We start from the raw sequence: 143,155 nt of genomic DNA, 5'->3' as shown, positions 1-143,155 counted from the left end.
GAGCTTGTCCAGCACAAGTCAAGGAGGAGTCCCCTACACATCCTTCCTGACCTACGCTCTCAAGCCCCCGCAGATGCCCAGTGACAGGGATCTCAACTCCACAGCTGGTCTCACTGCTCGTCCATTCTGCCACTGCTTCAATCACACAGTAAGCCGAGTTTCGCCTCCTGGCAAATCCTCTGCTCCTCATGCCCTGGTCCAAACTCTGTCCACACACAAACTACATGCCATTCCTAAGGGAAGGCAGTGTAGACAGCCGAAGGAGCCTGGGTTCTGGAGTCAGATAGAGGTGGGTTTGCCTAGCAGGGTCTAAGGGGAATTCTACCACCTGGCAGCTGTGTGACTTTGGCTAGTTCTCCAACCTCTCTGAGCCTTGCTTGTTTTCCACCTCCCCAAAGGAAGTAATACCACCCATTTCACTGGGAGGTGGTGAGAACACTCAAGTGATATCATCCCCTCCTCCCCTCCTTAATGTGGAGGGTTTGCCATCTGGAGAGCCCACGCAGCGCTGGTGTCCTTGGCAGGCTGGGCTCTGAGGGCAGACGCACAGCCCCACAGAGCCAGGGTCTGTCTATGGCCCAGAGGGTGGGGCTGGGACCCTGAGCTAGCAAGGCCAAAGGAATTGGCTTGCCACACCCCCAGGCGTAGCTTGTGGGGCTTTAACTCCTCACAGTTCCCCCAACCTCCCCCAAACAAAAGTGAAAACTAGTATTCTTTGAAATGGACAATTGATGTTATCTCGGTCTTATGCAAAGTATGAAGAAAAGCATTTTTACAAGACTTTGCTCTTTTTACATGTCTGTAACGTACCATCTAAGCAAAACCAGGGGTGCTTGCTATGAAAACACAGCTTCAAAATGCTGCTTCCATCAGAATGCCTCCCCTCAGCCCCCTCCACAGACATTCTCTGGGAAGGAGCTGGTGCAGGAAGGAAGCCCCGGCTCTGGCCCACGTGATGACCACAGCGACCACCCTGTGCAGGCCAGCTGCCCTTTGTCCAGCCTGGCGGTCCAGTCCAGCGGGGTCTGCCTATTGCCTCTGCTCCTCAGGGTGGGTCAGCAGGGAGGAGCTGCTGGGAGGGTGCGGCCCAGTGCAACTGAGGAAGGGTGGGCTCACATGCCCCTTGGACAGCTGGGTTCTTTCCCTAGAAAGTGGAGGTGTGTGGCCGTTTATTCTGCCGGAAGGATCCCTGGCCTGAGGGACCAGGAGGTCTGGGTTGAAAACCCACCCTGCCCTGGCCCTTCTGGGTGACCCGGGGCAAGAGCCCTCTCTGGGCTTCAGTTTCCCCCAGGCTGTTAGGTGAAGGAGCTGGGACCTAACCCTCCGTCCTCTGACAACCTCCCTTATGAGGCCCATCCAGGTTACTCATTGCAAAGAGGGCACCCCCCCACAGGGCCCACAGCTGGCCCAGGAGGCTGGGCCGCCCCGCAGAGTGGCTGGGCAGGCTGGGCGGGGGCAGGATTCCCAGATAATTAGCCAGCAGAGAGGGGGCCCCAGCCATTGATGGGCCCACAGACTGACCACAATAGAGGCGCAGCCAGGCACCGGGATCTGTCAATAATTCATTGCTTTCCCTTGGGATCCGGTGTCAAGTGCCTGGCCAGGCCTCCACTGCTCTCCTGGTTCCTGAATTATTTAGAAGCTCCAGGAGACTGGCGCCTGGGCCAGGCCATCCCCCCTCAAGGGTCCCGGACAGGATGAAGGGGACACACAAGGTTCCGGGACCCAACACCTTGTCCTCACTGAGAAGTCCAAGGTTCCTGAAGGAGGACCTTGTTCAAGGCGGGGCCGAGCAGACCTAGGGTCTCCTTGTCCCTGACGAGGACACTTTCTTCTTCACACCACATCTCTTCCTCCCAGCAGCCCCTAGAACCACTGGGTGAGGGGCCAGTTTCCAAGCTGGCTTCCGCTTCTAGGACAAGTCCCTTTCTCTGCAATGGGCGGAGATGGGATCAGGCCCATAGGTTCCCTTTCCCACACCAGCCTCCTTTACCTCAGTTTCCCCAAATGCATCAGTCACGTGACTCAGCTCTCACCCTGGAGTGCCCTGGACTCTTCAGAGAGGAAGGGCCACTCTGACTCCTGCTCCCAGACCCTCCCGCCCCAGACACCTTCTGCCTCCTGACCCCACAGGGACATTTTTTCACTCACTCATCCACAAAGCAATCAGGGGCCTGCCAGGTGCCCAGCAACAAGTGTGGCTTTGCTGGTTGGTAAGCCTAGTGCACAGCCCAGATGCTTCCCCTCAGCTCAGCTGACCCATGGGAAGAAGCCTGGTGACCAAACTGGGCCACAGTGGGGACAGAGGGCTGTGGCATTGACAGCCCCTCTGCCCTGACCTGTGAAACACCAGGTGGGCCTTTTCTTTGGCTCTGGGAAATAGAGCCCCGATTCCAGAGTGGGGAGACCTGAGCCCCACCTGACTCCAAGCATCCCGCAGTCCCACTCCGACCCCCCATGCTGGTCTGTGTCAGGATGGCCCCGTACTCCCCACGAGACAACCACTCCTTCTCCCAATCCCAGCTCTGCAACCAACAGCACCCTGGACATTCTTCAGGCTTCCAAGGAAATGGCAGGACCCTCTCCCACCAGGCCCAGGCCTCCCATTGTGGGGTCCCTGCCTTCCCTTGGGTCGGGGCGGGGAGGGTGAGGTGAGAGGAAGAAGAGGAGAATTAGTGTAGGAATGCTCCCCTTCTGTCTCCCTCTTGTTGGCATTTTAGAACAACTAATTGAAGGCTTAAATTTCAGCATATTCACTATCACGGTCATCAATTTCTCAAACACTTCTGATATGTTTATAGCCAGAGTTTTGATGTTTTCAAGGGTTTCGAGCATTTCAGCAATTGGTCTAGCAGCTTTCATTGTAAACGATTTACCAATCTCTTCCACATGCTCAGTTTCCACCATCACTGCTCTCTTACTCTGGTTTCTGGGAGTTGGAGGAGTAGGAAGGTAAGAAGACATGCATCCTAGCCCCAGCCCTGCCACTGTCTACCCATGTGGCCTCCATATCCTCTCTGAGACTCAGTTTCCCCATCTGCACAGTGAGGGTTGCCCCAGCTGAGCTCTAACGCTCCTGGATGCTCTGACACCTACGTATGGGTCCCTGCTGGGGTGCCTGGATGCCCTTCCTGGCCCTCAACTTCTGATTCTGCTTCCTCTTCCAGATGCACTTTGGTCTGTGTGTGGTCCTTCTGTTCCTGTTTCTCCTGTCCTCACAGGTCACTCGGTCTCTCATCCCAGGGAAGAAGGTTGGGCTTCATTTTGGGGGTCCCTAGTAGGGTGTTTCACCAACCTTTCTTGTGGGTGTCAGAGGCAGCTGCCTGAATGATGTGATACCCTGAGAGGCCAAGGGGAGGCCTCTCTGCCCTAAACATCTTCCCTTGTGGCCCTGCCAGCAGGCCTGAAATGCCTACACCACCTACTCGGGTTGAGATCTTGTGGGCTCCCACTAAAAGCCACAGGATCCTGAAGCCCATGTGGTTCAGCTCTTCCTGATTCAGAAATCCCTTCTACAACATCATGGTCCACTCTCTGCTCACCTTCACCCAGTGACAGGGAGCTCATTGCTTCCCAAGACAGCTCATTGGTTGCAGAGCTCTGTCCACCTTCTAGCTGTCTGCTGTCTTCCAGCAATGTAGCCTAGTCCTAGTCCTGGTTATAGGCACACATCTCTCTTTCCTCTTCCACATGGCAGAAAATCTTCTTGGGGGGCAGGAAGGGTGCGTTAATCCTTCATCTTAGTATCTCCAGTGATTAGCACAGTGTCTGGCTGGTACAGAGTATTTGCTCAGTAAATGTTTAGTGAATGACTGGAAGAGTGGATGGATGGATGGATGGATGGATGGTTGAGTGGATGGATGGATGGGTAGATGGAAGGATGGATGGGTGGGTGGGTGGGTGGATGGATGAACATGTCCTCTATGATTTTCTTCTCCAGGTTCTCATCCTCTTGTCATAAGGAAAGATTTAAAGTCCCTTCCCCCTGTCAACAACAAGATGGTGTCTACTGGTGTTCTCTCCAACCAGCACAAGTACCCTGGAACCTTTGCCTCTCTTGCTCTGATTGCTCTACTTCTATTAATATGATCTGGGATTAGGCCAGCTTTCCTTTTGTTTGCAGTCTCCTCCCCATGTTGTATCATACTGAGCTCTCAGTGAGCAGTAACCCCCATGCCTTTTTGGACAGGTTGCTGTTAAGCCATGTCCCCCTCTCGCTTGTATAAGGGCAATTGATTTCTCAACTCAAGACAGGACTTTACATTTCTTATATTTAGCCACCATTCCAGACTGTTCAAATCATTCTGAATTCTGCTTGTTGCCCAGAGAGAAGGATGAGAACTGCTCTTACTGAACCCCTAGCAGCAATAGTGCTCAGGTAGTAGGCGCACTTCATTGCAGAACGTAAGCTCCCTGAGGGTAGGCACCTCGCTATCCTCAGCACCTAGTTCAGACATACAGGAGACACTTAGTAATGAATGAATGGGGAATGAATGAATGAATGAACAACCAAACATCTATCTCATTGAATTCTCACAGCTTCCCTTTGAGGTAAGTACTTATCCTTTTCACATGTGAGTACAAGGAACTCAGGGAGGTTATGTAACCTACCCAGGGTCACACAGTAGATGACTGACTCCTAGAGATCAGGTTTGCCTGACCACTAAACCACCGTCCCAAACTGCCTCATGGCTCTTGTCCTCCACAGGTGTGACAAGTTTACCCTCAAGGCTACAAATGGTCTGTTGGAGGATGTTATCAGCCATTACTTTCACCTCTGTGATGGGTAACTGTCGCCCAGCATGGTATAAGGGGGAGACTTAAAAGGGGGACAGGAAGCTGTGATGGGGCTGAGGACAGAAGGAGTGAAGAGGACAGTGGGGTGCTCTTGGCTGACAAGGGTTGGGAGGGCTGGGGGACTCTGAGGACAACATGAGGGAGTGGGGGGTGGGGGCTTTGAAGGTCAGTGCAGGGCAGGCAGGAGTGCAGGTCCCCCTTTTAAATCCAAAGGAGAGGGCAGCCCAAGGAGCAGGGCAGGCCCCCAGCCCCTCTGGGCCCCTCCCCACACTTACTTGTTGCTGAAGACTTTGCTGTAGTTGAAGATCTGTATCTCGAGCAACTCATTGCTGTTGATGCTGCTGGCCACTGGCCACCGGAAGGTCTGGGGAGAGAGGGACAGCTGTGGCCTTGGGTGGAAGTGACAGGTAGGGTGTGGGGAAGGGAGAGGGGGATTCCTGGTAAGGTGGGCCCTCACATTGGCCCAGTGCTCCACAGGGACAAAATTCACACCTGGAATCTCATTTAATTCCAACCACTACCTTGTAGTGAGGGTATTGTTGCCCACTCCTTTTTCAAAGATGGCGCTTGGAGAAGTCTGGTGACCTGCCCAGGGTCATATAGTAAGTGGAAGAACCTAGAACTAACCAGGACTTCTGACTTTCAGCCCAGTGCTCCGTCCACTGCCTCACAGCAGCCTCCCAACTCCTGGGGTGCACTCGTGAGTGGGTGGTGCCAGCAGGGTGGAGTGTGCTCCAGGGCACAGCAAGGATTGTGGGTTGTGAGCTTGGTCTTTGCTGTGTGCAGAGTGAAACTGTAAGCTTCTGGCTGTCTCCTGTCAGAATCATCTGACTCGTTCCACATCTGCTTTGAGTGGGAGGTCCAGGCTCCCCCATTCACATCAAACCACCCCTCACACTGGCAATGTGAACACCCTGGGACGGATGTGAGCTGTTTAGTGACATTAGGATCAGGCCCACAGGGGAGGGACAGCCCGGCTCCAACTCAACCATTTCTAGATTTACCCTCACCACTTCTGTCTTGGCTTCATTATAGAATCAATAATAGTGATGAACAGGAAGTCAAGTTGGATTTTTCCTGATGCCCTAGAAATGGCAACGAGAGACCCAAACAGAGGCCAAAGGCACCAAGTGCCTCATCCTTTAAAGACAGCTGCCAACAGGCAGAGCCAGGCCCCTCCCTCAGGGCTTCCTCAAAGGCCTGCTGCCCCGACCCATCACACCAGCCCTCCTCCTCCCTGGGAGGTAAAAGAAGACTGGGGAAGGGAAAGGTGGGAAGACTCACATCCCAGGCACTGTGTTTCTGTGGCACTTTCCTGGGACAATAACTCAGAGACATTGAGGCACCCGCAGGAAGGGGAACCTGGCATGTAATTTCCCAGTGACATTTTATTTTATTTTTTATTTATTTTTTTTATTTTTTTCCCCCAAAGCCCCAGCAGATAGTTGTATGTCATAGCTGCACATCCTTCTAGTTGCTGTATGTGGGACGCGGCCTCAGCATGGCCAGAGAAGCGGTGCGTCAGTGCACGCCCAGGATCTGAACCCGGGCCGCCAGCAGCGGAGCGCGCGCACTTAACCGCTAAGCCACGGGGCCGGCCCTTCCCAGTGACATTGGACTAGTTTGTCCCCTGAGCCTCTCAGGAGACCCACAGAGCACCGTGGGACAAGGACAGTGGCCATGAAGGAGCCTGGCGTGCCACTGTTTGGTGCGTCAAGTACATGGTTTATGCTCTGTGGCCCAGTGGGTGCTGGGAAGGGTAATAGGGCTCCAGCCTGCCTGCTGACACTCCACCCAAGGCTGCCCGCCAGGGGAGGGGTCCTCAGCTTGGATGAGGCTGTGGGGCTATACCCCTGGGAGCAGGAGCTGGGGTGGGGTGGAGCCAGGTCTCCTATGTTGGGAATCCATACTGTGTGGCAGGCTGCTCTGGTCTCCACAGAGCCCACCCACACAGTGTCCTGTGAGACAGCCAGCATTTGAAGGCCTGCCACACTGGTGGCTTCCAGAGCTGGTTGGAGCCCACCAGAGAAGCTGCCACACCACAAGAAGGGGCCACGCCCATGGCAGAGACCAAGGATTAGACCATGTCCCCTGCCCCTGGCTGGAGTGGGAGGAGGATGTGGAGGGCCTGAGCAGGCGTCCTTGTCCCACTCTGTGTCTTGAACCACAAGCCTGAGAGAAGGGAGGAGATCAGGTGTAAACAGGATACCAGACTGGATTAGTAAACCCCCTGGAGTGGCCTTTGAAAATGACCAGAAATCTCTGAGGTCTGCTCAGAATGCCATTGAGAGATGGTATCAAGGCAGATTTTGACAGAGCAGGTGGAAGGCAGTGACTTTTTGATTTTAAGTTTCATTTTTAAACCCCACCAAATTCAGATTACTCAATAGGCCAGTAATAAATAACACTAGTAATAGTAATAATAGCTTCCATGTATAAAGAACTGTTCATTATGCAGGGGTCTGAATGCTTTAGATGCATTAATTCATTTAGTCTTTACAGCAACCCAAGAGGTTGGGAATGTGTTCTGTGTTTTATGGACAGAGAAACTAGAGCTCAGAGAAGTAACGTGATTCAGAGAACCCTGTTGTTAGTGGCTGAGCAGGCCCTGGGGAGCTTCTGAGATGCCCCCTGCAAGTCTGCCACTTCAAAGTTGTGCTTCCTTCTCTCAGACTGGGGACTGAGGGTTTGGGGGGCACGGGGCCAGCCTGGCAGGTCACTGCCCAGTGTGGGGAGGGCCTGTCTCAGGAAGATGGCCTTCACGTCCCCTCTCTTCAGGACTGGCCAAGCCCCAGGGAGGCCCCTGACATCCCTGCTGGTTCAGCTGGAGCAGGCAGGTGATGGAGGAAGCAGAGCAGGCGGAGGGGCCCAGGGGCAGGAGGGAGGGGGTTCTGAGCAGGGACTGGGGAGGACTTTGGAGCCGTGGACACAGAAGGAGGAAGGACCCGAGCGGGGACCCTGGGAGAGCACAGGCAGCCTGGCCCCCTCTCGCAGGCCTCATTAAGCAGCTCCTGCTCCTGCTGTCTGGATGCCTCCAGCTCAGCCGACTGTGTGGTTTTCTTAATGAAGTTGCTTTTATTGGGCTGCAGGGAAATAAACCAGCTCAGGAAGGCCCAACTCATTAGCCACGTTGCTGAGGGGAGAGGGCTGGGGGAGCCATCAACATTTCAGTTTTCTTGGGATAAAGCGGTGTTTGATCCACCTGAGGGTCTGTGGGTAGGATTTTGGCTTTGGAAGGAGAGATAGATTAGGAGAAAAAGGAGATGACTGTGGAAATGGCACCATTAGAGGAAGGGGGATGTTGAACAACGATATTAATCAGGTGAACACAAAGGAACAGCAGAAGTCATTCAAGAAAATGGGACCCAGAGAAGGAAGCTGCTGTGACTTCTGCTTGCTCATCGCCAGGTGCAGACTTGCCAAGCGATTGGGGTGCACCTCGTTGGTCACAAGTGTCAACAGGAAGCAGGCCACTGTCAGGGGCCAGTTTGCTGAGTAGAGAGGAGGGGAGTCAGGGAGGGCTGGGGTGGGGCGCCGCGGGAAGCCCTGAGTGGTGATGAGACCCCAGAGGAAGCAGACCTGGCTGTATGGCTTGGGGCGCATTTTCAGGAATTTTTCAGCTGAGGGAACACATTTAGTGTTTCCAGGAAGGAGCCTCGGGAAGACGAGGAGGGAACATGAGGAAGCAAATGCCTGAGCCCTGCTGGGGTCACAGCGACTGTAGAGGCCAGAGACGAAAGCCCTGCTCAGAGGCTCTCAGAGGAGAGGAAGGACCGGCCCTGCATAGGCCATTATCTGTTATCTCTGACTTCCTCCCTCATGTCTTCTGCCCCCTCCTCACTCTTCTACCCACCATGTGCCACCCACATCACACTCTCCCCTCGTGTCTCTGTTTCCCTTGTCTCTTGTTGTTTCTCTGCTCTCTTCTCACCACGTCCATTTTAATCTTACATCTGTTTTTCTCTGTCTCTGTCTCTCTCTCTGTCTTTGTCTGTCTCTGTCTCTCTCTCAGTGGTTCTCAATCCTGGCAGCACATTAGAATCACTTCTGGAAGCTTTTAAAAGTCCCCAGGCCCAGGCTGCATTTGAGACTAATCCACCCAGAGTCTCTGGGTGGGGTCCAGGTGTCAGTGGGGTAAGGGTCCCCAGGTGAGTCTGTGTGCAGCCAAGTTTCAGGACCACTGCTCAAGGGAAAGACTTTCTGTGAAAGCAAAGCATCAGCTCCCTCCCCTCCCCCACCTGCCCACCTTGCTTGCTCCTCCCACACGGGGCTGGGTGGGGGACATGACAGGCAAGGCTTCCTAATGTGTAATCAGCCTCTAGCTCAAGGGAAGTGACTTAAGGAGGGGACTTGGGGCCCAGGGCTGCTTGTTGCTACTCCCACTTGGCTTCCTGAGAAGCAGATGCATGGACTTTGGTTTGGTTTGAATTTTCCGTGACTAGTTCCTCTATTTTTACCTTTCCTTTGTTAAAATTTTCAGTGGCTCCTCCATTGCTTCTGAAATAGGTCCAGATTCCCCCTCCTAGCACCCAAAGTCCCCCTGGTGTGGCCTATGCAGCCTTTCCAGCCCACCTCCATTGCTGCCACCTTCCTTCATTCAGCAAACACCTGTTGAACAGCAGTGAGCAGGGCGGGTAAGGTCCCTTTTCACTGAGCTCCAGAGGACATGCCCACTGGTCATTCTGTTAGTCCTGGCTCAGCCGCTAGTTAACATTGTGAGCGGAGGCCACTCCTGTCACTCTTCTGTGCCTCCCTCCGCTTCCTCATCTGTAAAACGGGAGTGACAACATCACCTCACAGGGTTGTTGAGAGAACCAAATGAGATCCCACAGGTGATAGGATTTTGTAAGTGACACAACCCTGCAGAAATTAGAGGCATGATTTATTTTGTTTTTCCTGTGGGGACTCTGTATCTGTCTGGGGCTGACCCTGCCTCCCTGACCCTTCACCTCCTCTCCCTCTCCCTCCATCACCTTCTGACAGCCTCTTCTGCCTTGGCCTGTCGATTTCCCATTTGCCTTTTACCAGAAAAAATTTTACTTCTCATTGTCTCTTCATTTTTGCTGTCACTTCCTTTCCACCAGTTGGGGTGATGTGCACTGACATGCACAGAGAACGTAGCAAGACCAGAGGGAAGGTTTGGGGGCTCAGGAGCTCCCAGGCCTGTGCATCCCCCTCAGAACCCAGGGAGCACGTCTGGTATAACTAGGTGCTTCTCAGAGCACTTTTCACTAATAACCGAGGTTCGCAGCAACATAGGCAAAACGTGCTTCTTTTACAAGCGGGAAAGTGGAGGGTGTGAGAGTTGCCACAGGAACACAGCTGGTTGTGGCAGAGGCAGGATTCAAACTTAAGTCTGTGGATGCTTAGCTCAGGGCTTAATCCACTACACTGGACCCTCTCCTGAAGCCAGGGAGTTTAGCTGAGGCTGAATCTCAGACGGGGATCTGTGGCTCTGATCATCCTTCTAGGTTGTCAGTGATAACAACATTTATTTATTGAGTGCTGACCATCTGCCAGGCACTGGCTACATACTTTCCATACATTATATAATTTAATCCCCACTTTACAGATGAGGAAACTGAGGCTCAGAGAGGATTTGCCAAAGTAATTCAGCTAGTAAGTTGTAATAGAGCCTAGTAGTTGAGATCAGAGCCAGACCCTCTCAGAAGCCAGTTGCCGTGTAAAGAAGTCCTGCTGGAGAGACACGTGGAGAGAGGCCACAAGGGGACCCAAAGTGCCCCAGATGACAGTCAGCACTCACTGAGCTCCCAGCTGGATGCAGGCGACACCATGTGGAGCAGAAGAACTGCCCGGCTGAGCCCAGCCAACCACAGAATCATGAGAAACACTACAATGTTGATAACTTGTCACTGAGTTTTGGGGTGGTTTGTTACACAGCACTAGATAACTGTGACATTCCCCCATGCTATCTGTGCCTCTCTCTGAGTCAGACTCATGTCAGAGAGGCTTGTCATCAGCGGTAGGGCTGGGCTCCACGTACTGGGCCTCGCCTCCCTACACACCCGCTCTCTGCTCCCTCTCTTTCCTGTTGCCCCAAGAACTCCAGGGACAGCTTGGCTGTTGCTCTCAGCAGTTCAGAGCTTGAGCAGAGCCGACACGCCCAGTCTTGTCTCCTTCACTGGGGTCTCCCTGCACCTTGCACCAGGCCTGGCCCATAGTAGGCACTCAATTGACAGCCCTCAAATGGCTGCCTCGACGGCAGCGCTGCTGTGTGCTGGCGGTGCGAGCCTGGTGGGTTAGTTCCCCTCCCCCCACCTCAGCTTCCTCCTCTGTAAAGTGAGGGTGATGGTCACAGTGCTGCTTCTTGGGGTTCTTGTGAGGCTGAGGAAGCACTTAGCACAGAGCCTGGCCCAGGGAAAGAGACTGGTCAAGGTGGCGGTTTATTATAATGATTATTATTGTGCTGTTGTTAGTTCCAGGACTATGGGCCTGGCATTCTTGGGGACAGACACTGCAGGAACTGCAGGGGGCCTCCAGGGACAGAGGGCCTCTCTCCAGCCTGATTCTCTTCGTGTGGCCACAGCAGCTGAAGCTTGTGCCTTCTATTTCTGGAGGTGCCCTGAAAATTGGCGCCCTGGAGTCTTGGCCAAGGGAACCCTCACATCATCTAAGATCCCACTCCACGTCAGCCTCCAAACACTCTGGGGGGCTCAGATAATAGCTAAGGTGAACAGTGCTGCTCAAGATGTCACAAGCCAGCAAGCCCCATTCAGGGGCAAATGTTTGCCTAGCACCATCTGTGTTTGCTGAGCACCTTATTGTGCCAGGCTCTGTGCACGGCACTGTGGGCAGTGTAAGGATGCAGGGGTGTCTCTCAGCCCTGTGGGAGCTCCCGGATAGTTCTGGAGACAGACACAGACCTGAAATCACAGCCTGCAATAGGAACGTTGACAGAAGGAAGGCAGCTGGTAGTAGGATTAGGGGCAGGGGCAGGGGCAGGGAAGAGGTAGGAGTGGTCTCAGGAGCCCTGGGAGTATGGGTCTGTGACCCAGTTCGCTAGCTCGAGGCTTGGCTGTGAGTGGCTGGTGCTGGCCGGGTGGCGGAGTTCTGTATCCTATTAGTTCCAGCGATCTAGGACTCCATGGAAAGGTTTCCGTGGTGCAGGCTGGAGACTGACCTGGATAATTCTGGGCTTCATTGATTGGGTCTGGAACCATCCTAAATCAGCAAGACAACTTCCTTAAAGGGACAGTCCTATAGATTTTGGGAGAAAATCGTAGGATGTGCTGCAAAGCTTTATGGTGCAATGGAAAGAGACTGTCTTGGGAATTTAAAGACCCAAGACTCAAGTTGGGTCCATTCTTTTCTGCATTCTTTCAGCAATATTCCCCAAGCCCTGTGCCGGGTGCCAGGCCAACGAGGAACCAGACAGGTACATTGCTGGCCCTGTGGAGCTCACAGCCCACGACTTCCAGATACTAGCAAAGTGGGCAGATGAGATCAGGTCCCCTGACCCCCCACCCACTGGGCTGATGGCCTCTCCCTCCTCTGGACTCGGAAGGCCCATAGTCCATTGTCGTCTGTACTGGGTCCATCTCCCCACTGGACAGAGCTCCTTGAGGGAAGGACTGAGCCTTGTCCATTTTGCAAGTGGCCATAGGCTCTAGAATCTGATAGACTTGGGTTCAAATCCTGATGTGGCTACTTATCACCTCGGATGATACCAACCCAGTGAGTTGCAGTGTTATAACGCTGTGTAAAGCTCTCAGCCCCCTGTCCTGCCATATACTAAGTGCTCGGTAAATAGCAGCTGATCTTTTCATTATTCCTACAAGCATTATTGCTATTCTGGCCTCTCCTATGGGGTCTAGTCCACACAGGGCCTGGCTTAGAGCCAAATCAAACTGGCTTGATGTGGTCTGGGTATGACCATTCCCGTTCCCCCAGGGCAGGGGCCTCTGCTGGCTGCTAGCCTGGAACAAAGGCTGTCTCTCTCTCTCTCTCTCCTCTAGAGTAGGTTAAATGCAGGATCTCAGGTTCCAGCCTCTGGGAAAGAAGACACCAGTCCAGGCTCTGTTTCCACCCATTGTAGTTGGAGCATAGTCTTTCTTCCACAGCCACCTCCTCCCGACTCAGGTTCCTCAGCCCAGCCTGCAGCAGCCCCTCTCTCCCTTGTCTGAGTAGAGGAGGAAGAGATATCTGTTTTCTTGTCTTTTATTTCGTTTTTCAGCCATGCAAAAGTTCTGTAAAGCAGACAGAGTGAGGAGTATATCCCCATTTTACAGAAGGGGAATCTGAGGCCCAGACAGGTTGAGTGGCCAACCCAAGGTCACAGAGCTTGTTAAGACCTCAGCAAGGACTGTGGCTCAGGTCTCATGGCTCCTGGGCCAATGCGCTTTGTACCTCACTGAGATGGTTTCTGAAGGGCCTGGACACAGTAAGGGAGAGAAAAGCGACTTTCTGGGAAGCCAAGAGGCCTTTGGGGGTTTTGCTAGGGGCAGCTGAGATTCCTTTTCCAAGCTTGTTCTGGAACCACCTGGGTCAGGGGCCAGCCAGGCAAGTTTAGGACTTGTCCATCCCAATCTGGGGAGATGGGTCTAAGCACAGGTGCAGTCCCAGCCTTTCTTTGGAGATACCCCTGGGCCCTCCCTGAGCAGGGGGTATGCACAGCTGACCAGTGGCAGCCAGGCTGTGGGCCACTTCTCAGACAGACAAATGGAGGCAGGGGCATGAAGGGACACCAACAAGGCCTTGAAAGGGCAGTGGGGGTCAGGCCCAGGAGCAGCTTTCTATTGCTGCATCCAGAGGGCCTTAGAATCTGGTCTAAGCGTGCACTTAGGACTCTGGCTTTGCCACGTATAGCTCTGTCGCTGTAGGGAAGGATACACACTCTCTAAGCCCGAGTTTCATCACCTTTATTTGCTGTGGACATTGGACAGAGAAGACTTGCTCAAGAAGCAGCACAGCGCTGCTGCTGGAAGCCGCTGTCATGATCTTCTCACAGGGCTGCCCAGAGGGAAGTGTTGGGCAGGTCCCTGGAGTGTGGGAGGGCCTGAGCGCTGCAAGTCATTTAGCACCCTTGCCTCATTCCACTAAATGCCAGTGGGTTCCCCATTATGACAAGCAGAAACTTCCAGTCCGCCCGTGGGTGGAGAACTTTCCCAGGTGAGAACCACTCTCCCTGTCTCTTGGCTGCTCTCTGATCCTGCCACATGCTTTTGCTCCTAACTCCCTGGCTTCCGCCCCCTCCTTGGTCTCTCCACGCTGACCCAGAGCATCCCCCATGCCCAAGATCCTGCATGGATCCTCGTGTGCTGTTGAGCCTGCTTCTCCCTCTGGAGTATCTCTACTCAGGCCTGGCACACATGAGTGCTCAGAACGTGGTCCTGTGCTGGGGGCAGCAGGACTGACTCCCCACCTGTCCCGTCCGTGCTGGGTAGCATCGGGAAGAGGAAGGACACGGTGATTAACTTTGAATGTCATGTACACCTGTGGCTCAGGTGTCCCAGGGTGCAGTTAATGGAAAGGGGTGGCAGTGCCCTTGGAAGGGGCATCAGGTTGCTCACTGGCTGGAGGCCTGGGTGGACATGTCCCCTGGGAGACCTGGTGGGAAGGAGGGAGTTGGACACTCTGCCTGGCCCACTGGGGTCAGAGGCCCAGGGAGGCAGGACTGTGAGAGACTGGGCCAGGCTGCCTGCATCTTCACCCAACCAGCCCCTCCACTCAGACCCTGACCGGGGAAGTGAGGAGGGGAAGGGAGTGGGTGGGTTGTGTAGTGGGGCAAGCCTGAGGCCAAGACAGCTGGCTTGGTATGCAGCAATTGTTCTACCCGCACAATAATCCCTCATTTTGTTCATCATTTTACAAAGAGAATTCATACCCATCATCAGCCCCATTTGACAAAATGTGGTAACTGAGGCTTAGAAACTGACACCAGGCTGTGTGACCAAAAGTCACACAGCCAGGACAGGGAGAAGGTAAGAACAGAACTGTCCTTGGGCAGGGCACATTCTGGGGGCTGTGATGGTCAACAGTTGCTCCCAAGCCCAGGTGAGAAGGTTGAGGCCTCACTCCCCTGTGCCTGCAGCTCTGGGCCTACAGAAACAACTGCACTGTGTGGGATGGGCCCAGGATGAGGAGGAGACAGCAGTTCTGGGTGGCCCCTCAGCCTGGCATCTTCTCATCTGAATGCCAGCTTCAAAGGGAACAGTCTGCCATGAGGCCCTTCCCAGCCAAAACAGAACCAGATGGGAGAGCAAAGCCCAGAAAAGAAGGGGAGAGCTATTCTTGGTGTCCTAGTAGAACTTTGTGCCAAGATGGTGACTTAGGACTGCTGGTTCTTGCCCCAAAGTCAACCCTGGAGAAACTACAGAAGCAAGAGGGAAATATGGATTCCAGGACCTAACAAACAAACAAAGAGACAAATGACTGTGAGAAACCCAGGGAGATCAAAGGCTGTTTGCGCTGATTTGTGTGTGGGGAGGATGGAAGCTGCCTGGCTTGGGCCGTGAGTGAGTGGCAGCAGCAGTGGGAGAATAGATTGGAGGAAATCTTTATAAATTCTGCTCTTACTTTTCCCTGGCATCACCTTGGGGCAATTGTTGCCTGTTCCTTTACTGACAAAATTGTGACAACAGCCCTACCGGGGTGAGGATGGATGAAAATAGGTGTTGATAGACCAGCTACTCACATCTTCTCTCACTGAACCCCCCAGAGCTAGTTTGTTAAAAATTTAGACTGCCTTCTCTCAACCAAGTTTCTCTTTAAAGACTCAGAGATAAGGCCCTGACTCTGTTTCTATGGTAACTGGGGCTCCCGGTGTTCATGCCTGCCCTTCAACCCTTAGGGACTGACACAGCCCTGCCTTTGATGCTTCCCTAATACTTGCTACCAGACAGACAAGGTGATACCAGGGGAACTTGAACAGGGCAAAGTAAAGAGACACTTAGAGAGGACATCTCCTATAAAAGCAAGACAACACACTGAGCAGTATATACCAACTGCAGCAGGCTCATTAGAACAAATGGACCATGAAGAAATGTATTAGCAATATGAAACAAAGACAAGGAATCATCAAAAAAGAACAAATTAGTAAATTTGGAAGATTGATTTGAAGGACTCCCTCAGAACACAGCAGGAAAGGATTGATAGACAAAAAAATATAAAAGCTAAGAAATGATGGGGCCGGCCCGGTGGCGCAAGTGGTTAAGTGCGCGCACTCCGCTGCGGTGGCCCAGGGGTTCGCTGGTTCGGATCCCGGGCGCGCACCGACGCACTGCTTGGCAAGCCATGCTGTGGCGGGGCGGCGTCCCATATAAAGTGGAGGAAGATGGGCACAGATGTTAGCCCAGGGCCGTCTTCCTCAGCAAAAAAAGAGGAGGATTGGCGGATGTTAGCACAGGGCTGATCTCCTCACAAAAAAAAAAAAAAAAAAAAAAAGGAAGGCATGGTATTAAAATCAGCCTCATCAAAAAAAAAAAAAAAAAAAAAAAAAGCTAAGAAATGGCAACTAGACGTAGAAGTGTTGACATCTGATAATGGGAGTTGCTGAGGAAGGAAGCATATAAAAACTGAATGGAAGGGATATTTGAAAAAAATAGTGGAGATAGAATTTTCTATAATAAATGAAAAATGAAAGGCCTTGGATTTGACAGGGTTCACAAAATAGTGGAAAACAGGAAAGATAAGACAATTAGATACATTGTAAGAAAATTTAAGAATATCAAAGATAAAAGGATTATACTTTTTTTTTCCCAGAGAGAAAGAAAAGATCACCCATAAAGTTACAAGAATCAGATGGCCATCAGACTTCTCGACAGCAATGGGGAACGATATTTTTGAAGTCGTGAAGGAAAGAACTTGGAGCCTAGAATTTTATATCTAATAAAACTCTCATTCAAATTAGAAGAAATAAGAAAAATATTCTCAGATTTACAAGGCTTTAGAAGGTTTGCTACATAAAGACCCAGATTAAAAACTCTTGGAGGAAGTACTCAAGAAGAAAAACAAGTCCAAGAGATGCTGAAAGAGATATGAGAAGTAAAGACGACCACATATCCTGGTGAAGACTATTGTTGTCTTAAAAAGGAAAAAAGAAGGCTATGACAAATAAAAGAGCAAAAGAACACACATTCATAAGACCCTAGAATTAAAATCCGAATCTAGACAACATCGGCATGAGGGTATGGACTGAGGTGGGGAAATCAAAGAGGCACAAGAGTGTGTTAAAGTACTTGTGATGGAGGAAACTATAGTTATTGATTTGTTTTTAAGCTATCAATAGGGATACATAAACGTGCGTAACAGTGACTACCTCAAAAACAAAAATAGAATGTATAACTTTTCAACTAACAGAAGAAAACCCGATCTACCCAATGGAAAGCTGGAAAGGAGAAAAAGAAACAAAAAATACAGTAAATGGAAAATATAAAATAAGATGATGGTAAAAATAATCCTTACAATAATAGCAATTAAAATAGATATAAATGGATAAAACTAATCAATTAAAACCAGACACTCTCACATTGGGTAAGAAAATAAGGTCTAATAATACATGCCCAAAGAAAACATACTTGAATTTAAAAACACAGAAATATTGAAAATAAAATGATGGAAAAATATATACCAAGAAGATAAAAGGATTGAAAAAGATATTCCAGGTATATATGATATTAAAAAATGATATAAAAAAGATATACCAGATATAAATGAACCAAAATTAGCTGAGATAGCAATCCCAATATCTGACAAAATAGATGTTAATGCAAAAAACATCACAAGAGAAAGAAGGATATTAAATACTGGTAAAAGGAAAAATAGATGAGAAGATATAGCCGTTATGAACACATAGGCAACTACTAATACAGTTTCAAAATATATCAGGTAACAACTGACAGAACTGCAGGGAGAAATATATAAATCAACAATTGTAGTAGTAGATTTTATTGCAATCATTTTTGAAATTGATAGATCAAGCAAAGAAAAATAAACAGAAAATTTGAGGAACTGAATAATATAACTAATAAGCTTAGCTTATATAATATAAGCTTAAACTTACATTGTGCTATATGTAGAAGCCTACACTGAACACATTCGTGTGAAGCAGAGGGAGCATTTATGACCATGAGTTAGGCCATAACAGAAGTCTCAATAAATTTCATAGGATCAATATCATATGACTATGTTCTTTGATCATAATGCAATAAAACTAGGAATGAATAAAATAAGGAGCTAAAAACTCATATGTATTTGGAAATTAAATAACATATTATTATGTAACTCAAGTTTAAAAGAAAATCATAAAGGAACATAAGAAATGTTTAAAACTGGATAATAATGAAAATACTACATATAAAATTTTGTAGAAGACAGTTAAAACTCTATGTAGAGCAAAAGTTATAGCTTTAAATGCGTTTATTAAGAAACAAGAAAAGTTAAAACTAACAGGCTTAGCGCTCAACTCAAGAAGTTGGAAAAGAGCCACAGAGCAAAGTAAAATAAACAGAAAGAAGGGAAATAATTAAGGAAAGGGCAGAAATCAGTGAAATGGAGAAGAACAACAACAGGGAAGATTAATGAAACCAAAAGCTGGTTCTTTACAGAGATTAATGTGATAAGCAGACTTTTAGTAAGACTGACAACAAAAGGCAGAGGGAAGATACAATTAAATGAAATATGGAATAAAAAGGGGGAAATAACTATAGGCACAAGAAAGATTTAAAAACAATTGTAAAACATTATGATCAAATATGAGCTAATAAATTTGAAAACCTAGATGAAATGTAAAAACGCCTAGAAAAATATAAAAATCCAAAATTGGTGCAAGAAGACATACAGAAATTAGAAAGGGAGTCAAAGAGCTCCCTCCCCAAACGGTCTAGACTTAGAGGATTTTACATTCAATTCTTCCAAAATGTCAAGGACTAGTAAATCCTATCTTATGCATGTTGTTCCAGAAAATTTTAGGCCAGAAAATTGTATGAACATAGCTGCATAAATCCTAAATAAAAATATTTTAACAGTGTATTAAAAATAATACATTATGAAATATTCTAAAGGAGCAAATTATGATTGTCTCAATCAATGCAGAAAAAGTTTTTGATAAAGTGCAACAACCTTTTATAATAAAACGTCTTAGTAAACTAGTAAGCCAAAGTTAAATAGTAAGCTCTTATTACAACAATTATATTTGATGACAAAACTTTGGATGCATTTATTCCCTTTAATGTCGGAAACACGGAAAGGATGCCCACCATCACCATTACTGTTTAACATAGAACTAGAGATCATGTCCAACACTATACAGAAAGATAAAGAAGTAAGGAGGTAAAATTGGAAAGGAAGAGATAAAACACTTCTTTTTGTAGATAATATTATCATATACATAAGAAAAACAAAATCAATGGACAAACTATTAAAACCAATAAGAGAGTTCCACAAGCTTTCAAGATAAAAGAGGGACTTATAAATAAAATGAAAGCATTTCTCTGTGCCAGCAATAATCAACCAAAAAACATAATGAAAGTATTATACCATTCACAATAACATCAAAACAATAAAGCATCTAGGAAATAATTAAGAATACATAAGACTTCTATGTAGAAAACTTAAAAATTCTAGTAAAGGATGGTAGGTAATTTGAATAGATGATTTAATATTATAAAAAATTGACATCTTTCTAAGTTAATTTTTTAATTCAATGAAATTTAATCAATATTCCAGCTGGTTTTTGGAAGAACTTGATAAACTTTAACATTTATCTGGAAGACTAAATGTCCATAAATAGGTCAACTTTAAAAAAGAAGAGCAAAGAGAGGGAACTTGCCTCACCGGATATTAAGACAAACAAAAAGTCCATATTAATTAGCACAGTGTGGTAAGGGTCAAGAACAGACTAATGGGACAGAATAGAAGGCTCAGACCTAGACCTTGACATACAGTAAATGGAGACCACATGATTGCTTAGCAAGTTTATGTTAGAGAAGTGGCTCTTATCTAGAGAAAAATAAAAGTGGACCCCTGTGTAACACCACATACAATGTAAGAGATACAACTATAAAATCAGAAAATGTAGGAACATATATTTGTAACCTCAGGGAAGGGAAAGACGTCTTCAACAAAACTTGAAAACACACCAGGATTAAGGACTTCTAGTCAATGAGGGGCACCAGGGACAAAGTTAATAGATAGACGGCAGACTGAGAGAAGGTATTTTCAGTATCTAAAACCAACAATGGGTTGATATCTAGAACATAGAAAGAACTCTTGCAAATCAATAAGAAAAAGACAGCTATACCAATAGGATAAAAGGGCAGAGAATATGGACAAGCAATTTACAAAAGAGGAAACTTTAAATATACCATTCGTACAATAGTGTGGTATCATGGTTAGACTGGTGAAATCAGAAAGCTGGATAACAGCAGCTGTATATGAGGATGTGGGAAACAGGAATCCACACACTCTACTGGCGGAAGTGTAGACTATGGCAGTGCTGGGTCAAATCAACTGTACATATACCCCGTGAGCCAGCAATTCCAGATCCTGGTGTATATCCCAGAGAAATGCTCACGCAGGTCCAAAAGGAACATGGGTAAGAATATTCATTGCATTTCCATTGGTGGGAAGTTAGAGGCAAGCTGGGGGTTCCTCACTGGCTGAGCGGGTAGGTGAAATGTGTAGGGTGACCAACTCATCCTGGTTTGACCAGGACTTTTCTGGTTTTAGCCCTGAATGTCTGTGTCTCAGGAGCCCCCTCAGTCCCAGGCAAACCAGGATGGTTGGTCACCCTATGTGTTGGATGTGCCCCATGGACTACTGTGCAGCAGGCAGAAGCAACAGATTAGCATAGCAAGATGGATGGAATTTAAAAACAGTGCTCAGTAGGGCCGGCCCTGTGGCGTAGTGGTTAAGTGCACACACTCCACTGTGGCAGCCTGGGGTTTGCAGGTTCGGATCTCGGGCACGCACCGTCGCACCACTTGTCAAGCCATGCTGTGGAGGAGTCCCATATAGAGTAGAGGAAGGTGGGCACAGATGTTAGCCCAGGGCCAATCTTCCTCAGCAAAAAGAGGAGGATTGGATTGGATGTTAGCTTAGGGCTGATCTTCCTCACCAAAAAAAAAAAAAGCAGTGCTTGGTGAAACAAAATGAAATCTGTAACACAACATCGTTTAGGTAAACAAAAATAATATGCTCACAAGACAACAATATGAATTTTGTAAGAACACACAGAAAATCAAGAGATACACATTAAACACATTAGAATGGTTGTATATGGAGGGAAAGAATATGGGGATAAAAGAATACATACATATATACATGCACACATACATACAGACAGACAAAAAACCAAGAGCGGGGCCTTGTAGGGACCAATGAGATAAAGTGCCATAAACGGAGACAAATGATTTACTTAGCCATCTGAGCCTGAGGTTCAAAAGAAAAAGCTTTTTGGGGAGACATGGTGGGAGAGGTACCCCACTAGCTCTTAGAGAGAAAGGGGTGAGGTTTGTGTGAGACTGGCCTTGCTGGAAGCCAGGTGGGGCTAGCCTGAGCCCTGCATGTGCCCAGGGAACACCGGGAAGGGTGACCTCTCCTCTGGGCCTGCTGGGCCTGCAGCTGGGTTTTCACCTTCAGGCCCACAACACCTATGCGCCCTTCCTTTGGAAAGAACGACAGGGCAGCAGGCTGCTAGTTGGGCCCAGATGCCCTTCTCCGTGTCAGTCAGCTCTGCACAGGCCTCTCCTGTGCAGAGGTCCCTGAGAGAGGTCTGGGTGGAGTGGGGATAGAGGCTCCTCCAAACCCTCCCACCATACCTCCTCCCAGGAAGCAAATTAAAGATGAGGAGCCCTGAGCAAGCTGGCCTCCCAGGGTTTGGGACCAGTGCTCCCCAGGAGTCAGGGAGGTGCTTGTTTCCCTCTGGGCTCAGGGCTTGAGCTGATCCCCAAGGACATCCTACCTCGTCGAAGTTAGCCACATCCTCACAGTTCTCCAGGACCCGGGAGCAGAAGGATTGCCCTGGGTGGGGGAAAGAGGAAATCTTAGAGTCAGACCTCCCTGGACAACAAGCTTTGGGTCAGACCTCTCAACCTGGTAGTTGTCCTTACAGCATTTGGGTTCACACAGCACTTGTTATCAACCAGGGGACCTCATGTTTGTGCGGCTCTCTCCAGGATGAGGCAAGTTCCCGTATTGTCTCCTCTGACCCTCTCAGCAGCCCCGTGAGGCAGGCGGGTCAAAGGCCATTAGCTCCATTTCACAAATGGGGATGCTGAAGTACAAGAAGGCACAAGGCTGGTCACAGGCAGGCATGGGAGCAGAACCTGGTCTCCTTTCTCTACCAGTTGCCTTCCCAGTGCCTTTCTTGGCTTCCTTTGCATTCTCCTCAGCTCTGCTGGCTTTCCCTGGCCTGTAGCTTCCCTGAGCAGATGCCTGGCCCCGAGGGCGGTGGGCGCCCTGCCGGCTGACAGGTCCCTTCCAGGACCACGTCTGCAGCCAGGCCCAGGAGCTCCTGCCCAAGCCAGGCCCTGGGGCCAACCAGTCATGTCCAGACCCTCTTCCCCCATCAGCCAAGGGCCTTCACCTTCACTCTCTCCTTTGTTTTTCTGTAGCCTTAGCACAGGGGAAAACCTGGGCTGGTTTCTCTCCATACTCCAGACCTCCCCCTCCTTTCCCTACTGGCGCAGGTAACAGAGCGTTCGCCATATGGATACACATTTTCCCAGACTGCCCCCCGACCCCACATTCATATGCCACTCCACAGGGCAGAAGTAAAGCTACGTGCTTTTCTAGCCCTTCCAGTCAGAACTGGCCCAGGTTGCTGGAAGAACCATAATCAGGAGAGAATGATGGCAGGTGGAGGGGATGGGGCGGGCTACACGAGGGAGATGCGGGCCAGTTCAGGTCACTTTGAGAAACATTCACTGAAGTGTGCAACGTAGGTGGCCACCTCCTGGGGACTCAGGATAGAGGGATGGATAAAGGGCACAGGATCCCTGACCTCAGGGAGCTGCCAGTCTAGTAGGGGAGGCCAAGGAACTGGAACAGGCCACCAGTTCAACATCATACAATACGTACCCCAAGATAGAATTTTGTATGAGATGAGAAGTGGTACAGAGAAGGAAGGATAAATATTATTTTTGGAGGAGAAAGGGTGGGAGCACCTGAGAAGGGTTTGTAATTTCTATGAGGAAAATCCACAGATAAGGTAGATTAAAAAGAATTATTATTTAAGATTAGTTTATTATCACCTGTCAACCATATACCAAAAAAAAAAAAAAAAGGTACCATGTATAATAGGATCCTGTTTATAAAAAAACCCCAAAACCCAATTTTTCATATCTGAATAGACAAAGGTCTCAAACCATTAAAAGTGGTTCTGTAACCATGGGCCCTCCAGGACCAGTTCAACTGACACCATCTTATCAACAGAGTGGTTAAGAATTGCCTTTCAGAAAATTTGCAAAGTCACATAGCCAGAGCATGCACAGAAGAAGAAATCTTGACCTGAAGTGACCATGGAACCAAAGATTCTCCTCCCCACAGAATCAAAGGACTGGGGCATGACCGGAACTTAGAAGTCGGACTCTTATCAGAAGCAAAGGGTCCATCATTCAGGAAGATCTGGTGTTAAAATTTCTTCCCCACCTTACCATAAATGTTTAGAATCTTACCATAAATGCTTGAAGCCCACCAATAAAAACCTGTCTAGCCAGGGTTTCCGTGTGCCAGCCTGTTCTCCTTAACCTTTTAAATTTTGCCCCAAATCCTGAATGGAGGAGACAGATCTGAAGGCACACTCCTCTGGGCTCCCTGCACGTGGATCTCACAGAATAAAGCTGATTTCTCTCCCGAAAGCTGATGGCACAAGTAGTTGCCTTGTTTATGCGCTTTGGGTGGGAGAACCCCATTTTTGTGTGGTAACAGTTATCTCTGGGTCGGGGGAGTGAGAAGACATTGAAAGCAGCATACTTTGATTTTTTACTGTATACACATGAGTTTGAAATTTTTTCAATGACCATGCTTTACTTTTGTAATTGAAAGAAAAATGCTTTTAAATCCCCACCAACCTAAGCCAGCAGACCATTTCATTGAAGGGCTATCTCAAGGTTGAACTTAGTTCCATTCTGAGGGTTAGTTTCGTTTGTCACTGATGGGCAGAATGGGGAGCGAGGGGAGGACTTGGCGAGGGGGAGCATGCTGTGCTATCCTCCCCACAGAAAAACCAAGAGACCCAGCATGACCAGCGCCAGGCTGGGGAGGGGTTGGAGTGAGCCCCCTCAGATCCTCCACTGTGATGAGTCTCCATCCCCCAGGGAACTACTTCTCTCCTTTGGCCTCCGTCACCACACCTGTATAATAAGAGGGTTGGTGCAGAGATCTCCAGGGCCTGTCTGGTTTTTGGAACTTAGGAGCAAGTCCTAGTTGAGTAGGAGCTAGCCTCTGACAAGGAGGAGGCCAGGGGTTTGATGTCAGAGGCAGGTGGGTGGTCTGAGGAAGGGGGTGTGAGTGTGTGTGTGTGTGTGTATGTGTGTGTGTGTGTGTGTGTGTTTGGAGGGTAGGGGCATGTGGGGAGGGGTTGCATCTGAGATGATGAGGAAGAAGCTTTAAAGCAAAAGCTATATACACAGAAAATAGATGTAAAGTAGACAGATGGGAAAGAAAGACTCTTTAGCACTAGCCAGGGACAAAACAAAACAAAGAACCGAAAGGAAAAATCTCAACAACAAACCCCAAGGCAGCCAGGGGTGGGGGGGAGCATGAGGGATGGCGCCTGAGCTTCTTTTAATTTTTCCCACAGGTAACATACAATATAAACGGAGAATCAGGTGAGCTCATTTGTGCACTGGGGCTTCCCCAAGGACCTGCTGTTCTGAGTAATCAAAGGCCTTTTCATCTTAGAAGATCCTAATGAGCCTCAGATATGGCTGTGCTCAGATGTCTCCCAGAGCGAAAACTGAGCAACCCAGCCACAGGCAGGTAGAGAGGGACCACCCAAGATGGCGTCAGGGCTCAAACCCACCCCTGCTTGCGTATTTTCTATAGCCTTGTTAGAGAGGTCGTGAAATACAGTGAAATTAGCCATTGCAGAACTTATACATCAGGGCTCTGTTTCGAAATGCAGTAAAACCTCATTGCCTTAGGCCCTACGGATTTAAATGTGATGAATATTGTCAAATAGGATGAGCTAAATTTTACCTCTAGATATTAAAAAAAAAGTTTGCTGAAACAAATCCAATCAATGGTACAGAAACAGTGGAAAGCACAACTTATTAAGAAAACAGAATGTCCTTAGGCATTTTTGAAAAGCCACTTTTTAGGAGGGTTTGTACAAACAGTGACAAGGATTGTTCCAGTGGTCCTTCTCTACTCATTAGGACAGAGCCAGGGGACCTCTTCAGCCCTGCCAGGTTATCATGGGCATTACTAACCCCATCTCTTGTTTCAAGTTCATTTCCTCTTATCTATTCCACTCAACATCAGGCCTGTTGACATTTCAGCTCCATTTTAAATGGCTTTCAGATAAAACCTTTTAAAGTCCCAATATCCCATCACCTTTCTTGCCACAGAGAAGATTGAGAATAAGCCCTGAGAGAAAGAAAATGGCCTGTTAACACCCTGCAGTGGAGACGCTTCTGTGGATAGAGTGAGAGGGAGATTAGATGGGGAAAATTGAACAGCGTCCTCCTTGCTTCAGAGGCCGCTGCTCATGGGATATTTGGTTTGAAATAAACTCCTCCCTGAGTCAATAAATGAAGTGTGGAGAGCAGAGTCTGTGCTGACACTGTAATAAGTGCCATGACATCGGATATACCCAGATGGAGGGGCTCAGGAGTCCAAAGCTTAATAGAACTAATTTTATGTCACTTACCATTTAAAATATCTGCACTACAGCTACCCTCCTAAGGGAAGGTGAGCTCAGGTCTTGTCTCACATGCAGGATGGAGTGCTAGCCTTTTATGTGATGTGGCCTCTGCACAAAATGTCCCATCTGCATGCAACAGCTCCCTCTTCTAGACAGTTACCTGGCTATAGCCAGACTTCGAGGAAAGGCAGCATGTAGAGACTCGGCTGTTAGCCCGTGTGCATTCATTCATTCCCTCATGCGAGAGGACCTTCTACTCCTGCTGTGTCAGCACAGCCATTTAGCCCTGGAGGAGGGTGAGGTGGGGGCTATACAAAAATAATTCCAATCTGGATGCTACCTGAAGAAGCTTATTACAATCCAGAAGGGGGATGGATAGGTCAGACGTATAAAAGGCTACTATATAGGCAAAATTTGGTCATTGGCATTCAAAAGTATAAATAAAGTGAGAATACAAGAAAAGGAGAAATAGAGCCAGCCCTCATGGCCTAGTGGTTAAAGTTCGGTGCTCACCACTTCGGTGGCCTGGGTTTGCTTCCTGGTTGCGGAACCACACCCCCTGTCTGTCAGTTGCCATGCTGTGGCAGCAGCTCACAGAGAAGAAGTAGAACGACTTACAACTATGTACTGGGGCTTTGGGGAGAGAAAAAATAAATAGAGGAAGATTGGCAACAGATGTTAGCTCAGGGTGAATCTTTCCCTGAAAAAAAGAAAGGAGAAATGATCCTCCACTTATAGATCAAGGAAGGCATTGTAGAGGGGTGGGCATTTACACTGGCAGATCGGATGGAATCCAGATATGCAGAGAGACCGGGGAGGAGAGAGCGGAGGGATATCCAGGCAGAAAGAGCAGTGCAAGCAAAGGTCTGAACCTGTGGAGCGGAGATGGAGCCCTGAAGGAGCGGGACACAGGGCAATGAGCTCTGATGGTGAAGGGAAAAATGAGAAGGCTCTCCCCTCATGGAGCAGCCCACCCAAGGAAGACCTGGGGAGGAGTTCTAGGGTCCTGAGAGGGCACAGGCGGGGCGGTGGGACATCTAAAGGGCAGGAGAAGGTCGTGAGGACAAGCTTCAGGGACGTCGTGCTTTTGCCCAGGACTAGCCCTCTGGCTGCCTCCCAGCAGTGCCTGCCATTTCTCTTCCCTGTGTGAGCTAAGAAATAGAGTAAAACACTGCTTGTGACTCAGACCCGTCACTGTTATTCCCTTGTGTTATTTAAAATCAGCAAACCTCATTGTCTGCAGTGCCTGGGATGGGCAGCATAGAGGGAGGCTTGGCAAGCACCCCATTTCCTGCTGCGATGCTGTGATGCCCCGAATCTGCTCTCCCTCTGCTCCTCCACAGCAGCTCACGAGTGGTGGCCCTGCTGTGTTTTCATTCTCCCCAGTTCAGATCAGCCTGTTCCTTTTGGAAGGCCAGCTACTCCCACGAGCGCCAGTAAGCGGGGGCCCAGGAATCCCCCGTGTGCAGCAAAAGGGCCAGGCCTCGTCAGGTTGGGGGCTGGTGCTGCTGCTGGGGCCAGGAGGCCAGGAGGCAGCTATGCAACCCCTCAGGGTCTCAGAGTCATCATCTGTAAACTGGGGACAATTATCCTGGACCAGCCTACATTCTGGGACCATTGTGAGCACCAGTAAGAGGCTGTTTTTGTGAAATCCCATGTCAAGCGTCAAGTCCTATAGAAGCACGAAGGGCTGTGGGATAGTGGTAAGGCTCCTGAACCAGACGGCCTGAGTTCAAACCCTAGCTCTACCACCTGCCAGCCGTGTGCCCTTGAAGAAGGTAGCTTCTCTTTCCCTTTGCTTCCTCCTCCATGAAGCGGAGGAAATGACGGTGCTTGTATACCGGGTGTCTGGTTCACCACCCAGGAAGAAATGGCTACTATTCTACTAAGGAGTCCTGTTTTTCCTTTAGACATTTAAGTTATGTCTTAAATATAAAAATGATCTCCTCTATTATGAATCACTTTTTGTGGCTTATTTTTAGTGGTATATAATCAGGAACAATTTTCTTCCTCATCTTATATAATATTTTCTAAGTTTTAAGTATTTTAGGTGTGACTAGCTCTTTTTTTAAATAGGTAAAATTTACATTCACAGATCTTCAGTGCACAGCTCAATGAAGTTCCATAAATGCACGTACTTGTGTAACGGCCACTCAACCAAGATACAGAACATTCCCATTTTCTCAAGATGTTCCCTCGTCCCCCTTTCCAGTCAATTTGTAGCCCCCATAGGTAACCACTGCTCTGATTTCTATCACCAAAGATTAGTTCTGCCTGCTTTCAACCTTATATAAATGGTATCATACAGAATGTAGTTTTTGGTGTCTGTCTTCTTTCAGTCAATGTAATGGTTTTGTGATTCATCCATGTTGTTGCATATACCAATAATTCATTCATGTTTATTGTTGAGTAACATTCTATTATATGAATATACCACAACTTGTTGATCCATCCTCCTGTTGCTACTTTTGGGCTTGTTTTCAGTGTTGGGCTGTTATGAGTAAAGCTGCTATAAACATTCTTGCAAAGGTATTTTTATGGACATATAACTTCATTTCTTTTGGGAAAATACCTAAGAGCAGAACCGCTGGGTCATAGAGTAAGTGTATGTTTAACTTTATAAGAAATTGCTAAACAGTCTTCCACAGTGATTCTACCATTTCATCACCCCATCTGCAATGTAAAAAAAGTGTCAGTTGTTCCATATCCTCACCAACACTTGGTTATTGTCAGACTTCTACATTTTAGTGCATGTGAAATCGTATCTCATTGTGGTCTTGATTTTCATTTCTCCAATGACTAATGATGTCAATCACATTTTCATTATTGACCATTAATATATCTTATTTTCATTATTTCATTATTGGCCATTTATATATCTTATTTTATGAAGTGTCTGTACAAACCTTTTGCCTATTTTAAAAATTTAATCTTTTGTCTTTTTATTATGGATTTGTAGGAGTTCTTTATTTAGTCTGGCTACTAGTCCTTAAATGTACTGTGAATATTTTTATCTGATGTTTTCTCACATTCTTAGATGTATTTTTTGATGAGTAGGAGTTTTTAATTTTTAAGAAATCTGACATCAATTTTTGGGTGAAATTTATTTCTTATGTTTAGTGTTTTTTATGTTTTCTTTAAGAAATCTTTGCCTAATCCAAGAATATAACAAGATATTCTATATTTTATTCTAGAAGATTTTAGTTTTTTTTATGTTTACTTTATGATCCATCTTGAATTAATTTTTGTCAGTGGTATGAGGTAGGAGTTTGATTCATTTTTGCCATACAGATATCTAGTTCTTCTAGATATCTAACATCTTGATTGAAAATCAGTTAACTGTCTATGTATGGGGTCTATTTCTAGACACTTTATTCTGTTCCATTGATCTATATATCTATTCTTAGGCCAATGCTACACTGTCTTGATTCCTATAACTTTAAAGTAAGTCTTAAATTTTGCTCTGTAAAATGTCAGTCTTTTGATTTGTATTGTTTACAATATTGTTGACTTGATAAATTAGCCAGCATATGGTCTACCTTGATGAATGTTCCATGTGCATTTGAGAAGAAAGTGTATTTTTCAGTTTTGGGGTATAATGTTCTAGAAAAGCCAATTAGGTCAAGGTGGTTGATGGTATTGTCAAATCTTCTACATTCTTAATGACTTTCTTGTCAAGTTGTTTGTGATTATTTCTTGTAATAACACTTTTTCCCCTATGAGGAACACATATTCAAATTTTATATTGACAGTTGATGGTACAGTGGAATGAAGAAATTCAATTCAAAAAGAATTGTCCAGGAAAGCAGTTATTCCTTAAGTCCTTTAATAGTGTGCTCTCTGACAATCACCAGTACTCACAGAGCCAGATTTAGGTTATGTAGAGTCCCTGAGCCTCCCACAGAAGGATGCCACTTCACTTTCCCCCTTTATCTGAGAGGCAGGGACAGGGCAGAGATTATAAACCCAATCTCTCTGGTTCAGCTCAAACCCATGCTTACTTCCAGGTGCTCACTCAAATTCTGTAACTAACTGATAGCTCTGGTTCCCATTTTTCAGACCCAGGCGCCGCAGCAGAGAGTATGATGTTTCCCTTTGAGCCTAGGACAGTGCCAGCCACACACTCAGCAACTGTGGGTCCTAGATTCCCCAATTACTGTGACAGATGGAGGAGCTTGTGGTCCCAGTGATCCACAAGCTGTGCAGAGTACCTGCTCTGTGCCAGGCACCGGGAACGAGGCATGATGGGAGGCTGATTCTTTTTACATCCTTAAATGGTTAAAAATATTGTTAAAACTGCAGTCCTGATTCTATCTTAAACTTTGGCTTAAAAACAAAGCCAGTGAGTGAAAACTGACCTCCAACTAAGCTGATTAACCCTTCTGCTCTGAAAAAAAATAAAATAGAATAGAAACGAAGATTGTTGAGCCAGTGTCTAGGGGGCGATTCAGTCCAGGCAGGAAGCAGACAGGGAGCTAAAGGTAAAATGATCACATGATATTCTCTGTCTCAGGAGACCTTTCTGGAACTGTCAGTGAGAGAAATGGATCACCGCCTGGTGCTGCCTGGATCGGGGGCTGCAGAGTGGCCTCTGCTGCACCTGTAGGCCATGTTCCTTCCTGTCACTTCTATTTCAGGTCTGTTCTGTGCCAGTCACTGCGCCGGCCCTGGGGAACCAGCCAAGGGACCTGCTCTGGAGGAGCCCACCTGGGTGGTGATGGCTCCAGTGTTTTCACCCTGTCCTCTCCATATCTGGCAGAATTTGGGGTGTCAGTAACTGTCAGGAGTCCAGAGGAGGATCAACCAAGGTTCTGCCACCCCACCCCCAATCTCTGGGTCCACGGGGTCCCCAGGGTCACAATCTACTCTATTCCTGTCTTTCCAGAAGGCCGTAGCATGAGGAGTCCTGGGATAGTTAGCATAATCCTTACATTTACACAGCACTTTACAGTTTGTAGAGCCTTTCAGGTACATCACCTTTCTCATTTGATCCCAAAGCCACCCTGTAAGAACTCAAGCATGTCTCATCTTCTCCTAGACCTTCACTTACCACCTGGATCCCAAACCACTGGGCCCCAACCACCTTCCTGGGTGCTCACCGTTCTGAGCTCGATTTCTGGCTTCCTGGGGGACATTTTCACTAGAATGACCCACAGGCATGGGGGAGGGGGTGGGCAGCAGAACAAACCCGTCTTCTTTGTGCTGCTACCGCCCCCCAAACCTGCTCTTCCTTGCGTGCTCCCCAGCTCCATCAGCCTCACCGTCCACCCAGGTAGCCACGTACGAAACCCAGAGGCACCCTTGTCCTGCACTCTCGCTCACTCCCCATCCCAGAGCTCGTAGCCTCTCTCTGAATCCACGTCCCCGCTTCTCTCCAAACCCACAGCCCCCGCTTTTGTGGCTCAGCCCTCTGCCTGCACCATTGCCCCAGCTGCCTCCCTGGGCTCCTGGCCTGTGGTCCTGACCGGTAGAGTGTTCTTTCCCAAACCAGATCTTCCCGTCCCATTCTCCTGTGAAGAGCTATGGTGAGTCCCATTCACTTACAAAGCAAAGTTCAAACTCCACAGTGTGACACTGAAGACCCTCTGTGTTTAGGCCCAGCCTCCCCTCCCCACCCTTTCCACCGCAGCCCCAGCAAGCACTTCCTGCTCCCCAAACCCTTGACATTTCCCCACACCACCGCATCTGTATGGATATTAGCCCCTCTGGAAGGAATGGGGCCTTCCCCCTTGGGCCCTGTGCAGTTTTCCAGTTTCTTCTTCCTGGCTCTGGGGTGGCTGACTTTGAGTGGCACCAGTGCTGCTGGCCTGCTCCCACCTCCCTTCACAGATGCTCTCTGCCATCTTCTCTTAACCAACTCTGACTCATCCTCTGAGGGTGGCTTCCAGACTTTCTGGTCTGAGTGGGCTTCCCTTGCCTCATGCTGCCTTGCACCTGTACCTCCCTTTCCAGAATATTCATCACTATTCCTCACAGTGACTTGTGCAATGGTTGTCTTCCCCTTGAGGGCAGGGACCATGTCTGTCTCATTTACCGCTGTCACCTCAGTGCCTAGAATAGCTGGCCCTCAATGAATATTATTACCGGGATGAATGAAAGAATGAGTGAATGAATGATTAAATACTTGATTTGCAAAACATATTAAAATTTAGCTTTTAATGAATTGGAAGAAAACTTATGACATCAATAAGACAATTAGAAATTTGATTACTGACTGAATATTTTATGGTATTAAGGAATTATTGTTAATTTTAGGAGTGATATAATATGTGGGGTTTTTTTTGAGTCTTTGTCTTTTACATCTATGTACTGAATATTTACAGATGAAATGGTGTAGTGTTTGGGATTTGCTTCAAAATAATTTGGGGTGTGGGCGTAGGATGGGGTACAAATGAAACAACATTGGCCGTGAGTTGATGGTTGTTAAGACTTCATGGGGAGAACTTGGCGGCCATTGTACCATCCTCTCTACTCTTGTATATATTTGAGATTTTCTATTATAAAAATCTAATAATAATAAAAAAGGATCAGACCCAGGGATAGGAGGAGGTGGGAGGGACGTAGCTTTGATGTTCTCAGTAAAGGAGGATAAGATAACCAAGGCTTCGCGATTCAGGGAAATTATTTGCAAGTCTGCTCTTGAGATCATTTCCAGCAGCATTTCTGCCGGGGGCCTTTGTAGCAGAAGACAGTTTTATGGTTATTTCCATATCATTAAAACACACTCGTCTCATCAAAGCAGGAGAAGACTGGAGAATTTTCTGTGGTCTCTGCCTGCTCTCCCAGGTCTGCATCAGCTTGCTCTGGGTGGGATGAGGGGAACAGTCACTCTCTGGGGCTTTAGGCAGAGGAGATCCCCCCGTTGTGAGGGCCCTGAGTGTGCTGGGAAGAGTGGAGGACCTGGGGACACATCCTTCGGGTGGACAGCAAAAGCACAGAGCTGTGTCCACAGCCAGCCATGGGCTGCAGAGGCTGTTCTAAGGGTCCCCTCTGTCACCTTCGTGAGGCAATGCCCACCCCCGACATCCTCCCAGATAGGAGGTGCTGGACTGGGCCAGAGGGCACAGCCAGGCCGAGGATCTCAGGGCTGGGGACACTGGGATATTCTGCCTGCTTCACCAGGGAGGGCAGAGAAGTCTCCAGATAGAAGTCATATTTATCATCAAGAGGGAGAGCTCCTCCATTTTAATGGGGAAAGTAAATCTAGTTTGGAGCCTGAGGTGGTCCCTGCAGCCCAGAGTGGTGGAAATCTTGTCTCCAGTGCCCAGGCTGGGGCCCCAACCCCTTCCCAGCACGCAGTCACCCACATGGCCCCATGCTCCTCCCGGAGCTCACCTCTCTCCCCACCCACTTCCTGCAGCCCCTGCTCCAGCCAAACCTAGTGGCTTCCCAGTCCTTGTACTTAACTGAGAGCTCCCTCCTCTGGCCTCAGGTCCTGCAGTCCCTCCCCTAGAATGGCCTCGCTCCCCCAACAACCCTTCCTCACCCCTCCTTCTGCATCTCCACGTGTGCAAGCAGTTGTTCAAGACCCAGCTTAGGTGTTTCCCCTCCGCTCCTCCTGTGCCCCTCTAATGAAGCCTTCCCTGATCTCTGTAGCTCAGTACACTGCAGTCCTCTGAACAGCCTGCAATTTACTCCCCACCCCTCAGCACACCTTGGTCCTCCTGTGTCCGGCAACGTTCTCCATTACATCTGCACACATTTCTTCTCCCCTTTCAGATTGTGAGACCCTTGTTTGCCTTTTAAGCCCCACCTTGTACCACGTGCAGTAGCAGCAATGCTCAGAAAGAGCACATTCAGGAAGGGGTGGGGCCACGTGCCACCCCTCTTGCTTCCCACCTGTCGGCTGCAGCTGGACTCCCCAACATTTGCTAGAGGCTGAGGTCAGCCTCCCTCTGGGGTCCCGGAAGATTCCCTGGGCTGGGAGGTCAACGGAGACAGCATGGGCCAGGGTTCTTGGTTCTCGGCTCCTGAGGCCTCTTCCAGTCCCTGATGCCCCTTGGATAGAAAGCTGTGGCCGTGGGGAGTTCACAGATGGGGAGACTGAGCCAAAGAGCGGCAGTGCCACAGTGGAAGAAGAATTTAAACCCACGAACGAGTGCATCATCTGCATCCCTCAGAAGCCGTTCTGGATTCATTTGCTGACTGGGCCCAGCGGCCAGCATGGAGCCCGATTAGGATAGCTAAGATGGGACCCCTGTCTTGAAGATGCTCAGAAGTTAGTGCAGCACACAGAATAGAGCAGGTTCTGAAATACAAAGTGCCCCAGCTGAGCTGCGGGATATGTATGTACACAGTACTGCAAGGGAGCGGGAAGGCTCACAGAGGAGGGATGGATGAGCTGGGCCTTGAAGGATGAACAGAATTAATGGAGTTCTCAATGTGGAGGATGGGGGTCATTCCAGGCAGAAGAAATACGACGTTTCAAGACCTGGAGATATATAGGGCTTGGCCTCTTTGGAGAATGGCAGGAAGTTCAGTATAGTGGGAACACAGTGGGGTTGGGTGGGGAGGAAAAGTTAGCTGGGCCGAGGCAGAAGACTTGATAAAACAAACTTTTGTTCCAATTACCAGGTCAGGCGAATTACATGGAGATCAGATCCAGCCTCTAGGCATCACCCTCTCACACATCAGATCCCCAAACCTCATATTTTGGCAAGAAAGCTCAGAGATGGAGAGGACGGGGAGATCATGGAGCTGGCCTCAGACAGTCTTCACTTGGTTGCCTGCCAGCCCTGTACCCCCCAGGTTTGGATGGGGCTAAGAACTGGACAGAAGGTTGGACAAGAGGAACTTCGAGGCCCTCTCACCCTGTGTTCCGTGGCTCTGATTGATGCTGAGAATTATTTTACGGGTTGAAAAAGGACAAACCCTAAGCTAATACTGCCTCTCTTTGAGTAGTGACCTGCGGTCAAGATGGCTCCTTCCCAGACAGCCCACTCCTGACTCTGGCTGCAGGCCTCTGAGTTACATGGGGACCATTGTTTCATCCTGTTTGTGGGAAGCCGAGGTTCTGAGGCCTGATGCATGACTGGGACTGAGGTCCCGGCCTTCTGGTGTCTCCTGTCTGACCCAATGGACTGTAACTCCTACAGGGCAGGGGCTGTGTCTTCTTCACCCCCGGGGGTCCCAGGCCGGTCCACAGATATCAGCGCGTTCAGTGAATGAATGAATAAGAGAAGGACGAGGTTAAGCGTGGCTGTTGGGGCAGTGAGAGCTAAGAGCTGGAGACAGAGCCGGATGGGGAGCACTGAGCGAGCCTGAGTGGGGTGGCTGACTGACCTGGGGTGGTGGGAAGAGAGGGGTGACCAGGGACAAAGCTTGTGTGTGCCCAGCTGACATGGGAACAGGCATCTCAGGGGCGGTCTACTCCAGGCCTGAGTTCCTGTGAACAATCTTAGCCGGGGCCTCTGCAGAGCAGAGGCCAGGCCCCCTGGACGTGCTCTCCTCTCCCCTTTCTATCTCACACAGTACCCTCTCTACTTACTCCTGCCTGACAGAAGGAAATTGGGCTGGAGAGAAGATAACTCAGGAGCCGACAGCTGCTCCCAAGGAGAATGGAATGGCCGCCTCACAAACATATCAGTCATTTGAATGCTCTTTCCTCAAACTCTTCCATACTTATTGTTTCCCTGAAGCAACCTGGTGAGGTGGGTGTTAGCATCATGCCCATGTTACAGATGAGAAAACTGAGAGTCAGAGACGTGAAATAAGTGGCATAACCCAGGTAGGGCCCAGGACTTCTGACCTCACATCTAGAGCCCTTTTCTAAGTGTCCTGGGTGGCATAGCACAGAAAGTCAAGCTGTATTTCAACCAGTTGGTCTTGTCTACCTGGGCCACTGTCAACAGGTATAACTCTACCAAGGGCTCCCTTACCCAATCTGGCATTGAGCTTCACTCCAGGGATTAGGGGAGCTCGGGGCCCGCATCTCCCTCTGACTGTTCACCAGTTTCTTGTTTCTCCCTGCAGTGTATATGCTTGGACATCAGTGTTTGTGTGTGCCAGGAGATGTTGTGGAACATTCTAGAATGGGTCAGTTCCCTCTGAATTATTGTTGGTGTTGGTCTTTTGGGGTGTCTATAGTTAACGGCTGGATGCAGCAGGTGAATGGCTGAGGCATCTCTGGTTGTTATAAAGGAGTCTTTCTGGAAACCTGCTTGCCACCTGCCTTTTCCTACTGCCCAACCCCATTCCCCAGGCACTCTGCCTATGGCCACCTGCTGCAGATGCTGAGCTTGAAAGTGGATTTCTCCACTTAGCCCAGAGGGCACGGGCTGCAAATAGGCGAATCCGCGTGTGGTCAGCTGAGGCTGAAGGGCCAGCCCCGCTACTCAAAGAAAAAGGTGGGCATCAGACAGACAGGGTGTGTACCTCCAGCTGACCAGATGAGATAAAGGGGCTTTCAGGATTGAGCAACCAGGGCCAAGGTGAGGTCTTGTGAGCTGGGGCCACTGTGCCTCAGCCCCTCCAGTATGACTGGGCCTTGGTTTCCCTGCTTGCAAATGAGACAGGTTTGTGCAGCCTGGGACTGTCCTGTCACAGCTGCAACAACAGAGTGACCTGTAGCTAAACAGCTAAGTACCGTGCTGTCTGTCCAACACAGGGACACGTTTCACAGATGAAAAGATGCACTTGCTTTTTCTAAAGCCAGCAGGAGCCGGCAGGTGGCACGCGGAGATCCAGGGCGCTGCAGAGAAGGCAGTTGTCAGGCTAGTGTGGGAAGCAACAGGCAGCCTGGCCCACACCTTCCTCTCCTTCCCACCAGCAGGGACACTGCCATCCCCTCCACCCCTGCCTGTCCCTGTGCACAGCAGGCCTCAATGTGAACAGCCCAGGGTCTTGCGCCCAGAGCTGGCTGACTGAGAGGGTGATGAGGGTGCCGGGGCTGCTGCTGGAGAGTTCTGGGGAAGGCTGCCCCGTGGTCTCACCTCTCCCTCCTAACACAGGCGCAGATGTGTGTCCAGCCTGGGCCTCGATGCCCACTTTGCTCTTTAATCTGGTGGGGTTCTCTCAGCTCCTCCCCTACCCCACCCCCAATCTCAGACCCCTCTCTGGTTAGAAGCAGCTATGTCTAGAGAGGAGTCCCCTGGCCTTCGGTCAAAGGCTGCCAGAGATGCCCCTGGCCCAGAGGGCTGGGCTGTGTCCAGGCAGAGGCAGAGGTGGGTGGGTAAAAAGCAGAGGTAAGCCTGGCCTTGCCTTTCCCTACTTAAAACCTTCAGGGGCTGCCCACCATCCTCGGAGTAAAGGCCAGCCTCGCCTCCTTGGCTCTGCCTGCCTCTCCCACCTCAGCTCCTGCACCCACTCTGGGCTCCAGCCTCATGGAGCTTCTGTCTGTTTCTGTATTCCACCTCCTCTCCCAGCCTTGGGTGTCCTGTCTCCTCTGCTTGCTTTGTACTCACTGCCTCACCTTGCTCCCTCCTGCTTGTCCCTCAGGTTTCAGCTGAGTGTCACCTCCTCCTGGAAGGCTTCCCTGACCATGCCGTCCCCAGCCTGGGTGAGAGTGCTGCTTCTGTAGCTTGCATGCTACACTGGTCCCCATCCTCATCATATCACACACCTGTCCTACTTGTCTGCTCACTGGTCCTCCTGCCCCACCGATATGGGCTCTTTGAGAGCAGGGCCTGGGTCATGCTCAGCCCCCCTTGGCCCACAGATCATAGTAAATGCTCGCTGGGTACATGAGTGGGAAGGAGGATAGGAAAAGAACCAACAGAGAGGGAGGCTAGTGGGTCTTGCAGGATGCCTGCCCACAGATAGATCTGTGAGAAGCCAACAGTATCCTCATCATGCTGGGGCCCACAGAGCTACCGGCTGTCTGGTTTCTAGGAGCCGTCCTGGGTCTTCCAGGCTGCAGACCCCACCCCCACTCTGTGCCCAAGGAAACCAACCTGCAGGAGGAGATGAGAGAAGGAGGGGACCAAGAAGGCTCTGCAGGGCTGAGCCTCTCAGCCCCGGGTCCCCCTGAGCCCAGGGGTGGGGTCCTCACTGTTGCCTCTCCAGGACCCCAGCAGGCAGAGGGCTCCACACCCCACCAAGGCACTGGCACATTGGCAAGCACCGGGAGAGACAGACAGAGGCAGATGTGAAAACACAGGGACCCTGATCTTCAAGAAATCACAGTGGCCAGTCAGGCCAGGGGCAGATGGCTGCCCAGGAAAAGCCCCATTGCCCCAACCCTCTAGAACTTTTCCAATCCATCCTCCCAGCCCTCCCCTATTCCTGCCAGCCCAGAGCTGGGGTCCCCATAAGACAGGGGCTTCCCTACCTCGGAAAGTCACTTTGGCGATCCGGTCGCCCCTGCCCCGCAGCTCCAAGACCGTCTTGAGGTGGACGAGCAGGGCCATGCTGGTGCAGAGAGCCTGGGCACTGTCAGGCGGGAGCAGCCAGTGAAGGAGCCAGCCAGTGGAGCGTGGCTCACGCCTCCCTCCTCTCTGCCGCCGCCTCCTCCCCCTGCGCCCCCTCTGATGCTGCCCACAGAGACCAAGGCAACGGAGTGGAGCTGCTCCTTCCAGCGACTCACGGAGACTCGCAGCCCTGCCAGCCCCCGCCCCTCCAAGTTGTCAGCCTAGCGTGTGTGTATTTGTGTGTGTGTGTTGTGCACCCAGCATGCAGCCTGGGAGTGCAGACACAGAGTCGGAATTCATTATTCAGCAGCCGCCTGCTCCCAGATAAAGCCCTGTCCAGCCTCAGGTGTCTTCTCCCAGCTCCCGGAGCAGAGCTGCCTGCCCTCCTCTCAGTGAGACTCTACCTGCCCTGCTGGGCAAGCTCTTTTGCCATCAGGAGTGGGCAGATGGGAGTGGGTGGGTATGAGTGTGGAAGGGGTGGGCGTGTGGCTGGGAGCACCCCCTCCCATGGGGGAGAAGGAACTTCATGATCCGTGTGCACAGGAAGCTAGACCGTTACACTGGTGTTTTGGGGTGATCCATGCCACCTCCCCCACAGTCAAGTTGGCCACCAGGGCTGCTGGTGCCGTGTAGAAATTCCAACCCAGGGCCCCCCAGCTGGAAAATCAACATCTACTAGACAACATCAAGGCTGTGCTTGGTGGCTGGTGTCAGAAATGGGAGCCCTAAGAGAATAAGGGAAGGTACTTGCCCCTAAAAGGCCTGGTCCTGACCGCCTGCTCTGAGAGGATGGAGGTGCTGCCTGAGGGGAGCGCAGGAGCCAGGCTAAGCATGACTGGAGATGCCTGACTGTGAAGGCCTCAGAGGCTTATGTTCCACTAAGGGCAAAGCTTAAGGCGCAGGGCAGTAACCCAGCCCCGCTCCAGGGCCTGGAGATGAAGAAGGCTGGGGTGGTGAGACGGGCTGCAGCGTCTGCTAGGACTGGGAAAAGGGATGCCTGTGGCAGAATTTCCAAGGACCAAAGGAGAACTGCCCCCTCCTTTCTTCTAGCAACACACCCCAGGAGGGGCTCACAGGGAAAGGGACCCTGGAGGCTGGGATCCCCAAACCTGGAGCCTTTACAGAGCCAACTGCACCCTTGCTCTTGCTGTTTGCTCAGCAAGGAATGCCCCTACCCTCCTCCCCCACCTTCTCCCCTGGACTCAGCCCAACTGGTATGCATTCCTGGAAGTGCCTCTGCACCCACACCCACACCCACACCCACACCCACACCCACACCCACATCCACACCCACACCCAGGCTGGGTTAGAGTCTTCGTCTGTGCTGCCCCCACCCCTCCCATCTCACTCCTTTATTGGGCTGCTCCACTTACCTTCCCTCCCCCTCACTGGGAGACGCTGGAGCACTGCATCTTGGCATCCCCAGAGCCTCGCACCGAATCCTGTGTATAGAGAATGCCCAGTGAATGTTGACAGGATAAAAGGGTGAGCTTGGGGACCTACCTGAAACAGAGTCTAAAGAGAAATATTAAATTTGCACAGCTTGCTAACAAGAGGTTACTCCCTTTGAATTCCACAGTCCAAGTGACCTGCAGGATGTCACAAGAGCCTCCTTCCCTCCTTTGAGATGTTTCCTTGCTACTTTGCCCTATTTTTTCTCTCTTTTATGTTCTATTTCTTTCTCCCTCTTTCCTTCCTCAATTCCTGCTCTCCTTTCTCACTTTTATCTAACCATATTAAATTAAAGAATATTCTAGAATATTGTATTTATTGAATACACGTGAATGTCTAAATTTTTTAAAAACTAGATAAGTTTAATGTCTCATTTTTAAGAAACTAAACTCACTAGCATGTTCCATCCACGATGTTGTCAGGTGGTCTGTGTTTGTAAGGCTTGGTAGCACTTGATAGGAAAAAAAATCCATCTTCTCCCTAAGCCCTCTGGAGGTTCTCTCCCGGAGAGGATGTTTCATGGGGCCTCCTACAGACCTGTGCATCTTTAGGAACAAGCCCATGAACTCGCCCTAGGTAAGGCATTAAGCTTTGCTGAACCTCAGTTTCCATATCTATGAAATGGTAGCAATTCCATCCTGCCAACACATAGCACCCCTTAGCTGAGCCAGCCCTTCTTCTGAAACCTAAGCCAGATCCCACTTGTTAATTTCTACTCTCCTGACATTACCCATTTCAACAACTCTTAGTATAAAATTCATTCACTGAACATGTACTGAACTTCTAGAACCACGTGCTGGGGATTCAGGGATGAATATGACACAGTACTGGACCTCAAGCAGAAGAGTCAGATGGACTAGGAGACAGACACCGGGGTGATGGGTCCCAGGGCAGAGCCAGCTGGAAGCCATGAATAGGGGGAGGGAGTGGGCACTCAACCTCTCCCAGGTGGGGGTGGGGGTCCTTAGAAACGCCATCCCGGACTATGGCACACCCGAACTGATGGTGGTTCTTTTACAACTTTTACTAACGTTTTTCTTATTGTAGCCTATGTTTCACATGGAGAATTTAGAAATATACAGATATGACTGCATTTTGAAGGATGAGTGGAGAGTCCTTCCACCTCCTTTGCAGCCACTCCTTCCTTTTCAGGTCCTTTTCCTCCCCAGGCCTCAGGCTTCCTGCTTCCTGTTTCATGCTTCCTGTACCTCTTGGAAGCTCGTGGCTCCCCTGATTCCGCTGCTATCTGTCAGAGAAAGTCTTTTGAGGGTTCCAGTTGCAGCAGCGTCCTGTGAGCTCATTAGTGTGTGTGGTCTTCATCAGCTGCCATTCGCAGAGTCAAACTGTGAGGACAACTGTCCTCACCCGACGGGGTGCTCCCTGAGCATCCTGAGACTGCAGAGGGCAAGGGTGAGCTGCCGAGCCCTCTCATTAACGCCAGGACTGCGTGCCGGAAGGGGAGCCGGGGAGGCAGGTTGGGGTCCAAGTCACAAAGAGCTTGGCACCTTGGAGCCTGTCACCACACCCTCCTCTCCTAATTAAGGACCTAAGGCCCTGCCCTGCCCTACACAAGGCCCTGGGCTGATGCGAAGGTCACTGGAGAAATCCGAGTGTTGGGCGAGAGGCATTATTACAAGGAAAACCTCGCGTGGGCTTCCGAAGGTTTGCTCCCCAGAGCAAACACGCCAACTCCGTGGATTGGCCCGCCCCACTGAACTGTGGAATTGGGGACAAACATAAACCACACACCTGGACGTTTTCACGGTTTGTTTTGTGCCTTTTACTTATAAACCACTCTTGTGGAGTACTTTCAGGGCGCAAGAGGAGGTGAGAAGGAAGTTCCCAGGGACAGATGAGAAATTAATGGGAAAAAAATGTCCCTTGGTGAACCGGGGCGCGGCGGGCAGCAGAGGTGAGCGATGGCTCATGGGGCCCCTGCGCCACTCGGGCCCTGGGGCTGAGCCGCGATGGGGCTGCTGCTTTCTGCGCCGCCTCCAAAGTGAGGGCGTTCCAAGCCGGGTCACCGTGAGTCTTGCAGTGGACAGGACACTTAGGGCGCATCCAGCTGCCCGTTCCCCCCCGAGTTTCCATCTCTGTCCCGCATCTGAACGTCACCACACCTCCATTCCTGGATGTGAAAGCTGAGCTTGGACGGGAGCGGCCATTTTCGGGGTACACATGAGAGCGCGTGGCGATGCGGGGGCATCTTCTGGGCGCGCCCCGCGGGGCTGCTCTAGGAAGGGGACAGCGAGCGGGGCGCGGGGCCCGGGAACGCGGCGGCGGCGCAGCCCCACTGGCGTTGCCAGGCGCGCGGTTGCCGGGTGACCCCGGGCTGTTTACCGTCGGGGCGAGAGCCTGGAGCGCCGGGGCTCGCTGCGCGCTCGCCGCACCCACCATGGCCTCCCGCAGCGCGGGCACCCTGCTTACCGAATTCAATGCCGCCTACGTGCCCCCCGGCCTCATGCCCGGGTAAGGCCGCCGTGCACCCGGGCCCCGCCTGAACCTGCCCCCGGGGGCGTCCTCTCCCTTCCCCCTCCGCAAAACCCCTCTTAGTCGTCGAAATCCGCCCCCGCGGCTTTGGGGTTTGAAAGAACCAGGCATCAATTTTTCCCCTGGCTCTGTGGCCTTCACAGGGGTTTGCGCGCTCTCAGAGCAGAGCTGGGCGTGAGCGGGGGGCCTCTCCAGATCCCCCTTCGTGGGACGTTGGTCCCTAGAAGCGCCGAGCACACCCGGCCCCGGATAACAGTGGATGGGGTCGAGGTAAGCGGAGGAGAGGGAGACACCGTGCGGGCTTCGTGTTTGGAGAGGCGCCGGCGGGAGCGAGAGTGGGAGGAGTCTCGAGGAGGGAGCAGGCTCTTGGAGGCCGCAGCACAGTGTGCGGCATCTGGGATTCGCGCAAGATAAGTATTTGTCGGCTGAAGGAGCAAAGGAGACCCGGTGGGTCTCCCAGGTCGGGGGGTTATGGAAGAATCTGGCGAGGCAGGATGGGCAGTAATGTTTAGTAGTGTGCGCTATCCACCGGACTTTGTGGCCGGGTCCCCCACTGATCTCACTTAATCCTCACAGAGTGCTGGCTTTGAAAGCTTCCCAGCCCCCGGAGCTGCCTTGCCCTAAGCATTTTCAGACGCAGGGTCAAAGCTGCCTTTCCTTTCTCTGGATGTTTTCAAGCCCCAAACATCCAAGATGCAAATCTGACTGTTCCTTTCCATTCTTTGGCCCTTTCTCCCAAAGGGTCTGAGATTTCCACTCCCAATCTTCTCTTCCAGAGTGTGAGACTGTCTTCTCTCTCCCACCAGTCACATGGGCATGGAGGGCAGAGGCTAGATTCTGAGAAGCATCCTGCACAGGCTCAGCAAATCTGAGGAATGGAATGGAATGGAATGGTATGGAATGAATGAATGAATGAAATTAATGTCTCAAGAATTCTGCTTGCAGGGTCTCCATGCAGGTGGAAAAAAAACACATGCTCTCTCCTGCAAACCCAACAGGCTGCAAAATGAGGAAAAGACTTTACAGTATATTTTGTATGAAGGTTGGATTGTTTTGAAGCAGAATAAGCAAGACATCGAGGGGCTGTACTGTTAAAATCATTTCCGCACACAGAGGCAGTGCAGTAACTAGGAGCTGGTGCAGTAGTTTTAATCCAGCCCATTTGTGGACAGGACATTTCTCTGGGCCTTGGGGAGCTCAAAAGCTACTTTGGTTCCCATCAGACAAAGCTGATTGACCAGGTCTGCCTGAAGTCAAGTCAGGTGTGTTAGAAAGGGTGATTTAGGATTTTCCTATTAATTCTTTCATTCCTTCGTTGAGTGCTAGAAATGTGCCAGGTGTTAGACAAACAAGGAGGGGGCTGCCCTTGAGGGGTTCCCAGTCTGTAAATACATAAGGTTTAGTTCAAAGCCGTCTTTGCAGCCTTGGATAGTGGTGTTTACACCATATTCTGGGTGTTTGTCATGATGTTTGATTTTATACATTGAAATATTTTTTTCTTAAGTCCCCCACTGTCTCTAGTTGGAACCTAACCCTCCCCAGTGGTTCCCCCACTCTGTCTGGGATTGGAGAGGGAGGGGAGCTGCATGTTTCAGAAGCAATCCCAGGATACTTCTCTATCCACACCACTTGTCTGCAGTTCCCTTGAGCTCCCTGTCCTGTGATTGATCTAGAAATTGTGATAACAAGTGAATCATAAATAAGGCTCCAAGCCCGGACGAGCTAGTTTGAACAGCTGAGCCTGTATCTGCTGCTTTTTCAGCTGGATCTTTCGGGGAGGGATATGCTCTCCCTCAAGATTCTCATCAGTGAGGAATGAATTGAGTTGTCTTATGTTTCTAAATGCTACCTCATTTTTGTTAACTTAATGAAAGAATCCAAGATTCCCCGCCACACTTGGATAATTATTATTTTTGTGTGTCTTTTCAAACATTAATTACAGGATTTTCAGTACAACCAGTCTCTTCTGACGCTCAAATCATCCCCCTTACCAGTTTAATTCAGAGAGGCAGAGAATATTCACAGTGGTAAGGACCTCAGAGATCATGTAACACAGCCCACTCCCATTCCAGATGTGGTCACTGAGGTTTAGGGGGAACTAGCCTGAGCCCCAGGCTGATGAGGGAAGAGCTGGGCTGGAACCAGATCCCTGACAGCCTGTAGTAACACCCTGAGCCCCCATGTATGAGCACTGACTATGTGCCACTGTACTGGGCTCTTTACAAACCTTTTTAAAAAACCTTCGGAACAACCCAGATGAGAAATGAGCAGCTTGCCCCAGATCATTCAGTAAGTTGCCCAGCCATGTCTTCGTGACTTCAACACCCCAGCTCTCCCCAACCCCTCCAATTTGTTAGCTATTATCTTTAGTTCAATCGCTGCATGTTCAAGGCATGATTCTAGGTACCGAGGGAAATAGGACACTGGTCGTCAGACTAGTTGGCCAGGGTGCTCCATCTGGTCCCTTGCTGCTCCGGGTGGCACAGCCCTCAGGCACCTTGCCACTCTCTGGCCTGTGTGCCATCCCTGCAGTGAGCAGGAAACTCTTGGGTCAGAGTTCCTGGGACTGTAAGGCTTCTTAAGGGATGAGACTGGCCTCAGCGAGACCCTGTGCCTCCTGCTTGCAGGTCAGATCTAGGCGGTATCCATCCTCTTGCTGTCTGCTTCCCGTCACACCTCACCAGGTTCTCAGTCCAACACTTGACCTGCCATTGTGCATTCATCCGTGCCCAGACTGCTACTGGCCCTGGTGCCCAGAGCTCCCACCCAGAGGCTTTCACCAGGAGTGAGCACAGGGGACTGCACCCCAGCCCCTGCCTCCATCTGCCTGGAATGGCAGCTGTGCCCAGATCTGCCACTGAGCTGGGCCTGGGCCTCAGGGACCTTGGGACTCTAAAATCAGTACATTCCACACCTGCCATTGTCAAGAGAGTGGTCTCATGAAGGTAGCTATGTCCCCTTCCCCAGAAGCCCAGTACAATAGACCTGCACACCCAGTGGTGTACTGGTAAATGTTTAACAACCAGCTCTCTGGAGGGAAAAAGCCTTGATCTGTAGCATTCACCCATTATCTGTGGTATAAACCCTCCCGCCATAGCTGATTTCAAGCTATCAACATGGTGTCAAAATGCAGAGCTGGGAAGAGATGTGCAATAGCACACTGCTATAGAGTAATGCCACCATACAGATACAGTAGAATACAGACAATAGTAAAATACAGTAATAGAATTAGGTAGTGATGTGTTTTGAATATTTATTACCTTCATTTTCAATATACTTTCTTTAATTCTAACTTTAATTTAATTTTTAATACTGGCTTGTTTAACAACGGGCTTGCAAAAATCCTAAAAATTTGGTAATTGGCTTTCTTGAGCCAGTATGAGCTGGTACAAGCTGCCTCTAGTACACTCTCACCTGCTCTTGCCAGATTCTTCAGGCCTGACACCTCTGTGGGCCGAGCAAGGGGAAAGGAGAATTTGGCAGTTGCATTTCGAAGCCCCTTCCATTTTAGCCCAGGCCCTGGCACTGGAGGTGCAGCCCCAAAGACAGGCCAGTGCATCCTGGGGTATGAAACAAAGGCCATCTGCCCAGGAGGATGTAGGAGCCCCCGTGTGCCCAGATAGGTGATGATGCCCCTCATAACCCTGGGGAACTGGGGAACCTTCCTGAGAACAGGGGGTCAGGGGCCCTGGAGACCTGGGCTTTGTAACAGGGACCCTCCTTCTCTCCAGAAGAATCATCAGCCCATAAAAGTGTGCCTCCATTTGTCAGTTCAATTCAACAAATATTTACAGAGCATCTACTGAGTACCAGGAATGCCAGGGATGCAAACTGGGGTAGAACACAGCCCTCTCTCCCCACGGAGTTTATGATTCAGAAAGAAAGACTATGCTAAGGGCCCGAGTGATTACAGCACAGCAGAATGTGAACTGAGACATAAGAGAGGCACCAGGAGCGAAGGCGTTTCAGTGGAGGGGACAGACGTGGTCTATGGGGGGTCAGAAGAGGCTCCACGAAAAGGGGTATTTGAAATATACCTTGAAAGATGGGTAAGATCACAGTGCGAGGAGAGGAGAGAAGCATCTTCCGGATGGAGCTTATGGCCTGAGGAAAGGCATGGGTGGAGGTACCCGCAGGATGTGCTTCCAAAGCAGCAAATGGCTTATCTGGCTGGGGTTGAAAAGCTGCGACCTGAAAGTGGATGATCAGGCTGGAAAGACCTCTCACCAGGCCCATGGCAGGCAGGGCCTTGAGCACCTGGCCTGGTTTGTTCTTAATTTCATAGGCAATGGGGAGCCCTTGAAGGTTTTTGCCCAGGAGAAGCATCTGATCAGAATTGTACTCAGCAGGAAGTGTGGTAGAGAAGAGGGCGCCTGCGGAATGAGAACATGTTGAATAGAAACAAGTTAATTAGTTAATAAGGCTGCTCATGGGATCGTGGATGGCTCATGGTAATTAATTTTAATGTTAGCTATGGGGCCAACCAGTGCTATTAAGAGGCAGGGAGGGACGTTTCCCTGTCGCACTGTAACCACAATGGACTTTAGGATGCACACGTGATCCTTGCGGAGGGGCCCGCTGAGTGCTGTCTCCTAGCTTATGTGACGTGCAGGTGGTTGGGGGGCAGGGACAGATGAAAGGGTCAAGGAGGAGGGGTGGCAGCGCCATAGGGACTGTTTGATATCCGGTTATGAAACTTGCCAGTTGCCTCTGTTCTCTCCACCTTGGTCAGCTACACAACCAACAAAAATGGGCCTTGGGAAGGCTCGACCATGGGACTGCACAGGGTCGTGCTAAAGGCACACAAACGCAAGTGCATGTAATGGACATAGACCGAGCTAGGCAAGGTATGCCCGCTGAGCGCTAACTAAATGAACAGGTACACGTGCGTGCGCACATGCGCCCCCCTCCCTGAGCAGCAAGTTCTGAACGGAATCCGGAATCCAGGCACAACCTTAGGAGGATTGTGGAGGAGAGGGCTTCTATTCTATTGGGATGCAAATATCTTGGCATTCAGAGAAGGTGGAGAAGCAGGGAGCAGAGGAGGAGTATGGCAGAGAGCTTGGGGGTGGCAGAGAGAAGAATCACGGGAACACGTCACATTTCTATAGCTCCTTTCTTCCGAGGAACCCAAACGCCCCGTGGGTGGGATGCTTTGTGCCGGCATGTGCTCTACAGATCAGAACCAAGCCCCTTTTAAAACAGCGTTCCAGGGCCTGGTTCCCCACCGCGTTTCTGGACTTCTGCCTCCTCCAGTAAACGTTGATTGAGCACTTGTCTTGTGTCAGGTGTTATGTAGGTGCTGAGGATAAATGAGAACACAAATTAGCAGAGGAGATGAACTAATGTGGATCTGAGTGTGGATGGAGGATGACAATCCTAACATGAAGTAGAGATACTAGGTAGAGGGTGTGCGGTCAGGGAAGGCTACAGAGAGCCCTGGCTCGTTGAGTGAGTGGGAACTGCCCGAGGGGCAGGAGGAGACAGTCATTCCAGGTGGAGGAAATGTGTGTGAAGCCTTGGAGGCTTGGAGAGCATATGGGGCCCCAGAGATGTAAGTAACACTTCCGGGGCATAGGGCACCTGTGGGGAAGTGAGAAGAGGGAGGTGAGCCATGGTGATCTGATGTGTGTTTGAGAACGATCGCTTTGGCATTGGCATGGACAGCAGGCTGGAGGGGGTGAAACTTGGTCTAGGATACTAGATAGGAGATCTGAGACTATTCAGGTGAGCAAAGAGGAAGGCTTGTGGCAGTGGGACAGAGGAGGGCAGTGAGGAGGTTGTGAAGGAGGGAGCAAAAGCAGCACTTAGGGAGAGGGTGGATGTGGAAGATGGCAAAGTGATTCCCGGTTTCTGGTGGATTCTGGTAGATTCTGGTGGGTGGGGGTGGCGTTAACCAGGACAGGGATATCCAGGAGGAGGAGCAGGCTAGTTTCAGTCATGCTGAGTCTGGCGCCCATGGGCAAGCCCTGCGTGGACAGCTGGGTGTGTGGATCTGTAGGGGAGAAGGGTTGGGGCCGGAGACACAGATTTGAGCGTCCTCAGTGTTGGAAGTCTAACATGGGTGAGCTCTCCCAAAGGAGTGGGTCCTTGAAAAGAGGACTCTGGGGCAACACCAGCACCTCAAAGGTGAGCAGAGGAAGAGAGCCAGACCTCAGTCTATCCCCCTCCACACTGAGGTTCTCCTCAAAGCCTCACCGAGTGGAATGCTCTTCATGGAGCTCCACCAATACTCTCCTCCCCCGTGGGAATGGGCCTCCCCTCCTTATGTTTAATAGCATTAGAGCCTTGACCACCAGCACAGACCTCTCCCACAAGCCCATTACTCAATAAATACTGAATGAGGGGGTAGGTGTGAGGAAGGAAGGCTGAGCGTGTGGACTTTTGTATTCCTGACACCTAGCATTGTGCCAACATGCAGTGGGTTCCAATAAAGTAACTCTAATGCCATCTGACTCTCTTTTTTAAAAAATGTGGTACATGTACAAAGAAGAAAGCAACAAGCCACCCCAAATCTAAACACCTAGGGTTAGCATTTGGTGAACTTCATTCTAGTTTTCTTTTTATGTGTATATTCAGATAAAAGACTAGATGGTTGGGTAGATGGATAGATGAATAGAAAGATAGATGAAGCAATTTTATAAAAACATGATCATACCATATTTGCTATTTCAAAATGGAAAGTATGAAATTTAATCTTATTATAACCTGACTGAAGAGAAAGATACTAAAGTAAAATGGAAGAACCTAGACTTTAGATAAATGGTAGTTCATTTTAGATATTTAGATATTAGTTCCTAAAAGATCCCTCTAAAGATCTAGAGAGAGAGACAGAATGAAAACCATTGAAGGGTTAGAGTCATTATATTGTGGGGTTTTTTTTTAATGTGTTTCAATTTTAGATGCCATGGGTTGACTCTGCTTTAGGAATTCTTAGTAAGTGCACTCCCATCTCCCCTCCACCCACTCCCCAATTTTTGTTGCTTAAATTATTTTTTACTTTGACAGGTTTTATAACATTTGCATTCTCTTCTGCAACCAGCCCTCACCTAGTTGCTATTCCTAGTTCTGTACTTAAATAGATCTGAACCTAACCACCAGTCATTCCAACAGAGGTTCTACATTACTGAGTACTTTTTTCTTTTGAATCATCTCTTAGTTGGCAGGATTTTGTCACTGACACCGCTTTCAAGAAGAGCCTATGGGTTCTTTATTTCCTGAGTTCTCTTATGCTGGGAAAGGACCAGCAGCTACTTTTATACCTGATTGTCCACTGGGCCAGTTTGATATTCTTGGGCCATGCTCTTTTCCATAAAGGATGTTGTAGACAACCTTTCCTTAGTTTTCATTCTGTCACTGTATTATCTTTTTGTTGGTGTTTGGCAGCACCTCTTTCATTCCCTATGTTCTGAACCACTTGAGAAATGAGATAAAAGAGTGAAGGCTGATACTGGAGAATGGGGCTGATGCTGAACCCCAGAGTGAGATGGCAGGGCTGGATTGGGGCAGGCTTTCCTCCTGAAGGGCAGAATGTGTCCACCCAAAACAGGGCATGGAGGAGTGGTGTGGGCTTCCTTGCTTCCAAGGAAAAGTGGGGGGGGGAGGGGTGGGCTTCAACAAGCCCCATTTTTTCCCTTCAACCCACCAGTCAGATGTTCCTCCACCTCCAACATCGAAGGGCAGGTAGGGGACGGAGAAACTTCCACGGGGAGCTCCCTCCCCATGGAAGGACTCACTGGCGTGAAGGAAGAAAGAAGCGTCTGCCTCCTCTTGTCTTTGACTTGTCAATTATTGAACTTATATTTTTATTAGGTTTCATACGTAGCACAAAGAACTCGCAGGAACTCTGCTTCTACTTCTCAGGTTATGTTTCTTCCAAACCAGTGTCTTCATCAGAGTGACTGTTGCAGAGACACAGTGTGAGCCAAGGACATTGGATTTGGCAATTGGATGACCTTATGTGACCTTAGTGAAAAAGTACAGGTTCACATTTAAGTGGCGAGTCAGAAGTCAGACTGAGGGAGATCAAGGCAAGAATGGGAGACGAAGAAATAAAGGCAGGAAGTACAGAGTGTTCCTTAGAGAAATTCAGAAATAAAGGAAGAGAAAGCGTGGTATGTGAGAATGCAGCAAGGCGTACCACAGAATTTTGTAATCTAGGGAAAATGCACAAAATTGTGCATGTTTGTAGGCAAAGGGGAGAAGCCAAGAGAGAAGAAGAGATTACAGATGACAAGGAGAAGGACAGAGGCCGAGAGAAACAGGGAGGGACCAACTGGGGGAGTGAGGCCTTGGGTGAGGCAGGAGGGAGGGGGCCTAGACCCAGGAGGGGGCAAGCCATGGCGAAGAGGAGGACTCTGTCCTGGAAGTGGCCAAGATGAGCACACAGGCTCCCAGGCACTCACCAACTGCACCATCTTTCCAGGACAGGAGACGTGGCCGTCAGCAGGGAACTCAGGAGGGGCCAGCAGAAGGGCAGAGGCAGGTGGGAGACGGTTAGGACCACCAGGGTCATGGGATCAAGGGCAGAGAGAAGCCAAGGGACCAGAGAGGGGAGGCTGGAGAGAGGTCTGAGTCCAGCGGAGGGTCTCTCCCCTCCTCCGCCTGCTCGGGCCTGGGCAACCTCAGATGCTGCAGGTTTCCTGGAAGGCAGAGCTGCTGAGGGGGTAGGACCGGAGCCAGGAAGGACTCTATACTGTGCCTACAGCGGGAAGCAGTTGGAAGGGTGTCAGTAATCACCGTGCTGAACTTTCTTGCCTTTCACCTGAAGATTAAAGAAGGAAATCATGCATGGCCATTTAATTCTAGTCCAACACCGATTCTGTTGGTGAGGAGACTGAGGCCCAAAGCAGCCCTCAGAGGTGATGATTGAAGCACTGACTTCAAAGACCTCAGCATTCTTTAGCCTCTGGTGCAGGACGAGCTCCTGAAATGGAGAAGCCCGCGGCGTTGCAGTGGCCTGGCAGGCTCCCTCGCTTCGTGGGGCTCCCTGGGACTGCTTTGATGTGTGGTAAAGAGCCCAGCTGAGAGAAAGTAAGATGTCAAGCATAGCAACAGGTGGTCTCCAGAGATGGATTGGAGGTCCCGGGAGCATGGCCGCTAGTTTTCGGGGGTTCATGTGTGTAGGTCCAACTGTACACATCACTGGTACTGTAGGACGTCAACCATTCCTCTTTTTGTTTGTTTGATAAACATTTCCTACTTACATACCACTTGCCAGACTTGGCACTGAGACCTGGGGGTCCAAAGATGAGTAAGATGTGGTCCAGCTCTGCCCCGAGAAGCTCCCAGTCTAGCGGAGGAAGCAAAGATGGAGGCAGACAAGAGCAGCACAGAGTGAGATGTGGCTAGTGGAGGGGGTTTAGGGTACAATGGGAACAGAGTGCGGGACCCACCAAGCCCTAGAAGAGGTGGCAAGGAAAGGCTTCTTCAAAGAGGAGATATTTGGGTGTCTTAAAGGCAAGGAGCAGGGGTGGGTAGGTGGATAGGTTTGGCATTCCTGATGGCATAAGGCACAGGGCAAGAACCCAGGGGAGAGAGAGAAAGAGAAAGAGGGGAAGGAGGAGGGGAGGAAGAGCGGTCACATATAGTGAACTGCAAATGGCTCTTTACGGCCGGGGTGTAGGGTCACTGATGAGGCTGCAGAGAGAGGCAGGGGTCAGATCACAGACGGCCTCGAGTGCCACGCTACGGATATGACTTGAGAAATCTCAGTCTGGTTGAAGAGCGGAAAGTGGGTTGGAGGTAAGAGTGCGGTTAGGAGAACAGGGAGGCCGCTGCTGCCACAGTCCAGGTGACAGATGACGTGGCTGGAGCTCAGGTGGTGGAGATGGAGCTGCAGGGCGCGGTGACGGCATGGACGTGAGGGATGAAGCTGAGGGAGATGGATGCCCAATTTTCTGACTCGGCCATCTGGGGCGTGCCCTTCACTGAGGGGGACTAGACTATTGGGGAAGGGAGGGTGGGAGATAATGCCCGGGGGGGACATCCAGGGCGATGTCTGGTGTGCAACTGTATACCGGAGTCTGAAGCTGGAGGGAACTTCTGGGCTGGAGATGTGGACCAGGGGTCATCTGCACACGGGTGAAGATGCTGTCACCCAGGAAGACTGTGTGGGCTCAGGACAGACCCCAAAGGAAATGGGCAGAAGAGGAGCATCATGAGAAGGAGACTGAGGAGGAATGGTCAGAGGTGTAGGTGAAAACCAACAGAAAACGAGAGAACAGTGTGATAAGTACCAGGAGCAATGTTTCAGGAAGAGAGGTCGACAATGTCCAGTGCCGCAGGAGGGCCATTGGTGACCTTGTCAAGAGTGATTTCAGTGGCATCACGGGGGCAGGGCCAGGTATCAGAGGGTGAGGAGCGAAGGGGAAGCCGTTGGGCAGGCCGACTGGAAAAGCTTTGATCTCTGTTATTGGCCCAAATTCTGACACTCACGCTCTCTGATGTCTGTGATTCTCCCCTCACTTTGCCAGAGCGAGTCTCTGGCTCTCTGTGTGAGCCACTTAACCAGGGGCTTGAGTGTACTGTGTCTGTTTGTGCTCTCTGTGTCCCCAAGGGTCACCACTCACCTGTCTCCTGTCCCTCTCACTGGCCTCCTTGGTCGCAGAGGGTGATGGAAGTTCTCGGAGCTCCAGAACCTGGTCAAGCTCTGCAGGCTGTCTGAGTGGTGCCTGGTGAGGTCATGGTCATACTGGAGGCAAGACTGCAGCGTTTGAACCCAGGCCTTGGCCATAACACATCTGACACCCATCACATTTCATTGCTGTGCCCCCAACAACTTCTTCTCATATTGCCTCTGCCCTTTAATGAGATAACTGCAGAATGTTAGGAGGAGCTGGAGGAGGCCCCCTCCATCATCCAGCCAACCCTTGAGTAAACGGAGGGCCGTCGAGGCAGGATGATTGGCCTACAGACTTGCTGAGGGGTCGGGACCGGAACCCAGGTGTTCTGGCCCCCGTGTAAGCCTCTGGTCTGGAGAGGTGACCGTCCTAGAGGTCTGCGGAGGAAGAGGCCCAGAGTCTCCTTCACTTGTCCTTCCCCAGAGGCCTGAGCTGGGCGGTGCACCTTAGGAAGCCTCTCGAGGCCCAGAGGTGACCAGCGGGGCCCACTGACCTCACCCCAGTTTTTAAGGGCCTCTCTTGGAACTGGCCCTGGAGCCCTTCACTGAACTCTCCCTCCCCTCCCCCACTGCTATGGCAGGTACCAAGGCCATGTTCCCGGTGTGGCCTTCTCCTTTGGTGCCCCGTACGGCACCGCCACCCTCAAGTACTTCCAGGACCAACGCAATGCAGCCCTGGAGAAGAGCCACACTCCCTTCAGCAGAGGCGGCCACTTCCCCACCATCTTCTCCCCGAACCCCAACCTCGTGCTGAGTAACCGTGCCCACACCCGGGACCGCTGGCTGCACACCCCCAGCTACACCCGCTTCAACCTGGACAGTGACCGCTCCACCGAGCTCTCGCGGTTCTACCAGGTGGGCTGCCCCAGGGCGGGCTGCTGCATCCCCTTCTGGCCTGCACTCCCGCCGCCTCACCTCTGCCCTGTCGCCTCTGGGCCCTGTGGACCCTCGCTTACCTCCTACCTGAGTAAAGGGCTTAAGGTTCACCCACAGGACAAATCACACACATGCAAAGGGCCCGCTAAGCGCCCTCCCCGGCTCCAGGCCCAAGTCCACTCTCAGCTGTTCTTGCCCCCTGGGATCCTGGGGCCCACCCGACACCTCCCTGCTCCATGGGCCCTCTGAGGATGTGCCCAAGTCAACCTCAGCCCCGGACTGGACCCTGATTGCCCTTGGGGAAGAGAGGTGGATGGAGGGGGACCTGTGCACACCCTGTTCTTGTCTTGCTCCTCTGGCTCTTAAAGCCTCCTCTGGATCTGGTTCAGACATGTCCCAAGGGGCCACAGGCACACAGTGGTGCGCCCATCTTAGTGGGGGCCAGGGCTCGTTCTCTGCTGTGTGCCTGGAAACCTCACTCTCTCCCTCAGTTCCCTTGCAAATATCCCTCCCAGCCTGATTTCGAGGACACAGGTGCCTCCTGGTCCCCAGAGTGGAGAACTGTATGAGAAGGCAGCCTCCCCAGGGAGAGGACCAGATCAATGGTGTCAGACTCCAAGGGGCTGTCTCAGTGGGCCTGGGAAGGCTTTTGCCCTCTACCTCGGCTGCGGCTCTCGGCTCTCGGCTCTCGCACAGAGCACGCCCTGTCCAGGAGGGAGGGAAAGGGAGAAAGGAACACACACGGAGCTTACCTGTGCCACCTGCTAAGCTGGGCTTCACATACGTTTCCTCTGCTGGTCCCTTGTCTCATTTACTTTCCATAGAAAAGCTGATGTGGTGAGTGTCATTATCCCTGTTAGATAGACGAGGAGCCGAGGCTCCAAGAGGACACCCAACTAGGGACTCCTCCAGGAGCATTAGAGCCAATGGCCCCCATCCCTGGGCCAGGTACAGCCAGGCAGGGACTTCAGGTGCCTGAGGTCACTTCTGCACACTAACAACTTGTCATCTCTTCCTTGGTGGAGCTGTAGATGGCACAGCAGCATCGAAACTACTATCGAGACAAGACGGGTGTGGTGCCCCGGGTCCCCTACTTCGTGTTGCCTGTGAGGGAGTGGGCACGGTACCCCATCCCCACCGACCTGTGAGTGCCTGCCCTCCCTTCAGCCACGCATTCAACAAACACACGTCCATGGCACCTGCTCTCAACCAGGCAGGCAGCAGAGACTCAGACTGAGAAATGAGTAGCGACAGTTACAGAGCAAGGGGGTCAGGGCCTCAGAAGGGGTGCCAGGAACCTGAGTGAGGGTGGAATCAGGAAGAGCATTTTCATGGCCAGATGCACTGGGAGTTTGGGAGCAAACCCCACAGTCTTTATTGGCCTGAATCGGCAGACTTCTCTCCCTGCAATGACAGCCTTGCAGCTACACGCATCCAAACGCAGGCACAGCTGCTTCTAGCAGCAGGGTGCTGCTGCCCTCTGGCGGACACGGAGGACGCTAGACAAAGCAGGGATTCAGTCCTCCCAGCCCAGTGCAGACTTGGAAAATGTTCTCCTAGGGACTTGAAAATATCTTTCAAGTCCAACTGTCCCTCAAACAAAATATGACAGTTCCTCCCTGCCTGCCCCTTGCTGCTTTTATCCAGGAGAGCTTCTTTTCCCAGGGAAGGCTAGCTCTGCCCTGTGAGATAATCTGGGCATGCAATTTCCTTGCTCTCCCTCCTGACGTCCAGGCAGGGAGATCAGAAGTCTAAACTGCCAAGGTGTCTGCGGGGGCATCAGGAGGTCAGTGGACAGATCTTGGGTGTCCAACTCCATGCTGATCCCTTGCTTGCCTCAAGAGTCCTGAGCCTCACCATCATCATTATTGATAAAGCAGCAACCCTTTCCATAGAGTTTAATGGTTTTTAAAGAAATGGATTTCACTGCCTCTGTAGGTTCCTCTCTGCAAGATAGATGGGCCCACTTTATAATTAGGGAAACTGAGGCTTAGCGACAGTCTCAGGAACTTGTGCCGGGTGGCAGGTCTGGTTGGAGGTAGAACCTGGAGGGAACCCAAGTCTCCCAGCGCCAAATCTAGGACCCTGGGTTGGCCATCTCCAACCCTTGGGGTAGCTCTGAGCCATTCAGTCCTTGGAGACAGTGTGAGACCTCTCCTGGGGACAGGTCTCTTCTTGAGACTGCTCCAGGAAGGATCTGCATCTCCCTCAGCTTCAGGGAGCCTGGGACACCCCACCTTCATCCTGCCTGCCTGGCAGCCTGTACTGCTGCTGATGCCTTCATGCCCAACACAGTTGGCATGCCCAACACCCAGTTGATTGGGAGTAAAATGGTCAGTGCCTGCACTCAGCTATTCCCCTGATGACCTCTGTGGCCTGGGGCAAGTCTCTGCTGTTCCCTAAGTTCCATTGCTATCATCACCATCACCATCACCATCATCATCATCATCATCACCATCACCACCATCATCACCATCATCAGCATCACCACCATCACCATCACCACCATCATCACCACCATCACCATCACCACATTATCACCATCCATCATCATCATCACCATCACCATCATCATCATCATCACCATCACCATCATCACCATCACCACCATCATCAGCATCACCACCATCACCATCACCACCATCATCACCACCGTCACCATCACCACATCATCACCATCCATCATCATCATCACCATCACCATCATCATCATCACCATCACCATCATCATCACCATCACCATTTCTTACAACATTTGTTGAGTGCTCCTTGTCCAGCACTATGTTAAGTGCTTTAGATGCATGACCTCATTTACTCCTCAAAACAAAGCTAAGAGGGAGGTACCAACATTAGTCCATTTTACACGTGTACACTTCTAGCACAAGTTGGGCCAGAATCCATCCCAGGTCTGTCTGACACCCGTGTTCCTCACTTTTAGCCACTGTACCATTGTGCAGATACAAGTTGTTCTGATCTTAAGTGCAGGGTGACTTCTCAGATGAGTTGACAATCAGCCAGCAGGGTCAGTGTTGGCATGGGCTGAGAAATGGGCCAATGGGGCTGAGGTTGGGCGTTTTTCACCCCCCCACACCCCCCCTGGGCACACGGCGTAACAATGGCTCCATCCTTACCCCCAGGCCTCCTCTGAGCTTGAAGAACAAGTGGCACCTTTTAAGAGTCTCCCCTGAGAACCTGAAGACCTACCAGATGTTCCCATCGGGGAAGAGGGTCTCCCCACAGGAGCGGCAGAAGAGAGACTGCTACTTTGAGTTCAGAGCATGATGCCTGAGAGCCATGGGCCTGATCAGGTTGGCTTTTTGGAATAAAATCTTTAGCCATGACCATCCCACGCTCCCCTCCTCTGAGCCTCAGGAGCATCTGGGCACAGCAGGACAGCGCCTGACACAGCACTGTGTCTTAAGGGCTGTGGAAAGCTCAGCCCAAGGGGTTCAAGCCAAGGAAAGGCAGTGTTCAGCGACCTACTGGGCTCACCCACCTCTCCCCTGAGGTGGGGGCAGGTAGAACTGAGGGCTGTAGGCCTCCTGAGTCTTGGTGGCAGGTCACTCAGGTGCAAAGATACCTCCCATCTGCTTCCACTGGTCCCCTCCTCATTCTGAGAATGAGGGTGAAGTGACCCCAGACAATTGCACTGGGTGTCAGATGCAAAGGAATTCCTGTTTGAGCCCCGCCTCAGGATCCTTTAGTCCACACAATAACCCGTGAGGGAGGTGGTATTATCCCCACTTCACTGATAAAGACACTGAGGCTCAGAGAGGTTTGGAAAGTTGCCCAAGCTCACACAGCTTAAGTGACACAGCCAGGATTTGAACCCAGGTCTTTCTGACTCTCATTCCTAGTTTTTTCACTACACACCCTGCTCGTGGTCCATGTGGAGAGCGAGGGGCAGGGATGACCCAGCCCTTGGGATTCCAAAGGACCCTGTGGTCCTGAGAGAAGAAGCCGTGAAAGCAGCCACTTTCTGCATTCTTCCCAGACTGGTATGGACAGGCTGATCTGGCATCTGGGACTGTTTCTAAAGGGGACAGGAGGGAGCGACCCAGGACTAAGCCACTCGTCAAGGAGTCTCTGTTTCAGGAGCCTCTAGGCCAGAAGTAGACACTGGGAATGGGTTCCCGGGTCTCACTCCTGAGCTGGCCTGGGAGGTCCAGGGTCTGGAGTGTCTTCTCTTATCAGGCTGCTGCTTCCCACCTCCTGGGAGGCCTCCTGCCTGCTGGGGCAGGGGACAGGCTGTGGGTGACAGCCCTTCTGTAGAGAGGATCTGGGATGGGGACCTAAGGCCAGGTGTGTAGCCACACCACCGGAGTTCTCCAGCATTCCAGCACCTCCTGGATTTGATCAAGGGACTCCATCAATCCACGGGGCCTTTATTACCCCTGCATGGGTGAGTCAGGACCTAAAGGCAAGGAGACCACTGCAGGTTCAAGTACACATGAGGGCAAAACAGCCCTTCCCCTGGGAGCCAGTGTTTAGACAGCTCTCCTGAGGACAGTGTTAACAAGAAAAACCATGTGCCCATCAGATAGGCATGTGACAGCTCTCAGAGACCCCTGTAAGGGGTTTCTCCTGTGTCCCAGAGTCCCTGAGCAGCTAGACCCCAAAGGGTCCCTGTGGTGGCCAAATTCATTCCAGGACTTGGCTGAATAGCAAAGCAAATAAACCCTGATTGCTGTTCACACACTGTCGCATCCCAAGGGCCTGGGGGTGCCACGTGGGGCCAAGATGTCCTCTCCCTTGATGAGGACTGAGAAGCCGGGCGCCAATTTGAATGACCGCTACGTGCCATCTCTGTACAGTCTGCACTGGGAGATGCGAGGAGAGATGTGGGGGCGGGGGGCGGCTCCAGTGACGGCAGGGAAGGACGTATATTTTCTTGGTGAATCTCATCCCATTTGCCCCTGCTGTGATATGGGTTGGGATTTGAACCCTGCCCTCGAAAAGACTGGCCATCCTGGCTTGCTTGGGGTCATCAGCAAACTTAAACCCTGGAATGAGCAGTTCTTAATAAAGAGTACTTCTACATGACCCTGCATTCAAACAATGATGAACTGATGGGGCAAGAAAAAGGCTTTCCCTTTGCTTTATTGAATAAACAATATTCTAGAAGTGAGGGAAGGACAGGGACAAAGTCATACTTCTCATCAGAGTCCCCAGCACCTGGAGGGGGTTGAATTCCGAGTTCCAGTGGTCTCCCTCAGGGCTGCCAGATAGGGTATTTGTGGCCACATCAGCATCCCCAGAAGTGAATCCGGAAGGAGCTGAAAGAAAGAATTCCATGAGGCACCTCGAGCCTGCAGTTCTCTAGTGCCCTCTGACTTCTGGTTCACAGTCGTCCTAGAGGCTGCCTTGCCCACCTCCAGGTCCTTCGAGCATCACTAGAATGCAAAGGGTGTCAGAAGCTTGTGGTGCTGGAACCAGTGGAAAGAAATGGGAGAGATTCAAAGAAAAACTCAAGGAGGACAGGATTCCAGCCTCAATTGCGTGCTGGGCTGTTACGGAAGAAGAGGAATTATCCTTGGCTGGGGTGGTCCCAAGTGTACGCCCTCTTTTAGAGAGTCAGCCCAAGCGACAGCCCCCTGGCAGCCATGTTGGAGTGGACAGCCCTCTCCTCCAGCCAGGTGGTCGGAAGAGGGGTGGACACCTGACCCGAGCCAGGCCAGTTGGATTCTCTCTCTGGGAATTTGGAGTCAGAGCTGAGAGATCTTACTTAGGAGTCACTGAAGGTCATTCAGAGCCAAGGAGATAGGAACTTGACTGCTGTGGGGAGGCCGTGTGTGGCCTTGTGTGGCCTCATGTCTGACAAAGCAGAGATGCTGGTTTGCACACAGAGCTAAGTTCAGCGGAGCTGAGGAGAGAGGCAGAGACTCTGGGCACAGAGAGGGAGAACACGCGCGATCCCAGCTTCCTGACCCGGTGCTCTCTGAGGTCTAGCTGTCCTTGTTCTTTTTTGATTGGTTTGTTAAACCATTTTGAGTGGGCATCGTTCCTTACTATCAAAATCACCTAGACTATGAGACCAAGGGCAGAATAGGGCCCAGGAGTAGCAGACACATGCACGCAGATGCCAGCTCAACACGGGAAGGGCCCTCTAACAGGAACCACCATCATGAAACGGGCTGCCTCCAGGGGTGGTGCATATCCCATAACCGGAAGGATCCAAACAAGACTGTTGAACACAGCCAGGGAAATATGGAGACGGTCGATCATCTCAAGGGTGTTTGGGCCAGATAAGACCATTAAGGCCCCTTTCTGCCTGAAACAAGGTTTAGAAATGCTTGAGTTCTTCTCTGAGCTCCACCACGGGCATCTTCACACCCCCGTGCAAATTCCCACCTCCCAGTGACCATTGGAGGTTGTAGGGGGAGGGGAGCAGGATTAGCAGCGGCTCCCAGGTAGGTCCTGGAGGCCAGTGGGCTCTGGGAGAGGCTACAGGTGTGCCAGCTGTGGAGGGGCAGCACCTGAGGTTTGCACCACCCACATCACTTGCAGACCTGGAGTGCCATCCTCCCCTTTGCCTCCCTGTCTCTTTCTGGGTTACCTAGTTTCTCAGGAGCTCCAGTTTTGCTGATTCTGAAAGAATCTGCAAAGTGCCCTGAAAACTCATGACCTCCTAGGGAAGACTGGGGTGCCCCATTGGTCGAAGGGAAACTGGGGGGCCCTTCCTGCCCCCCACTGTGCTGGGCATCCCCCCACTCCAGAACACCTTACTTCATGAAGTCTGGAGACTTGGCCATCGCGTGTTCAAACTCTGAGAAAGACAGCATGTTGTCGTTGTCCAGATCCGACTCACTCAGGACCTAGCCGGGGGTGTGGAAGGAGCCAGAGAGCAGAGAGAGCCCAGAATGAGAAAGTGAGATGGGGGCGCAGGTTGGGGAGAAACACCACGTGCCCAGTGCTGCCATAGGCCAGGCGCTTGACACGTGCCCCAGAGCCCCCGACCCCCACAAGACAGGTGTTCTCCTCGTCCACCTGCTACCCCCCACCCCAGGCGAGGACACGGAAGTGCAGAGAGATGAGGTTATGTGCACCGAGGTCTGGGACTCGTGGGCTCGTCTCATCATGGGAAGAGCCCTCTTGGTGCCCCCAGCACAAACTTGGCAGTGAGAACAGGTGAGGGAGTGAACAGGGTGACATCCACACTGGCTGCTGTCACCCAGTCTTAGGCAGGGGCTCTGCCCTGCAAGGGGTGCAGTCAGGTTGGGGGCCAGCGATGACCCCTCAGGTTTTATCTTTGCTTCTAGTTCTAATACAGACCAAAAGCACTTGCAGGTTCTCCTGGTCTTAGGACAAACGGATCCACGCCCTATCTTGGGCTCACAAGGATGTCGTCATGTCTTGCCACGCTTTGGACTGTCACTCTAGGACGTCTGGGCATTGTGTTGTGCTGGCATAATGTGGGGAAGGGGACATTGTGGTGTGTCCATCTGATGCCAAGCTGCTGTTGGGCCCCCTGGCTGCAGTGACTGCAGTGCTGGTGGGAGGGCTCCTGGGAGTGGGTGGCTCGGGCACACTGCTCTGGGGACCTGGAAGGGAGTCATGATCTTGGATGAAGGACAGAAAATCAGGGGGTAGTTTCTGCCAGCCATGTGCTCATCCTTTGGGGCGCCTCAGCCTGCCTGCCCTCCAGGAGCTTGGGGTGATGGCCTGGCCCGCCCCAGCCGCAGCCCCACAGCCCCAGGCACACACGTGGTTCGTGAGGTCGATCAGCAAGTCCTCCGACATGTCGTCACTGTTGAGCAGTCGGAGGATGATCCTCTGCAGATCCTCCTCGTCGATGAAGCCATTCTCATTAAAATCTGCAAAGAGCAGGCAGGGCCTGAGGGGAAGGGGGCTTCCTCAGCCTCCAAGAATCCTGGGGACCATAGTACCAACCACAACCCCACAGAGTCCCGTCAGCCTCTGGGAGGCCCTGCAGAGCCCAGCTGTCCCAGGTGGGCCTAGAACCTGGGACTCAGTGAGACCTGGGCAGGCTTAAGGGGTGGGGCGCTATGGCAACAAAGCAGGCTGCAGATGAAGATGTTGCTTAATAACATGATAAAGTAATAATAATAATAATAATAATAATAAGCATTGATTGTGTGCTACCTGCTCAGATTTGTCCTGAGAGCTTCACCTGTTTTGAGTCACTGAATCTTCACAATCAACCTTTTATTAGTCTCACTTTGCCAAAGGGAAACTGAGGCACAGAGGTGTTATATGATTTGTCTACACTGCCAGTAAGTGGAAGGGTGGGGATTCAGACCTGGCTGGCTGGTCCTCAAGTCCCATGTCAACCACTTATGGAAATCTCAGTCTCAGAACTCACGAGCCAGGGTGTCTTTTGGTGGCTGGAAGCTGGGCAGCATGGAGGACCTGGGCATAAGTACCTGCTCCTGTCACTCTGCATCAGCTGCAGAGATGCACCAGGCCAGTTCCTGCCCACAAGAAGCTCCCAGGCTGGGAGTGCAGGGGAGACTGTCGGGCACCTGAGCAGCTTGGCTCCAGGAAGAGAGGAGCAGGCATCCCGAGGACTCTGAGGGTTTCCAGATGGGCTTGTTCATGCCTGGTTGGGGTTGGGGGTGCGAACAAGGAAGACTTCTTGGAGGAGGAGGCATCAAAGAAGGACTAAAGGGCTTAGGCCTTCAGAGACGGCAATTGGAGGAGGTGCCAGGGTCGCTAGGGACAGTGGCAGGGAAGGAACAGTCCTGGGATGATCAGCCTGGTGTGAGGGGAGCAGAGGCTTGGGAGAAGGTCAGAGGTTAGGTCTGGAAGGTAGGCCGAGCTTCAAAGGGCCTTGAATACCAGGATGAGACAACTGTACCGACATTCTTGGCAGCCCTCCTCTAGGACACGACACCCAACATGGTCTCTGAACCACTCATCAGCCACGTAGTAAGGCAATAAACCTAGGCAAGAATGATAATTACCACCACGACAAACACAGCTGTGCCAGGCAATGGTCTCAGTGCTTTATATTCCGCTGCATTAATCCTCATGACACAGTTACAGAAACTGAGGCACAGGGATTAAATAACCATACTTCCCTCCTTAATCTCATTTCAGCCTCTTGCCTTTAAATATCATCTATATGCTGATGAATCCCAGATTTACATCTCCAGCCTGGGCTTCTCTCTGAACTCCAGGCACATATAACCACCTGCCTTCCCACCCTCTCCGCTTGGAGGTCGAATAGGTCCATCAAACTCAACTCGTCCAAACCCAAACTTCCTCCATGGAGTTGCTGTGAAGATTAAATAAGAAAATACATGGAAGTCAGTTGGCATGGTATTTGGAATATAGAAAATGTTTGTTAGATATAGTAGAGACTCAATTCTGTAACGATGATTGTTAAATACTAAAAATGCAAACCTTAGAAACCGTGTAATATTCTGCCTTGAAGAATGAAAGCTTTAGCTATCTTGGGCCCAGAGTGGAGGAGAGTTTGCTGATGTCACAGGATCCTTCAGTGGTAGAGCCAAGACTTTTGTCTCTGTTCCCCAAGGTATGATACTGATGTGAAGGGTACAACTAAGCACGTCACTCCTTAAGTAGGTGGCTCTCCCCTGGCTGAATGTTTATCAGCCTCAGGGACTGGAGGCTAAGGCTGGACATGTTCATCCAGGCTCTCCCTGCACAGCTCTGCTGTCACACACCATGGGTAATGGGGTGGAGGGACCAGCACTGGGACTGGAGGCGGTGGGCAGCCCCAGTGACATTGTACTGCTGGTGATAAGCTCTGCAGCCTCTCCCAGAGACCCCGCAGCGTCCCCAGGTATCCTGCTGGCCCAGCTTCTATATGCAGAGACTGCAGCGCAGTGATATGGCTTTGGTCCCAAGCCATCTGGAAATAGAATCATTTGCTGGAGTAAAATGTCGTCCTGGACAGTTCCCCTCCTTTGGGGGTGCGAGGGCAGAGAAGCCTGGGAAAGGGCTGGGGGCTGGGAGCTCTGGGCCACTGGCCAGCTCATGTGGCCTCAGCAGCCTCAGGACGTGCGTCCTTGGGCCACTCTGGGGAGGGGTCCTTCCTCTTGCTGTTTCCCAACAATGGGGAAGATTAGAGAGCTGGTAGAGTAAGAGCTCAGCCTTCAGGTCCCCCCAAAACACTCTTACCATCATCATCCCAACCTCTCTGTCATGTTACTCCTTGCGATTTACAAAGTACTTGCACAAAAATTCACCCATTTGATTGAGTGAGGTAGGGCACACTTTCACTATGATTCCCACGGAGCTGAGGTTGCCTCCCTGCCTCTCCCAGCCACTAGCATCCCTTGTTACTGCGTCACCTCTTGGGAAGGTGTGGGAAGGTCGGCCACTGGCGCTCCAGCAGCTGCCTGAGCGTAATTCATATCTGGTGGAAGCTGTGCTGATGGGAGCAGGAAGGCAGTGTCGGGATGTTGGTCTCTGACAGGTAGAAAGTCTCCCCAGCGGTGCTGAGAGAGGAGGATGGATCAGTTGGAGGCCAGGAGCATCCCTCAAAGCAGAAACTGGAGCCCAGGAGGTACGTCCGAGGTGGGTATATTGAACCTGCTGGATTCTTGACCGATAGTCATTCACTCCTTCTTCCTACTAACAGAACTGCAATTCTTGTTCAGGCTGAGACCATGTTCAGTTTAAAATACTCGGCTTTCCAGTCTCCCTACATCTATGCGTGGCCATGTGACATAGTTCTGGCCAAAGTTGCTGGGTGGGGCTTCCAAGAAAGTTTGTTAAAGAAGAGTAGACAATCTGTGCTGTTGAATGTCTGTTTTGCCATTATCCCTTCTCTCATCCCTTTTTCTTCCTGCCTGGAATGAAGATGAGATGCCCATAGGCACGAAAACCACTTTGTGACTCTGAGGACAGCAGTCTCCTGCTAAAGACAGCAGATCAGGAGGCTTGAAGGAACCAGGGCCCTGGGTTACTTCCTGGAGCTGTCTCCCTGGCTCTGGACTGCCTTGTTCCAGGTTTTTTTTTCCCCAAAGGATGCTCTTACATGGAACTGAACTCAATCCTAACTGATACAGTAGGTCAGAGCAGTAGTTCTCAAACTTCACTGCACTTTAGAATCACCCAGTGAGCTTTTAAGAAGCCCACCAACTGGGGCACACCCAACACCATTACATCAGATCTCTGCAGCCAGGGCCCAGGCATCTGTAGGTCTTAAAATCTCCCTAGGTGATTCCAGCGCGCAGCCACGTTTGAGAACTGTGGGTTAGAGCAGTGCTTCTTAAACTTTAAGGTGCAGAGGAACCAGCGGGGGGGACTTGTTACAAGGCGGATTCTGATTCAGTGGGTGGCGGGGGAGGTGGGGCCTGAGATTCCACGTTTCTAACAAGCTTCCTGGCGATGTCGATGCTGCTGGTGCGTGGGCCACACACGGAGTAACGAGGAGTTAGAGCACTGAGTGAGGTCTTGGGCTTTGGCTGAGAATGATCACCACGGCCATTACCACCACTGTCTTCTCCTTTCCACCTTCTCCTCCTTTTCCTTCTTCTTATTCCTCCTCCTCTTCTTTCACTGCTACCACTCCCACCTCAGTTTGTTGAGCAGCTACCATGTGCCAGGCATCAGGCTCAGAGATTCCTGTGCCCCATCTCTAATCCTGCTGACAGCTCTGTAAGGTAACACATCTTCTGAGCCCAATGAGAATTCGGGTTTGTCTGGGTTATATCTGATGAGGCTTTGGAGTTGATGAGTCCCTGGGTGTCTATTTTCGCAGCTGATTTGCATGAAGGTTTTGTGCTTTTTGTTTTTGTACTTGAGCTCAAGGAGGAAGGAAACCACTTGAGGGGGCCTGGAGAGAGGAGGTGGCAGAAGATACAAGGAGAGTGTAGGCGACAGGTGGTGTCTGGTCCTGGATCTGACCTGAGGAACTCAGTCTGACCTCTTGGGAGTGAGAGCATTCTCCCCACTTCTGAGCTGAACGCAATTTAGCTCCTGTGCCTTGAAGCCAAAAGAGAACCTGCTACTCTTCTAGCTCCCTAAAGGGTTTGGGTGTTTTCGTTTGTTTAGCTCTGGAAACCACGGAAAGACATCTGAGGCAGACATCTTTTGGGATATCTGCCCAGCCTACACTTTACCATCTCTGAGAAATGCACCCCGCCTCCGCCACCTCTGGAGCCATGTTTGTTTATGTGACTCTGCTTCTTCTTGGCTGTGGATGATTGGACAAGGCTGGTCACTTAACCCAGGGGCAGCTAGATCATCGGTTTGTCTGAGCCAATCAGCATCTCCTGAGAAAATGGAAGAGAAACAGATGCTTATGGCTAGTCAGTCAAAGTGAAGCCTGCAGGCCATGTAGGGGCCAGGATAGTCGTCTTTGGCCTGTAGGCACAGAAGCATAAAAATCAGACCTGCAGAAAGAGAAGGTACACAGAAAGAAGCAGAGATGAGAGACTAAACGGCCATAGAGAGAAAAGGAGAAAGTAGCTGTCTGGCTTCCTCCTCACTTGCCAGCTAAAACCTAGGCCCTCAGGAGGCCTGCTTCCATTCTACCATGGGTTCCATACTGCTCGTGGTGGATAAACTCTAGTGCCCTCCCTCCTCCCATGATCTGAACTTCTTGTATTCATGCTTTCGTATAGTACACACCCCCTCTTTAGTGTGGGTGGGTGGGGACTTCTAACCAATAGCATTTGGCAACAGTGATAGGATGTCACTTCTGAGATTACAATATGTTATATAAGACTATCTTTCCAGCATACTGACTCAAGAGACTCTCTCCCTAGCTCTCTTTGAAGAAGCAAGTAGCCATGTTGAGGAAGGCTCATGTGGCAAGGAGCACAGGTCAGCCTCTAGAAATTGAGGGCAGTCTCCAGCCAATAACCAGAAAGAAGCCAGGGCTCTAAATTCTATAGACACAAAGAAAGAAATTCTACCAACAACTGGAGTAAGCTTATAAGTGGATTCCTTCCCAGTCAAGTATTCCCCAGGTGGGAATGCAGCCCAGCCAGAACCTTGACTTCAGTCTTGTGAAACCCTAAGAAGAGGACCAACTAAGCCACGCTTGGACTCTTAACCTACAGAAACTGTGAGATTATAAATGTGGGTCATCTGAAGCCACTACGTTTGTGGTAAATTATTATGCAGCAATGGAAAACTAATATACTGCTATTCTTCATCATTTGCCTTTTACACAGGTAAGTTCCTGTTACTTGCAACCTGAAGACTCTTGGCTAAGACAAGAGCACCCAGCCTGGGCCAGCATTCTCTATGCAGAAGAGCTGCTCCATACAGAAGAGTACTGATAGGAGACAGAAGAGGCTTGAGACAGCATAGCAAGTGCACTGTGGAGAAGGCCTGACAGAAGGTAGCAGTAGCTAGTGGACTAGGACTCCTTGGATGCATTAGAAACTCCCTGGGGACTCCCAGAAATACCTGGGGTAAGGAAAGAGCAAGACTAGTGGATGGGGGGCAGGGACTACTAAGCCAACTGAATTTGGGTATGTGATTTCATTTGTATTTACTCTGCTTGAATTTCACTGTAAATATGTGTCTCATGTCGAATTTAGGACATGTGGGGCCATTAGTTCTTCAAATATCTTTTCTGCCCCATTCATTGTCTCCCCTCCTCCTGAGATTCCATTTGAACATATGTTAGACCTTTCTATTGTCCTACATGTCCCTAAAGCTCTGCTCCTTTTTCTCTTCATATTTTTTTCTCTCTGTTTTTGAGATTAGATTATATTTCTATTGATCTATCTTCAGGTTTACTGACTCTTTCCTTGTTGTCTCGATTCTCCTGTTAAACTCATCCAGTAACTTTTTATTTCAGATATTTTATTTTTCAGTTCTATATTTTCTATTTGATTCTTTCTTATAGTTTCTATTTCTCTGCTGAGAATCCCTATCTTTTCAGTCATTATGAGCATATTTTCTTTTACATCATTGAGCATGGTTTTAATAGCTGTTTTAAGATACTTATCAGTAATTCTAACATCTGGGTCATGTCAGAGTCAGTCTCCATTCTCAAGAATGCATCAATTTTTCTGTTTTTTTTTTTAATTTTGTATATTGAATAATTTTGGATTGTATCTTAGGCATTATGAATGCTTTATTGTGGAAACTCTGGATTCTGTTATATTCCTCTAAAGAGTGCTGAAATTTTTATTCTAGCAGGCAATTGGTTGGACTTGAACTGAAAATCCTGTCACACAGGGACCTTGTTAAAATGCAGTGAGCTCAAATCTCAGTTCAGTTCTTTTATCCTTACCTGAGCTGCTCCGAGGCTGCCCTTGTATATGTATGGTTCAGAGGTCAGAAGGAGATTTGGGCATGGTGCGTACACAAAATTTGGGCTCCCTTTCTCTGGCTTTCTTTCATGGACTCTCCCCTCTTTTCACTTTTCAGGGGAAAAGTGCTCCAAACTCTCTGATTCTTCAAGTCAGAAAGAGTTCAGAGTTTCTATAAGTCTTGCATGATGCCACTCACTGAAGCCCATTTTCAGGCTAAAAAAAGGGTGGGGGGGTGGACCATCTGGTACCATTTCCTTCTTCTAAGTGTCAACTCTCTGCTTCTGGTAGCTTTCTGGTGCCAACAGGTAGTTGATTTTTATATTTTGTTTAGAGTTTATAGTTGCTATCTGTGGAAGTGACAGTATGATAGGAGCTTCCTCAGCTATTCTTAGCAGGGGAATCTGTGACTTTATTTGAGTTTACTGGCTACTAAGCCTGAGGACATATGGGATACAAAAATATCATTAAATCCTTTTTCAAGGTGAGAAAAGTTAGCCCTCACAGGTCCATCTGGCTTAAACCTCCTCCACTCCGTGAGGCAGGAATAAGATGGTGTCTACTGTGTGGAAATAGGGGAGGATATGGCAGGAAAGGAAGGCAGGTGAGATGCCAAACTATACAAGCCTAAAAGTACAAGTTCTTTGGGGCCAAGGAGTTGTCACGATGAGCTTAAAGCCTTGCACATGGTCTGTTTGAAAGTTTCTCAAGATTTCTTTATTTCTTTCATTTTGAATCTTTATGAGAATTCTGGGCATCCCAGCTGTGCTAAGGGGACATAAGCCTGCTGAAGAGCAGAACTTTAGCAGAGTCTTATGGCTACCCCAGACAAAATCAGAGACCAAAAAACGTTGTAGGACATCAGAAATAATCTCTCTCAACCCCCTCATTTTAAAGATGAGGGAACTGAGGCCCAGAAAAGTGAAATGATTTGCCCAAGATTTCTCAGCCATTTAGTGTCTGAGCTAGTTCTGGTGTTCAAATCTCTTAACTTCTGCAAATCAAGCATAATTCCTTCATATCCATATGTAGTTCTCTCTCTCTGGCCTGCCCACAGCACTACCAAGAAATAGCAACACCAATGACTCCATTTGCTTCTGTTGGTGTGGAGGGGAGGGCATCAATCCATTGGAGTGGTAGTTCTCAATCATTTTTTAAAAATCTACATTATTTGAGAAACATAGTAATATCCATAAATATCCAAATAAACCCCAATAACGCCATCCCACCAATGCATTGATGTTGATGGATTCCAGATGTGGTATTTACTCTATGGCGCTCCCTGCCTCGCCACTCAGTCCCCCGCAGCACTGACCATAGATGCGAAAGGCGTACTCGATCTTCAGGCTGGGGCAAGCCTGCTCACTGAACACAGATGCCATGCCCAGCACATCCTCAAAGGAGAAGACACCGTTGTGGGAGAACACTCTGCAGATTCGGTCTCTGAAAGGGTTGACCTGTGGGTGGGGAGGAGGAGGAGGAAGGTGGGAGGAGTTCTGTCAATGTCAGGTTCATGCCTCCCTGGCCCTCGCTCATCTTCCTGAAGCACAGTGTCCCAAGCTTGAGAAGAAAATAATAGCAACAACATAAATGTTGGAGTAGATGCTGGGTCAATGAGCCAGGACCCTGGGCATGATGGAGGCTACCAGGGATGAAGGACCGTGTTTAACATCACTCAGCTCACTGTCATCTCCTCCTGCATGAGCCTTCCAAGGGTTCATTTTTTGATTGTGTTATTCTTTTTTATGGTTATTAATTTTCTCCATATTATATATAAAATTTGGAAAATACAAAAAAAAGTATAAAGAATGGGATAAAAATTCTTTGTAATCCACTCCCCAGAGTTAGCCACTGTCAACATATTGATGTATAAGTCAAACAGACTCAGATTTAAGTCCTGGCTTCACTATTTACTAGTGAGTGACCTTAGTGCAGACAAATTACATAATCCCCAGAGCCTAAGGTCTCCAATCTACGGGACAGGGCAGGATAATACTATATTTACCTATAGGCTTGTTGTAAGGATTAAACAGGATAGGTTTAATGTCGCACAGTGTCTGATAAATAACACTCAACAAGTGGTAGCTGTTAGTTGTTATATAACTACTATAGATATTATAATTTGCACAGCAGTTTTCATTTTTAAACCAAACTATTGCTCAAATTTGAGTGCCACATGACTAAGGTGATTTTAGAAATCCTGGCTCCTCTAGACTGGGCTGGGGTCACTGATGAGAGGGCCCTTCCTGTGCTGGCACCACAAGGTTCTGAGCACATACCCCAGCCGCTTCTCACCAGCTCGGAGGCAGCTCACTAAGGCCCCTTGCTACTCTCCCTCAGGACCCAGGAATGGGAGGGCTGGGTGGGCTGTGGCGTGGAGGGGTGGGCAGATCTAATGAGAGCTGAAGGCACAGAGTGAGCTTGGAAATCTTTAAAAGTAGCAAGATTGTCTTTGCCCCCTCGCCCTCCCACTTTCTGTGTCCCTAATCCATTGTCACCTGCCAGGACTCCTCCCCAGGTGTGCAGGGGCCCAGCCCTTGCCTGTTCTAAACACACCTCCTGTTGGCAGGCCTCACTCGATCCCAACTTTGCTCTAGTGTTCCACAGTGACCTCTGATCCCTCCCTCCCCACTGACCAAAGTTCTTGGATGCACCTCAGCTAAGAAAGCTGTTTGATTCTGTGAATTCACACAGCAGAGCCGAATGGCAATCGTTCCTCAATCTTTCAAATTTTTAATTAGTGAAGCAAACCTCTGGTTGATTTTTCTGGTCCCCCTTTCACTAACAAAGTATCTCTTCAAGGCTCCAGGATTCATGCAAAAGGGTTAGTTCCTCTGCTTCAAGCACACAATTGCCCTGTCACCTCCCTCGTGGGATTTAAGCCCCAGCCTCTGGGGGCCTATATCCCTGTCTATGACTCCTTAGGGCTGCCCCTGCATCAGCCAACGCTTAGCTCACTGGTTTTGATTTCCCCATTTGGGGCACAGGAAATTTCTCTTTCGTTTCTTTTGAACTCAGCTACATATTAAAATCTATGGTTTAATTTTAATTTAGTATTCTTATGTATTTGAGGTGGGGAAGAAGACATTCTGCATCACCTCAGGTGGCGATGTAATTCTTAAACTTTAGTGAGCATACAAGTTACCTTGTTCAAAACATGACTTGTAAGCTCCCACCCTCAGAGATCCTGTTTTAGAGGGTCTGGGGTATAGCCCCGCATTATGGATTGACTTGTGTCTCCCTCAAATTTTATATGTTGAAGTCCTAACCCCCAGTACCTCAGAACGTGACTTCATTTGGAAATAAGGTCATTTAAATGTAATTAGTTAAGATGAGGGCATATGAAGTAGGGTGGGCCCCGTATCCAATATGACTGGTGTCCTTATAAAAAGGGGAAAAAGATTCTTCCTCACAACCCTCAGAAGGAACCAACCCTGCAGACACCTTGATCTCAGGCTTCCAGCCTCCACAATTGTGAGACAATAAATTTCTGTCATTTAAGCCATATAGTTGTGGGACTTTATTACAGCAACCTTAGCAAACGAATACACCTGGGAATCTGCATTGTACTCAGATCCCCAGGGGACGGGGTTAATCTCATATGTATACATATATATGTTCCAGGAGTGGCCAGGGTCCAGGAGAATCCAGGCGGCCCTGCTAGAACCTCCAAAGAAGCTCCTGCTTTGTCTGCTTCCTCCATCCTTTCACTTCAACATCCCCCAGAAATGCTTGGTTTGACTGCCTCAAATCAACTCTATCTACTGTGATGTGTCCCAGGTCACATGGACCTAGCTAAGTGGCATTACAGATTACTTTGTCAAATTTTAACTACCTTAACTCTCACAGATGGATGGGTGGCTTAACAAGATTTCTGCAAGGGAACCACAATTGAAGATAATGCTTATAATGAGAATACAAGTGAACAACAAGAAAATATCAGGGCACATACCTCTTGTACTTAAAATACGAGTTTTTCTCTATGAGGTAGAAATGATGAGAATCCAGTCAGACAGAATGAGAAGTCCTGGCTTCAATTCTCTTTTCCTGTGCTCAGACAAGTGCAAGACAGATCAACAGGCTCACTGTCTACGCACATATTCAACCAGGCAATGAGATGCCAATCTTCCCTTCCCTGGGCCCTCCCTGATAACTTGGCTTTGCTGGGAGTGACAGGAGGGAGGTGACTGGCAGGAAGCCAATCCGCTCCCCCTGAGACCCGTGTCACGTGACTCTGTTATCTACGCAGGTGCACGTGCACGTGCACACACGTACACATACACACACACACCTTGTCTTATAGAGATGGGGAAGGGGGCAGTTGGTGCGTAGCTGGTGGTAACAAGAATAGCACATAGAACACAACATGGTGAGCACAGATCCAGTTGAAGAGGCAGAGAAAATATTGCTGAAGATGTAGAGAAATAAGCATTAGAACAAATTTCACACTGGAAGGTTTGCTACGTAGTTAAAGAAAAGTACAGATGGATCTAACATGGTTTTCCTGGATTTTGTTTCAATAATGAAATACATGAAGAACCACGTTTCTGTGACCCACTAAAGGAAAGAGATGATATGGACGGAACAGTACGTTACTTCTTTAATAAAAACATCATTTACGGGAAAAATTGAGTGTAATCACTGATGGAGTGGCTGCTCCATGATGAAAAAGGATTCTGGGTAAGAGGGCAGGGATGGTGACACATGTGAAACTAACTTCCTGCAGAATTTCCTGCAGGTGACTGCAATCAAGAAGTCAAGTCCAGGGCCAGCCCCGTGGCATAGCGGTTAAGTGCTCGCGCTCCGCTGCTGGCAGCCCGGGTTCTGATCCGGGCTCACACCGACACACCACTTGTCAGGCCGTGCTGATGCGGCGTCCCATATAAAGTGGAGGAAGATAGGCACAGATGTTAGCCCAGGGCCAGTCTTCCTCAGCAAAAAGAGGAGGATTGGCATGGATGTTAGCTCAGGGCTGATCTTCCTCTCACACACATACACTAAATAAATAAAATATTAAAAAAAAAAAAGTCACGTCCAGCACGTCATGTGCTGCAGGATGCAGTGATGTGGTTAGATTTTTTAGAAAAGAGTTTAAAATATAGTAAAACGTACACAATGATTTGTAATCAGAAGGGAAATGACTATGAAAATCTTTTGAACTACACGGTTCAAAAGAGATAACGGCTGGTTATCTCTTAGCTGAACACTTAAAATAGCCCTCAAACTTAAAGAGGAATTATCCATGTTTCTTACACAAAAAGACAAGCATTCCAAATTTGCTGAGATTTTTATGATGACAAGTGGCTGTTGGCAGTTTGCTACCTTGCAGATAACCACCAAAATATGAACTCAAGTTCTTCTGACTCTTCAAGGTAAAGGTGACTCGTTTTAACAATGAGTGAGAAAGTACTTGCTTTTCCAAAGAAACTCATGCTTTGGAGAGAATATTTTGAAAATGAGCTTCATTGTTGAAAACATGGTGTTACCTATAAAAATGCTTATATCTGCATATCTGAAAATATTAAAAACAGATTTTTCTAATCTCTTTGAAAATCATCCAAATGAAGAGTGTCAGTGGATTTTGAGTCCATTTGTTAAAATTGTAAAAACATTGGGGCAAGCCCCAGTGGCCTAGTGGTTAAATTTGGTGCACTCCACTTTGGTGGCCTGGGTTCAGTTGCCAGGAACAGATCTACATTGCTCTGTTAGCAGCCATGCTGTGCTGGCAGCCCACATACTAAAAAATAGAGGAAGATTGGCATGGATGTTAGCTCAGGGTGAATCTTCCTCAGCCAAAAAAAAAAAAATATATATATATATATATATATATATATATATATATATATATAAACGCAGTGCTTCCCAGTTAGCTTGTAAGAGCCACTGACTGACGTAAGGGAAGACGGACATCTACTAGCTTAATTTCAATAAAAAGCCTTTAATTGGTGGATGAGATTGAAAATGAGTACCATAATTTAATATAGCCAATGATACATCTCTTCTCTTTGGATCAGCTCTGACAGCCACTAAAAATAAACTCAACTAGAACCAGACTTATGAATGGCTCTTTTTCAAAGTGTTAAAGCAAGATTCCAAAGAACAATGAAGCATATCCAACCACATTGCTTTCCCTTACAGTATTGTTATTAATTATAAGCAAACGATAAAATTATGAGGAGGAAATTTTATATAAAATAAAACAGAATTTGTCTTTTTAACATTTTATGTAATCTTTAACTTTCAAATTTTTTATTTTGCTTGTTTATATCTTAACATATTAGTATTGTAGTAAAGGTATATAGTTTATGAATGAATATACACATATTATGGGTACATGCTCCACATTTTTTTATTGCTGGGATTGCATGGTCAAAATGTCTAGGGAGCTCTGATCTAGACTAAATCCTTCATTTCATGGATGTGGAAATGCAGCCCTGAGGGAAGGAGAGTGACTTGCCCAAGGTCGCGCAGCCTAGGACCCAGGTCTCCTGAGTCTGCGGGGCACTGCTTCCACTTTGGCGACTTGTGGCAATTAAACATCAAAGGAGGCAGAGTATGTGACCGCTAAAATGTGAAAAACTTTGGAAGTGGAACCCTGTTAAAATTCTTACTTGTATAGAAAATAACTGTCCCTATGAATGTGAGAAACACTGGAGGAGACGCACAGGAGCAAACGCTGCGGAAGGAGAAGCCAAGAGGAGAATGTACAGGCCACACGGAGCCATGGGGCTTGAGACTGGGGGAGGAACCAGAGGGAGGAGCAGGAGCTGGTGTCCTGAGAGGACGGCAGGGCAAATGTCAGCGCAGGGCGAGGACTGGGTCACCAGAGCTGTGTCTGGGCCCTGAAGGCCAAGGGGCAGCTGGTACAGTTCTCCGTGAGGCCTGGTGGGTGCCTGCCAGGAGAGTGTCCTGGGTCCGTCTCTGTTCCAACAATGGCAGCTTCCCTCTGCCCCAGGCTCCCTGCCTCCTCACTTCCCAGAGGGAGATGCTGGGGCACAGACGTCCCCTATGATGAGGTGTCCTTAGCACATATGTAGCTCCGTGCAAAGGGACCCTGGTGGGGCTTCAGGGAGAGTTTCTAAGAGTCTGGGAGATGCTGCCCCTGTGCCTCTCCCTGCTCTCTGCCCTGAGCTAAGTGCCAGCTCAGCTGGTGTCCTCAGTTCCAGGCCAGCCACCAGCAGACAGAAGAACAGCTGGGAAGAGGCAAGAGAGGGAGCAAGGCTCATTGCTGATCACAGTTCCAGTTTACTCTCTCCCAGATTGTTGTTGCTATTACTTTAACAATCTGAAATCTGAACCAATAAATTTTGGGACCTTTCCAGAGAGTTACAATCTGCATTAAATTTTACACTCATTTAGAAGTCTTCAATCCTCCAGAGGAGGAAAAATATGACAATTGACAAAGCAATGCTTCCATTTCAAGAATAACATGTACCCTAGTGTGAAGGCGTTCGGAACAAGGGAATATAAACATGTCAGTATAGAAATTTACACAGGTAACTCAGTAGTGCAATCTCCATCTATGCCTGATAAAACTAAAGATGAAAATAAATCCTAAATGCTGGGGATTTTTTGGAAACAGAAATGACAGTTTGTTGACAATAAAAAAATTGCAGGCCCTGCCAAAAAACGAAAAGTTTTTTTTCTAAGGTCTTCTGAAAGTTATTGAACAAGAGATTTGATTTGAAGATGAAAGTCAGAGGAAAAATATTTGGGCTTAGCTTAAAAATATCTCCTCACCATTTCTCCAGCTAGCGCATAGTCAAAAAGAGCTTTTTACAGTTGCTGGAAAAAATTCACACAAAAATACGCTAGTGACTCAGTAATGACATCATTGAAGCACTTTGATTTTAAGATCTCCTTTTTAAAAAAAGATCAAACGGTATTATTTCATTCAAAATTTCTCATTGATAATTAAACTTCCTTAATTTTTAAGGCTTGTTATTTTTGAATAATGCTTTATTTTTTTCATTTTGTCTGCTACCAACTCTTATTAAAATGATATGATTCAAGTTTATATTTTTAAACATTTTAAACAGATGTAAAGCATCTGTCAAGGAAAGGAATGGATAGAGGTGTCTGTTGGGAGGGGCACATAAGAGATCAGCCCCTCCTAGGTCTTGAGTGGAGGCCTTAGGTTATGGGATTAGACTCTCACTGAGGGAAGTGCTGCCGGAGAGCCCCCTCATAGCTGTGCAAGATTGGGTGAGCAGATCCTGTGTCTTGGCAGAAGAGGGTAACAAAACCTTTTGTGTTTTAGTGCCATTAAAAACTTTCCTCACATATACCATATTTATGGATTGGAAAGCTCAATATTATTAAGATATTGATTCTTCCCAAATTGATCCATGGAGTCAATGTGATTCCAGTTAAAGTCTTCCAGCTGATGCTTTTGTGGAAATTGACAAGCTGATTCTCAACTTTATGTGGAAATGGCAAAGGGTCAAGAACAGCCAAGGCAATCCTAAGGAAGAGGAACAAGGCTGAAGTACTCATACTACTAGACATCAAGATCTATGCTAAAGCTTTAGTAATCAATTCAGTGTGGTATTGGTGCAAGGGTAGACAAACAGACCAATGGCCATAACAGAGATTCCAGAAACCGACCCCCGCATATATGGCTACCTGATTTATGACAAAACAACATTGCAATAGAGTGGGGGAAAGGAGAGTCTTCAATAAGCGATGTTGGGTTTAGTGGATATCCATATGGGGAAAAAAATGAATCTTGATTCCAACCTCACACCATACACAATAACCAATTCCAGATTGATCCTAGACTAATAATAAAACTTTCAGAAGAAAGCATAGGAGAACTTCTTCATGAACTTGGGGAAAAAATTCTTTAACAATATACGAAAAGCGCTAACCATGAGGGAAAAAAATTAATAAATTAGAGTATATTAAAATTGAGAATTTATGTTGTTCAAAAGATATCACTAAGAGAGTGAAAAGGCAAGCCACAACAATCAATATGTACTTCAACAGGTGAATGGATAAACAAATACTGGTACATCCACATGATGAAATATTTCTCAGCAATAAAAAGGAGCAAACTACTGATTCATGCAACAATGTGGATGATTCTTAAATGTATTTTGCCAAGTAAAAGAAGTCAGATGCAAAAGACTACATATTTTATGAGCTTATTTGTATGACATTCTGGAAAATGCAAAACTATAGGGATGGAAAACAGACGGGTGGTTGCCAGTGGTTGGGAGAGGGGTGTAGTCAAACCAGTGTAGACAGGTGTAGTCAAACCAGTGGTGGTTTGACTACAAAGGAGCCTCACAAGGAAATTTTTAGGGTGATGGAGCTGTTCTGTATGGTGGTACTATGGTGGTGGATCCACACCTCTATGCATCTGTTTAAACCCATAGAACCATACACCACAATGAGTGCACTTTACTGGATGCAAAAAATAAATAAATAAAAATAAAATTAAAACGCAGGACGCTGGTGAACTCAGGATGAAATGCAGACCATGACAAATAAAAGTAACTGTATTACAAATGTATGACATACCCTCACTGAAAGGAGTTGGGAAAGAGGAACTGACCAAGTAACTTTGGAAAATGGTGTTTCTACTGGGTACGATAATTCTAAAGACAAAAAGAACTCTAAACCAACACTGTACTCTAGCTGGTAAATTTCTTTCTCACAGGGGTGGGGTTAGCAATTCTGAAACTACATGGATACTGGGGTTGAACAAATAGGTAAATAAATAACAGATAATGAAAGCCAAGTTTCTCATCATCACAAAAAGAAGTTACAAATAAGCAAGGAGGGGAAGGCTAGATGTGGTGCTGGATTGGTTAGAGACATCAGTATGAACTCATGGGCATCTTAATATAGAGAGATGGAAAGAAACAGAAATAAAGTCTGGTGTGTGGTATACATAGGTTAGTGTACATACATATGTTCTGTAGCTCTGCCCACTAAGTAACTTTACATAGAGAAACCTGGAAACACCACCTTAACTAAACGATCAAGGTTAACATCACCGGTAATAGGTCATGTTGATATCATGTACCCCCTGACATGCAGTGAAGAGGAGGGCACTTCACCTCTGTGGTATTCGTTGAACAAATCCATAACCCCAGTCTAATCAAGAGAACACATCTGACAGATCCAAATTGAGGGGTAGTCTACAAAAACACCTGGCCAGTGCTCTCCAAAAACTCATGAAAGACAAGACTGAGAAACTGTCACAGATTCAAGGAGACTAAGGAGACATGAAGACTGAATGCAATGTGGGATCCTGGAGTAGATACTGGAACAGATAAAGGACATCAGTGGGAAACTGGTAAAATCCAAATAAAGTCTGTCATTTAGCAGTGTTCCACCAATTTTAATTTATTATTAGATTTGATCAATGTATCCTGGTTATTTAAGATATTAACATTAGGGAAACCTGGGTGAAAGGTTTACAGTACCCGCCTTAATAAGTCTCAGAAGGAAGCCTTGAAAGAATTAAACTGATTTCAAGTAACAAAACTGCATCCCAAAACAAGACTCAGTAATATTTAAATGAATACAAGAAATCTAAGCACCTAACAATATAAAATTTACAATGTTCAGTGTCCAATAAAAAATTAGCAGTCATGTAAAAAAGTAGGAAAATAAGACCCACAACCAGAAGAAAAACCAAGTAATAGAAAGAGACCCAGAAATGACACAAATAATAGAATAAGCAGGCACAAACATTAAAACAACTATTATAAATAGACTACATATGTTCAAGAAAGTAGAGGAAAGCATGATGAGAAAAACTATAAACCTGCAGTTCAAGAAACTCAACAGATCCCAAGCAGAAGAAACTTGAAGAAAACCACACCTAGGCACAGCATAATCAAATTACTAAAAACCAGTAATAAAGAGAAAAATCTTTCTTTGGGGGGGGAGGGAGCACATACATATAGAGGAACAAATATAAAAACAACACTAGAGTTCTTGTCTAAAACTAAGCAAGCCAAAGACAATGGAGTCTTTAACTCTGAATGAAAAAAAAAGCCTCTTGTTCTATTTTTCTGTACCTAGCAAAAATATCTCTCAAACCTAAAGGCCAAAGATCTTTTTTTTTCAGACAAAAGCTGAGAAAATTTATCATCAGCAGACCAGAGCTACCAAAAATTTAAAGGAAGTCCTACATGGAGAAGGAAAATACTAGAAGGAAACTTGGATCTACCCAAAGGAAAGAATGCCAGAAATGATAAATATGACAGTAAATATAAAAGATCTTTTTTTCTCATTTTAAATCCTTTTCAAAGAGACAAATCCACATGGATAGCTGGAGATTTCAACACCCCTCTGTCGGTAATTGATAGAACAGTAGACCAAAAAAGTCATTAAGGATATAAAAGACTTGAAAAGACTATCAACTGACGTGACCTACTTGTCATTTTACAGAACACTCCACCCAACACAATAGAATACACATTATTTTCAAGTGCACTTGGAACATGTACCAAGATAGACAACATTCTGGGTTGTAAAGCAGGTCTCAATAAATTTAAGAGGATTTAAATCATACAAAATATGTTCTCTGACCACAACAAAATTAAATTAGAAATCAATAACAGAAAGATATATTGAAAACCCTCAGTCAAAGAAATCACAAGGGAAAGTAGAAAATAATTTGAACTAAATGAAAATGAAAACACAACATATCAAAATTGGTGGTATTCAATGAAAGCAGTGTGTACAAGAAAAGTAACAGCATTAAGTGCTTATATTAGAAAACAAAGAACTTAAATGTTTATTTAAATGAAAAAAAAGGCCTCACCCATTGGTGGGAGTTGGTCACTAGCCCATTCTAACCCTGTGCTCCTGGGCTACTTGCACCTGGGAAGTGACTGCCTCTGAGGAAATGAACAAGCTTGTCATCAGGAGCAGTGGCTTGGAAGCCACGGGTGGATGGAGCTTCTGGGCTGAACTGAGAACAGATGAGCAGGGTGCCCTTTCAGGGAAGGCTTCTCTTCCTTCAACCCCATTGCCCAGGAGGAATTCCTAGTTCTGGGTCTGAACCAAGAGTCACCCTGCAGCACTAGAGTAACTCTACCAGAAGGTGGCAGTGTTGAGTTAGAGTCGTTCAGTCAGTTCTGAAACCCAACATGAATGAGCACCTACTGTGTGCAGGGCGCTCTGTTAGGCTGTGACTATCTGACCAGCAGGTGGCAGGATAAATACTACCACTCTGTTTCACAAAATGAAGAAACTGAAGACCAGAGGAAGAGGACTCAAACCCCTAACTCAACACTCTGTCTACAGTGCTACTCTTGACTCCATCGAGTATTTAATGTTTTCCTTCCAAAATTTCTCAAAATCACATTCCTTCACACACAGAGCAGGCCAGCCATTACCAGGCAGGCATTGAGGCATTACCCTGAGTCCCACGCCCCTGCCAGTTGGCAGTCACTCAGAGAACAAACCAGTGGAGCTGAAGAATGTGGCTTCCTCAGGTAGGGATGAAAGACACAAAGCTCATGACCCGAACTTCAAGTCTTTGCAGCAAATGCATAAGGTGAGTTACTGTACGCCAGGCACTGAACAAGGTCCTGGGGCCCCCCAAGTGATGGTGGTGCCACCTCTGTCCTCCATGAGATTCAGCCTGGGCACTTAAAGAAGTCTCTTCAGAAAGAGTCAGGGTGAGAGAAGTGTCTGAATCAAGCACAAGCAAAGTGAAATGACAAGAGCTAGGACAGGGTAGCATTGCTGGGAGGTAGGACGGACAAAGAGCCCGGGAGGAGAAACCAGCCAGGAGACAGAGACAGAGCAGGGGCCAAGGCCAGATCAGGCAGGGAGCAAGATGTGGTGGCACTCTGGGAGATGCTATGGGGAGAGGACTAGGAAACAAGTGAAGGCCGCAGGGCGTCCCCTGCCTGCTTCACAAGCCCCACCAGCTCTCTCTCCTCCCCGTCCAGGATGCACAGGTTTCACCTGGATGGATAAAAATGTTCTGTAGAGGAGGGCAACGGTGGGGTTTCACCTGGACCCTGAAACCCCTCAAAGGCCCAGATTGGTCCGTATGATCTTCAGCAGGCGGAGAGAAGCCTGACATTTTCATTTCGGGGAGTTGGGGGCGGGGAGCCTCGGGCATGAGAAATTCACTTAGATGAAGGCACTCCCTCTGTTGGCCAGGCCCCCGAGGCATCCTTCCCGCCAGTTGTTTATAAGAAAGGGACAGTCTCTGTGTTTTAAATGTTCCACCTTCCTGAAGTCTAAAAACAGAGAGGCCCGTATGGGAGCTGTCTCCTGGTGACAGATGGGTTGGCAGGGACAGGCTGAGGATGCGTCCTGCCGGCAGCTGGAGGCGGATCGCTAATGGAACAAATAGGGGAGAAAGGCAGTAAAAATGTTAAATATTATTAAACATCCATGGGACCACGTGGCCTGAACCTGGCTCAGACGCACCACACCAGTCTCTCCCCAGATTCCAGGCCTATGGGTACCTGCCACTTCCTGAGGAACCTTTCAGAAGAGCTATCTGCTAGCACAGAGGAGCTCAGGGGACTACAAGCCTGAGTTTTCGGGGGTAGCCCAGGGGCCTGGCATTGTGCTGTGGGAGGCTTGTGGTGGTGAGTGGAAGAGGCAGAGGCTCTGGAGTCAGGCTGACTCTAAGAAGTTAGCATAATAACTTTTTATTTGACGTCTACGAGATTTTGGTATCTTGCAGCTTTTGAAGTTTAACAACCTCAATTTTTCAATAGCACGACTTGCCCAAGCAAAAAAGAAAAAGAAAGAACAAGAAAAGAGAGATAAAAAAAAAAAGGAACCAAAAAGACCAGTTGTCCCATCATTAGTTTATCAACATCTATTACAGGAGATACAAAACTTACCCATTTTATGTGTCTATTCACATTTGTACATTACCATTTTTAACAGCTTAAGATCAACTATGTAGTGTCTAACAACACATTAAACAATTTCAAGTTCCTGAGTAACAAGAATAATCACAAAAACAAGCTGTGTGACCTTGAGCAGATCATTAAGCCTCTCCATTTCCCATCTGTAAAATGGGCAGAATCATAACTTGGCTCATGGGGTTTTATGGGAATGGAATAAGATCATATTTGCAAAACACCTGGTGGCAGGCCCCCAATAAATGTTAGCTACCATTAGTGATCCCCTCCAACTTCACTGTCCTCCTGTCAGCACCAGCAGCACCCCAGGCCCAGAGCTATAAATTTTGAGCTTTAATCAAAATTCGCATTCCTTGACCCCAGCATGGAATTTCTGCGTCAGCACCTCCGGGGTAGGGCCCAAGAATCTATATCTTAACAAGCTGCCCAGGTGGTTTTTATGTAGCCAATCCTTAGACAACACTAAGTGACCTAGTCAAAGTCACAATGCTAATAAATGGCAGAGACATGACATCAGATGCTGCCCCCGCCCCCACCTCCTCCAGGACACAGGCTCCCAGCCAGCAAGGACGCAGCAGGGTGGGGGCTGTGTGGATAAGTGGTGGACAGCAGCCTCCAGCCTCAGCCCAGGGCAAAGGCCCAACCTGAAAACAGTGGTTTTGCACAGACACTTTACAAAGCTTCCTTTTCCTCCCTCTAGCTTCCCTCCCCACCCCCCTCAACCCACGTGGTGCCCTCTCTCTTTTGCGCACTCTCATTGCTCAAGTCAATTCCACTTGTGACAAACTGTCTCTCCTACCAGCATGTCCTTTGTTTTCTCTCCTTCTTCCCTCTTCCAATTTCTGCCAGATTTATTTAGGAAATGTTTCCATTTACTGCCTTAGCCCTTCTGATGAAAACCACTTCTCCCGGAGCACCCAATAAAGTGCCGTTGTTGAATGAATGACTCTTTAGTTCAATCTTATAGCTTTGTTGTTTCATTGAATTACTAGGATAATGAGAAAAAAAATTGCTATTGACACTCGAAAGCAACTGGCATCTGGGGAGGTGGGTCCTGCTAGTGGGAAGACCCCTCTGCTCAGGGAGGCCTGAACGGAGAGACGAGATCTCTGTCCAGTAGAGGAGGGACAAGTGGGAGCCCTGGAGGCCTCCAGGGGGTGGAGGGTGAGGAGGACAGAGGGAAGAAGGAGAAGGGTGGTGGTGGATGCAAATGCTCCAGGATGGGGACCCTTCGTGGGACCCACCTACCCCCTCCCCAGCCTTCAGCGGTTTGGACCTAAATTCATACAGTGCTTGGCATGAGTGGAGTTTTTGTGGAAATCAGTGAAGAGGTCAAGGGTTTTGTTTGGGTAAATATGAAGTGAAGCAGATGTGCAGGACATGGCAGAAGGGACATGGGAGACATAAGAGCCCCTCTTCCTTGTCCTTTACAAGCCCTCTCCCCCACAAAAAAGAACAGAAGAATGGAGGAGGGCTCTGTACTCTCACGGGGATCAGAGGGAAGGTATTTCACAGCCATTTCAACTGGATTTGGGGGGCAGGAAGGCCCCCAGGTGCATTAGGGTCCCCTGATTATTGCAACAGGATTGTTTTCTCTATTTTCATGGTGTTGCACCAGGAGTAGCGTCAACTTGTGGCTCAGGCTGGGATCCTAACAACAGTTTATATGTTTTTCTGTGGAAAATGCAAAGTTGCAAAAGGCCAATACCAGAACCCTTTAAAACACAATCTGTACCTGTGCTTTAAAGGCCGTGTGTGCACAGCAGGAAACTGTGACTAACGTGATGAGGTCACCCGGGGCCGACCAGGCAAGGGACAGTGTAGGGAACTGCCCAGAACAAGATCTCCCTGCTTCTCATGGGCGGCCGGGCTGCACGTTGCCCCACAGCCCTCCTGGTTCCGGCCTGCTGTTTATAAGCAGCCTTCCTGTCTATAAGCAGGAGGGGGTTCTCAGATGGTGTCGGGGCTGCTTTGCAGCTGTTTGGGAACACCCACCCCGGGGTGCCCTGGGAACGTGTTCCCCTGTGAACTCTGTAGGATGTATATCTTTGCCTCAAGACAACAATTTCTCTTTTATCAACACATCTAAGCAACAACAGTTGATCTGTTTCACCCCTCACTTTGAATCAACTGATAGAAACTGAACTGGGCTCACACACGGCCCCTCTGTCACCAATAGCTGCTACTCTCTCTCTCTCTTTCTGTGATGCTCAGTGACTCTTTAGACCGCAAAGTCCAAACCGAAGCAACTCAAAGGTCCTTTACTGTTTCAGTCTCCGATATTTTGGATAACTGGGCTTTTGAAACCCCCAGCTTCCTAATCTTCCCTTCTCCTCTATCCTGGGAACACTGCCCCAACCACAGCCGGCTGCCCTGGACTGCTAAGGGCCAGGCAGCCATGAGGCATCATTATCCAGGCATTTAGTAAGCACCTACTGTTGGCCCAGACCTCTAGGCACCACACCTCATCCATGCTTTCCCTTGGGCCCAAAGAAGACAGGAAGGAAGAAAGGAAACTTGTTCTCGTTAAACACTTACTATAGAGCAGGTACAGTGTCAGCCACATTCACACGGGTCATCCCGTTATTCTTTACAATATTGAAAACAGTAGATATCGGTGAGTTCATTGTATAGATGAAGAAAACCCAGCAGTGGAGAGGTTAAATAACTTAAACAAATAAGAGGAAGGAAGAGCAGGAATTTGATAGCAGGTCTGCCTGACCCTCAAACCTGAGCCCTTTCCACCGAGTGTGTCCCGAGAAGATGCTGCATCAAAACGGAAAAAATGCACACAGAGGAGTCAAGCTCCTGGGTCAGCAGCTGGGTCCAGGCTGAGAGCCAAGGAGCATGCTATGATGGGTGCTGAGGCTGGCTCAAGGAGGACCAATGAGAGAAGTGAAATGTCCTATGAATCCTGGCATTTGAGGGGGTAGCAGGATGCACTGATGCTGGGTCACAGAAGTGATGTGAAATTCTGTACCTAGGTCCACAGAAGCTCCCTCCAAGATGGTACCAGCTGGACAGCAGTGCAGGAGGAGGAGACCTGGGGCTAGGGCTGGCCATAAACTCAGCAGGAGATGTTGAGAGAGCTGACATAGCCCAGGGCTGCAGTGCCAGCATTGCTGAAACCCCTGGCGCATAGCACATCTGGGGAAGCGCTCGCACAATACACTCATGGAGGGTGAAGAAAATGGATTGGACCACAACACACGCACAAGTGCCTATTGAAAAACCACATGCAAAGTCACGTTTATATAGTTATGTCAACTTGGAGAGAGGTCTCTAGTGTTGTGTCACCAGGCTCTATCTTTTATCGTTGACTTGGGTTAAGGATATTCAAGAGCCCAGGGTTTTTATTTTGTGCTTTTATCCCCCCTTGAGGCATAAATTTTTTCCGTGGTGCTACATAGTCAGTATAATTATCATTTTATGGTTGCATAGTTCAAATTCCCAGAGCAGACAGTCCTATCTATCTATGCTTCCAAAGAGAACCTGGAAATCTAAACTAAGAAAATAATTTTTAAAAACAAAGAAAGTAATACATGAGGATGTTTTCCACAAAATTATTTATAGTAGCAAAAAAAAAAACAAAAACCCAAAACTGGAAACAATGTTAATGTCCTGCAATGAGAGGATGGTTTAGGAAATCAGAACTCAGTGCAATTACGCAAACATTAAAATGATAATCACACAGACTATGGAGCAACGTGAAAAAACATTTATTCCTAATGGGAAAAAAATGCACAAAATAAAACTGTATCTCTGTATGTCTACAGTGATGTAGAATAAAGTGTGCCCAGGGAGAAAAGGTGGCCATAGAAAGTGACAACTTCTGTTAGAGTGGTTGGGTGCTAAGGGATTACTTTGTAGAAAATGTATTTTAATGCTGACATACTATTTTAACTATAAATAAAAAGCAAGTTAAAGAAAGTACGCTCCAGAGACAGTTTGCTAAGCAAGCAAACAAACTTTCCTTCCTAGGGGGTTGGAGGCGAGAGCTTCTGCTTCTCTTTTCTGCTTCATTCTCTGGGGGCAAGCGCTGCGCCCCAGGCAGAGCCCAGACCCGGTGAGGCGCTAGTGGGATGCTCTTCTCCTGCAACGCCCGGCAGGAAACGCTCCGTGAGAGTGGAAGTTCAGTGGAAGGTGGCCTGTAGCTCTCTGCCTGTACCTTTCAGATACATTCCAAAATATGTAGCCAAAGGTTGGTAACCAGTGAATAGCGAGCTTTTTCCTGATAATTCCACCGGGTTTTCAAAGCAGTGTTGGCTCCCTTGTGCTGCCGTCCTACCCTCTTGGTTTGCATGACTGGGAAAGCGCAGTTTTCCCCGGCCTCCCTTTGTCCCCCGGGTCCCCGTTGCCTCTTTAAGAAGGGTGGCACTTGAAGATGGAGGCGGGGCCACCTCCACTGCCTGGCCCTGTGGGACAGCCTGCCCTCTCCTGGTGATTCTCTCTCTTCCAGGAGGCCATCTGCCCAGGAGAGACAGAGCAGAAGCAGCTGAGCAGGCAGGGCACCGCTTGTGCAGAGAAGGGACCCGCCCCTGAGCCGGAGCTGTCCCGCCAGCTGTTCTCCCTGACTACCCCCTGAAGGGGGCACGGCTTGAGTCCTGTGGTCACTCATGGGGTGAGGGACAAGGGAGGGGCTCTGGATCTACAGGAGCCAGGAGGCAGGATGCCATAGGTGCTTGCAGTCACCTCTGAAGATAACTCATTTCTGATCTTTGCTTTTTCTGCTGCCTGAGAAGAGGTGTCGGTCACAGCATTTGCTTCAGTTCCCCCAGATACTGGGCTGACCTCTGGGAGCACATCCCTCTGGCATTGGGCCTCAGGCAGAAAGGGGAGGCAGGTGACTCCTCTCCCAGAGGCTGGCTGGGGCTCAGGACACAGGGACTTTCAGCAGATGGAAAGACACTGACCATCTCTGCTCCTGGTCTCTGTTTCAGCTTCCTGGGCAAGTGGGACATCGCCACCCGAAGCCTGATCCCCCTGCACTGCATTCCGGCCAGCTCATGCTGGGAGGCCTCCAGGGACAGGGAGCTCGCTGTCTCCTGAATGAGCCTAGTCTTGCTTCAAGAGTGCTATCTGTTTAGGAATTTTAGCCTGAAGGCCAACTGAAACCAACCCCACCTCACTTCTTCCACTCACCTTCCACTTCCTCCACACACCAGCAAACATGTAAAGAGGGTTACGTCCTCCCAAGTCTTTCTTCAGGTGGAACACCCCCATTTCTTAGCCTCCTGCCTTCCCCCCCCCGTGGATAGCCTGGGGGCTTTCCAGGGACCCTGCCCCTTTGCCTCTAAGCCCCTGGTGTGAGGGTGATGCTCACACCTACAGACTCCCCATGTGGTCCCACCACTCAGAGGGGCACAGCCATTCCCTCCCTCCAGATACTATTCCTCTGGGAGTGCTGCTGCAAATCCCATTCACCTTCCTGGAGCATTTCAGCATTTTCACATCCATCCTCTCATGTCGTTTGCATAAAAACCCTCTGAGGAAGGCAGGGCTGCTGTCATTAGGTCCATTTTTCAAGTGGGGAAAACTGAGGTCATACACAAACTGTGCAAACTCCAGTCCAGGACTTTCAACAACAAGCCTGATGAGCCTGGGAGACTTGAAGGGCTGTGCCCTGGGGGCCTCGTCCAGTGCCCGGAACACAGAAGGGGCCTGTGGCTCTGTTAGGGGCTGAGGCCAGAGCTAAGAGGAAGGGAAGGTCCCCGGCAGTTCCCTCTGTGGTTGGGCCTGTGCTGGGCCTGGCCTGGCCTTCTACGCCTGGATGAATGTGTCCCCACACCCCGGCTGTGTAGAGCGGGGACGGCCTACAGCTCCAGACAGGCGGCACGACGCCTCCCCCACGCTAGCTGCTCAGGCCGCTGGGAAGCCCTTCAGAGCTGCGGGGTGTCTTGTCCCTGTGGAGGCCGCAGCAGGCCCGGGGCCTGCAGAGGGTGGAAAATCCTGGGAACAGAGCCCTGGCCAGCCAGGCCAGCACCTCATTTAGGAGGCCCGAAGCAGGGAGGGGGCGCTTCAGGAACACTGTTGTTTATTTTTCTATTTTTAAAAAGTCTGAGGTCTCTGGGGGCACAAATGAAGTTATCAGAAAAGACGAGTGGAATAAAGCCTCAAGCCAGCAGGCTGAGAAGGGCCTTTGGGACCAGGACTCTTGAAAAGCTGAAATGGGGTTTGTTTATCTTGTACTCTGAGAGTGCGGGACTGCGACCAGGGTGCTGGACAAGCATGTCCCCAAGCCCTCTGCAGCCTGTTCCCTTGGGCCCACTGGGGAATCTGGGTGCGAGTAATAGTTTTAAAAAGATTCCGTCAGCGTCATCTGCAGCCGGGAGGGAGGAGCCTCCACCTCTGGAAGGAAGCCCGGATTCGCTTCTCACCTCAGACACGTGAACCGTTTGCCCAGTGGGCAGAGCCCAGCGGAGCCAGTGCACGCAGGCGCCCAGTCCCAGCCCTGTCACTGGCCGGCTCTGCCGCTGGACAAGCCCTCCGCCTGGGAGCCTACATTTCCTCATCCGGCAATGGGCTGGTCGTTCTTGCTTTGACTCCCAGGTACTTCTCACAGGAGAAGCAATGAGATGACGTGTGCGCCTGGGAGGGCTGGGACACACATGAATCCCGATGCGGCCCTGAAGAGGGGACTTGTCATCCCCATCTTAAAGGCAAGGAGGCCGAGGCTCTGAGGAGTTGATTCAGGGCCACCTGGTTCCAGAGCCCACACTCTTTCCACAGCGCCAAACCGCCTCTTAAGTGCTCCAAGTGAGGGTAATCCATTCTGCTCTTGGGAGCTCGGAGAGAAATCATGAATCATCGGCAGAGCCAATTAAAGGCCTGGGTGGGTTTAGCTGGATGAGAAATACCTCCCAGAAATGAGAAGTGTGGTAAAAAGCAAGGACAGCTGGACTTGTGATCAATGGTCCTGGTGTGATTCTGGTTTGAACTGGAGACAATAACAGTAGCTACTTCCCAGGGTCGATGAGCGGGTCCAATAAGATGCAACGTATGAGGCGGCAGAGGAACGCTCAGGCTCTACCCAAGTGAAAACAAAACCCCTCTCTGGTTCTGCCACGCTCTGCTCCCCACCCCCACCCCCCGCCCCGCAACAACGTGATGTATGGATTGAGCGAATTGTACCCCGGTGAGTAGTGGGGGATGCTACACATCGCCCCCTTCCGAAGGCACCACACACAGGCAGCCGCTTCGGGGCACTGATCTCCCGCCAGGATGCACTGGGGGAGGAGCTGCCCTTGGCCATCCCTCAGGCTCCCTCTACCCCCTTGCCCCAACTTAGAGCCCCAGGTCATCGGGCCTTGCCTTGGGGTCCAGAAAGAAAGTTGAGGCCAAGGAGAAGGAAGGAATTGATCCAAAGCCAGTCAGCTGGCAGAGGGAAAAGCTACCACTAGAACGCCGAGCTCTTCCCCACCTTCCAGGCTTTCCTAACTACCTGTGTGGGAGGCATTATCGCACCCATTTGGAAGATGAGGAAACTGAGGCCCCGAGAAGAGCAGTGACGTGCCGGAGGCGGCTGGTGTAGGTGGCGCAGCCAAGGCTGGAGGCCAGATCCCATCTCTCTGCTGCTGACAGCTCAGCCCAGAGCAGAGACTGCGTCCTGCATCACTGAGCTTTTTCTGAAACCAACCACTTCTTAATTCTTTGGCTGAATGTCTAAATAAGGATTTTTGCCAATTCTGAGCCCTGCTAACTGATGAAGCTGTCAGAAAAAGATCAAATGATGCTTGAAAATGCAGGGAGTGAGCCAGCTGCCAAACTGCCCTCCCAGCTCTGACTCTGCATCAGGGTGTCAGGACTCTCCCCCTGGGGGAGGCGGGGAGGGCTGGAGGCTGAGCCGGCTGCCTCTCATCAGCTGTGGGACTGTGGACTGCTTGCTTACCCTCTTTGATCCCCTGCTTCCCAGCTGTAAGCGAGGATAATAACTCCCTCCTCGCGGTTACTTTGAGGATTCAATGAGATGATGTGTGTGCAACATCCCAGCTCAGTGCCCAGCACAGCACAGATTTCCTGGCAGGCTGGGAGGGTGGGACGGGGTGGCCAGCTGGCCTGAGCCTTGCTGAATGGACCACAGTGGCCACGCCTGCAGCCCTGGGTGAGTGAGAGCTGAGGTCTCTCGTTCCATTTCGGAGGCGCTAGGTCTCTGATCAGCCCCCAGTATTTATCTTGGGAGGGGATGCTCGGAGAGCCAGCTTACTTCTCTCCTATGAGATGAAAGGCTCAGAGTGACCTCAGGCCCTGTGAGGTGGGGCCCCAGGGTGGGAGCCTGGGAGGCTAGGCAGGCCTGCCTCTTTGTTCTCTCCTCTTTTTCAGTGGAACATTTGTTCCAGTCAGAGTCTGGGTACTAGGGGTGGGGCCTGGCTTGGGGCCTTGGGAAGCAGACAATTCCCAGGCCTGCCACAGGAGCCTGGGAGGTTGGGCTCTGGGAGGGGCCCTGCCAAAATGAGCGGGGCCTAAGAACAGGCCTCCTCAATCCACGAGATGCACACGTGGGTCTGCTGCCCAAGGGCAGGCTCGCGAGGGTGTCCCAGCCAGAGATGGGAAAAGCCATTCCCCCCCCAGTCACCAACTGTCCGGGCCACCAGCCCCTTCCATCCTCCTCCCTCCTCCTGCCACACACATGTACACACATACATGGGTCACCTGCGTGGTGACCCTGATTTCACCTTCCTCCAGAAGACGGAGAAATATGGAGAAGAATGAACAGAAGTATTTTTGCAATTGTGTAACTTTGGGTAGAGCTCTTCACTTCTCAGAGACTCGGTTTCCTCATCTGTAGAATGAGGAAATACCACCATGCTTTATAGACCTGCCGTGAGAATCAAATGAAGCTGAGCATGACAAGAGCTGGTAGCCATGAAGCACGTGACAAAAGGCAGTGGACATTTGGAACTGGAAAGTAGAATTGCTACAATCATCCAATCTTTCTTTTTTTTAGCAAGCCACGGAGAATATCTGAGGCTGAGGGAGGGGCTCAGGGCAGCGGCCTAAATACAGCATGAGGATTACCACTGTCCAGCTGTCCTGGCCGGGACGCGGGCGATCAAAGACACGCCCCTCCCGGCCTGCTGCCTTCCCTCCATGCTCGATTCTCTGCCCTCTGGTGATGTGGTGTGCTCAGAGGACGGCCCTGAGCTCACAGGAGCCCAGGTGAATGTGAGGAGCAGGAGGCCACCTCCTCATCAGGGATCAAACCTCAACCGGAGTTTCCTCAGGATGTGGTGGGAGTTCAGAACATGCAGCATGGAAACAGCCTAGGCTGGAATGGAAGGCCCAGGTTCCAATGCTGGCTCAGCCTCTGACCGGCCCTGCGGCCTTGTATGGGTCATGTCCTGTCCGTGGGCCTCGGTGCCTTCATCTGTAAAGGTGCAGTGACATGGTGGCCATGAAAAGGCTCTGACGAAGTGGATCAAAAAATGCACCAGGAAGACTCCCAGAGTCCAGCTACTGCCTCCTCTCCCACCCTGACCTCATCTCACCTTGCACTGGCAGATTCAAAGTCTCTCCAAGTGTGCCATATCCCATGGAAAAGGGGCTCAGGAACTCAAAGGCCTCTGGGGCCCCTTCCAGCCCAGGACTCTGCCAGACGAAGCAGGGCCGTCATTTATAATAGCAGCGTTTTCCTTGGACGGACTGCATACCCCTTGACCCTCTGCTCCCTCAGCTGTCAGTGCGGATCATAACTCAGCCAGCTGAGGCTGCCGGGAGAGTTGACGTCCAGGTGCCTGAGCCCTGAGCCCTGGCCTGGCCCAGCCACAGGGCAGCACCAGGGAGGTCTTTCTGGGACCCTGGGGGAGGGGTGCTGTGCCCAGACTTGCCTGGCTGCCCCAGAAGCCACTTAGCATCCTAAGAAGTGGGCAGGGATGCCGACAGAGCATGGTCAACGGGTATCAGGCTGGGTCTCTCTAGGAGGGACCATGCCCAGGGTAGCCTGGGTGTGTCTGTCTGGGCCCCAGCATTTGGCACTGGGGTCAGAATCTGAGCTCTGCAAAGCCCACATGCTTTGGGATGCTTCTTTTTATTCTTTACCCAGAATTTCATGAGAAAAGGCCTTGTGAGTCCCCAAGCCCTCACTCAGTGCATAGCACACAGTAAATGCATCACAGCTACTTATGGGGTGAAGGGACAAGAACCAGGTGTGAGAACCCCTATTCATCAGACTCCAAAAAAAGTCTCTTACCCACGGGAATTTCCCTCTGATAATCAACAGGACGAGGAGCAACATTTCCCAGGGGTCCTTGGGGAGGGTGGGGGCTCCCAGAGCAGCCTGGCTGGGCTGTGGGGTGGTGTGGGGACAGGAAGGGGAAGTGGATAGCACGGGAGCTCTGAGGACATGAGCCAAGCGCAGCATTTGGGAGGCTGGGAGTAGAGAGCACGAGAGAAGAGTTTGGGGGCAGCTGCTGTCTGTGTGGAAGATTCTGAGACAGCAACAATGAGGAGAGGGTGTTTTTGAAATGTTTTACTGAACATTACCCAGGAATGCAGGTGTTATTCCTGGGTAAAGGTGACAGGTTGAACACTTGTCTCTATTTTCGCTCCCTTCTGACACCCACTGAAACTAAAGGAAGTCTTTAGAGGCATGACCCAGGAAAACAGAGAGAACAGGGGAGAACAAGAACAGCAGCAGTTATACAACGACACACATGGGAAGCAGAGGGACGAGTGGGAACTGACCCATCAGGCCAGAGAGAGTAGGACCCTGAGCCCAAAGCGGGGAAAGCTGATCATCAACCTGTTCTAACCCCCGGAATTCTCTAAGGGCTCTGGAACCAGAAGCACTGGTCACACTGGAAATAAATGTCGGCGAAAAGGGGGATTGATGGAAAGTGTTGAAAAGCACTTGGAGTTCTAGGCCTCCCTCCACACAATGCCGTGGGGCGATTGCCCCTCCCCAGCCCCCACGGAAGATTGGAGGGTGGTTGTCTGGGAAGAGCTGCACAGAGGCTTTCTGCACCGGGGACGTCAGCCGCAGTGAGAACTATGGATTAAATAAACACATGCACGCTGAAGTCCGAGACTCCACCAGCCCTCTGTCTTGACTTAGCTCCAGAACACTGGCAGCCAGAACTTTACTCCTGTCTTCTCTAGAGCATCCTCAAGAAACAGCCTCTTCAGCTCACCCTCCACGGAAGCTGTAGTCAGTGAACTCCACCCAGGGACTCCGGCTTTGACACAGCTTTTTAGCAACCACCCCCCATTCTTAATTATGAGCAGATGATTACCAGATACCCAAGGAAGGCCTCCGACACAAAAGACGGAGACCCAAACAAGCTAGTGAAAAAAAGCACCTTGGAGAAAAGATTGGAGAAGACATCCTGGAAAAAGAGGACACTATTTTAAAAAGGAAGAAACAGAGAACAAAAAAAAAATGAGCCCTTGGAAACTAAAAGCATAATGGCATAAGTGGAAAACTAAATTAGAGTTGAAGGTAAAGTTGAGAAAAGCTCCCAGAAAGAAGAGCGAAGAGATGAAGATGAAAAACAGGAGAGAAGAGAGAAAAGTCAAGGGCCAATTCATGGCTGGATATTAGAGCTCCAGAAGGAAAAAACAAAGAAAACAGAAGGAAGAAAATTATCAAAGAAAATAATTCACGAAACATCCAAAAACTGAAGGACAGTTTCCAGACCAATGGGTCCTCTGTGTGCCCAGTATACGAAGGAAAGGCCCCACATCAACTCCCATCGTTGGAAATTTCGGAATACCTGGGTCAAAGAGAAGAGCCTGCAAGTTTCCGGAAAGAAAAAAAACAGGTCACAAAAAGAGATCAGGAAACAGAAAGGCTTTGGACTTCTCAATAACAACGGTGAAAGCTAAAATGCAATAGAGTGATGCTTTCCAATTCTGAAGAAAAATGACATCCAACCTATAATTCAATTCCATATAAACTCCATATAAAATCAAGTGTGAAGGGAGAATAAAGACGTTTTCAAATATGTAAAGTGTCAAACATTTACCTCCACGCACCCCTTATCAAGAAGCTACTAAAGGATGTGCTCCACCAAAACAAGAGAGTAAACAGAGAGAGAGGAAGACAGGAAATGGAAGATCCAAGGGAAAGGGGAAAAGAATCTGGATGATTGTGAAGGAAGATCCCAAAATGACAACATGTACCCGACTCACAGGGCAACCCAGCCCCGATTAGAGCGAATCAGAAGGCTCCAAGAGAAATTTTCCCAAGAAAATGGGACGTATAGAAAATGTCTCCCTTCTGAATGCCTTAGAGGAGATTTAGATGATTGCCAGAGGTTTGGTGTCAACTTAATGACAAGTATGTAGAAACTAAGCAAAAACAATGATTACATCTAGGAAAAACAACCACAACAACAAAATGTGCAGAAAGGAAAAAGTAACCATAGTCTATTTCATGGCTCAGTTCTGAATAGTGTATGCAGTCATAATAATAGAAACACTGAATATTGATCTAGCTGAAATCATTATAAAACTATATTGAGAGGGCAGAGGAATGGTGAGTGATGTGCAGGATGGTGTGGGGGAGGGAAAGAACTAAACCTCTTCTCTAGAGGGAAGTCAAAGGCTGTAATATTAAGAAGGGGCAATACAATCCGGCTCTTTAGAGATCTAGAGGCAAATACCAAGAATCAGCTAAGAGCTGAAAACAGTTGCCTCCAGAGAAGAGAAATGGGGGTAACCCTCGTAGGGCAACTTGACTCTTGGCATGCATAATTTTGGCATGCCAACTTTGACTCTTGGCAATGAATAATTTTGATTTAAAAACTAAAAAAACGTTAAAAATTAAAAAAATACAATTTCCATCTCTGCCCCTCCTATTCTGGTGATTTCTCGAGTGGCTGAAAAAATACCAGGGCTTTTCATTACTGAAATTCTTGGGAGTGAGTTCTTTGCAAGCTATCCTAGGCAGATAGGCCCAGCCTATAAGCAGAATGGCTCAGAAAAACTGGGGATAGATGGAAACTGAGATGAAGCTGAAAGCTCAGAGGCCATACTTGGAGTGCCTCCTGACACCTCAGGCAGGTTTCCTAACCTCTCTGTGCTTTACAGAGTTGATGCTGGGATCAGTATAGTCGGGCCGGGCTGTGCACAGACCACCTGCCTGCAGGAACCCCAGACGGGGAGGCGGGAAGAGGCCAGAGGAGCGCAGTGGCCCCTTCAGTGTGCAAATCCATCATACCAGCTCTGAGACCCCAAGACCTTCCCTCGGGTCCTGCCACTCCGCCATCCTGGCCCCTGAAACTAGAAACCTGGTCACACCATGCCACTACTCATCTATGTTTACAGAAAGCAAGATTATTATTTACAAGAACAGAAACATTGAGCTAATTCACTTTGAAATACACTAAAGAGAACAGCAGACAAAAAAAAAAAAAAACAAAAAAACCCGGAAACTTCTGAGTGGAAAAGGGCCACCATGTCCTAGCCCGGCAGGGCATTCTCGTCATCAGGCTTTTCCCGCTACCCTCAGCTGCCCAGGCCACTCTGGCCTTGCTCTCTGCTGACGAGCAGACCCTTCCTGATATCAACTATACTACTTTTTCCCCGAGTGAATCCAAGTTAAGAAAACAGAACTTGCTTCCCAGACCACTCAAGACCCTGAGCCAAGTTGTAGCAGTACCCAGAGCTCCCTGGGGCCCCGTTCTCAAAGCCTTTTCCAGAGATGTGTTCTGGGCAGTGTGAGTCACCCAGCTCCCGTCCTTGGGGCCGCAGAGGACACAGGGACACTCGGGCCCCCACTTCCCAGCAAGCCTCTCCTCGCTCGCTTTGGGAAGCAAGCTTTCTGCTTCGCCCAGGGTAGGAAGGACATGGAGGGAGATGTTAGTCCTGGATCTAAAGCCCCAAAAGCTAGTCTGAGGACCAGGAATGGTCAGGGACTAAGTTTTTGACAACCAGTGACAAAGGGAGAAAAATAAGGACAAAAAGGGCTGTGTAGGGAAAGGACTGTTCTTGCTTCTGGGATGAGGTCCTTCTTACATTTTTGTTCTAAATCAATTTTTTAAAAATGAAATGATGGTAATTGTGGATGACCTTTTGTAATGTCCTTACTTGGCAAAATTGGAAAGTTGGCATGTCTAGCTAGTCCTTCCTCAAAAAAAAATTTTTTTTTTTTGGAAATTTTATTGGACTATGAATGTCCAAAGTCTGGGACACACTGTGGTCGATGACAAAAAAGAGAGTCAGACCAAGCCCCAGGGCCAGAACCACAGACTCGGAGGGTGAAGAGGGCACCAATGCGTCCAGTCTCCCTTTGATACCTAACTGCGTGCTAGAACACCCGAGTCAAATGCTTGGCAGCCCCACTTGGTGCCCTTCAGTGACAGGGAGATCATTTTCTCTGCTCTGATGATTAGAAAGTGCTTCCTCCTATGGCCGAGAAACCTGCGTCCTTGAACCTGGGCCTATGCCTGGGAGCACCCAGAGCCTGGCCTTTGCTCTTTCAAGGACAGTCATTCACCTGCAGGAAAACAGGCTCCAGGCCGCACCCCTCCCACCCCGTCTTCTTTGGTTGGGGTCAATTTGCTCCCCCTCTCCCAGTCATTCCTCTTGTGCAGTGACTTGCCTAAGATCACGTGGCTAGCAAGCGAGTTCAAACCCAGCTCGTAGGCTCCTGGCCCAGCACCCCGCCCCTAGTTCTCTAGATGTGGCAACGACTGAGTGTCCTCAATTCATGAGATGGTTCTGGCTGTTCAGAACCAGTTGGAAAAGCGACAGAGAAACCAAAATGAAAAAAAACCCCACAAAACATACAAAAAAGTCAGTGTGATCCCAATAAACACATACATCTGCACAGAAAAAAGTCTGGAAGGAAATAAGGCAAAATGGTCATGGTGGTCTTCCTTTGAAGTGGGCCGTGGATGATTTTTATCGTATTTTTCGCTTTTCTGTGTTTTTCAGTTTTTCTACAATGAACTGGTTTTTATTTGTATGATAGAATATACAAATTCTAGAAGATGAAATAAGAAGGATGAAATAAGAATTTCCCGAGACCCCGTCTCGGTTCCCAGCCACTGTCCAGTGAACAATCTCCCTGGGGTCGGCGCTCCAGAGGCGGCCCCAGACCCCAGCCCCACCCTGTGGGCGTGGTCTGCCGCCGGGTCCGCCCGTCGTACCAGCTTCTCCAGTCCCTGCACTTTTAAAGCAGCCTGACAGTCCCTACATCCGCCCCCAGCCTCGGCTGACAAATGGTGAGCCCACAGCTACGCAGACCCCAGACCCTCGGGGGTCGTTGCTCGCTATGCTCCTGTCCAGCCCCATCCGCCCCTCCTCCGTTCTTCACAAGCCTTGCGGTCCCCCACCGCCCACCCCACCTGGCTCCCCAACCCTGAGATGGAAGAGAGGAGTGGATGGGGAGCATTGTGGAGGGTGTGGAGGAAGATGCCTCATCCCTGCAGGTCCGTTACACAGCACAGGGTGTACATACTGTTTTACAGACAGGAAACTAACGCTTAGAGGGGAAGTGTGTCATACGTGGGGTGTGATGGAGCTGGGCCCAGACCCAGTCCTCTGATTCTAGTCCTGTGCTTGCTTCTCTGGGCTCACAACAGAGCTCCCAGGCCCGAGGAGGGTGTGCTGGGTCCCTGTGGGGTGCTGGGGCCACAGGTACCGGACACCCTCCGTGCCAGCCTTCCAGGGCAGGTCTTTGCCAGGGGCTCTCCTTGTGCCCCCAGGGCACCTTACGGACCCAGGCACATGGTCAGCGCTGAGCCAAGCCCTGATTAGAAGTGGAGGGCCTGGCCTGGGGGTCAGAGTCCTGCTTGACCATCCAGGCTCTGCCATCACGTGGCCCTGGGCAAGTTGTTTGCCTCTGGGGCCTCAGTTTTCCAATGAGTAAAACAGGCAGAGAGTGTTTGACAGTGATTAGACTGGGTAGTCTCTAAGTTTCTTTCCAGGCTTAACATTCATATATTCTGGAACTGACCAGTGACACCATCCCGCACTGGGAAGGGGAGGGCAGAAGCTTCCCATGCGGCCTTGCCTCTCTGGACTGACCCTCACCGGGATCCCTAGGTGGATAGTTGAGGCCTGAGAGAAGTCCCAGCCACCACATGGATGTATGTTTGAGCATCTGCCTGTGGGTGCACGTGTGCATGTGGGAGGTGTGGACGTGGAGATGTGCCTGTGTGGGTGTGAAGGGGTGTGTGGGTGAGCAGGGGGTACGAGAAGGACAGGCTCCCCATTTTGTATCTGGCACAGGCACATTCTCCAATTATTTCACCTTTTGGAGGATCTGCTCCTTTCCTCTCCAAGACCTCGGCTCCCAGTTCCCCCATCGCACAACCCTGCATACCCCTTCTCATTCCTTTGTCTTCTCTGGTCCTGCCTCTGGCTCAAGCCCCAGCTCTGTGTTCTTTCTCTGTCTCTGCCCTAGAACAAGGCCTGTCACTTCAAATGGGACTTGTAGCCTTCGCTGAATGTGTGCCCCCTCCACCCATGTGGTCTCTCCCTCAGGACCACCCCCCCCAGGTCCCTGGCCCTCTTCCAGAGGTGTCCAGCACTCTCAGAGCCCATCTTGTTCCAGACAGAAATGAAGATGGGCTCTCATTGCACAATGACAAATGCAAACCGTTATTCTGCTGAGACCCAAATGAAGACTCGGGAAGCCTGACACCGCCATGATTTGTTAACCTGCCATTGCCTCTCTATGCATTACACAAACTTGAATTAAAGTCTCAGGAGTGTCTGGGGAGCCCTTTTATTGTGACCTCTGGGCTCTTCCAGGCGCCCTGGGGGAAGGGCAGAGCCTTTTCATGACAGGGACAAAGGCTCAAAGATGGTCCCTACGAGATTGAGAGTGGAGGGTCCTGACAGCTCACGCAAGCTCAGCCTGTTGCAGTGCAAGGAGCCTGAGGGAGCGCATGGAAAGTCCCAGCCACTCCCACCACTCCATGCATTTCACAGATGAGGAGACTGAGACCAGCACACTCAGCCCCTCAGCAGATCCCAGTGACACCACCCCAACCCACCCTACCCTCCTGGACTCACCCTCAGGGCCGGCAGGGAGCTGACCTGGTCCATAGTCAGTGTTGCTTCCTTGTAGTATTTCCCAGGGGGACAGAGCTTCAGGAAGGTGTCGTGGATGCTGAGAAGAGAGGCACGATGGGCTGAGGAGTGGAGACCAGCAAGCCCCCATTCCTGTGGGGTTCTCTGGGGAGGAAGGGGACTTAGGGTTGATTGACACAGAAAAGGAAGTTGAGTCATTCCACCCTTTTAGAAACATCCCTGAGGCTCCAGTGTGCCCAGTACACCATGGGGAATGCAAAGATGAGCTATGCGTGAGGAAAGGTACATGAATGGGCTCTGTCGCCTGGAACACACTCTCCAAGTGTTAGTTATAGGACGTCAGAGCCAGAAGGGACTTCTGTCGTCACTCAGTCCAGTCCCTCATTTACAGATGAGAAACCAGTAGGGCCTTGGGGTAGCCAGTGTGCCACCCCAGGCCTTCTGCTCAGCCCCGCCTACAGCCCAGAGAAAAGAGGTCATGCAGTGGGTGTGGCCAAGGCAGGATTGGAACCCAGCTGCCTGCAGCCAGCAAACCACACAGCCACCCGAAGCCCAGCAAGCTGGTTCCACAGACTGTGGGACCGAGCAATTGTCCTAATGGATCCTGTAATTGATGTCTCTGTAGTCCCCCACACTGGTCAGGGGATTCTGCCCATGAGTGGCAGGCAGAGGATAAAATGGCTGTGTGACCACTGAAAGGAAGAGGGCAGGAGTGAACTCTGCCCAGGCAAAGAGAGGACCAGCCCTCATCCTTCATCCTTCCCACCCCATATTCATGGAGAACAAACTCCGTCAGCCTTGTAAGTGGCCCTGAACTGTCACCAGAGACTTTACTCTGACAAGTTTGGGAGGGAGCCGAAAAGCAGGGTGTGGAATGAGTAGGGAGAGACATTCTCCAGGAAAGTATGGGGGCAGGCACTGGAGGACAGCAAGGAGGAAAGGAAAGCCATCATTGCTGAGTGTCCAGTGGCCTACAAGGGGAGGGGGTGGTGGGAGCGGTCCACCCTGGCCAAAAGGAATATTTTATCACTGTCATTATTAGAATTACTGGTATGAGGTGATAACAAAAAGCAGACTGACTTTCAGTAAATTTTATTAATTTTTAAGAATTATCTGAGGCCACGCACCTCTATGGCCGGCACCCAGGGTGGACCACTCCTGTTGTCCCCACCATGGCTCCCCACTGGGAGCGCTGGGTGTACTCAAGCACATTAGCCCATTGAATCCTCCCAATGACCCCAGGGGAGAGGTGTAGGGGTGATCATTTCTAGAGATGGGTAAACCGAGGCTCAGAGAGTTTAAGAGGTGTGCCCAAGGTCATACAGCTTGGAAGAGATGGAGTGGGTTCAGGTTCTTTGGGCTGTGCTGCCCACCCCCACCCCGGTGAGAAACTCTCAGCTCCATCCCCTGGAGAGCCTTCTGGGGAGGGGGTGCTGTGGGGAGGGCCCTGCCAGGACTTCATGGCTTCCCAGGCCGCCGAATGGGTGGGCTGCCCACAGATGAATTGTGGCTGCAGCTCAGCTGCCGCAAAATGTTCTCCTCCTCCAAATATGGATCAGCCGGCTCTAAATGGAACTCTGAATTAATCACTAATGGACTCAAAAGTCAAAGCCATTTGAAAAGCTCACACATTCAGCCTGCCAGAAACCAAGCAGCCAAGCTGTGGCTCCCTTCCACACTTAGCCCAGACGAGGGGAGGGGCTGTCTGGGGGCGCAGAGGCCCCGAGGGGGTGGGGGAGGAGATCAGCTCCACTGCTCACACTCTGTGGGACCTTGGACCTGCCGTGTCCCCTCTCCCACCTCAGTTTCCCCTCTGTAGCGTGAGTCTCAGAGATCCCCCGGCTCCCTCTAGTTCAGGCATTCCGTGGCTATTTCTGTACCTCTCTCTGGCATCCTGTCCACCCCCTTGCCTCCAAGGCCCTCTAATTTAGCAGTTTTCAACTGGGTCCCACATCAGAATCATGTGGGAAGCTTGTGAAAGGATCCATGCCCACCCCTAGAGATTCTCATTCAAGGCCAAGTGGGGCCCAGGCACCTGTAGGTTCTAGAAGCTTCTGTTTGTGTTCTAAAGGCAGGACTGAGGACACAGCTCCCGTGTGAGCCTCAACGTCTACCCCTCTCATCCCAGCCTGGGCTCAGAGACCTGGGCTTCACCCCATCCCGTGGGGTCAATAGTCCTTTGCCCCTTGGTATAGCCTTCAGGTATTTTATAAATGGACCTATCTTTAGCTTGAAAATGTGGCTTTTAGTCCCATGATCTGCTCCTTCCAAGTTGTGTGACCTTGGGCAAATCACTTGATTTCTCTGAGCCAGTTTCCTCCTTTGCAGAAAGGAAATGATAATACCATGAATCCAACAGCTCCACGCACTCAGCGCTGACGCCGTGCCAGGCACAGCTCTAACTCCTGACACGGATTTGATCATCTAATTGTCCTAATAACAGCCACGTGAGGTTAGGTTCTGTTACTCTCATATCACACTTCTGTAAGTGTGGAAACTGAGGCTCAGCAAGGGGAAGAAACTCACCCACGGTCACACAGCTAGTATGTGACAGAGCTGAGCCTTGAACCCAGGCCTTTGGCTTCCAGGAGGCAAGCCTGTAACCACTCTGCCTGCTGCCCTTCCAGTACTCCAGGAGGACCAGGAGCTAACAGCCAGGACAGGGGGTGGAGCCTGGAAAGTGTTGGGACCTCAGGGGTGCTAAGAGGAGAGTGGCCTCATGACCATGTCAGCCTGTGCAGAGGGGAAGGGCAAAGCTTCAGGCTCCTAAGCCAGACCCATACCCTGCCCAGGATCACATCAGGAGCCATTCCGGAGGGATACAGGGTCGTCCAGTTGCATAGACTGAGTCTGGCTGACCCAGGCTCAGCTGAGGAGGTCTAAAGGAAGCCACATGTGCCCTCTTTGAGTCAGACCCCAGATGCAGAATCTGCAGCCACAGCTGAAGACGAGGGCCCAGAAAGGCCTGTGTGCTGAACCAGAAGAGACATCGGGAAGGCGAAGGCTTCTAGGGCAGCAATTCAGCCAGAAGACAGAGGGCTCACCTGGTGCTGAGGCCAAAAGGGACCCTGCTCTTTCAGAGCCCAGCAAGATGCGAAAATTCCTATAGGCTAGAAATTTAGGATGGACAGATCCTTCCTCAGAGAGCCAACCCAAGGCAGCCCTGGACTGGGAAGGGGCTGGCTCCAAGATCAGGTGCCTTCTACCCCTCCCAGTTTGTGTCATCTGAGGTCTGCTGGCCAGGCCTTTATGTCCTATGCAAGTCACAGATAAGAAGGTAGGAAAGTGTTAGACTGGGCAGAGCCACCCTACTCCAAAGGTTACGTCTGTCTGTCAGTCTCTTGGATACTTTTTCTCAACTGGATGAATCCATCCAACTGTACTGTCATCCAGGCCATGTTTCTTTGTCACATTTGTAGGAAAATCACAACACATTGTCAGAGGCAACATAGGAAAATTGTCCCAAAGTGACAAGTTGGGCATAGTCTGGCCCAGCTTGGCTGTGGCAGCCCATGATGGCTGCTTTCTCCCATGAGCATTATGTGCCATTTGTTCCCTGAGCCACTGCAAGTACTGCTGGGTGTCCATATCAAAGTTGCCCCTTCACTTTAGAGACAACACACCCACACTAACACTAATATAGTCAGTCCCAGGTCCCCTCTAAGAAGCTAACCTATGACCGGCTTGTGTGTGTGTGTGTGTGTGTGTGTGTGTGTGTGTATGCTCCGAGAGATATTCTCTGTGTGTATATGTATGTATGTACGTATAACGCTTTATTTTACAAAAATAGGAGCATCCTGTATATGCCAGTCTAATTTACCAAAGTAATACAGTTAAATAAGTTAAAAGCGCAAATAGTACCATCATGCTTACAATTAATATTACTAATACCCAGTATTCCACACCACCTCTCTACCTCTGCTCTCCAGAGGCAGCATTTAAAAAATATTTTGCTATTTCTCTTGGTTTTTACTTAATATTTACATAGTATTTCTAAATGCTGTGCTGATACTGCCATTTGTTGATATTTTTTCATTATAGACAGCATCTTGTGACTTCTTACTATTAAAAAAAAGAGAATTTCTCTCTATATATATTCTTCTTCTCCTTCCTCCAACCTCCTAATATAAAAGGATTTGCCTGAATCAATATTTGGTGTCTATATTATTATTATTATTATATACAAAATGCTACTGAACAACGATTGGGTCAATGAAGAAATCAAAGGAGAAATCAAAAAATACATGGAGACAAATGAAAATGAAAATACGACATGCCAGAATTTATGGGATACAGCAAAAGCGGTTCTAAGAGGGAAGTTTATAGCAATACAGGCCTATCTCAACAAACAAGAAAAATCTCAAATAAACAATCTAACAATGCACCTAAAGGAAGTGGAAAAAGAAGAACAAGCAAAGCCCAAAATCAGTAGAAGAAGGGAAATAATAAAAATCAGAGCAGAAATAAATGAAATAGAGACTAAAAAAACAATAGAAAAAATTAATAAAACCAAGAGCTGGTTCTTTGAAAAGATAAAGAAAATTGACAAACTGTTAGCTAGACTCACCAAGAAAAAAAGAGAGAAGGCACAAATAAGTAAAATCAGAAATGAAAGAGGAGAAATTACAGCAGACACCTCAGAAATACAAAAGATTATAAGAGAATACTATGAAAAACTATATGCCAACCAATTTGACAATCTGGAAGAAATGGATAAATTCTCAGAATCATACAACCTTCGAAAACTGGATCAAGAAGAAATAGAGAATTTGAATAGACCAATCACCAGTAAGGAGATCGAAACAGTAATCAAAAACCTCCCCCCAAAGAAAAGTCCAGGACCAGACGGCTTCCCTGGTGAATTCTACCAAACATTCAAAGAAGACTTAATACCTATCCTTATCAAACTCTTCCAAAAAATTGAGGACTGGGGGAAGCTCCCTAACTCATTCTACAAAGCCAACATTACCCTGATACCAAAACCAGACAAGGACAACACAAAAAAACAAAATTACAGGCCAATATCACTGATGAACATTGATGCAAAAATCCTCAACAAAATACTAGCAAATCGCATACAACAATACATTAAAAAGATTATACACTATGATCAAGTGGGATTTATTCCAGGTATGCAGGGATGGTTCAACATTTGCAAATCAATCAGCGTAATACACCACATTAATAAAATGAAGAATAAAAATCACATGATCATCTCAATAGATGCAGAGAAAACATTTGACAAGATACAGCAACCATTTATGATAAAAACTCTGAATAAAATGGGTATAGAAGGAAAGTACCTCAATATAATAAAGGCCATATATGACAAACCCACAGCTAATATCATCCTCAATGGTGAAAAACTGAAAGCTATCCCTCTAAGAACAGGAACCAGATAAGGATGCCCACTCTCACCACTCCTATTTAACATAGTACTGGAAGTCCTAGCCAGAGCAATCAGGCAAGAAAAAGAAATAAAAGGGATCCAAATTGGAAAGGAAGAAGTGAAACTCTCACTATTTGCAGATGACATGATTTTATATATAGAAAACCCTAAAGAATCCACCAAAAAACTTTTAGAAGTAATAAACGAATATGGTAAAGTTGCAGGATACAAAATGAACATACAAAAATCAGTTGCATTTCTATACACTAACAACGAAGTAGCAGAAAGAGAAATTAAGAATACAATCCCATTTACAATTGCAACGAAAAGAGTAAAATACCTAGGAATAAACTTAACCAAAGAGGTGAAAGATCTGTACACTGAAAACTATAAAACATTGCTGAAAGAAATTGAAGAAGACACAAAGAAATGGAAAGATATTCCGTGCTCTTGGATTGGCAGAATTAACATAGTTAAGATGTCCATACTTCCTAAAGCAATCTATAGATTCAATGCAATCCCTATCAAAGTTCCAACAACATTTTTCACAGAAATAGAACAAAGAATCCTAAAATTTATATGGAACACCAAAAACCCCGAATAGCTAAAGGAATCCTGAGAAAAAAGAACAAAGCTGGAGGTATCACACTCCCTGATTTCAAAATATACTACAGAGCTATAGTAACCAAAACAGCATGGTACTGGCACAAAAACAGACACACAGATCAATGGAATAGAATCGAAAGCCCAGAAATAAAGCCACACATCTATGGACAGCTAATCTTCGACAAAGGAGCCAAGAACATACAATGGAGCAAAGAAAGTCTCTTCAACAAATGGTGTTGGGAAAACTGGATAGCCACATGCAAAAAAATGAAAGTAGACCCTTACCTTACACCACACACAAAAATTAACCCCAAATGGATTAAAGACTTGAATGTAAGACCTGAAACTATGAAACTTCTAGAAGAAAACATAGGCAGTACGCTCTTCGACATCGGTCTTAGCAACATATTTTCAAGCACCATGTCTGATCAGGCAAGAAAAACAATAGAAAAAATAAACAAATGGGACTACATCAAACTAAAAAGCTTCTGCACAGCAAAGGTAACCATCAACAAAACGAAAAGACAACCTAACAATTGGGAGAAGATATTTGCAAACCATACATCGGATAAGGGGCTAATCTCCAAATATATAAAGAACACATGCATCTCAACAACAAAAAAACTAACAACCCAATTAAAAAATGGGCAAAAGACCTGAACAGACATTTCTCCAAAGAAGATATACAGATGGCCAACAGACACATGAAAAGATGTTCAAAATCATTAGCTATCAGGGAAATGCAAATCAAAACTACAATGAGATATCACCTCACACCCGTCAGAATGGCTATAATTAACAAGACAGGAAACAACATGTGTTGGAGAGGATGTGGAGAGAAGGGAACTCTCATACACTGCTGGTGGGAGTGCAAACTGGTGCAGCCACTACGGAAAACAGTATGGAGATTCCTCAGAAAATTAAGGATAGAACTCCCATACGATCCAGCTATTCCACTGCTGGGTACTTATCCAAAGAACTTGAAAACACCAATGCGTAAAGGTACACGTACCCCTGTGTTCATTGCAGCGCTTTCACAATAGCCAAGACTTGCAAGCAACCTAAGTGCCCATCAAGGGACGAATGGATAAAGAAGATGTGGTATATATACACAATGGAATACTACTCAGCCATAAGAAACGATGAAATCCAGCCATTTGTGACAACATGGATGGACATTGAGGGTATCATGCAAAGTGAAATAAGTCAGAGGGAGAAGGTCTAATACCATGTGATTTCCCTCATTAAGTAGTAGATAATAACAACAACAACCAAACACATAGAGACAGAGATTGGATTGGTGGTTACCAGAGGGGAAGCGGGAAGGGAGGAGGGTGAAAGGAATAATTCGGCACATGTGTGTGGTGATGGGTTGTAGTTAGTATTTGGGTCGTGAACATGATGTAATCTATGCAGAAATAGAAGTATAATGATCTACACCTGAAATTTATACAATGTTATAAACCAATGTTACTGCAATAAACAAAAAATTTAAAAAAAAAAGTCCAGAATAGTATGAATGCTACACTATGAATGGGTAAATGCTACAGTATGAATGGGATAAACTTTCTGAAGGATATAAATGTAGGTCTATCTATGAAAAATTCTGGAAGGCTCAATGAGAAACTAACTGAACAGTGGCTACCTTCAGGGAGAAGCCCTGGGAAGAGGGGAGGGAGACATTTACTTTTCATTTAGAACTTTCTATGCTATGTGAATTTTCTAGCCATGCTCACATATTACTTTTTAAAATTCTATTTACTTTTATTCAAGTGTTCCTTGTTAGAAAATATCAATAAGAGTTATATGGGTAGTAGGCTATGGGTCATTAGGAGTCTTGTTATATTTTAAAAAGTGAATAAATATTAATTTTAAAAGGGAAATGATGTAGCCCATGCCTGTCCCTGGTCACTGTGGCTCCCTGTGCCCTGGCCATTCCCCACCCCCATTTGTGCCTGGGGAGTCTCCTGCTCGCGACAAAGTCACTGCCCTGCCTGGGACCCCGAGTGGGAAGTGTGGCTTCCAGGTTGGATGTGATGGCTGAGGAGTCCAAGCAGAGACAATGAGGGGAGAGGGTCCCAGGCCTGAGGGTCTAAAAGTGGTCTCCTTGCTCCAACATCACCCCACCCCACATCCACCAAAAATGTCTCGGTGAGCTCTTTTGTCTATATAACAAGTTTTTGTTGAGCACCCAGCAGGAGCTGAGCACTCACACACCTCCCATGCCATCTACTCCCTCTGCAGTCCCATGAGGAGGGCATCTACAGCCCCTCCTCACCATGAGGTGGTTGTCTTTGACCTGGAGCTTTCCCCACTGGACAGTAACCTGCCTGAGAGCAGAGACTGTGACAGTTCACCTTATTCTCCCAGTGCCCTCACAGTGTCTGGCACGTACCAGGCACTAAAGTGAGGCTTGGGCAGGGAGGGAGGAAGGGCTAAGGGAGATGCAGTACCACACCAAGTTTACCCATTTCCTAGGTCCTTCCCTCCTTTTCCTCATTATCCCAAGGAGGCCCAGTCCACCTCTACGCTTCTAGGAAGAAATCCTGCCTTGGATCCCTGTAAAGGCATAGCGGCCTAAAGCCTGACATTTCACTCAACTCCAGTCATAGGAATCATGACCTGGGATCCTCCGGGCTGGGGTCCATCCTGCCTGCCTTGTGCCGGCCTCATCTCCAGGACTCTGTGGCTCTAAGTAGGGACCACACTCAGGGATGAGAGTGAGGCAGTCTCAGGACAAGACCTCAGCTCAAGGGGAGGGAAAGGTGGCCCTCTACTCACCACAGGATTTCATTTCTTGTCAGGAAGGTCAGGGCCTACAATAAACCACAGAGAGATGACCTTCCCACTCCTTCCAGCCTGCCTTGGCCCCCTGGGGAGTGGGGAGCTTCAGGGACTAGGGAGGAAAAGCCCATTCACTCTCCACGGGAGTGGATGCTCAAGGTGGTGGCAGAAGAGAAAATAGTGCCTTTCCCTCCTCCCCAGTCTCTGATGGCCTTGGGAAGAGCACGCTGGCACAAACCTGGAGAGAGGATTGGAGACAAGACTAAGATCCTGGGCTCGGGAGCAGGAGACAAATGGGAGAGGGGCTTGAAGGACCAGTCTGGGTCACATTGATGTAGGTTTAGCAAAGGCAAGGCCACCACTACCCTGCCTGGTAAACTCTCCAGCTTCAGGCATGAGTTTTCCTGCTCATCCCTCCTGCCTCCGGAGCCCTACCTCTGCCCAGAATCTCCTGCCTGATCTACCCACCTGGTATTCTTCCAGGTCCTCCCAGTGCATCTGGTACCTCAAACATTGCCCCATGCCAACCCCACCCTTCTCTCTGTTGGCAGCAGAACTTCAGCCCCAAGGGCTCACAGGCTGTGTGACCAGGTGATCCCATTGCCATGGTGACCTACATTCCATCTTCTGCCCATTCTACCTGGGCACCTGAGTGGGCAAAGGAACAGGTTCTCTTAGTTCCCAAGGCTAATAGACATGACCCTCAAACAACCAACAGAGAGGCAGCCCAATAGCAGGGTTGAGAGTCATACTGTTGGCTCAGGAGTCCTGCTGCCTGGGTTCGAATCCCAGATCTGCCACAAGCTGACAAGACATGTGACCTTGGGCAAGTTATTCAACCTCTCTGTGTCTTGGTTTTCTCATCTGTAAAATGGGGATGATAATCATGGGATTGTTGCAAGGATTATTTGAGTTAATACAGGTAGTAATGTTGGCACATAATAAGTGCTGGATAGACATTAGCTATTGGAACCACTTCCCAAGCACTGTGCCAGGGGTGGGGACACGAAGATGAGTAAGCATAGAGCCTGAACTCAAGAAGGGCCCAAAGAGCACAGAAGGGGGAATTCCACCCCCTTAGTCAGCGTCCCTGCAGGAACAGAGGCCACACTCAGATTAGGATAATTTGAAGCAGGTCTAATAAAGGGCCTCTCCATGAAGATGAGGTCAGGATGTAAGGAAACCTCCCAGGATAGTGCAGGATCCCAGGCTAGGAACCCCAGAGCTGCTACCAGTCCTGGCCCAACACGCCTGGAATAAACACCCCAGCACTACTCTCTCCTCTTCCTCTGAAGCCATCAGTGTTACAGGTCAGGAGGGTCCTCCTGAAGCCATGTCCCCCTTCCCTGCTTCCAGGATGGTCTGCATGTCCACCCTCACTGGGCCAGTGGTAGTTTCCTGCTTCTACCAGTGTTCTTCCACATGCTTTCCTAGGTAAACATCCCCAGGACTTCTGATGGAGCTAATTTCTATCTCTGGAAATGCAACTGCTCACTTTTCTTCACCTGTCCTCCCCGGTGACAGGGCCTGGCCAAAGAAACCCAGGAGCCCTCAGTCCTTGATTTACTTGACAGACACAAGTAGAGTATCTATGGCATGCCAGGTACTCAGCTTGACCCTGGGGCAAGATGAGTGATGTGGTCTCAGCCCTCAAGAAATGAATACTTGCCACACAAATAAGCACACACACACACACACACACACACACACACACACACACACACACCAAGGGAGATTGGGCAGATGTCATCAGAGAGGTAATAGTACAGAGTTATGAGTATTTAGAAGAGGAGAGACTTCTGGGCAGGAAGTCTTTGTGTATGTGGTAGCATTTAAGTAGTTGTTATAATGTCGTGCTTAAGAATACAGGCTGGCTGCATCACCTTAGGCAAGTCATAAAACTGCTCTAAGCCTCAGTTCCCCATCTGTAAAATGAGAATCATAAATCCCTACTTTGTAGGATTGTTGCATGGATAAAATTAAATTTTATATATATATATATATATATAATATATATATATATATTATATATATATATAAAACACGCCTTTATTTAGCAAGGCATATAATGAGTTCTCAATAAAGGATAAACAATATTATTACTTTTTAAAGTTGAACCTGGAAGAAAGTGTAGGATTTCAGCAAGCAAAGTCAATAATTCAATCTCATCTTCTGGTAAGCCCTTTGAGCTTCTATCTCATTTATTGAGCAGCTTCTCTCTGCCAGGTGCGTCCATATAAGCTGTCCCCTTTCCTGCTCCCAGCAGCTCTGTGAGGTCGGCAGAGGATCACTCCTTTACTGGGGGAAGGCGGAAGCTGGTGAGGTTCAGTGATGATGCGGGGTCACTCAGCTGGCGCGCGGGCAGGGAGGATTCGAGCCTGGACAGCAGTTGCAGGCCTGGGGATTCCCACAGCGAGGGGTGGGGGCCAGGAGAGCTGTGATCACACCCCAGAAGGCTGCTTCCTTCTCAAGTCTTGCTCAGTCCTCCCGTTACGTCGAGGTGCAAATGGCAGCATGGCGCTGGTGTGTGCCTTTAACACCTGGTTGACACTAGCTAAAAGGAGAACAAAAACAAACTAAGAGAACATCCCTGCAGCTCAGAGCTTCTAGCTACTTATTCGCCAACTATTTATTGAGCTAGGAGGTGGGGATAGAGTGAAGCAGACAGACAGGGCCCTGCCCTGGTGGAGCCAGACACACAGAGGAAAAACAACATCCCTCAAATAGCAATAAGTGCCGTGGAAGAAATAAAGCAAGGACGGGGGCGGTGGCAGAGGCTCCCTGAGGAGGTGCCATCCGAGCAGAGACCCGAGGGACAAGGAGAGGTGAGCCAGGCTGAGAAGTCGGGAGAGATTTCCAGGCCCAGAAAGCAACAGCCTCCAGCTAGAATTTAATAACATGGTTTGGTTTTTGCTATATTTGTTTATATGGTTCCTTCCATTTTGAAAATGATGCAGGCTTGCCATTTATAACTGTGGTATAAAGTTTCCTTCATAAATATATCTGTTTAGTGAAAAGAAATAGAAGCCCACTTAAAGAAAAATATTAAGCAAGCAATTATACAGGTGGTAAAGAAATCTGCCAGAAATCACAAAGATCTCTCTCTCTCATATCTCCCTCAATCCCTGCCTCCCCCCCCCCACAGGCTCTGTGATTTCATCTTAGAGAGGGTTTTCATTGCCTACAAATAACAATAGTAACAGTAAGAATATCACCTTAAATTTGCATATCCCTTTGTAATTCCAAAATACTTTTCTATGTACCATCTCATTTGCTCATGAAATAAAAGCCTATGCTCCTTAAAAAAAAAAGAAGAAAGAAAGAAAAATCCCCCATATGATTCTGCCTTCAATATACTAACCAACCAGCATCGCTACCCCTGTCCAGCCTGTTAAATCTCTCAGACTCCAGCGGGGATTTTGAAAGGGGTGCCCAGGCCTGCCCCAACAATTCTGCATCCTTCCCTTCCAGGTTCATGCCCCTGCACGAACCCTCTGTGTGGGATGGAATGCATTCTTTGCAAGATTTCTGTCACCTTGCAATGAACTCTACCAACTGTTAAAACTGCAACCCCCACTCTGACCTTGATTTAGATGTCTCTTAAAATTCGAAAAGGGCTGAAAAGGAACTTGTATGCAGAATATATAAAGAACTCTTGCAACTCGACAATAAAAAGATAAATAGTCCAACTAAAAAATGGGCAAAGGATTTGAGTAGACATTTATCCAGAGAAGATATACTAATGGGCAATGAGCATGTGAAAAGATGCAAAACATCATTAGCCATTAGGGAGACGCAAATCAAAACCACAGTGAGTTACCACTGCACACCCACTAGGATGGCCAAAGTTAAAAAGACAATAAGTGTTGGTGAGGATGTAGAGAAATTGGAACCCTCATACACTGCTGGTAGGAATGTTAAATGGTGAAGCTACTTTAGAAAAGAGTTTGGCAGTTCCTCAAAATGTTAAGCAGAGCTACCATATATTAAAAACAAGACCATAGGCTCAAAATGGAGTCACTTGTGCTAAGCCCCGTGCCAGCAAAATGAGACTTAATTACAGTTTCAGCTCTCCCAGAAATGGAATCTTAAACCAGTCCGTCAAGGATCATCTAAACAGCACTAGTGAGGTCATCTGCCTGGTAGACCCCTGCCATCCCCTAAAGGAAAGTAACTGCCACAACCAACCATTTTTTGCCTAGTGTAACTTCCTTGTTCCCACTCCCTTCTGCCTATAAAAGGCTTTCATTTTGTGCAGCTTCTCAGAGCTCCTTTCTATCTGCTAAATTGGATGCTGTCCTATTCATGAATTGTTGAATAAAGCCAATAAGATCTTGAAAATTTACTCAGATGAATTTTGCTTTTTAACACATGTGACCCAGCAATTCCACTTCTGGGTATATACCCAAGGGAAATGAAAACATTTGTCCACCTAAAAATTTGTACACAATTGTTCACAGCAGCATTATTCATAATAACCAAACAGTGGAGACAGCCTGAATGTTCATTAACTGATGAATGTATAAATAAAATGTAGCATATCCATACAAGGGAGCATTATTTGGCAATAAAAATAAATGAAGTATCTGGGCCAGCCTGGTGGCGTAGTGATTAAGTTCGCACACTCCGCTTCGGTGGCCTGGGGTTCACAGGTTCGGATCCCCGGCGCGGACCAACGCACTGCTTATCAAGCTATACTGAGGCAGCGTCCCATATAAAGTAGAGGAAGATGGGCACGGATGTTAGCCCAGGGCCAATCTTCCCTAGCAAAAAGAGGAGGATTGGCAACAGGTGTTAGCTCAGAGCTAATCTTCCTCACAAAAATAAATAAATAAATAAATAAATAAAGTATTGATACATGGTACAATATGGATGAACTTCAAAAACGTTATACTAAATGAAGAAAGCACATCACAAAAGGCCACATATTGTATGATTCCATTTATACGAAATGTCCAGAATAGACAAATCTATAAAGACAGAAAGTAGATTGGTGGTTACCAAGAGCCAGGGGGAAGGGAGACTGGGGATTACCGCTAACAGATATGGGGTTTCTTTTTGGGGTGATGAAAATACTCTAAAATTAGATAGTGGTAATAGTTGTACAAATGTGTGAATACACTAAAAAATATGCAGTAGTACACTTTAAGAGTGAATGGTATGGTATGTCAATCATATCTTAGTAAAGTTATTATTAAAAACAATTTCAAGGAGCGTTTATATCCTAACTTAGTGCCTGGTACACGGTAGGCCCACTGTAAATATTATTAAAGGAACGCATAAATGAGATATTACATTTTGAAATAGTTTCAGCTCTATTTCCTCAGCCTGCGTGTCATGTAGCCTGGGGGCTCCGCCCACGGCAGTTATTCAGTGTTGGGGAGGAGGGCAGATTCTGCTGGAGCAAGTTATCGCTCAGCTCTGAATATCAACTAAGATTTTTGTTTGAGGTTCCAGCAACCAGGCAGGCAGGAAAGCTACTCTTTGTCTGGAGAAAGGATTCTAAATTCCTTTGGTGTGGCAAGAGGCAGGCCTGGGGATGCAGATCCTGGTCTCTGTGGGGGCATCCTGGGCAGGTAGAAAGAAAAATGATGGAAGTCCTGCCGTTCTGGTCTTGGGAACAGAAAGGATGAAGAAGATAGTGAGGAAGCCAGACTATTATGAGCTCACTACCCAAGGATAGAGGTGCTGAGGTGCTTGGAAACGTCCCGGGTGGCCACTTCCAGCACGAGCAGAGCGCAGGTGCCCCAGTGGCAGGGGAGACGTGACCAAGGCAGGGCTCCTGGCTTCCCCGACCATGCAAGGGACCCAGAAACTCCCACATGCCCCAGGGAGAGGATCAGAGGGGCTGAGAGCTCAGGGAAAGGCCTGGCCAGGATGAGTGCCCACTAAGGCACTTTCCCAGGGACAAATGGGACACCATGGACTCCCACAGTGCACGTCAGCACATTACCCAGAAGGCCAGTGTGCCTGTCATGCCTCATTGGACTCCAGCAAAAATGCAGAAAACATAGATCCAAGGATACCTCCCCACTGCCAGGGGAGCCCCCCTCATGCACCAAGATGCTGACTTGGGGTAGAGAAGGAGGTACAAAACCTCAGCCACTGAATAGTTACATCGAGGGACTAGTTCATCCAAAGAGACTATTTAAACCAGTTCTTCAGTTTCCTATTTACATCGGCTGGGGGAAAAGTAGGATTGTTATTGGGAGGGGCTAGAAACAGGGTAAATCTTCAAATAGATGAAATATTTACATGGGAAAGAAACCATTCAACTTGGAAGACACTGAAATATTATTAATGGCAAGTCTAGGGGGTGGAAGCTTGCAAGCAATATCTGAGTCGTTTTAGAGAATAAACTCTTTCTTTGCACACACCAAGGAAGACTCCATGGCCAGGCCAGGGGGAGGACACTGAAGTAAAAATAACTTGAGGGGCTGATCCAGCAGGCCCTGGTGACCCTCACCAGCCAGATGAGACAGGCTGGAGCCTGGGCACTGACAGTGGGGGACAGGGGGAATTCTAGCCATGTACACCCTACACTGCCCGCTGCCTTCAAGCAAGATGGTGGCTCACCACACCACACATCACCTTCTCTGGTTATGCTAGGCCCACCCAGGCTCCACTCAAGCGCCATTTCCCTTCTCCATATCTGGCTTCTGGGTTGAGGGTGGGGATGGACCAATGTGGAGGAGACCAGGCCTCCTGATAGAGGAGTAGGGCTCCCCAGGCAGCAGTAGGAAGCAGGCAGATACAATGCACGTCTGGTGCTGACTACCTGGAGTTCGTGCAGACTTCACAGTTAAAGGCACAGTCCTCCCCCAGACCCTCCTCACTTCAGACACCAGCTGCAAGTTCTGGGGTTTCCAGGCTCCCTGCACTTCTGACCAAGGGGCCACTGTCCCCTCAAGTTTGATAATTCACTAGAACAACTCACAGAACTCAGGAAAGCACCGTACTTATGACTACAGTTTTACTATAAAGAGTACAAATCAGGACCAGCCCAGTGAAGAGACATAGTGTGAGGTCTGGGAGGGTCTCAGATGTGAAGCTTCCACATCCTCAGGAAGTGCACCCTCCTGGACCACCGATGTGCAACGCTAACTAGGAAGAGCTCATCCGAATGCAGGCATCCAGAGTTTTATTGAGGCTTCATTATGCAAACATGATTGACTGAGTCATCAGTCACCTCTCCTGCTCCCTCCCCTCCCCAGAGGTTGGGTTGACATCATCTGGCTCAAAATCCTAACCTTCTAATCCCCTGGTTGGTCTTTCTGGCACAGCTAGCCCCCATCCTGAGTCATCTCATTAGCATGAACTCAGACGTGGTCTGACCAGCCCACCATGAATGATGAAGACACTCCTATCACTGAAATCCCAAAGATTTAGAGGCCACCTCCTACAAACCCGGCACATAAGCGACCCAAATTCTTTATTATCCGACTCCAGGAAATCCGGGGTAGGGGTGGGGTACAGTTAGAGAAAGAGAGACCTAGACCCAATCTTTTGAAAAGAGACCCCTTCCTCCCCAGAGGAGAGTGACATTTATTTGGGGGTTAAAAGATTCACCCAGATGAAGAACATGGACAGATAATATCTTGAAATTTAAATCTTTGTGTTCTTTTCCACCTTCTCATAAGAGATTTTTTTTCTTTAGTCTCCATTCACATTACTTGGGGAAAAAGAATTGTTAGAGCAGAGGAGAAAAGCTAGAAGTAGCCAATATTCCTTTTCTTTATTAACAAATCAGACTTTTGAGAATCTAAAGGGAAGGCTGAGGGAAGCAGGGTCCAGAGTTTATAAAAGAAGGACAGAGAGGAAGCCCTATGCCACCAGGGAGGTGGGGAGTGGGTCTCCCAACTGGGAGCATCACCATTGCCAGGCCTGGGGAGCCTGGATCTGTCTGCAGGTTAACCTTTAGGGGAGCACCAGTCTTGCCCATGGGGAGGAGCCACATGGACCACCCACTTCCTCACTGTGGGGCAGGTGCTCCATCACAGATTGAGCCAGGCCATCAGTCAGGAACAGCTCAGCAGAACAGCTTGTTTCTCAAGGCTCTGCTGAGCCCCTTCTGAACTGCCCAGGTGGACAGATACCCTCCATCCCTATTTTCAATGGCTAAGGACACCAGAAATCTCTGCAGAAAGGCGGATGCGGGGCCTCGACACTCAGAGGGCAGAGGACTGGTGAGGGTGGGAAGGAAAGCCCCAGTACCTGTTCTTGAGTGGGGCTGGCTGAACAGTGGTACTCCTGCCCCTTTAGGGCTTGAATCAGATGCCCTGGTGCCCCAGGTCCCAGCCTGGCTTCAGGCACCGCTACAGGGACAGGTCTCAGTGAACCTGGTCCATCTCAGAGTGTTGCCTCAAGGATTCTCTTTGTATTTTCTGCCGAAGGACTTCTCTACCAAGAGGCCTCCTCAGCCTGCGATGAGCACAGCCCAGAAGTTCAGGGTGACACTCCTGGGTGTGACCGTCCACTAGTGAGGGTGGGAGCTGGGGGAGAAAGGCTCCTGTGCCCGCGCTTCTGGGCAGCAGCTCTGGGAGGGGTCCTGTGGCTTCTCAGCAGGACTCGGTGAGGTCATGGTCCCTCCAGACAGAAGTGATGGGGACACACTCGCCTAGCTGGGCTTTTCCTCTTGCCCCACCTCTCTCTCCCCCGTCCCTCACTCCTGCCTCTTGGGATCGGCTCTCATATAAACCACCTACACAAGTCCGGGTTTCTACACTACACGAGTCCTGGTTACGCTACACAAGTCCACCTGCATGAGTGCTGTTTGCACGTGACGCCTGGCTGGGGCTCCCATGGGATTGGTAGGAGCCTCTGGGGGTGCTGCTGGGAGTGTCCTGCTACTTGTGCTGCTTTGCCTTCTGATTGGAGCAGTCCTAAATCTTTAGTTCTAAATTTCCATAGACAAACCTTAAAGATCATCACATTGGACCCTCCATTTCACAGATGAGTAGACTCAGCCCCAGAGGAAACTTGCCTGAGATCTCGTGGGGAGATGACGGCAGAGCTGGGTCGTTCCCTGCTTTCCTCCCTCCCCACAGGCCTGTAAAAGCTGCCTGCTGGAGGTCACTGAGCCAGTTAATGAGATCCTATCTGTGGAAATGCCTCGTAAACTGTGAAACATTATAAAAATGCTATTTGTCATGATTTGTGCCAGACCTGGGACTGGAACCCAGGTCTGCTGGCTCCCTGGCCAGAGCGTAAAGCCCGGCAATAATACTGCATTAGACAGCAATTCAGAATTCCTTATTTTTATAGTCACACTCTCAGACTTGCTAACTAGAAACCCCCTCCCAGCCGCCCTCTCTCCGCCAGGCGCTGCCTGCCTTGCCTTCTGCTGGGCGGCTGGGGGGTCGGGGCGGCCAACTGTCCTTGTCGATCTCTCATTCACTTATTCAAAAAATTATTTACAAATCTTCCAAGATGTCCCAGGCACTTTGCTAGTGCTGGGTTTATAGTGGTGACCAAGACAGACACAGGCCCTGGCCTCTAGGGGGTGAGAGTCTAGCAGGGGAAAAATGTATTCAATAACCACTTGATTAACTGTATAATTCCCACTGTGCCGAGGGCTGTGAACAGAGTGCAGGATACGATCACAGCGAACTCATAGAGGCACCTAACCAATCCTGGGGGTCCGGGGAGCTCCTTTGAGGAAGGGACATTTAGCTGAGACCTGCAGGAGGAACAGGAGAGAGGCAGACATGACAGGAGAAGGGTGTTTCCTGGCAGGACACGAGCATGTGGGAAGGCCCCGGGGGCAAAAGGAACTGAGGGTGCTGACAGAATCGAGAAGCCCTAAGGATGGAATGTGTGTCAAGAGCAAGAGCCAGGCAAGCTGAGACTGGAGGGGCTTAGCGTAGAACATGCAGGGCCGGTGGCTTCTGGAGAGTTTATCTTCAAAGCTTTCTTAAAAGCAATGGGATGTCATTGAAGGGTGCTATGCAGAGAAATGACATAATCAGATTTCTGTTTTCAAGGGGTCATTCTGCTCATAGGGTGGCTGGTGAACTTGTTGGAAGGAGGCCAGCCTGGCTTTGGGGAGGAATGTGAGGAGACTTCTGAATAACCGAGAGGAGGGGAAGAGTTGCTGGGATGGGACTGTGATGGCGAAAAGGAGAGAAATGGATGAGTTCATGGGACATCTTAAGGTGGAATCTTTTTTTTCTTTTTTTTTTTTTTTGTGAGGAGACCAGTCCTGTGCTAACATCTGCCAATCCTCCTCTTTTTTTGCTAAGGAAGACTGGCCCTGGGCTAACATCCATGCCCATCTTCCTCCACTTTATATGGGACGCCGCCACAGCATGGCTTGCCAAGCAGTGGGTCGGTGCGCGCCTGGCGGAGCGCACGCACTTAACCGCTTGCGCCGCCAGGCCAGCCCCTTAAGGTGGAATCTTAACACAGGGAGATGGGGTGTGGGAGGGGAAGGAGTGGGAATTGTCAATGGTGACCCTCGGGTTTCTGACATAAGCAGCAGGGTGGATGGCAGAGATGCCTCCTCCTGAGCTGGGAGTTGGGGGAGGGACAGATTTGGAAGGAAGAACAAGACTTTGGACGTGTTGAGTTTCTGTGCCACAGCCACGTGGAGATGACAAGTGGCAGTTAGATACGTGGGGCTAAGAGCTTAGAACAAAGCTCTGGCCGAAGACAGACACCCGGAAATGTCCAGGCACAGGTGATATTTAAAGCTGTGGATGAGATCGGCTGGGATCACAGGGATGATGGTCACAAGCTCCCTGCCCTCAGGGAGCTCATTCTAATGGAGGGGACAGAGGATTCCACTGCCTGCAATGTCAGAGTGGCTCATTGGAGACCAGCTCTCACCAAGAATAAACTGGACAAAATCCAAAAGCCATCTGTTTGCAGGCAGCCAGGATGTGAGAGGTCAGGATCCCAGAGAGAAGGGAGCATATGGAGGTGACTTTCGGGGCTACTCTTCCCCTTAAGGCATCGCTGATTCGTGAGCAGCATGGGGCCAAGAGGCCAAAAACCAAGCAGGAAGTGATGTATAAGAAGCTGAGAACTTGAATTGGAGGTTGTGGCGATCTCAAGGGGAGAGGAGACGAATTTGGAGTTCAAAATACCCGGGCGAGCAGGACCTGAGGGCCAAGATGTCTGGGAGAAGAGAAGCACAGTGGATTAGTTTAAAATTCTGAGGCTCTTTTCCCTGACGCCATTTGCCGGTTCATAAGCAGCACCCACCCGAGTAGTGAAGGGCTGAGCGGAAAGCACAGCTGAGAGCCTGGGCAGCTGAGCTGAATTTTTGGTAGTAAGACGGGGCCAGGGAAACAAACTTGGAATCGAAGGCCCACCGAAGAGAAGGGGCCCTGGAAAACAACCCAGACTCGCAGTGAGAACCTCAGGAGGGCAAGGCGTGTGGAGGAAGGCTGAGCCAGAAACAGAGCAGCCTTCACAGAGTGACAGCAGTTTCAAACCAGCTCAACCCCAGACTGGATTAGGATGGCCTTCCCATACTCCAGCTGCCTTCCAGAAAGCCAAAATAAATCCTCTCTGATGAAATAACATCAGCAGAGCCAAAAACATATCTCCATAACAGAAACAGACCCACAGGTGATCCAGATATTAGTTATCTGATACAGACTTTCAAATAACTGTGATTAATATGCAAGAAAATAGATGACAAGATGGAGGATTTCACCCAAGAACTGAAATCTCTAGGCAAAAGAGTCAAATAGAAATTATAATGGAATGCACAGAATTTGGAAATTAATATCCTTGAAGAATGGCTAACGTTCGTCCATACAGCCAGGAGGAAGGGCATCCCAGGGGCAGGTAAGTGCACCGTGAAGCCACACAGGTGGTGGCCTGCAAACAGGATGGAGGGCGGGGCATGGGGCTGGCAGGGCCAGCAGCAGCAGCATTCCGCGGAGGAAATTCAGGGAAGGCCAGTTGGAACCACATTATGTTGGAATTTGAATGTTGGATGAAGAAATCAGAATTCTGTCCTGCAAAGAATGAACAGTAGTTATGTTTGTCTGTGTCTCTGCGTTTAGTTTGCCTCGGGGTCAATTTAGGAAAAGTAAAAAATGACACAGTTTGCATTTTTAAAAAATTACTTTTTTTAAATACCAGGAAATAGAATATCTGCACGAGTACTTAACGCATTTTTAATTGCTTCTCCATCCCTAAAGAGTTTCATCTTTTTTGCTATTTTTGTAAAACTATATAACAAGCCGATATTACAGTTTCAGACTGTAACGTTGAACTTTTAAACAAATTTTGGAATTGAGCAAGACTTTTTCAGCCGGTTTATTTTGTCCTTCCTTTGCTGACCTTGTAAACTACTTAATTGCGAAATGTGGTTTGTCTCAGAGTGCCTCTTAACATTGTATTCTTTAAAATAGAGATTTTTCCATTGCATGACCAACAGACACATCTTTAACACACTCGCACCAAAGCAGGCCTCCTCGTTCCACTTACTTAGGGACATATGGTTTTCATCAGCCACTTCTCTCTTCTTGGCAGAAACCATGGCAAAGATTTAAATTTTATTTAGCAAATAGCCCACCTCTCTCACACCAAGCCCCTATTTGCTGCTCTCTCGCTTCCCCTGTCTCCCGTAACCCCACCTCCTTCTCCATTCCCAAAGAGTACCCCAATCTCCAGCCAGGCAAACCCAATTGATTGAGTCACCCCAACTGCCAGACCTGGCCAGTAGAGCCCTGAAGCGGGAAATCAGCCCAAAGGCCCCTGGGAGTTGGAGCAGACCAAGCAGAGTATCAACCATCTCTCACAAGAGAGGATTCCTGAGATTGGATTGGCCAGCCAGCTGGGAGCTGTTCGTCACTGCTGCAGAGAATGGGCAGCTAAAAAAGACGGTGCAGGGATTGGAGACCACAGACATTTGGGGTGTCCTGCCCCCACACTGATCTAGTGGGAAGCCAAGGGCCACTCTCTTGCCACAGGCTCCCCCACCTTCTGTTCCCACCAGTTCTTACCCTTCCTGGCATCATTGTGAGAGAGACAAGAGGCTCCCACCTCAGCCACCTTCTAAGTTGGCAGCAAAGTTTGGTGAGCCTCAGTCCCCCTGACCATCCTTCCTCTGGGGGCTGGCTGAGCCCCACTGATGTATAAATGGCCAGAAAGAAGAATGTTCCTTTCTCTGCCCCAGGCCACTCAGTCAGGGACCACTGGGGGCAGCACAAAGAGTAGAGAAGAGCCAGGTCTGCAGTTTGTGCAACATTTGGGAGACCAAACTCCAGTCTGACTGCTTCCCTCTGGGGCTGAGGATACAATGGAGCTCTGATTTAGACAGATGAACCTTTCTTGATGCTTCCCATCAGCTGGGTGCTCCGGCGACTTGTCAGGACTCACCAGTCTTTGTTCACGTAGGGCTCTGAGGGTCCTGGGTTTGAACTGCGCATTGTGAGACCCTCAGCCACATTGAGACAGTGACCCAAGCAAGCAGCAGAGCCCCTAAGACCTTGCTGGACGAGGGAGAAGAGGGGCTTCATACAGTTCAAGGCACCCCATGGCTGGTCCTCCAGCTTGGGGGCAGCAAGCACTGTACTGTTCAGAGAAGGCTCTTGCATCGGGCAGGTAGGGCAGAGCTGGGAGGTGCTGACAAGGGGGCCGGGGGGGGGGGCGGGGGGAGGCGGGAAATGGATCGAACTAGCCGGGTGGGGCTGATGGAAACATCTCTGTGCTATAGTTAGACTTGAGCAGCAGGAAGGAAAGAGCTGCAGTTTAAACAACCAACAAAATTATTCTGGCCTCTTCTGCCTTCCAAAGGGGTGGCATAATTCATATCAAAGGGATGAGGAATCTTTCCATGCCTGTAGAGACTGGTAAGGGAAGGAGTTAAGACAAATAATTTGATTGTGTTAAAGGAAAAAGTAATTTCAAAGCAGGTCCTTAGTGTTTTCTGGGCAGGCAAAGATTGCCTCAGAGGCAGTCTGGGGTGGGGGGGTGGGGATGAACTGCTCACAGGAGAGACGACGTTATAGGAGGCTGGCTCTGTGTGTGTGTGTGTGTGTGTGTGTGTTTCTGGGAGAGAGAGAGGCCTGGAAACACGGTGGGGGCTGGGCCTCAAGGAGACAAGATGGCCGTGGTGGTAGTGCGAGGGGGTGGCTGAGGAAATACCTGATGTTCAACTTGAAGCTGTTTTCTGTGCTAAGACGTAACACAGCTCTCCCAACTCTATGCAGGAAAAATGTGTCACATATGCCCTATGCTAGGGCTACCTTGGGGAAATCAAGGAAAAGGGTCTATGTTTTATATTTGTCTTGACACATGACAGAAAGAAGAAAACAGCCTCAGGGGGCAAAAAAATAAAAAAAGAAAGGGAGAAGAGAAAGGAAGGAAGGAAGAGAGTGGCAGGGAGGGAGGGAAGGAGGGGGAAATTCAATAGAAAGAGAGTAAAGTGTTCGAGCAGAAATCCCCAGAAGTTTTGCAGGAAGCCCTAGGTTTCCCTCTGTTGTAGGTTGAAAGTTTGATCCACTTTTTCTTGGATATTAAAAGACAAGGTGACCCCATAATGCCATAGGACTTGGGATCACCCACAATGGTAGACATCAGGGTTTTAGTCTTGTGTGTAACTTCCTAAGTGATGAGCAGGACTTGGTGAGGTTCAGAGCAGTCAGTCTATAAGGGGCACTTGAGGAGATTCACCACCCAGGAGTCTAAACCCAGGCTTGTTCCGTTGAAGCAGGTCCTTGGCTCACCTTACCCAAGGGGTTTATAGAAACCCCTGTAGGATCTGGAAGGACATGGGCTCACTATTCCCTTCTACACACACACACACACACACACACACACACACACACACGCTCACACTCTCACACTCAGATCTTGATAAGGACAGATCTGGTCCGAGTGTCTCCCTGCCCCCTTCCACTTGCAATTTCTTAAAGCCACTTTTAAATTATGGATCAGCTCATTAATGGTCAGTTAAGATGACTGAGTAGTTTCATCTATATTTAAGGGCAGCCCTGGGATCTTTTGGGCCGTAAACGAGGACACACTCCTTTCTACTTTCCCTCCCGCTTAGAAACTGAAGTTATTCTGAGAACTCCCTGTGGTAGAGCCAAGCTGCTTCATTCTTTATAGAAGTGTAGATACCTCAAATCATATATTGCCGTGACTGAGGTCCCCCAAAAGGCCTCCCCAGTATCTGATCCACGAGTATTAATCTTCTATCTCAATTTCTTCAAAGAAGAATCCATCATGTACTTTATTGTAATACAACCCTTAGAGAGAAGGTCCCCAGGGACACTAGTGTGGACATCTCCATCCAGAGAAGGATAAACCATTGCAGGGGAGGGGTCTAGAAACCATCTCAAATGTCAAATGAATTGCAAATGGGGAAGAGCAAACCAGGGAGAACACACAACTGTTGATGAGAATTCTCACTTTTAAGTAAGAAAAATGCAAAACGTTAGATTAAGCAAGAAAAAAAATTGACTCATGTAAAAGAAAAGATCAAGTAGACTTCAAGAACGGCTGGATCTAGTAGCTCAACAATGTTCTTGGGGTTCTTTCTGTGTCTCTCTCCTCCAACTGCCTGTTTCTACTTGGCATTACCCATGGCTGTATCCTGTGCCTCAAACTACAGCCTTTGGACTCTGTCTCAAATATTTGGATGCCGTCTCTCAAATATTTTCTCTCCATGTGGCAAGAAGCCTTCTTGGCCACCAGGAGCCCTAGATTTATACCTTATCAGTTTAGGAACGTCACTAGAAAGAGATCATCTTTCCTAACGGCTGTGTAGGAAAAGTCCGGGGCCCAAACTCACTGGCCCAAACTTGAATCACAGGCCCCTCCCTGAAACAGAATCTGTGGCCAGGAGGTCAGGTGCTCGTGTTGGCCAGGCCTGGGCCACAGACACACTACCTGTTTTTGAGAAGATTGCAGTCAGCTCTACCCAAATCACATGGAACAGGTTCTCCACAGGAAAGAGGAGTTCTGTTATTGCAGGAGAGTAGAAGAAGTGCTGGCCAGAGAAAGACCACAGATGTCCACCACAGCTGTCTACAAATTTATGAGATATTCTGGGTTATTTTTCTTTCTATATAATGTAAGTTTGATCACATCACCATCTTGCTTAATATCCTTCAATGGCTCCCCAGGGCCTACAAGATAAAGTCCTGTTCCTTCGAATGGCTTGCAAAGCCCTCCATGCTCCAGCCCTGGCTCCCTGCTCGGCTTCCCCTCCTACCGCTCTCTGCCCAGCTCTCTCCACCCCCACAACATTGCACCCAGAGCCAGGCAGGCCTCGGTCCCTCTGCCCAAGGCATGGGCCCGGCTCTCTCCTAGTTCTCTACAACACAGTCAAAGACAAGTTAACAATATTGCCTGAAATCTTAGGAGGGAAAAAGGAATTACAGACCAGAAAGTACCCTATAACTGTTCTTAGAGTGGCTCTGCTGAGAACCCGCAGCCCCAAGCTAACTTCACAGTCCTTTACAAGCCACTCCCCACTTCACCTGCCAACTGCCTCCCAGTGACCAGGGATGAATCTCCCCCCAGCTCTAGGCATATCCCAACGATTCCCCTTCCTGGGAGCCAGGTCTAAGGGATGCCCCCAACCCCACCCAAGCTCCAGGAAGTAATTCTTTCCTCTCGCTCACATCTGAGATCTCAGCCCTCCCATGCTGCCCCGGAATTTGCCTCTTCCATGGGTTACTGACAATAGGGATATCAACACAAAGTACCTGTCAAGACATTTCCTGAAAGCTGGGATGGTCAGGTTAAAACAGCACCTCGTGTGGGACCCAACTCCCAGGTCCAGCTGGGCTGTGCAGGACCATCTGGGTCATTTGCACAGTTGTTTCCTCCAGTCTAACCTGAAGAAGTGAGCACTTCTCTCCCACATTCTTCTCCGTCCCAGCTCCTTATCTTATGCAAACAACTGATCCCAGAGTAACACACTCCATTTTGCAAGAACACACCAATTTCAGGCATAAGGTAATCTGATTCCAAATTAGGAGATGGTGGTGCTCTGAATAAAACAATGCTCAGAGGCAGAATTCCACAAATCCATTCAATGTATGTTACTAAAGGGTATTAACATCTCAGACTAATAAATCTCCTTTAGGACCCCATCAGTGCTTTCCCATACTCACCAAGAATGATAGGTACGTCCTTGCTTTGTATTAGCATAGCTAAAAGAGCCAACTCGAGTGGTACATTCCAAAACAAAGGGAGACATTCCATAAAGCAAATCTTAGTCTCCATCCTAAAAAGTCAGACCACTTGTAATCCTACAATGGCATTTTTTTACCAGTTTTAAAAAAACAAACTTATTATAAACTCATTATAAAGTAACTTTATAATTCCAGGAAAAAGGAAAACAAGGAAGGAGACTGAATGAAGACTGATTTCAACGTTTTGTCATGGGAGACCTATCAAGACATCCAATCAAACCAAAAACTAATCAGACATGGGAATTTTGCAAACCTACTCCAAACAGCAAAATGTTGCATAATTCTTTAAAATTTTATTTTAAAACACTACTAAGCTCAAAAGCAAGAAAAATAAAAATTCTAGGCACCAGAAATGAAACAGAAACCTATAACCATAGAAGGGCAGAAGGGGCAAACCCTTAAAAGAGTAGGAGGAGACAATAGTGAAATCACCGCATAAGAGGCCTTAATAACTCAGAGCACTTACAGGACTCTCGTGAAAAATAACCCCTATTGAAGATGAGCTCACAGACAAAAATTATAAAGTATATGGGGAAGCTCAATGCCAAGATAAACATTCCACTCCTCCAACGAATGGAATAATTCACACCAGAGGAACTAGAGACTAAAAAATGATCTGAAAAGGGCCTTCAGTTTGATTAAGAATTTAAAGAGACAAAGAAAGGCCCATATAGCTGGCCCCATGACTTAGCGGTTAAGTGTGCGTGCTCCACTACTGGCAGCCTGGGTTCGGATCCTGAGCGCGCACCGACACACTGCTTGTCCGGCCACGCTGAGGCCGCGTCCCACATACAGCAACTAGAAGGATGTGCAACTATGACATACAACTATCTACTGGGGCTTTGGGGAGAAAAAGGAGGAGGATTGGCAATAGATGTTAGCTCAGGGCCGGTCTTCCTCAGCAAAAAGAGGAGGATTAGCACGGATGTTAGCTCAGGGCTGATCTTCCTCACCAAAAAAAAAAAAAAAAAGAAAGGCCCATATAATGAGAGTAGAAAGTTATGAAATAAAGACGAGGATTCACAATCTCTGACTATAATTGTGTGTTTGTCTATTTCTCTTTGCAGTTCTTTATCCCTTCTTGTATTTTGAAGCTTTCTTATTAGGTTCATTTACCTAGTTCATTTAGGATTACCATGTTCTCTTGATGAACTGATTCCTTTATCACTATGAAATGATGTTCTATATCCTTGGAAATATTCTTTGCTCTGAAATCTGCTGTGTGTGATATTAATATAGCCCCTCCAGCTTTCTTTTGATTAGTATTAGCATGGTATGTATTTATCCAACCTTTCACTTTTAACCTATTTGTGACTATATTTAAAGTGGGTTTCTTGTAAGCAGTATATAGTTAGATCACGCTTTTTAAGAAAAAAATCCAATTTCATAATCTATGCCTTTTAATTGACATGTTTAGACATTTACATTTAATGTGATTGTTGATATGGTTGGAGTTTAAATCTACCATTTTGCTATTTGTTGTTCTGTGTTCCATCTGTTCTTTGTTCTTGATTTCCTCTTTTTTGAGTTACTAATGTATTTTATGATTCCATTTTATCATAGGTCTACCTCATTCTTTTTGACCCCAATATAGTATTCCATAGTATGGATGTATGGTCTGCCTCATTCTTTTTGACCCCAGTATAGTATTCCATAGTATGGATGTACCATAGCTTATTTATCTATCTATAGAAATTTAAATATTTTTTCAATTTTTAAATATTACAAAAAATATTGCAATTAACATCTTTATGCATGCTTCTTTGTGCCTCTGTGAGTATTTCTGTAGGATCAAGTCTCAGAAGTGAAACTTCTAGGTCAAAGGATATGCATTTTTTTCAATTTGATAGTCTGCCAAGTTGCCCTCTAAAAAAGCTGTATCAATTTGTTCCACCAACAAATGGCAATTCCCTACATCCTTGCCAACCCTAGATAGACTTAATCTTCTTTTATTATTATTTTTTGTCATTCTATTGGAGGAGGTTGTCAGTTGTTATTATTTTTAATTTGCATGTCTCTGGTTTTTGATGATATTAAACATATTTACATACATTTATTGGCCATTTATACTTCTTCTGTGGATTATCTGTTATTATGGGCTGAATTGTGTCCCCCACAAAATTCATATGTTGAAGTCCTAACCCCCAGCATCTCAGATGTGACTATAGTTGGAGATAGGGCATTTAAAGCAGTAACTAAGGTAAAATGAGGTCATGTGGTGGGCCCTAATCCAAGGTGCCTTGTGTCCTTATAAGAAGAGGAGATTAGGACACAGACTTGTGCAGGCACAGAAGAAAGACCATGTGAGGACACAGTGAGAAGGCAGCCATCTACAAGCCGGGGAAAGAGGTCTCAGAAGAAACCAAACATGCCAACACCTTAATCTGGGACTGCTAGCCTCTAGAACCGGGAGAAAACAAATTTCTGTTGTTTAAGCCACCCCATCTGTGGTATTTTCTTATGGCCGCCCTAGCAAACAAATATACATATTATATATATTGCCCATTATTCTCCTGGATTATTTAACTTTTTCTTATTGCTTTATAGGAGTTCATTATATATTATTAATAATAACATTTTGTCTAGAGTGGCCATATAATTTATCATTCAAACCAAGACACTTTTGGAAATGACAAATACTAAACCAGATGGAACATCAGGACAACAGGTACAAACCATAACTGTCCTGAGAAAACTAGAATGTATGGCCACTGTGCTATCATCTGTTATATTTGCTGCCAAATTTTTCTCCAAGTATATTAATTACTTTTAAATTTTTTAGTAGACTTTATTTTTAGAGCAGTTTTAGGTTTATAGAAAAATTGAGCAGAAAGTTCTCCTATTATTAACATCTTGCATTAATGTAGTAATTTGTTATAATTGAGGAACCAATATTGATACATTGCTATTAACTAAAGCCCATAGTTTACATTAGAGTTGGCTCTCTGTGTTGTACAGTTCTGTGAGTTTTGACAAATGCATAATGATGACATTATGTAGCCACGATTAAAGTATCATACAGAAGAGTTTCTTTGCCCTAAAAATACCCTGTGCTCCATCTATTCATCCCTCCTTTCCTCCCCCAGAACCTGTGGAAACTACTGATTTTTTTTTTTACTATCTCCATAGTTTTGCCCTTTCCAGAATATCATATAGTTGGAATTACATAGTATGTAGCCTTTTCAGACTAGCTTCTTTTACTTAGCAAAACGCATTTAAGGTTCCTCTATGTCCGTTCATGGCTCAATAGCTCCTTTCTTTTTATTGCTGAATAAGATTTTCTCATATGTATGTACCATAGTTTGTTTATCTGTTCACCTACTGAAGGATATCATAGTTGTTTCCAATTATTGGCAATTATGAACAAAGCTGCTATAAATATTTGTGTACAGGTTTTTGCATAGACAAAGTTTTCAACTCATTTGGGTAAATACCTAGGAGTGGGATTGCTTGATTGTATAGTAAGCCTATGTTTAGTTTTGTAAGAAACTGTCTTTCCAAGTAGGTATACCTTTTGCATTTCCACCAGCAACAAATGATAGTTCCTGCTTCTCCATATCCTCACTAGCATTTGATGTTGTCCATGTTTTGGATTTTAGCCATTCTAATAGATGTGTAGTAGTATCTCACTGTTGTTTTAATTTGCAATTTCCTGACAATGTATGGTGTTAAACATCTTCTCATATGCTTATTTGCCATCTGAATGTTTTCTTTTTTCGTGTGTGTGAGGAAGATCAGCCCTGAGCTAACATCCATGCCAATCCTCCTCTTTTTTTTTTTTTTTGCTGAGGAAGACTGGCCCTGGGCTGACATCTGTGCCCATCTTCCTCTTCTTTATAGGGACGCCGCCACAGCATGGCCTGACAAGCGGTGCATTGGTGTGCGCCAAGGATCTGAACCCCAGGCTGCCAGCAGCGGAGCGCACACATTTAACCACTACGCCACAAGGCCGGCCCCTGTAAGTTTTCTTTGTTGAGGTGTCTGTTCAGATTTTTTACACATTTTTTAATTGGGTTGTTTGTTTTCTTACTGTTGAGTTTTAAGAGTTCTTTGCATATTTTGGATATAAGTCCTGTATGAGATATGTCTTTTACAAATATTTTCTCCCAGCCTGTGGCTTATCTTTTCATTCTCTTACCATTATCCTTCACTGAGAAGAAGTTTTTAATTTTAATGAAGTCCAACTTAGCAATTTTTTCTTTCATGTATTGGTGTTGTATCTAAAAAATCATCGCCAAACCCAAGATCACCTAGATTTTCTCCTATGTTATCTTCTAGGAATTTTATAATTTTGTATTTTACATTTAGGTCTATGATCCATTTTGGTTATTTTTTGTGAAGAGTGTAAGATCTGTGTCTAAATTCATTGTTTTTGCATGTGTATGTACAATTGTTCCAACACCATTTGTTGAAAAGACTATCCTTTCTCCATTGTATTTGCCTTTGCTCCTTTGTCAAAGTCTACTTGACTATATTTGTGTGGGTCTATTTGTAGTCTCTTTATTCTTTTCCACTGATCGTTCTTTCATCAATACCATACTGTCTTGATCACTGTAGCTTTACAGTAAGTCTTGTAGTCAGGTAGTATCAGTCCTCCAACTTTGTTCTTTCATATTGTGTTGGCTATTCTGGGTCTTTTCCCTTTCCAAATAAACTTTAGAATCAGTTTGTTGATATCCACAAAAGAACTTGATGAGATTTTGGCTGGGATTGCATTGAATCTGTAGATCAAGTTGGGAAGAACCAACATCTTAATAATTTTAAATCTTCCTATCCATGAACATGGAATATTTCTCTATTTACTTAGATATCCTTTGATTTCTTTCATCAGAGTTTTGTAGTTTTCTTCACATATATCCCACACATATTTTGTTAGATTTATACCTAAGTCTATCTGTCTTTCTTTCTTTCCTTTTTTGGTGCTAATGTAAACAGTGTTGTGTTTTTAATGTCAAATTCTAATTATTCTTTGCTGGTACATAGGAAAGTAATTAACTTTTGTATATGAACTTTGTATCCTGCAACCTTGTGATAATCACTATTAGTTCCAAGAGTTTTTTGTTGATTCTTTGTGATCTTCTACATAGACAATCATGTTATCTGCAAAAAAAGACTTTTATTTCTTCCTTCCCATTCTGTATATCATTTATTTCCTTTTCTTGCCCTATTGCTTTAGCTAGGTCTTTCAGCACAGTGTTGAAGGACAGCCTTGTCTTGTTCATAATCTTAGGGGAAAAGCATCAAGTTTCTTACCGTTAATTATATTAGTGTCCATTACTTTCTTAAAACACAGAAATAAATAAAAACTAATTTAAAATATGTCCCTATGTTTTCTAGATTTTGTGTTTTGCTTAAAAAAGCCTTCCCTATCCCAAAGTTATAGAAATATGTCTCTCTATTTTCTTTCTGTTCTTCTAATGATTGTATAGGTTTGTTTTTTACCTGTCCCTCTTTAATCCATCTGAAATTTATTTTGTATATGGTGTGAGGTATGAGTCTGTGGTAGATAGATACTGTAGATTGGCTGGATCAAAATTCACATCAAAGTCACATATCTTTCTGGTGTGTCTTCCTGTATTGCAGAGAATCCCTTGAAGCTAAGATTCCAGATGTAATGGAGATTCCCCCAGTTAGATGCCTTCAGGATCTGCCACAGCTCCAAGCCAATGACTGAGCGTAGAGAGGAAACTAGGGCATAGACATTTCTTCCCCACATAGAGGGACTCCTCTGCGGGCAAGCTTTGCTGTGGCCAAGAGTTTCTCAACGCTACATCACAGTCTGAGGCTTTTTCTACCCAATCTTCCTTCCTTTTCCCTTTCCTTTAACAGGTGTCAGACCTATATTGCAGTCTGAAGACTTTCCCTGCTACTCCTGTCTCTTCTCCTCTTTATCTTTCACAGGCATTTTCCCAACAAACCTTCTGCCCTTCTAACTCCATCTTGGCGTCTGCTTCCCAGAAGGCCTAAGCAGATACAACTCACATGGAGCTTTGAGTTATATGGAGAAAAAGGCAGCATAGCCTCCATTTTACTAGCACAGATCCTGGCAGAGGTGGTGTGGTTTTGGAACAACACACATGGCAAAAACTTCCTACCATCTGGCAGCTTCCAGATTGTAGCAACATCTCCTTCAGTGGCTCAGTTCTGCACTGTGGCTTTGGAAGTTGTTCTGGTAAATGCAACCTAAAATCTTTTTCTCTAACACTCCCTCCAATTCTGGCAGCTATACATTTCTTCCATAAATTCCTTTCTGATTAAAATAGCTAGAATGAAGTCTCTTTTCAGGAAATATAACCATCACCAATATAATATCTAACAATTTTTCCCCAAGTGAGTAATCTACTGGCCCCAAACCATTCTTAGACAGTCAATCCTTTCCTCGTGATTTAAAATACCCTTTTAGCATATATAAATTTCCATGGATCTGTTTCTTTACTTTGTTCCATTGTTTGGATTATCTGTTCTTACACCAATATCACTCTCTATTGACCACTTTATAGTAAATGTTTATATGTGGAAAAGCTGTTTCCTCTTCATTGTTCTTATTGTGTCAAAATTTGCCTGGCTATTCTTGTGCATTTTTTCTTCTAGATGACTTTCAGAATTAGCTTGTAAAGTTCCATTTTTAAAACTCTTACTAAGTTTTTGTTGGGATTCACCAAATTTATAGATTAATTTGGGGAGAATTTACATCTCTGCAATATTGGTTCTTCACCAGGACTCCTTTATATGGGGAACTGGCTAACTGTCTTGGGAGTGGGCCTGAAGCTTGGAGGCACAGGGCTGTACCAGGCTAGTGAACTTGGCAAAGACTAGCTTATTGGTGTCTTAGAGAAAACAAGAGAGGTTTTGCAAAATGGTGAGAATGCAAACCAGGCCACTTGGAGTTAAGGAGTGGTTTGATGACAATACATTGAAGGATAAATATTCATTTTACATGTAAAAGGAAGAACTTTAGGCCATATACTGTGGCTGAGGAGGGGACTCTGGAGTCATGAACTCTTCTATGAGGAGGCTATGTTCATGTGCTGATGTAACCAAAAAGGCCCCCAAAATTCTGGGTGAAATCCTGATGAGATGAGAAGAAACAACACTGAAGCCTCCAGAGAACTTGGAGCCAGGGGAGAATGGAGGAAAAGATCCAGTTTCTGGTTCCTCGGAGACCAGGGTAACTGAAGGAAAACTTGGCAGATGCTATGGGAGAAGAAGGTGGGACTGGGGAGGGAGAACAGGCTTCTTGGAGAGTCAGGAAAAGAGGGACCAGCCTTGAAAGAGACCAGAGGTGGGCTTGAGTGAGGTTCACAGAGTCAAGGCATCCCTATGCAAGATTCACCTATAACGGTGACCACAGATTAGTCCTGTGTCCAGTTGGCAAGGTTCCTTCCATCAGTCCTCCCCATGCAGGAAGAAGCTTCAGCCCTTCTCAATACCACTGGCTTGGATGTATAGTTATTGCTGACTTGCTGCAAGTAGAGAGTGAGTGTCCACGGGGGTTATACCTCCTTCCCAGGGCCAGAGCTTCAAGCACTGGCTGGTGGCAGAGGAAGTGTCAGAGAAGGCAGGGAGCTACCCTGTGCCTGCTCAGAGCTCTTATACTAGAATGCTCTCCAGGGGTCTTCAGGACTGACCCAAGGTCTTCTGGAGCCATTCAGGTCCCTGCAGCTTCTGCTGAGCTCCAGACTGGATCTGTTCTCTTCTACCTTTTCATTAAAAAAATATCTGGATAGCACTTCAAAGTTTATATTCATTATCTCATTTGATCTATAAAACATACTCTGATTTAAGTGCAGCTATAATTACTGATGGAGAAACTCACGCACAAAGAGATTATTTGACTCATGAAAAGGCGCAAAGCTACTAAGTGACAGAGCCATTTATTCATTCAGTAAGTGTTTCCTGAGGGCCTACTGTGTGCTCAACACTCTGGAGACCCAGAGCTGAAAGAAGACCACTCCACGGTCATCATGGAGCTCCCAGGCTAGTGGGCAGACGGGCTCGTGAACAGGCAATTACAAAGCAATATTATTGCCTCAGTGGTGGTCCATACCAAACCAGAGGTTACACAGGAGGAAGCCCCCAGGATGGCCTGGGAGAGTCTTCACAGACATAGAGATAGTATTTGAGCTGAGACTTGAAGAATGACTAAGTATGTTCCAGGAGAACAGTGGGGAGATTGTATTCCAGGAAGGAACAGCATGGGCAGAGGTACCCAGGCATGAAAGGATGCAGAGTGTTCAGGGAAACTACAAGTTGTTCTGGATCACTGAATTACACAGTGGTAAGGGGCGGGGATGTGGAGCAGAGAAGGTGACTGACGAGGCTGGAGGGGCATTCACTGATGGCCGACATGTACACCCAGCACTATCCTAAGCACGTGCTGACTCACAGAATCTTTCCCTTGTCTGAGCTGGGTCCCCTCTGAGCATCACTGACACTCCAGAGCCACTGCGGGATCAGGCGTGGCCGCCCTCTGTGGGACATGTCTGCATCCTGGCTTGGCCTCCGGCCTTCCCAGCCTGCTTCTCCTTCCCTAGCACTCTCCCTGGCACTTCCTTAACAAATCCTCGTCTCAGGGACTGCTTCTGGGGCACCCACTCCAAACACCTGCTTTATTATTTTCAATCCCTTATGGCTACTCGACACCATGCCCTGTTTTTATTTCTTCACTGTCTGTCTCCTCCCATGAGAATATACCCTCCATGAGGGCGGGGACCTGACCTATTTTATTTACTTGTGCCTTTTCACACCTGAAATGGGGTCTGGCACATAGTAGGTACCCAAAAGATATTTTGAATAAAAGATATCAATTAATTCTCACAATGACCCTGTGAGGTAAAAATTACCATCCCATTTTACAAATGAGGAAACAGCTTCAAAGAAGTTTAATAACCTGCCTAGGCTGAAACAGCACACGGCACAGCCAGGGTTCCAGACTCCAAACCAAAGCTTAGGCTTTTAAACCCAAGCCCATGCTTGCAATTTCTCGAACATTCCAGGCTCTTTCACACCTCTTCAGTGCTACTGAAGCCGCTTCTTTTGCAAAGAAATATCCTTCCTACTGCCCACCCCACCCCCCAATTGACCACCACAGTGCCCTTTGAGCCCCTTTGGTCCCTGGATAGACTGCTAGGGCTCTTTCTCTTGTGTGTTTTCTCTTTCTCTTCTGTGAAATTCTTTAGGATAAGTCTTTGCCTTATTCATCTTTGCTTCTCTAGCACCACGTTGGGGCCTGGCAGAAGGCTGGCAATCTGTGAATGTTTGTTGAATAGAAGAAAGGAAGGGAGGGAGAGACAGAGGGAGGATATGAGTAGGGTCATGGGGATTACAGAGCTGGATCCAGCCCTGACCCATCAATGCCAGTGCTCTGTTGCCCACAGAGGCCCAAAGGTTTGCCTGTGGGAGCCTTTGGCTCCTAAATGTTTGCTGTTTGACAAAATGTCACTGACTTACATTTACAAGTACTCCAGCATGTACGAGACAGTTTCACATAACTTGGTGGTATAGGCAGAACAGATAACATTATTTTTACATCCCCTCTCTTAGAATGGACACATGGTGGTCTCCCCAATAGCCATCCTATCCCCTCTCCACTGGGCATCAACCATGCTGTCTCATAGGATAATCCCACCCCAGTTCAGGGGTCTAAAGGCAGTTTGGTCCAGTGGACAGCGATGTAGATGGGGAATCCAGAGATCTGGGATCCAAATTCCAGCTCAGCCATAACTAGCTGAGTGACCTTGGGTAAGTCCTTCTCCTCTCCAGGCCTCAGTTTCCTCGTCTGTGACATGAAGGAACTGAACTGTCAACAGACAATCTCTAATGTTCCTTCTGGTTCTAGGATCTCTGTATTTCTGAGACTCTAAATTGCTTGCTCTGTGGAAGGAGAGCTAAGGGTAGTGGCCAGGGCCCTGGATGAGGAGCATAAATGTCTGGGTTCAGATCCAGGCTCACCTCTTAGCACTTCTGTGCCAATCACCCAGCCTCTCGGGGCCTCAATGTCTTCCTCTGCATGATGGAAGAAAATTATTCTTGCCCAGTTACTTTCCTGAGTGAATAAAGCGATAAAACATTATACAGATGAAGAAAAGGTAAACCATTGACTGTTGCTAATTGTTTGTGAGCATCTGCTCCAATCGAGGCATTGAGGTAAGAACTTGACAGACTTTATCTGACTCAGTGTTCAGTCCTGTAAGATGAGAACCATACAGAGTGGTGTTCTGGTAAATGCTTAACAACCAGCCCTCTGGGAAGAGAAGCATGACTTGTGGTGTTTGTTCATTTCTGTGGTGTAGACTTCCGCCGTTGCCTGTTTCAAGCTAATCAACCTCATGTGACTGAATGCAGGATTGAAAAGAAATGCACACAGTTGGCTTTCGGGAGCTAAATGAGCCAGCTTCAGTGCATTACTGACCATATCCACTTGATTTATGAGAAAACTGAGATTCGGAAACTTGCCCAAATTCACACCTAGCAGGGGGTGGGATTGAAACCCAGGACTGATAGCCTAAACACTCAACGTCCCCTCCTCTGTGTCACACTAACACCCTCTTCTGCAGCTGCAGGGGCTGTCTGTGCCTCATGGAAAGAGACTGAACTTGAAATTAGAAGACGTCAGGGGCTGGCCTGTGGCTTAGTGGTTAAGTTCAGTGTGCTCTGCTTGGGCGGCCCGGCCCAGTTCCCAGGCATGGACCTACAATACTTGTCAGCCATGCTGTGGCAGCGACCCACACATAAAATAGAAGAAGATTGGCAGAGATGTTAGCTCATGGCGAATCTTCCTCAGCAAAAAAAAAAAAAAAAAAAAAAAAAATCAGAAGACATTGGTTTGGAGCCTGACTCAGCCACTTTCCAGCGGTGAGAACTTGGATGCACCGTTAGCTTCTCTTAACCTAAGACTTCAGTCTCCTCATCTGTTAAATGGAGTAAGGGCACAACACACATGGTTTCTCTGTGGCTCCAATGAACACAGCTGTGTTTTATGACAGAAAAGCTCAGTCTCTAAGCAAAAGCAACCAGCCCTGCAGTGGGATAATAGGGAGTTGCTGCTCACCCAGGGAGCCTATCTGCTCTGAGGACACTGCTTTCCACAGGTTGGGGCTCCCTCCTCCTTTTGCCTGAGGGTCTGTAGCCAAAGGCAGGTGGAAGCATCCTCAGGCAGCCTGCCCCGTCTTCCCACAGACTCTGCTCCCCCAACCTCCTAACTGCTAACATTCCAGTGCGAGCCCCTCCCATCTGAGCTCAGGCAGAAACCAGAACCCTTCCCAGGGCTGCTGGAATCCTGTGTCCCATAAATCAGGATGCATCCTGAGCTGTGGGACCAAAGGAATGCTCTGGAAAAGTGAGTGAATCCCCCGATGATCGTTTCCAAACAACATCCCATACCCCACCGAGCTCAGACTCGTCCCCAGGATTAAGCTGCCTTCCACCACCTCCCCCCAGTAAGATATTTGGGCTCAAACCTCCCTCTCTTGATACACAGGCAGAATGGGGTAGAAAGGGCCCCTGTGGCCATGCTCAGGGCTCCTGGAAACCATGCTCTGCTCTATGGCGTGACCCAGAAGGGACTTCAGCTGCCCTCTAGAACCCACACTCACCTGGCCTGGCTGACTTTGAAGGAGGGAGGCTGAAGGTCTTTGAGCACCTTTTTAAGAGAGAGACGTTGTGCTCTCTCTGGGGACCAAAGTTATGCCCAAATCGTGTGAATTCACACACAGACACACACACACACACACACACGTGTGCACACACTCCCATCTATACCCATCCTGAAGAATCCTTAGATTTCAGAGATGCACACTGTGATGTTAACTCTAGTCCTCAGAAGAGTCAAGAAAGAAATTTCTAGGTGACCTGAGTCCCTGGGAGTGCGTAAGGATGCAGAAGAGGAAAAAGCGTGGACTGGAAACTGTGGAAGAACAAAAAACAGGAGAAGGGATTTCCTGAGTGGACGGGGTCCTGGCGCTGACCTCAGGAGGGGCAGCTTCCCTGGAGCTAATTCACTGGCAGCACTGGCAGCTGGGGCATTACAAGGGCAGGTTTGACTTGGGCGCTGAGAGGCTGACAGGATCTGAGAAAGGGACCATTCCTTCTGGGGCCTGGGGAGCTCGGAGAAAGAGCTCTGGCCTTAGACAGAGGATAAAAGGAAGGAAGGGAGGGAGGATGGAGGGAGGGAGGATGGAAGGGAGGGAGAAAGGAAAGAAAGAAGGAAGGAAGGAAGGAAGGGGAGAAGGGAGGGAGGGAGGGAGGGAGGGTGGGCCAGGATGAGGACTGGAAAACCCTCTCCAATAGGCTGGTACAAACAACCAGCCAGAGTGAGATGTGTGGGCCAGGATTGTCTTTGCCCTGACTTGTGTGCAGTGCTTTCCTTTCCAGCACTTTGCTTTAAGTATTTGCCTGAGGGGTGGTCTGGGCGGGGGTAGGCTGGGGACAGGCAGAGTTCAGAAGCAGTGGCAGCCTTGGGTAGAGATTTGTTTCATCTTCTTGGCATCCAGGGGAGAGGTAAAAGATTCTCTCTGTGGGAACCTGAGCTAAGAAGAGGTAACTAACGGGAGTGGGAGTGAGGGTCCAGTAGGCCAAGTAGGGTTGACCAAGGGACCTCCCAGGTGGCATCACCTTGGTGAACAGACCATTATCCCAGACCAGGCCTTGTCAGGATCTCAGAACTGATCCAATCCACGGGGCCAACTTGCCAAGCAAACTCCCAAGGGCCTTGGCCAATGTGTTTGACCCTAATGAGAGCGCCAAATACCCGCACCACCCACTCGGGCTGCCCCAGCCTGGCACTGGACGCCCTAGACAGCTGAGGCTGTGAGTGTGGGACCTGGGCAAAGTCTCAGGGCCATGCCATCCTGGCCATGGTGAGGCCCAGTGACTTCCCAGCACACATCAGAGCATGAGGCCTGGTCCCTGGAGCATCTCTAGATTTAGGGACTTTCCCCCAAATGGTGTTGGACAAACTGCCCCCTATGGCTCAAGACTTCTTTTTTTTTTTTTTTTTGGTGAGGAAGATTAGCCCTGAGCTAACATCTGTTGTCGATCCTCCTCTTTTGCTGAGGAAGATCGGCCCTGGGCTAACATCTGTGCCCATCTTCCCCAGCTTTATATGTGGGATGCCGCCACAGCATGGCTTGATAAGCTGTGTGTAGGTCTGCCCCGGAGGATCCAAACCCGCGAACCCCGGGCCTCCGAAGTGCAGCACGCGAACTTAACCACTATGCCACTAGGCTGGCGCCTCAGGGCTCCTTTTTGACTCTCCCAGGTCGTCCCCCTCACCCTGCCTGCCTCCAGTCTTTGAGTGGAGTGAGTCCATTTCGTTGCACTCCCCCTGAGCCTGCCTCCCGTGATCACCCCTGCGAACCTTGGCAGGGGCTGAGCGCTGGCACAGTCGTCAGCCCCACAGTTACAGCCGCTTGGTTTCCTTGGACTCTGAGCTTAAGTCTCTGAGGGCAGCTTCTGAGAGCTCCCCCAGCTCCTGCCTGTGAACGGGGCCTTGGCCTCTCCCGAGGCAGACGTGGACTCCTTGGGAGAACATAGGCCTCCAAGTGGAGCGCTGTGAGGACAGGACGCACCTCCCCGTCCACCCCACGCACCTCACCATGCAGGTGAGGACCCCAAGGCCCAGACTGGGGCCACAGCTACTCCTGGGTCACAGAGACAGGTTCAGAGCAGAACTGAGGCCAAACCTGGGCCTCCCGCTGCCCATTCTTTCTAGTACAGCTCCTTCTCCCGCTCCAAGGCCCCTGCTCAGATTCAGAGACACAAGGAGCTTTCCTGAGCCCAGGCAAGGACCCCGTGCCCCTCCCCACTTTCCCAGGATAAGCGTTGGTAAGGGCCGGGTGAACTCTGGCCAGGGCAGGAAAGTGCTGTCTAAACATGCAATGGGGCCTGCATGTCTGGCTTGGCCAGCTGTCACCCGGGCCAGGTGGGCCTCTGACACACAGCAGGAATTTTCCATTCGCGCATCCTCTGGCTGGTTGTGATCCAAGGCACTTTTAAGCCTTTGTTTTTTTTTTTTCATTCCAGTTGTCTCCCCTGCCCCATGAAGATGCACCCTGGGGTCCAGAGCACGGGTCCTTATATTCTCAGAGATGCTTCAGGGAGCCCTACCTTCCACACCCAGGAGCCACCTGTTAGTTCCTAAAGCATAGAACATAGGAGCAGGAAAAGTGCTTTTAAGAAATCTATACAGACAATGGAATTGAAGTTGCGAAAGAAGGGTGACATGCCCAAGATCACTCCACCGGTAAGTGGTGCAACCAGGATCAAACACGGGTTTGTCTAACCCCGACACTATTATATTTCCACTGTACCCATTTCCCAAGGTTGAGAACCAAAGTCACTGAGAGACACCATAAGCCACATGATGGAGTTCCAAAGATGAAGCTGCAAGTGGGAGCTGAGCCAGATCACAGGAGAAGTCCCCAGAATGGACAGCTGAGTTGCCAAGGACACATTCTTCCCCACGCTCCTTCTCCTGGCCTAGCAGCAGCAGCCCCCATAGCTCCTTCTCAAGGATAGGCCAGCGGGCAGGGACCCCACCCGTCAGGGGCCTGTGACCCCCTCATCCTGCATCGCAGTGGTGGGGGTGTTTTCTGGATTAGGGCAGTCTTGACCCTGTGTCCGGGGCATTCCTTGGGCAGTAATAGGGCCTAGGCCTGGTGAGACTCGGGGAAAAGACTGACTCTACAAGTTGAATGGCCTTCTGCAGGCTCCTCCCTTGGACCCTGGGAATGTTTCCCAAAGTCCTAACAACTCCCCAGAGCGTGGGTCTTCACACAGCTGGACCTCAAGGAGCCCCTGGCCTTGTTCAGGGACGTGGAGGTGGGGACGGTGCTGACAGGGACACCTGGAGGGCCCTCTGGCCTGTGCAACCTCCCACTTCCATGAAACTTGTAGAATGAGGTCCCCAGTTACCAGCCGAGCATTTCCCAAAGTACGTTCTGTGAAATAAAGTCAAAGGGTGTTAGAGGAAAAAATGTTCCATGGTCAAATGAGTTCGGGACACCAGGTTAAATCAATTCTGGTTCCTCAAATGTATTACAAATTTCCTTTAAATCTCCTAAAGCAGTGGTTCTCAGCTGGGGGAGAATTTGTCCCCCGCGGGACATTTGGCAATGTATTTAGACATTTTTAGTTGTCACAAGTGGACGGGTGCTACTGCTAAGCATCCTGTAATGCACAGGACAGCCCCCACCACAAAGAAGTATCAGGCCCCGAAAGTCAACAGTGCTGAGGTTGAGAAACGCTGCCCTAGAGCATTGCAAACTCCCAAAGCAGGTGTGGAGGGTCCACAGTGTACAGAATAGTTGTCATTCTTTTGGGCCAATCAGCATCTGCCCTCCTTTCCTATGTTTAAACATTTCCCCTGTGTTTTGAAGCAGACGTTGCCTCGCAGTACAGAGGCTGGAAGTGGCCGAGTCACATTGTCCCAGCCTCTCTTGAGCCAGGGTGCAGGCAGGTGACCTCACTCCACCAACCAGATCCATTTCCCCAGGCTTTGAATCCAAAACCTGTGATACAAAGAAGCAGGGACTATGCAGAACCCATTCTGGAGAAGGTGGTAGCAGCAGTAGTGGCAACAGCTACAATCTGTTTCCAGAGGCTACAGTGGTGGTGGTTCTAGAAGCAGCATCCAGTGTTGGTGGAGTTGTTGGCACAAGCTGAAGTGTCCATGCTCAGTGGTGGCAGCAGTGGGTCTTCCTGGGGCCAGTCCTGAAATATGACTTTGGGCACTGTTCCTGGCTGCTTTGCCTCTGACCTTGGTTTTCTGACCATACAGGAGATTCTGTGAGCTACCCAAGATCCTTGGAATAAATTCCCTTTAAGCTTAAATTAGCAGACTTGGCTTCTGGTGTTTGCAAGCAAGAACTAACTCTGAGTGATGCTCTGAGTTTCCCAAATGTATTTGAGCACAGGATTCTTTCTTTTGCAGAGCATCTCAAGTCACGATTGTTCCATGAGCATACTTTGAGGAACACTGACCAAAACGACAGTCAAATAGGGATTCCCATAACCTCTGCTCCAGCCAGAACCAGACCACTACAGTGGCCCACCTCTACCTGAGGCCATGGAGGACGCTCAGCACCTCTCTCCAGGTCCTCGCTGGCTCAGGGCTAGCCCACAACTACCCTCCTCCCCAGTGCCAGCAAGAGTTGAGAATAACCACAGCTGGCTGAAGCCTGGAGAACTGGAATAGAATCAAGGTGTGGGAACAACTGGGTTTGTCAGGGGGTGGAAGAAACTTAAATGTGGATATGAACTCTTTTGCTTGTTTGGGCTGATGATGTTGGCAGGTTGGAGATAAATTTAAAAAGAAACTTGAGGTTTTGAGAATCTGTGGCATCAGGAGGGAAAAGGGAGGACCTTTAGGGAAGGTCAGCTAGCTACCCAGGGAAGAGTGAAGCTATTTTAGGGAATTCTATGCCTGGGTTTCATGGAAAGTACTAAGGCCAGTTTCAGGTGTGTTTAAAGAGAGCAATTTTAGATGCATTCATTCATTTGCTCAACCAGTACATATCAAGCCCCAGACATTGAGCAGGTGCTGCGGAGACAGTGTCGAACCAAACAGATACCCCGACCTGTCCCTGTCCTCCTGGAGCTCACCGTCTAGTAGGGGAGACAGACATCCAATGCCTGGGTGCATGGGTCCTTTCGTCATGATGGTGTTTCATCATCTGGGAGGGGAGGGGAGCCAGAGGACTGTAGCATGAGGGATCCAGCCTCCCTGGGGTCAAGGAGGACTTCCCTGGGGAAGGGACCATCAGAGGAGCAAGTATGAGCCAGGCAAGAACAGGGGTACAGCCGGGCAGAGGTAGGATTCATGTAGGGCCGAGATAGAAGGAGCACAGTGGGTTTGGGGACCTGAAAGAAGGCTCTGAAAGCCCAGAGGGGCAGGGCAAGTGGACCTCGAAGCCAGGCTGGAGAGGTAGGGGGAGCAGATCCACCAGGGCCCTGCAGGTCTCATCCTGAAAGCACTGGGAACCATTCAAGGGGTCAGATTGGAGCCAACAGACACAGGCTGAGGCGAACCTGAAACTAGGGAAAAAAAGATGTGGCTTCTCCAGACGCTGAGGCAGATGAAGGACTGTGGCCTCAGATGGGGATGGGCATCCAGGTGAACTAAAAAGAGGGAGGTGGACAGAAGGGGAAAGCATGGACTTTGGGAAGCACCTACAGTATGCTCAGGCCTCATGCTGGCTGCTTTTCATGAGACTTTGCTTTTACAGCAGAGCTGAAATAACCATAAAAGCAGCCTGGCCCCGCACGAGAGCCAGAATGCACGCCTCCCCACCTCCCCCTCCCAATGCTTGCTGTCCAGGCCTGAAGGCTGTCAGAGAAGTTCTGGGAGCAACAGGCAGGGCTCTTGAGAAGCTGGGGGTGGAGAAGGGAGAGGAAAATAAGCAAGGGAGGCCGGCACACAGCACAAGCAGCTCCAGAGAGTGGGCTGGGAAGGAATCTTAGAAACCTGGCTGGTCCAACCACCCCCTTTACAGATGAGGAAACTGAGGTTCAGGGTTCAGTGGCAGAGCCGGAAATAAAGCCTAGGTCTTTGGCTCCTCCTCCCACGCTCTTTCTGCTGCTCCAGGTTTGTGTGTGTGTGTGTGTGTGTGTTAGCGGCCACATGTGTGTATATACACGTGTGTGCACACATGTGTGCATGTGTGGCTGAGACAACGTCATCCGTCTCTCCATCTATCCATAATCCAGGCTGACCGTGATGTCGGCCTGAATTAAGATGTTTACAGAAATGAAAAAAAGAAATGCTTAGAAGTTAATCTCTATATGGGAGGTGTCCAGTTTCAGAAGGTTAATATCTTGATTTTTTTTTAAATCCCTTTTCTGTTTTTTCAAAGAGGATTTGGTGTTCTCATTCCCAGCTGGGAGCTTAAGAAAACAGAACAGCGTTTCTCTGCCTGCTGCCTTTCCCTGCAGCCCCAGGCCTCTCTTGCTGCAACTGGGCACAGGGACGCTTGGATCCTGGCCTTAGCTCAGGCCAGCTCCATGCCTCAGTTTCCCTCTCTGTACAGATGCATGGGGCTTCCCTTTCTGTATCCCTCTCTCCACTCTTAGGGAGAAGGTTGGTCCAGCCCAAGAGAGAAAGGGCTCAGACACAGGAGGTGAGATGTGGGACTGACAGTTGAAGGAGCTCCGGGGCCCTAGCCTGGCAGCTGAGAAGAACCACAGGCCCTGAGGGAGGCTCTGGAGGTGTGTGCAGAGAGCAGAGGAAGATGCACAAACCGCACTTGTGCTGTGGGGAACACCCCAGGAGTCCCAGCTCCCCCATTTGCTATCTGGGTGGACCTCGGAGCCATCGTTCTTCCTGGAAAAATGGAGATGACAATGGGACCACACATGCACTGGATGTGCTCTTAAAACTGAGTTTTAGGGCAAACAGGACAGCATATTTCTGGGGTCACCATTTGTGGGTGGACAGAGGCCTTGGTGTGGGCATTTGTATCCCCCAGTCAAGCCCTTGGAGATCAGCTACCTCCTGGAGTCCCAGCACATCAGACCCTACAGCTCCCTAGCCCAAAACTCCCTGGAGAGAACCCCACTCTGCAGAAGGCTGGGCCCGACAGGGTAGCAGGAGCTGAGCTGGGGCCCCACATAGGGCCAGCTGGGTTCTCAACAATTTTGACTCCAATAAAAAAGCAGCTTCCAATTTCTTCAGATTCCAAAGGTCAACACAAGTACCTCTGCTCAAGTTTGGTGCCCTGGCTGTTGCCTGGAACCCCATCATCTCTTTGCTA

General features: G+C 48.6%; 2 protein-coding genes across 2 annotated transcripts; one reads left to right on the top strand and one right to left on the bottom strand.

The window, feature by feature from the left end:
- The first annotated feature begins 41,818 nt into the window (after positions 1 to 41,818).
- CIMIP2C (ciliary microtubule inner protein 2C) lies at positions 41,819 to 56,692 on the top strand. Its single transcript, XM_058550679.1, has 4 exons — positions 41,819 to 41,892; positions 53,116 to 53,389; positions 54,442 to 54,554; positions 56,548 to 56,692. The coding sequence occupies exons 1-4, from the start codon at positions 41,819 to 41,821 to the stop codon at positions 56,690 to 56,692; spliced, it is 606 nt and encodes a 201-aa protein (XP_058406662.1).
- A 1,963-nt stretch (positions 56,693 to 58,655) lies between these two features.
- On the bottom strand, positions 58,656 to 107,862 carry CIB4 (calcium and integrin binding family member 4). The gene is made up of 7 exons (XM_058550677.1): positions 107,707 to 107,862; positions 107,236 to 107,270; positions 98,442 to 98,538; positions 68,933 to 69,074; positions 61,115 to 61,224; positions 60,137 to 60,225; positions 58,656 to 58,686 (listed from the first exon to the last, which is right to left on the bottom strand). The coding sequence occupies exons 1-7, from the start codon at positions 107,758 to 107,760 to the stop codon at positions 58,656 to 58,658; spliced, it is 558 nt and encodes a 185-aa protein (XP_058406660.1). The 5' UTR covers positions 107,761 to 107,862.
- Between the last annotated feature and the right edge of the window lie 35,293 nt (positions 107,863 to 143,155).

The sequence above is a fragment of the Diceros bicornis genome, chromosome 12, assembly GCF_020826845.1.
Source record: "Diceros bicornis minor isolate mBicDic1 chromosome 12, mDicBic1.mat.cur, whole genome shotgun sequence".
NCBI lineage: Eukaryota > Metazoa > Chordata > Mammalia > Perissodactyla > Rhinocerotidae > Diceros > Diceros bicornis.
Note: the sequence above shows the minus strand (reverse complement) of the source record. Positions and strands in the feature narration are given on the sequence as shown.

What these genes read in the sequence shown, in the direction of transcription:
- CIMIP2C (XM_058550679.1), top strand. Translation starts at nt 41,819, where the DNA reads ATGGCCTCCCGCAGCGCGGGCACCCTGCTTACCGAATTCAATGCCGCC. An exon ending in AGCTCTCGCGGTTCTACCAG is followed by an intron (nt 53,390 to 54,441) that starts GTGGGCTGCCCC and finishes GTGGAGCTGTAG; the next exon opens with ATGGCACAGCAGCATCGAAA. An exon ending in TACCCCATCCCCACCGACCT is followed by an intron (nt 54,555 to 56,547) that starts GTGAGTGCCTGC and finishes CCTTACCCCCAG; the next exon opens with GCCTCCTCTGAGCTTGAAGA.
- CIB4 (XM_058550677.1), bottom strand. Translation starts at nt 107,760, where the DNA reads ATGGGGCAATGTTTGAGGTACCAGATGCACTGGGAGGACCTGGAAGAA. An exon ending in GTACGCCTTTCGCATCTATG is followed by an intron (nt 61,225 to 68,932) that starts GTCAGTGCTGCG and finishes TGCTCTTTGCAG; the next exon opens with ATTTTAATGAGAATGGCTTC. An exon ending in TGATCGACCTCACGAACCAC is followed by an intron (nt 60,226 to 61,114) that starts GTGTGTGCCTGG and finishes ACCCCCGGCTAG; the next exon opens with GTCCTGAGTGAGTCGGATCT.